At 42.6% G+C, this 142,521-nt stretch overlaps 10 protein-coding genes across 14 annotated transcripts; 3 read left to right on the top strand and 7 right to left on the bottom strand.

The window, feature by feature from the left end:
• Window positions 1-119: 119 nt before the first annotated feature.
• zmym2 (zinc finger, MYM-type 2) lies at window positions 120-17,003 on the top strand. Its single transcript, XM_030786570.1, has 23 exons — window positions 120-156; window positions 3,731-4,607; window positions 5,047-5,335; window positions 5,599-5,761; window positions 6,322-6,534; window positions 6,943-7,087; window positions 7,302-7,417; window positions 7,753-7,878; window positions 8,262-8,412; window positions 8,943-9,115; window positions 9,560-9,725; window positions 9,838-9,872; window positions 10,198-10,327; window positions 10,622-10,752; window positions 11,258-11,423; window positions 11,704-11,850; window positions 12,783-12,895; window positions 13,248-13,431; window positions 14,233-14,381; window positions 15,004-15,118; window positions 15,441-15,683; window positions 16,013-16,151; window positions 16,327-17,003. Exons 2-23 carry the CDS (start codon window positions 3,746-3,748, stop codon window positions 16,526-16,528), a joined length of 4,158 nt encoding a protein of 1,385 aa, XP_030642430.1. The 5' UTR covers window positions 120-156; window positions 3,731-3,745; the 3' UTR covers window positions 16,529-17,003.
• A 12,378-nt stretch (window positions 17,004-29,381) lies between these two features.
• gja3 (gap junction protein, alpha 3) lies at window positions 29,382-30,713 on the bottom strand. The gene has a single exon (XM_030785778.1). It carries the CDS (start codon window positions 30,711-30,713, stop codon window positions 29,382-29,384), a length of 1,332 nt encoding a protein of 443 aa, XP_030641638.1.
• A 4,689-nt stretch (window positions 30,714-35,402) lies between these two features.
• Window positions 35,403-37,510, bottom strand: gjb8 (gap junction protein beta 8). Its single transcript, XM_030786019.1, has 2 exons — window positions 37,434-37,510; window positions 35,403-36,615 (listed from the first exon to the last, which is right to left on the bottom strand). The coding sequence occupies exon 2, from the start codon at window positions 36,583-36,585 to the stop codon at window positions 35,791-35,793; it is 795 nt and encodes a 264-aa protein (XP_030641879.1). The 5' UTR covers window positions 36,586-36,615; window positions 37,434-37,510; the 3' UTR covers window positions 35,403-35,790.
• An 852-nt stretch (window positions 37,511-38,362) lies between these two features.
• cryl1 (crystallin, lambda 1) lies at window positions 38,363-52,804 on the bottom strand. Of its 2 annotated transcripts, XM_030785996.1 has the most exons (8): window positions 52,685-52,804; window positions 51,702-51,809; window positions 50,430-50,556; window positions 47,472-47,633; window positions 46,584-46,778; window positions 40,369-40,477; window positions 38,974-39,080; window positions 38,363-38,755 (listed from the first exon to the last, which is right to left on the bottom strand). In XM_030785996.1, the coding sequence occupies exons 1-8, from the start codon at window positions 52,723-52,725 to the stop codon at window positions 38,657-38,659; spliced, it is 948 nt and encodes a 315-aa protein (XP_030641856.1). In that variant the 5' UTR covers window positions 52,726-52,804; the 3' UTR covers window positions 38,363-38,656. The 2 variants fall into 2 exon arrangements, with proteins under 2 accessions (XP_030641856.1, XP_030641857.1); XM_030785997.1 differs by lacking the exon at window positions 47,472-47,633.
• A 9,050-nt stretch (window positions 52,805-61,854) lies between these two features.
• LOC115822588 (gap junction beta-2 protein-like) lies at window positions 61,855-62,649 on the bottom strand. The gene has a single exon (XM_030786492.1). The coding sequence runs from the start codon at window positions 62,647-62,649 to the stop codon at window positions 61,855-61,857; it is 795 nt and encodes a 264-aa protein (XP_030642352.1).
• An 18,223-nt stretch (window positions 62,650-80,872) lies between these two features.
• On the top strand, window positions 80,873-92,949 carry ift88 (intraflagellar transport 88 homolog). 3 transcript variants are annotated; one of them, XM_030786171.1, is made up of 25 exons: window positions 80,873-80,956; window positions 81,044-81,106; window positions 81,879-81,938; window positions 82,324-82,377; window positions 82,541-82,604; window positions 83,098-83,167; window positions 83,337-83,427; window positions 83,632-83,736; window positions 83,836-83,938; window positions 84,046-84,160; window positions 84,418-84,649; window positions 84,802-84,872; window positions 85,166-85,252; window positions 85,359-85,458; window positions 86,007-86,093; window positions 86,255-86,441; window positions 86,708-86,816; window positions 87,221-87,371; window positions 87,640-87,755; window positions 87,896-87,948; window positions 88,067-88,132; window positions 88,261-88,367; window positions 89,175-89,235; window positions 92,073-92,186; window positions 92,831-92,949. In XM_030786171.1, exons 1-25 carry the CDS (start codon window positions 80,873-80,875, stop codon window positions 92,947-92,949), a joined length of 2,469 nt encoding a protein of 822 aa, XP_030642031.1. The 3 variants fall into 3 exon arrangements, with proteins under 3 accessions (XP_030642031.1, XP_030642032.1, XP_030642033.1); XM_030786172.1 differs by lacking the exon at window positions 81,879-81,938; XM_030786173.1 differs by lacking the exon at window positions 92,073-92,186.
• An 870-nt stretch (window positions 92,950-93,819) lies between these two features.
• Window positions 93,820-94,707, top strand: il17d (interleukin 17d). The gene is made up of 2 exons (XM_030787595.1): window positions 93,820-94,130; window positions 94,389-94,707. Exons 1-2 carry the CDS (start codon window positions 93,820-93,822, stop codon window positions 94,705-94,707), a joined length of 630 nt encoding a protein of 209 aa, XP_030643455.1.
• Window positions 94,708-95,258: 551 nt separating this feature from the next.
• eef1akmt1 (EEF1A lysine methyltransferase 1) lies at window positions 95,259-97,125 on the bottom strand. Of its 2 annotated transcripts, none has more exons than XM_030787112.1 (5): window positions 97,094-97,125; window positions 96,660-96,814; window positions 96,337-96,419; window positions 95,768-96,066; window positions 95,259-95,473 (listed from the first exon to the last, which is right to left on the bottom strand). In XM_030787112.1, the coding sequence occupies exons 2-5, from the start codon at window positions 96,798-96,800 to the stop codon at window positions 95,343-95,345; spliced, it is 654 nt and encodes a 217-aa protein (XP_030642972.1). In that variant the 5' UTR covers window positions 96,801-96,814; window positions 97,094-97,125; the 3' UTR covers window positions 95,259-95,342. The 2 variants fall into 2 exon arrangements, with proteins under 2 accessions (XP_030642972.1, XP_030642971.1); XM_030787111.1 differs by having other exon boundaries at window positions 97,053-97,108.
• A 1,227-nt stretch (window positions 97,126-98,352) lies between these two features.
• xpo4 (exportin 4) lies at window positions 98,353-124,116 on the bottom strand. Its single transcript, XM_030786396.1, has 20 exons — window positions 124,051-124,116; window positions 120,986-121,091; window positions 120,556-120,697; window positions 120,236-120,374; window positions 119,386-119,502; window positions 118,951-119,104; window positions 114,290-114,402; window positions 109,034-109,191; window positions 107,651-107,825; window positions 107,179-107,355; window positions 106,706-106,848; window positions 106,181-106,326; window positions 105,637-105,814; window positions 102,624-102,783; window positions 102,193-102,362; window positions 101,513-101,687; window positions 100,777-101,070; window positions 100,501-100,681; window positions 100,260-100,378; window positions 98,353-99,079 (listed from the first exon to the last, which is right to left on the bottom strand). Exons 1-20 carry the CDS (start codon window positions 124,114-124,116, stop codon window positions 98,882-98,884), a joined length of 3,111 nt encoding a protein of 1,036 aa, XP_030642256.1. The 3' UTR covers window positions 98,353-98,881.
• Window positions 124,117-127,561: 3,445 nt separating this feature from the next.
• lats2 (large tumor suppressor kinase 2) lies at window positions 127,562-138,279 on the bottom strand. The gene is made up of 7 exons (XM_030786935.1): window positions 137,805-138,279; window positions 132,573-132,705; window positions 130,496-132,039; window positions 129,736-130,318; window positions 129,340-129,522; window positions 129,097-129,203; window positions 127,562-128,451 (listed from the first exon to the last, which is right to left on the bottom strand). The coding sequence occupies exons 1-7, from the start codon at window positions 138,165-138,167 to the stop codon at window positions 127,900-127,902; spliced, it is 3,465 nt and encodes a 1,154-aa protein (XP_030642795.1). The 5' UTR covers window positions 138,168-138,279; the 3' UTR covers window positions 127,562-127,899.
• Window positions 138,280-142,521: the final 4,242 nt, after the last annotated feature.

Below are 142,521 nucleotides of genomic sequence, written 5' to 3'. Positions count from 1 at the left end.
AACTATGCGCGTGCGCGACGAAGTAAGACGAGGAGGACCTTGTTGGCAACTAGTATCCTCCCACGCGCCCTGAACGTCTCTACGTTTTGGCGCATGCGTTGAAGAATTTATGTCAAGGCACAAAAGTGGCGCTCTACCGTCTCCAGCTCAACACTGGTAAGCATTTCACGGGCGTTTTATCACTATTTTGTAGTTAATTGGCGAAAGTTTTAACAACTGTCGATAATTTGTGGCTGGCGTTCAAGGAATCCCTAAGGTGGTCTGCTTTGTTATCAAGTCAAAAATTTTGACGAATACACGTACAATTTACCCCGCCTGTGATTTTCTCCCCCTTTCTGCCGTGGCAGGGTGCTGTTGCCTCTACGCTCTCGCGTATTGTTTCGTTCGCTAATGGCGGACGTGAGGCAGTGCGATTTACCGACAAGAGGGGTGATTACCGCCCTCTTTGAAAACGTGAAGCCAGACCTTATTAAAAGAGTTTCGACTTTTGAAAGTGTTCTCATGCTATCTTGACTCAGTGCCTGGCCGACTGTCTTTTACAATTTTGAAAAATTGTGTTGTAACGCTTTAGTTGATGGACTACCCCAACAAAACAGCGCCCCTTCGGGTTACCACGTGTACTTCTCTTTGATTGCTGAGGGTAAAAGGCTCTAGGGTAACTTTTCAATTACACATTAACTCAAGGATACGAGCACTTGGACAATAGATCTCCATACCATTTTACGAGACGTAATTATTCGATAGTACGTATATTGATTTTTTTGTGGGTAGCTTGTTCTTTGATCATATATACACAGCAAGAAGTGTGCTTGCTTTGCCTTAACGGTAATATTTTAAATAGGGCACAGAAGAGGACGATGGAACAAAAAGAGTGTTAGTTTTTTAATTTTTGTTGTAGAAAAACAGTGTATTTTGAATTCAGTCTAATGACGCCGGATTATGCTTATGCGGCGAATAGTCGCAAATAACTTGTGACTATTTTTTGTAATAACAATGGCGCAGTCTCGCAAGCTCTCCTCCCTCCAGTTCGCCGCTAATCCAATAGCAGCATGCGTGAGGGAGGCCAGGGGTGGGAACCACGTAACCTGGATTGAAACACGTTCGCGGTTTTGCGTTGAACCACATCTCCCAAACCGAATAGTCAACCGAAGACTTCAATAGATCCAATGCGTCTTCTCGTAGGCTTCAGTGTGACAAAAGTTTTGGACAATTGGCCCAGTTGTGTGAACAAAAAACCGTTGAAATACATTATGTTGACATCATCATCCGGTTGCCTTGACAGTAGAAGAGCTGTGGTCCACTTGCTGGAACGAAGGTTCTATCCGCTTGCATAGTCAAGGGCACGGCCCTGAAGTGCCCTTTTTGGGTTATGGTAGGCTTTCCTTGAATATTCTGACATGCCATAGTGAATTAATTAATCGGCTGTTGGCAGAACTGAGCGAAGGTACATCTAGAATGATCATTAATGATCTAGAATGATCATTAAACGTCTATGTGTGTGTGTGTTTTGTTGTTTAACTCTTTAGCCCGACAGTAGTTTATTTATGTTTCCACGCTTCAAACACTCAGAATTTTAGCGTTAGCTAATGAGAGATCATGTTGTGATGTCAGCGTTACCCACATACATCTATGCTGTGTATACATCAAGAGGACTTCGCAAGCTGGTAGCGCGTGTGCATGCTGTTATATCATGTTTCAGTGCGCTAGCCGTTTATACTTAAGTAACATGAAATAATGTTATTCTTTCTCAGTCTGAATAAGACGTGTCAGCAGGTACAATTCGTTCATCGAATTTTGGTCTGAAGAGGTTAATTCAACATTGCGCATATGGTTCAGTTCTTGCCTATGAAAGCATGTTTTTTCGTCGCTGCTTCTGTGTGGACCTTTGTCTTACGTTGCATCAGGAACGTTTCCTTGAACGTTTTGGATTTGGGCATTGGTAGGCTCTGACTGTGACTGTTGTATACCTCTGCATTGCAGGCGCTGCCTAGACGAATTTCAAAATGAAAAAAATTCTTAATTTTAGTTGAAGATGAATGTTGAGACTTGTATTACATGCTAGATAAATATGAAGATACAGAAACGGACAGCTGGCCCCGTTGTTGTTGGAAAAGATTAGGAAACTCTTGTGTATTCACCGATGTTACTTTACACTCCTCACCTGGAGAACCAAAGGTCAAAATCACTGTTCTCAGATTGTTCCCAGTTTTGAAACATGGGTAGAAAGGGACAATTTGGGAAAAAGAAAAACAGGAGCATTTCATTTCTCATTTGGAGTAGCGGTCATAGTCTGCATGAGATATTAGAATTACAGTTGACCCTGTGACTGTCCACACCTTGCCCATAAGATGGCAGTGCTATAGAAGGGAGCGACAGGGCTCATCTGGTCTTTGGAAAACAGATGTGTTCAAATGAAATAGAAGAACAAAAGGAAACATCATATATTGGTTTACAGCGGCCACAATCGTTTGTTTGTTTGTTTATTTATTATTCTCCTTGAAATTTTATGTGTTTGTCATGTGGCACCTCAGTGCATATTACTCAAGGTGTAAACACAATATGCTTTTTTTTTTTTTTTTTATACAGTTTTGCAACATTAGCATTGGATGTACCATTTTGGTCACTCTACACCAGGAAGCAGAATCATAAACAGAGATGTTTTTCGTGTGAGTGTGTACAGATGCTTTCCCTCTTTTTTTTGAACATGAAAACTGATTTGATTTTGGGAGACTGCTCCATTTCTAAGTCCTGTGTTGTGTGTGTGTTTTTTTTGTTTTTGTTTTTTTTTTTTAATTTCCAAAATGGGTCATGGAGTTGAGAAGCTATGACCTTGCTTTTTGCTTTTTGCTCTCTGCATCTGCGTAGTAGCATAAGCCTTCAGTAGTTCAGAAGTTGGACATTTCGTCTTTGGTCAGATGGGGTGAATTGCTCAGTTATGGGGCAGCGATGTGAAACTCATTCTAGGTGATTAAACCAGATACCCCAGAGATGGTGAGGGGCTTTCGGCTTCATACTGTCTGTCTGTACACCCCCCCACCTCCACCCCACCCCTACATTTTACACCATGTGCACACAATGGACCCAGTCTGGTGTGGTTTACCTTCAGAGAGACAATCCCCTGGATGCTTCCATCACTAAGGCAACCAAGAAGCAGGCAGCTGCACTGCTGCAGTGGAGATCTTTGATATTAGCACATTTAGAGGGAGGCAAAGATAGAACAGTGAGAGAGATGAAGACAGGGTGGCTAAGTAGGGATGGTAGCATGGAGAGTGGGAGAGGAATGGGAGGCAAACATTGGGGCAACAAAGGGAGGGGGGTGCCTGTTGCTCGTGCCCAGTGGAGAACCCCCTGTTGGCAATCACAAGTATTACAGAATGAGAGTGTGAATTCAAATGACAACGGTGATGGGGTTTTTTGTTTTTTTTGTTTTTTTCTTCTTTTTTTTTTTTTGTTACAACATGTGATAAACTATCTCCATCACTCATGTTTCTGTGCCAGGATCAGCTGGATTAAGGTCAGCTGTATCAACATAAATGGCCTTTTCTCTGGATGTAATTAATTTCTCTGGTTGTGCGTTGTGTGATCAGAAATCCAGCTCTTTTATCCTGGAATACCCATTTGGCCGTACAACTGCTAAAATAACAACCGAGGAAACATTGTAAAGACCAGAATACCTCAGATACACTGTTTCTTTCCCCTGTTGCCTCTTTGCACCCTTCATTTTTCATAGGTGGTTACCTAAGTGATGGATGGAGATTTGGAAGCCAGGCCTGAGTTAGAGGCAAATACAGCCACAGAGGAGGAGGAGGGGCCTATGGAAACCACATCATCAACAGAACAGACCCCACCCACTGAGGCTCAGGATTCTGAAGAAGCTGGAGCCGAAACCACAGACCTGCCCAAGGCCTCAGAGGACAATGATGATGATGTAGTGTTAGTTGATGGTCCTCCTCCACCCTCTCAGGGGGAGGCCCAGCCTCCGCCCATCTCTGACACCCCCACACCTGCAGAAGCCCCTTTAGCCAAAGCCACAGACTGCACTGAGCCGGGTACCACGGCAACAGCAGGTACAGCCTCCTCAAAGGCTCTCTCTCCTCCCTCTGCTGCAGCTGGTACTCCCCCATCTGCATCCACAGCATCGAAAAGCCAGAGCGAGCCAATCGTCATAGATGACGAAGAGGACTCCGAGCAGAGAGGTTCGTCTTCCTCCGAGGTCAGAGGTAGCCTGAGCAGCACGGAGCCCGACTCTGAAATAAAGATAGCCAGCGTCACCACGCTGGGCGCGGCCTCCTCTGCTGCAGTTGCCACGGCAACAGCAGCCGCGACAACATTGACCCCGTGCGTTCAGGAGGATATGAACCTCATGATCACGAGTGTGACTTCGCTCAAAGGCGCAGGCACAGTGGGAGTGGGGGCAGGGGACACAGAGGGCGGGGCAAACGGACTACAAATCAGCAGCACATTCAGCCTTAACCCAGAGGCCCAGCAGAACCTGAGTCAGAACCAGGGATCCGTCGGCAGACCGTCGCCCACGTTCAACCCAGGACGCGTCAACTCAGCCACCCAGCCGGTCCAGAATGGGGAGACGGGAACACATCAGAGATCTGGTAATACACAGCCTCTTCATAACTCTCATATTCTCACTTCACCCTCTCTCTGTCTGTCTGTCTGTGTGTCTATCACACATACGCCTGTTTACACACAGTGTGTCATATGATCTAAATTTGTTTTGTTGGACATCCAGTAACAGATACAAAGTGTGGATTTGTCCTGTTTTTTTTGGGTTTTTTTGGATGACTGATAGAGAACGAGGAACGTGTATGTACAGGAGCTCCACTTTGGCAGCATTGAATCTGGTTTACCTAATTATTACCATGCTTGGACCAATTAAGGCCCCTTATTGGTTTAGTTAGTGAAAATCAAGCTTGCCTGGCAACAGCAGATCCTTGACTCAGAGCTTGTGCTCAAAAGAGATGATTTTCGGCGAGTGTTAAAATGAAAGCGCAGTTACCTAGTATTTCTCTCTCTCTCTCTCTCTCCGCACAGCTTCGTGGATCTCCCAGTCTGCATCTTTCCCCCGTAACCAGAAGCAGCCGGGGGTGGACACCCCCTCGCCCGCGGCCTCTCTTCCCAAACCCCCAGGCCAGTCCCCCTCAGGGTCCCAGCAGCCCCCTCGCACCATGAAGGTCACCTGTGCCAACTGTAGGAAGCCTCTGAAGAAAGGCCAGACGGCTTATCAACGGAAAGGTTCATCCCACCTGTTCTGCTCCACCACCTGTCTCTCCGCCTTCTCCCATAAGCCTGCGCCCAAGAAGAACTGCACCATGTGCAAGAAGTATGGCATTTCACTTCCTGTTCTTCATTGTTCTTGATATGACTAAACCTGTAAGAAACTTGGCAACCACAGTGTGGAGGCTCTTTGAGAGTGTGACTTTTTTTTTTTTTTTTTTTTTAATAATAATAATCAGGCATTCATCTTCTGGTTTCAGATGAGTGTGATCATAATTAATGGTAAATATTTTTTAAGTGTACCTTTTTGAAAAACAAAAACCCAAATGGACCTGTGTCTGAGCGGTTATCTGTTTGTATGGTTGACAGGGACATCACCAGTATGAAAGGGACCATCGTGGCTCAGGTGGACTCCAGTGAATCCTTTCAGGAGTTCTGCAGCACCGGTTGTCTGGGTGCATATGAAAACAAACAAAACCCTCCAAAGACCCAAGTCAAAACCAAGTGCACAGTCTGTGGCAAGCTCACTGAGGTCTGATGTATTACAGTGTTTACTCAAGATAGATTTTTTTTTTTTCTTTCTGTCTTTCTTTTTTTTTTCTTTTTTTTCTTTTTCTTTTTTTTTCATTTTACATGAAAAATGTTAGCTATGCCTCACTGTTGTTGTTGTTGTTGTCTTTTGTTTTTTTTTATCTCCTTAAATTAGCCCAAATTATACGCTCCAACTCTGAAACACTGTACTCTCAAAGGCTGGAGCTGTGTGTTCTTCCTTCTCCCTTCTCAACCATAGCATTTGACTGAATACAAAAATACAAGACTTTCGACTCTCACGAATGCATCATCATCCAAGAGAGCTGTTAGGTGTTAAGCACTCTTTCTATACTGTACGGGACAGGTCCGAGTGTGTCGTCTAGTGGCGATGATTGCTGCAGGCTGTGATTATTCGTGACTGGGTTGGGAGTGGAATGAATGAATGAATTATTATTACGAGGATGCAATCATCATCATCATTATCATCATCTTCATCAACATCAGTATGAAGGTATTCTTAATTTTCTCTGTGGTCTTTTTTTTTTTTTTTCTCTCTCTCAGATTCGCCATGAGGTGAGCTTTAAGAATGTCACCCATAAGATCTGCAGTGACTCATGCTTTAACCGGTACCGAATGGCCAATGGTCTCATCATGAACTGCTGTGAACAGTGCGGGAACTACCTTCCCAGCCGTGCCTCTGCCAACCACTTCTTACTCATCGACGGCCAGCAGAAACGCTTCTGCTGTCAAAACTGCGTCAGGGATTACAAACAGGTCAGTCTGCCAATCAGAAAAGAAATACAGTCAGTCAGTCAGTGGACAGATTCCTTGATTAGCTCGTTGCTTTTAGGTGTTTACCAGGTTCTTGTAACCCAGAGTAAAATGTTACAGTTGGACATGAAAGGAGTTGAAGTGTAGCAACACAGCAGCAATGCCTTTTGGAATTGGAAGCAAATGCAACATGACTAGCAGAATTTTTTTTTTCCCGTTGAGATGGCCAGATTATAACATCAACTGTAGCATTCCTCACAAGCTTTCATGTTTTGGTTTAGCAGAAAACCTACTCTTGAAGACACGCAACAAACAGCTTGTTTATCCTAGTAATTTATTCGTTCATGGTTTGACGTTCGTAGATGAGATTTTTTCGTCGTTGTTGTTTATTTGTAATGATTTTCCCCTCAGACCCATGGGAAGATGACGGCGTGTACTGGCTGTAAGGTCATGTGTAGGTCATTTGATGTCACTCACTGCATCGGGCCCAGTGGAGCCATGGAGCCATACTGCTCCACAGCCTGCATGAGCAAAACCAAGATCACAGCCGCACAGAGTGAGTGCTCATAACACAGGCTAAACCCTCACTCACTGTACCTGGGGCTTACAATCCACACGTACACAGTATGTTTTTTAAATCAGGTTTGTTTTCAAAAGTCAAAGTTCCGTCCAAATGTAGCGCTGATAGCAGTGGATCAAGTTTGCGAAGGGTTGATGGTCATTCACGTGTCATTCTCGTAAATTCTCTCTCTCTCTCTTGTCCTTTTTAGATGCGGAACCTTCTTGTCATTTCTGTAAGAGAAATGCTTTACCTCAGTATCAGGCGACACTACCTGAAGGAAAGGTCTTAACTTTCTGCAGTTCACAATGTGTAACCAAGTTCCAGGTATGTGTATTTTAAGGTACGTGCTGAACATGTGCCCAGCCATAGCTACCCATTTTACTATAGCCAAACATCCTCCGTAACTCACATACGCTGCTGGTAAAAGTCAAACTGTGTGATCTTTTAGAGGGTTTTGTATTTTCTTTTGTGAAGGATATGACACGAACAGAAACAGGCATAGAGCCATGTTTTCATTATTGATTGTGGTTTTCTGCTGGCTGGAAAGTCTCTTATTTATCGAGGAGACATAGTCATTTCAGCTACCTCCTGCATATACAGGAAGTGTCTCCTTATTTATTTATTTATTTATTTTTATTTTTATTTTTATTTTTTTTTAGAGTGCCACAATTCAGACGTCAGCCAATGGGCAGGTTCCCACCTCCTCGGCATCCAATAACATCCAGCTGAAGTGTAACTACTGCAGGGGCTCCTTCAGTCTGAAACCTGAAATTCTGGAGTGGGAGGTGAGAGAGGGACTCTTTTTGCCCTGTTTTCCCTTCTGGTTTCTGGCTTCGCTGGAGCTTCTCCTTAATGTAGATGTCATGTTCTATACAAAATAGATGGCAAACTTAGTAAAATTGTTTTTTTTTTTTCAAGTGTTTTTGTTTTGCTCTGCCTAGCCATGCAAGCATTCATGCATGCTCAAGGCAAAGGAGGACTAATTAAAGTATCAAAATAAAATTAAAAATACCGATGTGATAATCATGTTTGTACACAATTTTGTGTCTACACCTTTTAGTGATGTTGCCGTAAGTGTAAATATCCCTTACACATGTCCTCCAGTACAGTAGAACAGACCACACTAAGTGTCTGTAATGTTGCTCTGTTTTTTTTTTTTTTTTGGCAGGATAAAGTGTACCAGTTCTGCAGTAAGACATGCTGTGAGGACTATAAGAAGCTGCACTGTATTGTCACCTTCTGTGAATACTGTCAGGAAGAGAAGACACTCCACGAAACCGTCAAGTTCTCTGGGGTCAAGAGACCCTTCTGCAGCGAAGGTCATTTTTGCATTCTTGTTTCAGTCCCGCCTTTATCGACCCTTAACCTTTTGACTTTCGGCAGTGTCTTGGCCTATTTTTAAAACTCCGTGTGGTTCACATCATGACGTGCTGTGGTTACGAGGTTGCGAATGAGGTGAGGTGCCTTAACTCGGGCAGAAAAGACCGAAGACTGTCGGAGTATTTGCAGTGTGTTTACCTCAGATGCCCACAGATCCAGGGTGACACAGTGTCTTTACTCTCTTGTATGGTCAGCGTAAGATATTTACTTTGAAAACTAGGGCGATGACTTCTTGTAGCTTGGCCTTGTTTTTGAGAAATCACTCTGGACTTGGAAAGATTTTTTTTTTACCCTCATTTTCAATTCTGAGCAATGGTCATTCCATAACCCCCCCCACACACACATACACACACACACACACACACACACACACACACACACACACACACACTCCACTGTGACAGTGAATTTTAACCCGGTGAATTTTTATACAGTCAGACATGACCTCATAACCTTGCTCTCTCCGCAGGCTGTAAGCTCCTGTACAAGCAAGACTTCGCCCGGCGTCTTGGGTTAAAGTGTGTCACCTGTAACCACTGCTCTCAGATGTGTAAGAAATCAGTCACGAAACAGATCGACAATGTGAGCAGGGACTTCTGCAGTGAAGCCTGTGCCAAGAAGTTTCACGAGTGGTATTACAAGGTCAGCGTTCCTCCTCACACGCATCCATGCACCCGTACATGTGTTTCCTCATGTCTTATGTTTTAAACCATTTCTTCTCTCTTGCCCTGTTTCATTTGACTGTTAACTGCTGGTTTTATCCTAGTTGTCTGTAGAGCTCTTTAATGGTCAGTGGGAATACCAGTAACGTCTTAGGTGCACTATTCAGGTGTCCGATGATTATAACCTTATTGCTGTTCACATTCTGAAACAGTCTGCTGAGTCTTTTTACATTATGAGGACACTCTTTGGGACAGTGGCATTTTGTAATGCTGGCTTAGAACTGATCCTATTCTAAAAGTTTGCTCTGGTGCGACGACGGATATTGATATTTCAGTGGCGCACCATGTGGAAGCGGCTCGTGTCTAAGTCTCTGTCAGGGTTAATTGTCACCAGTGTTTGTGTATTCCCTCATCTGTCCACTAGGCGGCGCGGTGTGACTGCTGTAAGGTGCAGGGGAACCTCACAGAGTCTGTGCAGTGGCGTGCAGAAATGAAGCACTTCTGTGACCAGCAGTGTCTCCTTCGCTTCTACTGCCAGCAGAACGAGCCCAACATGGCGACTCAGAAGGGCCCAGAGAACACTGCTCTTGGTAAACTGAACGCCGCATGCTGTGGAGCTTCTTTGTCTTGTAACGATTGTTTGTTTGTGAGTGGGTCTGTTTGACTCTTGTGTGTACTCACTTAATATTTTGTTCAATGCAGGCTTTGGAGGTCACACACAGGGAACCAAGATGACGGTGAGTGCTCAGGGAGCAGTTCTTTTTTTGCTGAACGTAGGTGATGACTATGTACAGGGGAGCCGTTAAGAAAATGACCTTTTTAAAAACACGTTTGCATAAATATTTACGCTGCGTTGAAGGTTGAATGTTGGACGCTGATTTTCATGAAAGAAAACACTTCTCTCCCTCTGTATTTCTTTTATTGTCACTCTGTCTCCTTCTCTCTTTTTCTCTCTCTCTCTCTCTTTCTCTTTCTCTCTGTTTCTCTTTCTCTTGCTCTCTCTGACTGTCTGTTTCTCTCTCCTCTCTCTGTGTTGCCACTGGTGTGCAGGTATTTAATCAGGGTCCTGTCTCATACGCTGGGGGAGGGATGTTGAAGGATGTGAAGAATAAAGCTGTTCTCTGTAAGCCCCTAACCATGACCAAGGCAACTTACTGTAAACCACACATGCAGAGCAAGCTACTGCAGACAGGTATGCTTTACCTCCGGTTACATCACTGTTCTCATTAAAGATGCACAGCACTGGAAATACACACATACACACACACACACACGCACATACGTACACACACACATACCCATGCCTGCACTCACACACATGTAAGGGTAAACCACATCCTTAATCATAGAACCGCCTTGCAAAATATAAAAATCTGCACTCCACGTCAAAGCTGTTTCAGTCCCTCAGTGTAAAGACAGTGTGAGTCCAACTGTGTGCCAGGCAGATGCTCTGAGCCTGACTCTGCTGTCTCCCCTGTCTCCTCAGAGGAGGGAGAGCTGGAGGGACTGGTGAAGAAGGAGTACGTCCCTGTGCCCATCCCAGTTCCCGTTTACGTTCCCGTTCCCATGAACCTCTACGCTCAGGCCACGCCCACACCCATCACAATGCCTGTACCGGTAAGAGCTGGTGTCTCATCTACTTGCTGTTTTTTGTTTTTTTTGTTTTTTTCTTTCAAACGTTTAAAACAAACAGCAGCACAGATTGCCATTTGATTGTCACCTGACCAGAGAGATTATGTAAGACATTAGAGTGGCTATAGCATTTTACTTTGCTAGTCACTGTCCAGTGGTTAGAACTCTTGCTGTTGACATTCTGAAACATTTTGTTTACTACTGTTCCATGGGGCAGGAATATGTACAGTGTTTGTAAGCTGAGGACAGTAGACAATGTTTGGTGCTAGTTCAGCCCCCCATCCAGTATCACTTAAACTGAACTCTACTTAATAAAAAAAACTTTTCCTGCAAATCACTTCTGACAGGACTTCGTAAAATGTATTCTTCATCAAATCAGACACTCAGTAAGGAATTCTCCGACTGTTGACCACTGTTGCCCACAACTAAACCTCCGCATTGAAACACATTGATAGGTTTTCCCTCTGGCGTTTTAACTCATGTGCCCAAGGTGCCCGTGCCCGTGTTCCTGCCCACCACGCTGCAGAACGCCGAGCAGATCATTAAGAGCATCAGCGAGCTGAAGTCTAAGGTGCCCTCTGACCCTCTGGAGGCCGATCTCCTGGCCATGGCAGAGATGATCGCCGAGGATGACGAGGAGAAGCCCAACTGTTCAGGTGAGAGAAACGTGACCGAAATCACTTCACCCGCAGAAACGTTTATGAATTCAGTTTCCTTGAGCAGTTGATCTTGACTGAGTATAGAAGTAGCATTGCTAACATAACTTCAACTATTATAAATTTTAAGGTTAAAATGAACATTGTAGAAATGGATGATTCGCCTTAAACTGGGTTTTCTTATTTATGTTACCTGGAGTATTATCGGAAGTTCCAGAATGTCCACATTAGACACCAGGTGCACCTACATATGAGTAGCCTAATGATATTTCTTTAACAGATGTCAAATGTGAAAACGCTAAGAGTGGAGGAGTGAAGAGGGAGCGAGGGAGGAGCGAGAGTGGCAGCAGTTCGTCGGAGGAGGAGGAGGATGAGGAGGAGGAAAAGTATGAACCAGACTTAGATTTGGAAGCTGATCTTCCACTAGGTAAAGGATAACATATATAGATGTGTGTGTGTGTGTGTAGAGAGAGATATGCATATATAGAGATATATACAGGTGTAGATCTGACCGTGTCAGGTGTGTCATTTTATGGGTAAATCTTAAAAGTTTTGAAGCATTTTTTTTTTTTTTTATGAACGAAAGTATCTGCAGGTGTTTGGTTCATTCTTATTCTCTCCCTGTCCTGTAGAGCTCAATATGTATTAATATTGATTAGGCTTAAGCTTACAGTAGTCCCCAGATGACTGGCAGGGGTATGAGAAATATCCTGGAGTGAATTCACTGTTTTCAACAGATTTTGTCTGTTACCTCTCTCCCTCCAAGTAAAGAAGGTCCTGAGGAGAGTGGTGTCTTTTTTTATGGAACAGCACGGTTACTCCAGTCAACCTACCTCTCAGGCTATTTGGAGATCTTGCATCATTTAGTGTATCAGACAAATGTACTTATTGTAGTGTTTCAGGCTGGGTTAGGTTTGAGAAAAAAGAGGGGGGGGGCAGGCAGAATGTAAATATGGAGGGGGGTGATGCAATGGGAGGGCTTATTTCAATATGATTATGTCACTGGCATGCGGGTGGGGGGTGTCATGGACAGTGGTCAATTTATAGCCGCCACCTTGTGTTCCTGCGTTAGTTGTCACGCCCCTGCCTGCTCTCACCTGTTAGTCTGGGTTTGTTTTTCAGTGTCATATGAGCTGTTGTCTTGTAGTATTTACCTTGTCAAACACTGCTTCACACCCAAGGGTTTAAATCGTCTGACAATATCCACATACTGGTAGTGCGTATCGTGTGGATATGGATGTCCATGTTTATGAAGGCTTAGGTGATTGTGTCTTTGAGGTTTTGATCTGATAATATATGATGGTGTCATTCTGAGACCTGTGAAAAAAAACCTCTGGTTCTCCCCACCAACCCCCACAGCCACTGACCCTGTGCCTGCGTTGGAGGGTTTGGATGCAGAGATGGGATTTACCTTACCCCCTGTCCTGGCCGAGGAGAAGGTGGAGATGCCGCGGCTTAGAACCAGGAGGAAGGTATTTTTTCTTCTTCTGCTGCTGCTGCTGTTGTGTGATTGTTTGGTTTGATGCTTTAATTGACAGTAGAGCTCCGTCCAGTGACTGTGACACTGTTGCCCGTTTATCGTGCGGACGCTGTCGTTTGAAAGGTTCCGACTCGGGACTTGGCAGGAGCAAAGATGCTGTGGTTAGAACTGTAATGAAACTGTAATGAAACTGTAATGACAGGTATATGGTGAATGGGGGTTAGTCATGGAAAAATGTTTGACTGAATTTAGCCTCATTGATTATTGCTAAATCTGGGAGTCTTTGTCACTCTTGGGGAGCAGCCATCGGTGAAAGACGGATCCCTTATCTCCTCTTGATTTAGGGACAGAAGAGGCGAGTGGTGGAGGAGGAGACGACTCCTGCCGCCTCCCCGTGCCCTGACCCTCCTCCTGTGGACAACTCGTTCCCCTTCAGCTCGCGGTACGGACTGAACGCCTGGAGGAGGTGGGCCGCGTCCTCGGCCGCACAGGCCGCTGACTCGAAAGGGAAAGACAACTCCAAACAAGGTGAGAGCAACACATCACGTCTCTCAGTTCCTTCTCATGCGCGTGAACGGAGTATTCACTTCAGTGATTCAGAATTCAGTGATTCAGAGTTCAGTGGGTTAGAATTCACAGAGTCAGAATCTGTATCAGTCAGAGCTGTCATGTACAGCCGTGTGTGTGTGTGTGTGTGTGTGTTATCCCTTAGCTGTCCTTATTATCTGACTGGTATGAGCTCAGAGCTCTGCTGGAAACAGTAAAGTCCCAAAACAGCGATCATTTTGGTCAGTAAAAACTTGGGGGGGGGGGGTAAACACACGGCGTCGTCCGGTCAGGTGTCCGATGATTAGAACTCCACTGCTGTTCACATCCTGAAACATGGTGTTGACTGTGAGATATGAGGACACGAATGGAAACTGTGACATTTTGCCCTAGTGTTGGAGACGTGACTTTTGCGTCTGGTTTTACAACTGAATGTGCTTCTGCCTGTATTATTGCATGTAAATATCAACGCAGATTTAAACAGCATGATTGGAAAAACAAAGAACAGACTGGCTTTGTCCCAAGGTGCTGTGTCATATTTGGCCATCTGTCTCGTATTTCTGTACGGTTTGCGTTAGCTGCAGAGTTAGGAGTACAGAAGCAAACGCTTGTGATCATTTTCACCACTGAACATCAACACAAGCAAATTATGACCGCAGCGCTGATGATGGAGATGATGGGATTTGATTTGTGTCTCCAGTGATGCTGTTGATGTTAAACTGGCTCTTTTGTGTCTCGACTGCGAGCTGACGTCTGTCCGTCTGCGCCCTGTGTCCTCAGCAGCCCCGGCCAGGTTGAAAGCAAGTCTTCTCTCCCTGAAGTCCACAGAGCTGAACCAGGCCTTGTCTCGATTTGTCAAAGAGGTCCGCAGGCCGAACGGGGAACGCTACGCTCCTGACAGCATCCTCTACCTCTGCCTCGGCATCCAGAAGGTCAGCCTAACCCCCAACACCACATCCTCTCATTCTACCGTGTCACCTTTATGCTGACATGTTTGTCCTTGTATTAAACACATGTTTATGGACTCTTTTCTTTTGTCGAGTATTATTGAATGTGTGGTGGAATGTGCTGTCCAGACATGTGCGCAATAGATTTTAAGAGCAAATCCCTTTCCATATTTCTGTTTCCGTCCCTAGCTGGTTGTAGCCTGTGTCTACTGGTAATTTCCACAGGAAAATGACAAATCTTATTGAAACCTTAAAGCATTGTGTAGTGAATGCTTTAAGAAAGAGAACCTTTTTTTTTTGGTTTAAACTCTGATGAATTTTCACGACTGAAGAGAGAGACTGAAAAAAACAGGAGCCCTTTCTGTCCTCTCGTCTCTTACCAGTGTCCAGTGATTAAAACTCTTGCTGTTCACATCCTGAAATATGGTGTCGACTTAAAGTTTTATGAGGACACACCTATGTCATACTGTATTCACAATCTGCTCCGCATGTAAATTTACTGATAAGTCTCTGCAATCCCCCCCCCCCCCCCCCCCCCCCCCCCCCCCCCCCCCCCATCAGCGTTGTTTTTGTCTATGCTGACGTTGAGCTTGTTATGTAATTACAGCATCTGCAGGACAAGGGGCGATCGGACGACCTCTTCAATGACTCACACTATCACAAATTTGGGGAGGAGCTCAACAAGGTCCTCAAAGGCTGGCAGCCTAGCGTTTTGCCTGACGGTAAATTACAAAAAAAAAAAAAAACCTCAACTTCCTCCTGAAGTCAAACAACTAAGCTTGCCTTTGACCTCAGCTCAAAAGTGTCCAATGATTATAACTTTCTGCTGTTCACATCCTGAACCGTGGTGTTGACTTTGTTAGATTATGAGGACATTTATAAACAATATTTATTCACCTCAGTCGTTCATATTTTGAGGCACACGTCATACCCTTGAATTTTTAACTCGTGCGAGAGACCTGCTGTCTGGCTTTTTGACGGGGACGGATTGCGTCTGGCAGTCTTGTGATGGAGGGGCCTGTGTGTATGTGTGTGTGTCTGCAGGTGCTCTGTGGGGTCGTGTGGAGGAGAAGTGTCTGTGGAGTAGTAAGCAGTTAGGGGAGCAGTCTCCCTCTGTCCTGCTGCGCTCCCTCGTCTATCTCAACACTAAACACTTTGGCCTGCGCACTGTGGAGCAGCACTTGCGCCTGTCGTTCGGGAACGTTTACGGTCCCTGCGCGGCCGGTCCGAACAGCCACGAGACCACCGTCTGTATACGCGTACCCTCCATTTCACAGGACCAGCCAGGTACAGTTCTGACCGCTCTGTCCTTTTCTGCCATTGACAAACCACTGCCGCGCTGTAGCTGCCTTGTTTTATCTTTCAGTATTGGGACAGTGCTTTATATGTAATGACTGTTAGTGGTAAAAGCTGTTGATTTTGAGATTCAAAGGGGGGGGGGGCGTTGAAGGATGATGTTAGTCCCTTTTCAGTCTTTTGTCTGTCTCCCTGTGGTGATTTTTTTTTCAGAGGTTGCTTCGTTTTCTTTCTCTTGTACTCTTAAGTAAGCTCTGTGTTTTTTGTTTTTGTTTTTGTTTTTGTTGTTGTTGGTTTTTTTCCTAATATTTTTCTAACAGTTCAGACAGGAAGCAAGAGGCGCCGTAAAGAGGACGAGAGCAGTCAGAACTACGACCTCGAAGAAGGTTCCGGAACATCCACTCACTGTCCGGTGAAAAAACACGAGTGCCGCCTATACGAGCTATACCTATCCAAGTGGTGAGTCACGCTTCCTTCTTCCCTTTCTTTCTCTCTCTCTCTCTCTCTCTCTCTCTCTCTCTCTCTGACATTGTTACGACGGTCTTTGAAGTTGCTTTGTCAAAAATGCAGTTCCTTCGTCTGTGTCACGGAGGGTTGCTGAAAGCGTACGCTCTGTCCCATGTCTTCATCCCAGCCCTGAGTCTGTGAGGCAGCGGACCGACCTCTTCTACGTGAAGCCGGACTCCTCGGCCTCCTCGGACAGCCCGCTGTGGTTCACCTCCGGTCCTTTAGAGAAGAGCGTTCTGGAGAGGCTCCTAACGCAAGTTCTCCTGGTGAGGGACATCTACAGGGAGAACCATCAGGAGGAGGAAGGAACGGAGCGGGAGGCGCACTGAGGACTCATGCCCAGCATTACACGCTCAGCATTACGACTCAACCTGCAATCCGTGTCACACCGTCTTACTCCTTCCTCCCCCCCCACCTCATCCCCCCTCTCCCCGCCTGAATACACGTTGATCCTAGCACAGTAACGACGTAACAGTGAGTGTCAGGAATTTATAGGAATGTGGACGCACACCTGTTCTGAGATCAGTTTTTTTACAGAGGAGAAGAGGAAAAAAAAAAAAAAAAAAGGTTGATATGAGTGGTGCTTTACCTGAAAAGCAACCCGTGGACTGCTGCTTTTCTTGTTTGTTTTTTGTTTGTTTGTTTGTTTGTTTGTTTGTTTTTGGTTTGTTTATTTTTATTTCTAGGGAGATTCTGTTTATGTGATGTAGCATAACTCACTATGCCCAGATTGGGCAGCTATGGTCTGTAAATATTTCTGAGAGTAGAGAGTTAGGAAACTGGTGGGAGTGTGTGCAAGACCTACAATCCAATAACAAAACTTAAAAAAAAAAAAAAAAAAAGACTCAGTGAATTCTTCCTCAACTTGGACCCAAGAAAGCCTTTTAAAGATGACATTTATTTATTACGGTTGATCGACATAGGTTAAGGCGAAAAGTCTTTTATTTTTCAAATGACTGAACGGGATGTGAGTATGTGGGCCGTGTGCCGTGTGTGCCATTTCTCTCTCTCCTTCCTTAAAGAGCATTAAAATCTGCTGCAGACCTGGATCTGTCCTGTGTGTGTCTCTCTCTCTCTCTCTTTCTCTCTTTCTGTCTTTCTCTCTCTCTGTCTCTCTCTCTCACTCACTCTCTCCTTCCTTCAGCAGGGAAAGTGGGGCTGTTGGCCTGTTTTTGTTTTTGTTTTTGTTTTGGGGGTGGGGGGAAGGTGGGTGATTTTTGGTATCAGGATTTTTTTTCCCTCCTCCCCTCAGTCTTTTTTTTTTTTTTAATCTTCAATGTGATTTTTTTTTTCCTTCTTCTTTCTTTCACTGACAGCTGAACGTTGGTGATTTCAGTCTGAAATAAACACCACACTTAGGAGTGCTGTATTGATGTCTGCTAACCTAACCACATGTCTCAGCACAAACCAAGTGACAACTGTCAACACTTTTCTGCACTGCACCATGACAGAAAACGGAAGACTGTTGAAGGAGCATGACGATATTGTCCTTTGGGCAGACTTCACTGAAATAGTACCAGTTCTGTCAGGTTTAGGCATTCACACTCAGAGTACATCATGGAAGAGATTAACCATTTCATTTGTGGTGACAAAAAAGAAAATGATATCCATATTCTATACATGTTTTTGTTTTACGTTTTATTTGTATTTTTGTACCAATAAATTCCGAGCTATTTTCTTGGTTTCATGTGACCTTGTATTGTAGAGATTAAATTTAGCAGCCTTTAAAAGTCAAGGCTCAAAATAGGTTTGGTTAATGGTGCAGCTGGTAGTATTAATGCATTTTATTTATTTTTTGATGTTCATTAATAATTATTCATACACACAGGATATAGAGGTCGTTGCCAAAATAAAGGATACAGAGGCAGTGAGGGGAACAAAGTCATTTTAAAGCAGGTGCTTTCATACAGCTGGTTGCTGAGTTAGTTCAGAAACATCTCAGTGTGGTTCAGGTCACCCAGCAGTATTGGGCGTGACGGTTCATACTTTAGTTTGGTTAGCTCTGTGCACAGGGACAAGATAAAAGGCATGTGCACACACACACACACACACACAAACAACTCTGGAAATGTCAACTTGGACAGAAGGCCAGGAATTTCCATCAATGACCTTATTATACACGAAAAGTGCGTATTTTCACTGGAGCTTTTAGAGAGCAAAGTCAGTGCAATTCAATACGAACCCATTCTGGATGATAGCAGCTGGCTCTTCCAGGGTGACTGTATCCCCAGAGTGGTCACAGGTCACAACTGGTTTGATAAAGATGAGAACAGTAAATCATGTGTTCTCGCCACCACGGTTATCACATCTGAACCCAAATCAACATGTGCAGGAGATTCTGGAATGGTGCCTGAGACAACATTTTTCATTAACATTAACAAAACGTTGAGATGATTATCTGGATTTTCTCATAAAAACAAGTTACCACATCTCTTCAGTAGAGGCTGGTTTATAAGCACACCCAAGTTAAATAACGGTTTGGATTTCCTGATTAACCCCAGGCGCAGACCGCATACTCTGTCAAGCATTTCACAGAGATGTTGTTACTATGACTAAGATGAATTCGTCGCTGTGGTCAGTATCAAAGTGCACGGCCACTTTAGATTAGAACAGAGTTGAGCCGTGTTTTCAGTGTTTTTGTTGGATAGTTGAAGCTCTACAAAAACGTTTGGAAAGGGGACCAGTTTGGAGTTGTTTGTGGGCAAAAGTGACTTGATCCGTGTGAAATATTCTTTGAGTAGCCAGTTACCTTGTGACATGCGCATAATGGATTTGATTTGATTGTTCCTCTAATACTCAAAATAAGTATATATGTGGTACTGTTGACACAGTTCTGACATCAGGGTGTATATCCTTGGACATATTCTGCTGAAACCAAATCCAGGCTCTGCCATCAAGATGATGATGCAGGAAATGAGATGTCTGGGACCAAGTGAGGGTTTTTCATTCTGGTTGTGTGGCATTGGTTCCCACTGGGAAGTGTTCTTGGAGAACCAGGTGTGGGTTGTCTGCGGCTGCTGTAGGGCATCTTTGACAAAGGCACTCTCCTGTGCACTCTGAAATGTTATTACCTTACTTTTGCCTCTGTGTGGTCCAACAGTTAGCTTGCTTTTCTACCTCAACTTCGCTCAGCAATGAGCTATTTTTGCTTCCTACCGACTTTTTTTTTTTTTTTTTGGTCGCACTATTTTCAGTAATTACACTTTTGTCTGTGAAGAGCTAAGGACTGTGGCCAGTTCTGAGACACTGGAGGTGCTAACTCCAACAACGATGATCATATCATGTATAGAATTACTCAGATCACTACGTTTGTTCATTCTGGCATTCAGTTAAACAGTAACTGGATCCTTCAATGCCTCTCTCGCTGTTTCACACAGCCAGCCATGGCTAGGTGACTCACTGTCTGGAGCTATTTTCGTGGAGGCGGTATATCTAATAAACTGGCAATTGAGTGTAGAATCTGCTTCAAGGTTTAAACCGTTCTTGTCAGTTGTAGAGGCACGACACCCTATTAGGACATTTTATTGTTGGTGTTGACTTTATTTTGGCAGTTACCAGTCAATACAAAGACTGTAAATTATTAAGTTATACATGGACATTAATAGCAGTAACAAATGGGTTTTCCATTACACGTTATGATATGCTTGTCTGTTTGAACAGCATATTTTAAATGTCTCTCCACTGGCCTGTCTTTACTTGGGTCACCTGACCTGTGTTGACGGAGTGCCTGTAAATCTCGTTTTGCTCTTCCATAACTGTGATAGTTTGTACGGTTTCCTGGGTGTGCCTGGGTTAGTGGAGAGACCTCTCCTGTCACAGGCTTTAGAGGCTGTTATCTGTGGGCTGTCAGAGGACGGGGCTGGAATGGGTGTCATGTCAGCGGCTCGGGGTCGTGGGGGGGGTTAAGGCAAAGAGCTGAGAAGAGGGTCATGTGGTGGAACATTAAGCATTCTACATGTCCTAAACCCCACCAAGAAATTCCTTTGTCAACAAAGTCTTAATGTTATTTAATCTATCGTTTCGCACCGGTAATGATTTAATCACGATGGTCCGTATTGAAGTGAAATGTCACTCTGGACAAAAAGGCTTAGCTACATTTTTACTTTACAGTTTCAGCTTTGCAAAAAGTTTAAGAAATGGGATTGGTTCAGATGTGACTTGACATGTCTGAATGATTCTTTGAATATCAAGACAAGCGTCTTGCTTTCAATTGTGCTGCAAATTCTCATCCGTCTCACATATGAGTACAGTCCAAGAAGTACTCCCAAGTACTCTGCAATGAATTAGTTTGTTCATAGTACAAGCACATCAGATTCTGCTGATCAAAGGCCAGAGGATTAATTGAATATATGGATTGTATTTACACCACAGTAATATATTATGATTGTGCTGCAGTGTGAATATAGAAAATGTGTAGCATGTTTAGGGATTCTAAAGGGGTAGATTGAGTAGCAGTCTGGCCTAGGGAGAAACACAAAGCTAGATGGATTGTCTGTGTGGTGCTAAAGTGAACTGGTAGGTTTATAGAAGTCCATTCCATTAGAGGACTCTCCACAAATGGCCTTTGATCTATGTAAAGTACAGTATGCAGTTGTGAGATACCATACAACTGTTCTACTGTACGTTCATAGCACCACTTCATGGTCCTCTCTGGGTGGAGCCACTTTTTGGAGTAGGAGTAAACACCAGATGGAAAATTCCACACCTCTTCACCATCCTGAGACAGTATAAAATTTTACACTGTTTTAATTTTTTTCTTTCATTATTATTATTATTATTTCTGGATTCGTTTGCAGATTCAGTTCTGTATTCAAAGGAATTATTTTGGTAGAAAAAAAAACAACAAAAAAATATATTAAGATACCCTATAATTCTTTTCAGCTGTCAAAATTGACTGGGAAAGGGATTGTAAAAAACTAAGAGACATCCAGTTAAGGAAAAAGACAAATTAAGAGTGCAAAAGCTGTCTTCATGCTAGATGATTTGTAAGAAACAGCTTAGTATAGTGTACTGAGGCAGTATGATGTAATTTCACGTGCTCACACTCAGGCTAACCTCATGGGAAAGAATGTTGCACATTGTTTCCAGTGGGGGGCGGTCTTTGCCGGGGGTGGTATAGAGTGCACTGGTCACTCTGGGGTGGGGCTGAGGTGATACAGAAACACTAAATCCATTAACATCTCAAACCTGACCTGCTTGTAATCACTTCCCATCAATCCCCACCGGACTGATCTCTGTTGCAGGGGCATCTGAAAAACTGGTCTGGTCTGTTTCCCCTCTGTGTCTGTGTGTGTGTGTGTGTGTGTGTGTTTGTCTATGTGTTGCTGATGTGAGTCCACCCTGAGCTCTGCCCACCAGTGTGTCAGAGTACACACGGGTGCTTACAAATATGCGTGTGTGTGTGTGTGTGTGTGTGTGTACTTTCTAAGACCACCACATCACCATGGCTAATAACCACTGCTCACATCTGAGAGATGATTATTTTGTAATATAGTCCAGAAAAGGTGGGGGGGGGGGGGGGGGGGGGGAGTGTTTAGACAAAGTGAGGCCTATTTTACGAGCATTTGTGCAGGTATGTCAAACCCTCCTCTTTTTGAAGAGGCAGCTTTTTTCTTTCTTTTCTATCGGTTAGAGTTGGCCAGACTCCAATAACTTGTCCCATTGATCTAAAGCTAAAACGACCCTGGGCGCACACACAGCCAGCCTGGCGAGAGGGCGGGCGGCCGTAAAAACATTTTTCACCCTTGTGGGGTTTTTTTGTTTGGGCTCAATCCCCAGGCCTTTCAGGGTACATAAAGAAAGTGCTTCCCTCAGCAGGGTCATCTGGGATGGTGGCGCAGCACAGGCGAGGGGCAGACTATAGGTGGCGATTAGGGTCTCTAATGTCTGATGAATCCTCTTTGAATCACATGATATGAACTAATGTCGCCATTTAATTATAAAACAACAGAGAGCTGGGTGAGGGAGGGAGGGAGGGGAGGGGAGGGGAGGGGAGGTGGAAGGGTAGTTCATGTAGGAGGGGGGGGGGGGGGGGGGGGTACAGACACTACAGCTGCTCTGAAGAGAGAAGAGGGGAATGGAATGGGACGGAATGGATGACAACTGCATTTCTCAGAGGGGTTTTTTTCCTTTTTTTTTTTTCCATTTTGCTTTTGTGTTTTCTTTCGGACCTCTTTTTTTTGGGGGGGGGGGGGGGCTGAAGTAGTAGCCGTGAGAATGATAAAACTCTTCCCTTTTGACTCTGTAATGACTCTCGTAATAATATAGTTTTGATGTTTTTTTTCTTTCTTGGTCAAACAATATACATTTTTTTGTTTGTTTGTTTGGTTTTTTTGCTCAAAAGGTGTTGTCCTGCCTATTTGTTACAGCACAGCTGATCTGTGTTCAGCTAGATTCAAATCCTAGGTCTTGGTGGATTGAGTTAAATTTAGGGTGACCTATCTCTTGTTTCTATAGACACACAGAGTCAGTGGAAGCCACCCTGCTGGGCCCATACAGTTAGTTCACTCTAATATTTGTGGGAGGTTCTTTTTTCCACAGGCCTCAACAACAAAAAGACCAAACCGTACCTGCCAAAACATTCACTGGTCATTTAATCAGTGTCCTCAGAGTTATTTATGTATACAGAGTTTTGTCACATGGACTAACTGCATCAGTAATATCCTGATTACTGTTAAATACACTTCATCCCTTTAAACATGAAAGATAAGCACCAATTATTGTGAAGATATACTCTATAGTCTTTTTTTAATCAGTACATCATGTGGATGGAAGTCAAGAAAATGAACAGTGGACCTAGTGGCAGTCGAACTCCCAAACCTATGGGTGTCACTGTAGCGCACCCACAGCATGTGTAGTCTTCACACAAGCACTACACCCTTTTGTCAGCCATGAATCAAGATAGGCCCTTGTATAAGCCAATTACAACCTGCATAAGTGACTTTGGCAATGCCCTTTTCCACAGAAACTAAGGATATGTGATAAAGGCTCATTTTTTAAGGATGTTGCCTAGCTCCCTGCCAGGTGCATATCGGAAATATTAAATGTTCAAGATATTATTCAAATAAATAGAGACTAGACAAAACAGAAACAGCACAAACTCTGTAGACAGTTGCATGCTCCATCTGTACAGTTTAGATCTGTCTGTGTGCGTGTGTGTGTGTGTGTGTGTGTGTGTGTGTGCATGTGTAAGGGCCCCATAAAACATGCACCACGCTCCTGAAATAAACAACAGAGGACAGAGGATAGAGGACAGAGGCATTCGGGCTGCGGGGCCAGCATGAATTTGTTAGGCGATTAAGGGCTATAAATAACTGCCCGTCTGTTTTCAGCTCTGGGGTGGTGCAGTTGAGCCCCACATTCAGACACTGGCCTTCACTGCTCATGCTGCTGGCCTCTGCCAATAGACAGGCCGTCTCCCAACACTCCTCAGCCACTGGAACCTGGGCCACACGCCTATCACCTCCTTTTGCAGTCCTCTTAGTTTCCCACCCCATAGGACCCAAGCTTCCTCTCACACAGTCCCTCACAAACATTGTCCTGCTGATTTCTGCCATGCTCTTTCTCGCTCCTTTTCTTTCTTTTTTTTAATTTTTTTTTAGTTGAAACGATTTTCTCCTCTGATTTCTTTTGATGTTGCTGGGCGAATCTTTGGAATGTAAGAATGTGGGCAGGAGTGAATGTATTTCGGACTGCAACCGGAAGTCTGTCGCTGTAATGTGGACATTGTTCTTCTAATCCTCTTCCCTTAAAATAACCCAACACCCAGTCATGTCCTTCCTGGCAAGTCCTTCCTGCAATGTCTACACTACTAGCCTCATTAAGAGAATTGCTTTGTTTTACCCTATTGGTCTACAGACTTAGGACATTCCCCTGAGATGGTCATTCATTTTCATCCTAACCGATACAGCGGCCATGTTTTTACCCCCACACGACATCCTGTGTATCCTTTGATCTTTACGGACAAAAAGTCATTGTAGGTTACTATACAGTAAATGTTTTAATACTGTCATTCAGCCAATATATGTGTGAAGTCTTTCGACGTAAAGAATTCAAAGCCTTATGGTCTACACGTAGCCTAATTTGACATTTCGGCTGACTACCTTAATTCTCTAAAATGTTTTTCAGTTAACAGTGTTAGCTAACGTTAGCTGCTCTAACCGCGTCATTTGCTCCGAGTTGCCGAGTCATTGAAATCAGTGAGTGCATTACTGTGTGTTCCACGGTACCCACATTTGCACTGATAAACCGTATTCATTTTGATTGGCCTGGGACTGCACAAATAGCAGTGAGTGCCCTCCAAGATAAGTAAATATGGATTCATTCATTATTTTTGTATACTCAGTCCGCTCCATTCTAAACAGACTACAGCCACAGTCCTACGATGTCTGGAGAGTGTCTTGTAGGTAGACGGAACGTGACGTCAGCTTTGATATCGGTCTTCTTTAAAGGATGTGTACTGCTTAGGAAAACACGAGCCATTTCGCGTGCTATTATATATCAGAATTAAAAATTTTTCACCTATTGCACTACCTATGAAAGCTGAGTTCTCAATTCAGTGATTATAAACTTATGCTGATTGCTTACGGTGTTATCAAATCCAGTTGAATGTATCAAACTTTCATCTACAGGTAAATTTTAAGGTAAGAACACTATGTTGGAAAGCTGAAAAAAATTACAGAACATTCAGTTTTCAAAATTGCAGGTCAGATGTGTGTGTGTGTGTGTGCTTGTGTGTGTGTAAGGGTGCTTTTGAATACAAAAATTTAAGCCTTTTAAATCAGTTTTATGTGCCTTAAGTACATAATTACACTTTAAAACTTAAATCTGGAATAGGAGACTCAGAGAGCACATGCAATCAGTATTCACCAGATAGATAGATAGATATGTTTATTTTACAGAGCTCTATCTGGTTGTGGAATTGTGGAAAATGTCGTAAGGCACATTTTTGTCCCTCTCATGCATCAGGTGCTTCTGATCCGGGATTTTCTCCATCTCCTTACCTCTCAATAACGGAACTTTTTTCTTTCTTATCCCTAATCTTCCTTGCCATTCCATATGGTCTTACATGTAGCGTGGTTTAAACAGCACATACAAACTCGTGACTTAGCCAGACAGATTTGGCACTCATGTATAAATTTGAATATGTCCGCCTACTTAACAGAGACCATAAGACAGGGGCTGCTTTATATGGTCTCTTAGTGCACTTGGAACAGGATTGACCTTTTAGTACTCTTAGTGCATATTATCATTGTTATTTGTTAATGATCTGTGAACTATAGCACACATAACTTCATACCAGAGGTTATGTGGTCTGTTTATATCCCATATGCCGAACAGCGCACTGGACCTTTAGACAAATTTAAATGGATTCGTGATAGATGTTTGTCTTGTAAGCGTGAAGCTGCTGCCGTCTGACTGGCTTTAATCTCGAGTTTATTCGGACCACCGTAAGGAGTGTCGGGACAAAGTGTCATTTCTGCCTCCCTCACAACTCACTAGCACATTCTCACAACCCCTCTTGGAATCTGGAGTCAGGGAGTGATAAGTTTAAAGGCTGAAGGTCAATGAGTGTAAGCTCTTGAGTAAAATGTATTCGAGCTTCTGGGAGAACGGTGCTTTACCACGGGGATGGATTTGCTACTGAAACATGCTGGAGTCAAACCCCTGGGTGCTGGTGTCTGATTCATGCAGAATGGACACAGTGCATCGCTAAAGGAGAAATGTGTGTGTAAATTAAAGAACAGGTGTAAAAAGACTCAAGGCTGGCTGGTAAAACTTGATTCTCGGTTTATCAGTGCAATGGAAAGTGTTACTTGCGCATGTCATATGCATCTTTCTCATTCATATCCACAAAAGATATGTTTCTTTTTGGATTTCTGTGTTGCTGAAGCGGTTTGGTTCACACTTGTGCTGTAACTAAATCCCTGTTGTTAATGTTCTGTTTGGTTTACACCTGATGAGACACATCATCTGAAAGAAAGGATGTATGGTACAAAAAGTTTATTTAGTAACAGTTTTGTAAACATTTGAGGTAAATGAACATTTACATCAACTTGTTCTTACAAATTTAATACACAAGGTACTTCTCTTAAGACAGCGTTCAAACAGGCTGCTGTTCTGAGCGTAAGTAGATGGTTCATTTTCCCTGATTGGTCAGAGTAATCTCGTACTGTATCAGATATCACGCGTTCAAAAAAAAAAAAAAATCAATTTCATCCTCAGGTGGTGGGCTGTAAATGAGAAAACCAGCAACATAATTTATGGATGTCGGTGGGCATGGGTTAGGTACCCAACTAACATTCTCTCAACATTGGTGCAATGTTATAACACATGTCAACACCAGTGTTACAGGAATGTTGTAAGAACAATGTGAAGGCTTTGAAGCCAGCGCACAAAAAAAAACAAAAAAAAACAACAACTCCGGTCCCTTAAATTAGTTTCTCAATATCCAACCTTTCTGCGGTCCCTTCGGAGTTATCTGTCCTAAAATCCCAAAAGAAAAAAAAAAAAGAGAGAGAGAGAGAAACTCATATATTTGTTATAGAAGTCATATAACATCACATTAGATGTCATTTATTTGTTAATATTGTCTTTAACACAAAGAGCAGCTGTTGTACTATTAAGACAGTTCCTTTAAGGATCAAAACATTGGCAGAATCTCTTGTCTTTGGTTCTTCTCCCCTACCAATATAAGCATCATAGAACAGCATGTTTTGCCTAAATGTGCAAATCATTATCTATTTACTAAAATGTAAACTTTAAGAACCAGAATGACAAAGTAACACACATTTTTTTTGTTGTTTTGAATACATTAAAATAGCAGAAAATAAAATATAACATAGACCTGTAGATACTGCCATTTTGTTTTGGTGTAAGTGAAAGTAACTCTGTCACAAGTACAAGTCTACCCAGTCCCCCATCAAGAAATCATCTAAATTTACTTCTGATACTCTGATTTAACTGAAACTAAATTGACACAGAATGCTAACGTTTACAGTCGTTAAGCCATTAAACTGAGATTGGGGTGGGCAGGCTAGGTGTTAATCTAATCCAAGGTAAATCGGTTGAATGTTGTATGTTCAGTAGATGTGCACTGATTGTTGTCTGGATTGTGTCAGCATTTGAGAAGAACTTGTGTATCTGAGACAGGACTGAATAATGCTGTGATTATGACCTTGGCAGTTACAGAGTGGTAGTTAATAGAACTGTAAACTGAAACACAACATTAGGTAAAGATGGGATAGACTGTATATCAGTGAGAAGAGGCTTGTAATGTCACTACCTCTCTGTTTAGAACCAAATATACCTTCTTCTTTTTTTTTTGTGGTAAAAACAGACTGACTACAGTAAAGTGATTTCTTGCTTTCATCGTCTGTTAATTCAGTTTAAAAAAATATCTTTAAAGAATAAAACCAATAGAGGTTCTACATAGCACATGTAAGAAATGAGAGTGAGCCTATTCACGTTACTCCCTACATGAAGATGATTAAAAAGTCATCATGTGTTTTTGATGGCAACAATAAATGTGGTCATATAAAAAAAAAGAAAAAAAAACTCTCAAAAACTTTTCTCCAAATCAAATAGTCTGCTTTCGTCTGACTAAACCTCAGGAAAAAAATTTTAAAATACAGACGTATGGAAGGAAAAAAATTGTTAGATTATGAACTCCTGACCAATACGTCACGGTCCGTAACGGTTTTTGAGACTGAAATGTTTGGTTGTACAATGCCGGCTTCATCGTTAATGGCATACGTTAAAGGGACTCTTGTCACTCTCAAAAAAAAAAAAATTGATCATTTTTTGCATTTTTTTTAAAGCGGTGTAATAGTTTGTTATCACCTAATGCTATACATGGCAATATATTTTTCTTACTTGATTAAAAAAAAGCTTCTCCTTCTTTCACAGTTCACTTTCTTGAGTTGTTCATGGAGATTTTTTTACTTAAGGAGGGCCAAATGTAGAGGCAGGAGCTGGAAACATGATGACAGAGAATCTAAAATATCTGTTGCATTGAAAACAGGACTTGACGTTTTACTACAACATTCATCGTTTGGGACTACAAAATGTATAGCGTGCCCTGTTTCCATTTGATGTATGTGAGTTTTTAATGTCAGTATCACTATGTCAGTGATTAATGACTAAAAAGCTATGATATGAACCACCATGAACCATGTCAACAATAAGTTTACTTCCCGCGGTTATAAAACTTTTGCTTCGAGTGATTAAAACACAGCCAGTGGAAGCACAACTGGGGTAAAGTGAGTTGCTGTGTAACATTACAACTATTTGAGATGCTACCTGTTTGACTGAAAAATTAGGGCACAGTAACATTATCTATCTAAAAATATAGAAAGTTGAATCGTTTGTAGTACTAATTTCATTCTAAAAGAATATTTGATGAAGTTCAGTTGTATTAGACGTAATACTTTTTTAAAGAGACATCTTTAGCACGTTTTTGTAGTACCCCAGGTGTACAGCTGTTCTTCAGGTTCTCTAAGCAATTGAAAAATGACGTTTAAAGACAACTTGGTAATATGACAGATTTTAAGATAATTCTCTGTTTTTTTTGTGTTAGAATTCTTGTTTTGAGGATCTCTGTGGTGTGGAAAATGTTCCTAAATTTTTCAGGCTTTGATAGGCTAACGTGTTTTTTTTTTTTCTTTCTTTTGAATAACTGATTCAAAATAAACAAGATTAACAAGACGAGATAAACAAGATAAACAAGACGTTGACTTTTCCAGAATGCACGACTTCACTAACTCTCTGCAAACTCAACACCTTTGTCATAAAACTACAAATAGCTATCATCCGTTGTGTTGGTTGTATTTTACATCCCGCTTGGTTTCTTAGAGACCGGTACACTAAAATCAATCCAGTCTACATCCACAAAACATTACAGACAGACCCCATTCAACTGCTTGCAACAACTCACCAGTTGTCAATGAGCTGCAAATGGAACAACAACAGCATATTCAAGATCACTAAGGTTCCAGCAACCTGCCTCTCATTCTCTCTTTATATATATATATATATATATATGTATATATATATATATATATATATATATATATATATATATATATATATATATATATATATATTCAATCTTGGTTTTTTTTTCTTTTTTATGAATAATTATTGGATCTTTTTTTGGGGGGGGGGGGGTAAGAGTTAGGATGACTACACTGCCAGGTCATTGGGCCTGGCTCTAACACTGCTGGCTTTGCTAGCCCTGCTCAGCCGTCTGGGATCAGTGACCATGGCCGGTGGCTCGTGCATCTCTACTGTGGTGGTGACGTGGCCCTCCTCCGCCTCGCTCTTCCCGCCACCCAAACTGCCGCCGCTTGAACTCGGTGTGGTGGTGGGTGGAGCAGCGTCCTTGGGCTGCTGCTCGTTGTCGGTGGAAGAGGCGGAGGAGGAGGAAGGAGAGGGGGAGGTGGCCTTCATCTCTCGAGTCTGCTGCTCGGTGGCCAGGTTGGCCCAGTTCTGCTCGGCCGCCAGCCTGTGGTTGTTGTTGTTGCTGATGTAGAAAGGTGAGGGCTCCCTCAGCTCCTCGTGTAGGGGATCCATCTTGAACTCCGCGGTCGAAGTCGCCGACACGGGCTGCAGGAAGGCACCGCTCCCCGCCGTCACCTCCGTGTAATTCGGCGGGTAGCTAAGGGTGGGAGGGGCAGTTCTGGGGGCAGGAGTCGTGGATTCGGTTTCAGCTGCGTCCGTGTGCGACAGGGACTCGTTGTCGGGGGCAAACTCGTTCCTCACTCCCTGTTTGACCTTCTTCCATCCAAGGTGATAGATCTCTAACAAATTCAGCAAAAGAGACACGCACGCCACCACAAGCATAAATATGATGAAGATCGTCTTTTCTGTGGGCCTGGAAATGAAGCAGTCCACCACGTTGGGGCACGGCCATCGGCCGCATTTGTACAGGGGCCGCAGCTGAAAGCCGTAGAGAAAATACTGACCTAAAATGAACCCTATCTCAAACAGGGTCTTGAAAATGATGTTGAACACGTAAGTGCGCAACAAGGCTCCCCTGATGCGGATTTTGCCATGCTCGTCTCTGATTGGCGGCTTCTCCTTTTTTCCGCCGCCCCCACCTCTGCCTCCGGCCTCCCCACTCCCTCCATTTCTATATAGGAGTTCTTTCTCCTCTTGGAGTCTGCTCGCTTTTCGTAGTTCCTCCTCCCTCTCTTTCCGCTTCTCCTCCATGCGAACAATGTGCAGTACATGGCCCAGGTATATGAGCGTGGGTGTGGACACGAAGATGATCTGCAGCACCCAGAAGCGAATGTGCGAAATGGGGAAAGCCTCGTCGTAGCAGACGTTCTCGCAACCGGGCTGCTGCGTGTTGCAGGTGAAATCCGACTGCTCGTCTCCCCAGACCTCCTCTGCAGCAGCTCCCAGCACGAGGATCCTAAAGATGAAGAGGACGGTCAGCCAGACCTTGCCGATAACTGTCGAGTGTTCCTGCGCGTTCTCCAACAGCCGCCCCAGAAAGCTCCAGTCACCCATGCTTCAAGATTTCTAACCTAGGGAGAAAGTAAAGTCTGGAATGAACACAAAGAGAGAAAAGACAGGAAAAGGAAGACAAGACAGTTGACAAAAGGGGGAAAGGAAGAAAAAAAAGTAAATCATCAGAAGCCCAGACGAGACGAAACAAAAGAAAAAGAGCTTTTGAACACAGGCACAGTGAATTCTACAAGGCGCAGTGACGGACAGCGTCCCTTATGGTGGAACGTGACTAGGCCCCTAGTGTGGGGACGCATTTAGAGTTGAAACAAACACGGCAGAACAGGGTTAAAAGCTCACAGAGAATGCAGGCAGCAGCTTCTGAATCATACAATCATGCACATCTACCGTCGGAAATTCCAAATCAACTTACATAGCATTTCAAGTTTCTCCTTGAATAATCCGACGGGTCTTCCCTAAACTAGCGATTTGTGTGTTTGCCAGCCAAATGAATAAGAAACGTTAATTTACAAAATGTTAATTAAACTAATAACAGCTTGATGTTAAGCACTCCAAATTAAATCGCTCAAGAATTTTTGAACCCTCTACACCATCTAACAGCTTTCCACAGATCTGGCATGCACCGTGTAAGCAAACTTTCTCTCTCCCTCTCTTTCTGTCCCACTCGCTCTTTACAGACACACACACACACACACACACACACTCATACACACACTTTAACTCTACTGTCATACACAGTCTCTTTCTCTCTCAACTGCTCGCTCCACTGCCCAGCAGGCATGTGCTGAGATCAACATTATAATGTTCAAAAACAGCGATGAGCACTGACTGGATGGTTTTAAAGGTTCAGATGCAATATGTTCCCAACGTTACTCTAAAAATAATTATGAACACTGTAAAATGACTGAGAAAAATGCTTTGAAATTGTAATTATACAACTTGAATGTAACTATCACAGTTTAAGTTTCTTCTGTGTCTAATTCTAAATGAATAAACACATAAAATCTCAAATGTTATTATTATTATTATTTTTTACACAGGAAAAAAGACTGAATTAAAAGCAAATGCGTGAAATGCATGTCTTTTTATACGATTATCGATCGTATATTGTCATTTATAAATGTGTGCGATTATAATTAGAGTTTTCGATTTCTGCTGTCGTCTGAACTGCCAAGCAGTGACTGTACATTCTCTAAGCTTTTGAATCCCTATGCTTTGCTCGCACAATGCTTGTACAAGGTGGGCAGCACGGACATATCATTACATAGACCAATGTAGCACAGTCTAAAAGCAAAACACACGTAGCATCAGAAAGAAGAAACTTACTAAAATGTTCTGGTATTGTGGGTGATAAATCCATCGACTAATGTTCACTAAATATGACCCCTGGAAAGAAGAAAAAGAATCAGTAGACAGGGACACATTATTTGAAATAAACAGGGCACGTCTTATATTTTGGCAGATTGTTAAGCATTTTAAGTTCTTTTTTAATTCTTTTTAAAATTTTTCTCTCTCTTTCTCTGGGAATAATGGGCAAAAAGTTTCTGTTTCATTCAGAGTAAAAAGTCTATTACTCTATGAAAGCACGAGACGCTATTTCACTTATTTAGATTTGATTTTCAAAATTATTTGACTTTACCCGAAGACATAAGAAAATGTGACAGTTTATACACATGGCAACAGACACTGCACTGAATTCTTGTCGCATTATTACACGCTGCTTGATTAAACTACAAGTCTGTAATTCATGGAATAAAATACTGTTACAATCAAAACGTAAAGCTCTTCAGTAGCGGGTCGAACAAATCTATTTTCTATTTTTATCCAAGGCGTGACTTTTCCCCAGCAGTCATGTCCAAGTAATCCTCATCCAAACTTTCTGTAATGACAGAAGCCTAATTGTGGACTCTGTATCCATTTCAGCTAACGAAAATGCCGTGTCTATTTCGTAAAATGGGAATTTTTACAATAATTTCCATTCCTAATCGAATGGTCTCGTCAGTTTGTAATTGTTGGATATGACAACCATTCGTTTCAACTTTTATGATGTGCTCAAAAATGCGAAACTAGTATCCTGGATACAGCGATAAATCGGTGGAATCCGTGTGCGTGAGGGCTTTTTCTTTTCTTTTTTTCCTTTTGCGCCTCTGCATCTACTTCATGATTCGATAGTTTTTGAGACTGTATTAGTGTAGAAATACATTTCCTTCAGTTCCTTCACCCTTTGATTTTCTTCTTTGTGATATTCTTAATTTCTTTAGTTTCTACCGTGGCCCGAAGACTTATTTTGCTACTGCCCTTGTGAAAGAATGTTTTAGAGCCAAATATTCAAGTTTAACAACCAGTTTGATGCTATGGCAAACTGTCGGCCCCACAATACAGAAGGTACCGGATTTGCTTTGTGGCCATTGCTCCTACCCATCGTGGTATACTGTCCTTCTATAGTGGGGCTTTTGTTAACAGTGCCCATACTGGAGGGATTTAATTATGAAACTTCACAATAACAGTACTCTAAAGTGCAAGAAATATAATCACCTGAGCCAACAAAATCACTTTGATTTCTCAGGACGAAAATTGCGGTCACATAAACCTAGTTTTAAGCCTACCTTGGACTGGAGGTGCCAAACTTAGCTATTGAAAGTAATATCCAGCAGTCATTGGTGCCATATGTTGAGTGCGTTGGATACCATACAGACCTCCCAAGGTAGGCTATCAGGAGCCCTCCCCTCTCCCCTGTCCCCCAAATCCTGGCAGCTCTGCCAGCTTACCAAACTCTTTTGAAAGCAGCCAGCCAACTTATTCATGCACAAAACGTCTTCACACGTGGGTCAGAAGCCAAAAACTAGCAAGAGGAGCTAGTTTTTCAGAGAGAATAGAACTTGAAGACGGGGTCTCGCGAAGCGCAGCTGCCTCCCAATCCCAGCCATCTCGACTGTCACATTGTGTGGCCATGCATGAGTGAATTCAGAGAGTCATCACCCTGCACGAGCGCACGCCACGCCCCTGTCAACTTTTACAACTCATCACCCAAGCTTCAAATAAGCAATTATACCAGGTTGGATGGATGTTGCCTACGCTGAAATGGTGGGTTTATTTCACATTTTTCGACATCTACTTTCAAAAGAAGGCACTAATTAAGGTCCTAATTGAATGCTATTAGATTTTTTTAGGAATAAATTGCTGTTCACTGTGTATGCCAAACCTTGCACATGGATTTGCAATACTGTTTTTTTTTTACATGAAGATTCATGAAGACACAATAGTCAACCCAACACGCAAAACTTTGTCGTACTGTGGCAGGAATGACTTCTCCGAAATAATCTGGAAATGCACCGCCCTCCTTCGGTCTGTCGAGGGAGCGCCGGAGATTTAACGAACCCTTTTATTTGGAATAAATGTAATGATTTCGTAGTCACAGACAACTTGTCAGCAGACAACGAATACGTTTTATTACAACGTGCATTTCAGTCGTCAGGAAAAAAGAGTGCAAATATCAGTGAAAACGTACAGAATGTTAAGTAGAAAATGTTAGTCCTTCATTCACTGTCACAGTTCATACCGTACATACATAATTTAAAAACTACATTCATAGCCCATTACACGTGCTTGCGTTAGCCCTCTTTAGAAAAATAGTCCCCGTTAAAGCCCTCCGTATCGCCAGTTCTTAACCACTGGCACTAATGCCGGGGGAAAAGTCGTTCATGAGGAACAGGGAGAACTTTAGAGAGCAAGTTTCACTGATTGTGTTCCCTTTTTCATCAGAGGAAAGGGGAAACACAATCAGGACTACTAGCTCTCTAACGACCCCGAAGCTGTTCAGATAAAAGTCGCGGCTGGACATAATCAGCGCTTGACGAACCGCGAATGACGCCATCTATTTGGCTACACCACTATAAGTCAAAGCGCCCTCACTTTGTCAGATAAGTGATAGATTTTCGCCAGACAAACCGAGGACGCGACGACCTGAAAATATCCCATCACATAGAGCTCATAAGCACACCTTGGGAAATTTTCAAGTTTGACCATAGCAGCGTTCTAATATACAGGGCACTAGAGGATCCACTGGGTGACTAAATTCAGTAGCGAAAATTCAGTTAGTGATTAACTTTTAAAAACAGAGCCATCGGGCTATCTGGCCAGACTGGCTAGATTGTTAGAAAACTGATTTTAATAAATGAATACCTCATGCCATTATTATCTTATCCTTTACAAAAACCAGCCTGTTACCAGCCTAATCTTGAGATGTGGAACGCCTAATCAAGGAGATTGATTTAGGTAGTAGAACCATATGGGGTGTGGTTATCATAGGGGATTATAGAAACAGCGGTTTCTGAAAAGGACCATATAAATAAATCTTGGAAGGTGATACAAAACTGTAGAACAACTGACTAGAAACAACCAACCATATGTAAACAGACAAGATATGAAAAATCAAAGTTTTCTTGAGTGTTAGCTGCATTTTAGACAAGGAGATTTTTAGAGTTGATAGCAATTCAACATGAAAAGAAACACAACCCTACTCAGTTTGGGGGTCTTGGTAGTATTCCAATAAGGTACCACTAAACCATCAAAAGCTCTGGGTATCTCCTCATATTATGAACTAAACATTAGCTCTCAAAAACAATATGACAAACCTCAAAGACAGTCATGATTCTCTCTCTCTCTCTCTCTCTCTCTCTGTGTATCTATATATAGCACACATAGATAGATAGATAGAGAGAGAGAGAGAGAGAGAGAGAGAGAGGAGAGAGATGTTGGAAAAAATGGAGAAAATCAAATAGACCACTAGGTGCTAGTATTAATGTGTGGTTGCCAACCACTAGATGTCAATGGTGCTACAGTTCACCTATGGTTACAATCATGACACTTGGAATGTCACAGGAACATAAATAATTCAAGTCCACATCAGTAGAAACCCATACTGCAGTACCAGCAACCTGTGTCACGGGCCCTACCATTTTTTTTTTGGAATGGACAGGAGTAAATCATCTGGTGTATGAGAACAGACAGAATTAGGCACTTCTTCGGTATCATTGAACTAAGGAAACACTTGTAAAAATTCTACGTTCAGAAGAAATGCAGTGACGTTTCTCGTGTCTCTTCTGGAGAGATGCAGTCATCACACAGTCTTGTCACGAGACAAGTCAGAGAGTAATATTTCATTCTGTTGGTTCTGGAATAAAGCCTTGTCTTTTGTCAAGCTATCCGGACGTCCGTTAGCCCGCCTCCTCTTGGAGCGTCTTTCCGAACATCTCATCAAAGCCTTGATGATCAGGTAGGTCAACTCGGCCACGTTGAGCACCATGCATATGGCAGATGATCCCACCATGAAATAGGTGAAAACAGTCTTCTCAGTGGGTCGCGAGATAAAGCAGTCCACTTTATTAGGGCAAGGCCACACCTCACATTTGACCAAGCGTGGCATGTCGAACCCGCCGTAGACAACATACAGAGCGTACATGAAGCCACCTTCAAAGATGAGACGGAAGAACAGGCTGCAGGTGTAGGTCCACCAGAGAGGGCCAGTGATGGGCAGGCGTTTATTCTTGATGTTCTTCAAATCGTCTTCCTTGCTTTGGTCCCCATGTGTTGCCATAAGGTCTCTTTTAGCGCCCCGCCTGCGATAGGCCACATGCATGGCCACCATGAGAGCTGGAGTGGACACAAATATAAGCTGAAGGCACCAGAGTCTAATGTGCGACACTGGGAAGAAGTGGTCATAGCAGACGTTCTTGCAGCCAGGCTGTTGAGTGTTACAGGTGAAGTCAGACTGTTCGTCGCCCCACACGCTCTCTGCGGCCAGCACTAGGATGGTGATGCGAAAGATGAAGAGTACAGACAGCCAGATCTTTCCCAGACTGGTGGAGTGTTTGTTCACACCACCCAGTTGGGCATACAGCGCCCCCCAGCTCATCTTTCCTGCTGCTGCGACTCCTCACACCAACTGGGAACGAAGAAGAAGAATGTTTGCCACAGTCAGTTTTCAGATTTAAAGAAATAGGGGGGGGGGGGGGGGGGGGGGGGTAGGCTATGTGTGTATTACAATTAAAATCCCACCAAAACGAGAAATTAACTTAAATATAAGAAAAAGCTAGACGAATTAAGGTTGTTAAATAAACAAATAAATAAATAAACTGGCCATTAAGGCTTACACTATCTGCATATATAATATTTTTAAAGGTAAGAGCAAAAAAATAAATAAATAAAACCCCAAAAAACGCCTCGAATTCAGGCATGGACTTAAAAGCAGAAGTGCTGAATTCCGCGAATAATGACAAAACATTACGAATGGACCCTATGAACTCATATCATAGTAGTAATAAAAAATATAATCTCTCCACGAACTATTACAACCCAGTAAAGAACTGTACGAATCAAACAGGCTGGAAAAACTGAAAGTGTTCCCATTAAAATTTGACCGCCAAGTTCATCAATATAACAAACACAGTTAAACACAGAGAAACTGAAAAGGAAAAACATTTAAAGAGGAAAATCTACAGCTGAACGCTCTCTCATATCTATAAGGCTACATAAATTCGTTTATATTAAATTACCATTTCGATTATTTGAAATATTTAAAAAAAACAGTTCTCCTGCCTCCTACGAATACCCTTATTAATATAACCAAAGGACTAATTGACGGTGTAATTTTTAAACTAAACTATAGTTAGCACCAAAGTGGAACATGCCTTAAGTTCGAAGCTAATGGTTGTAAATGTTATAAAATTAATTATTTCGTTCCATTAAAAATAGTTAACTTACCAATCTGTACAAGATAAATTAAAACTTCCCCATGGGTTGCAGTCTCCTGAATTCCGACAGCAGTCAGTGTCGTCCCGGAGCCGAAGAGTTTCAGGAGTTCTGGTGAAGCGAGTTCTCGCGTCTTCGGTTAAAGACAGAATGATGAGATTCCGCGCTGTGACGACTTCAGGACCTTTTAAGAAGGAACCAATAGGGCGGGCTCGTTGCTGACATTAGTGCTCAAGACATAATACACCATGAGTCTTGACATTCCAATTCCAAATACTTACGCAAAGGAAAAACGAGTGTACTACAATGGAAGAGAGAAAAACAAAACAAAACAAAAAATCAAGCTGAAATTCATCAAGGTGATACCGACACATCGGCCGTTCATTCGTTAGAATTCTAGTTGACTACCCTTCCAGATCAGTCGAATTTCGGACACATACGTGTCCGAAATTTATCCTGCAGTAAAAACAGCTGTAACAAAAGATTTATTTTCAAGCATTTCATGAATACGAAGAACAATGTTCTCTAAATATTAATCTCTCTTACTCTCTCTCACACACACATATACACACACACACACACACACACACGCACACACTTTCACCGAAAGGTGATGATTCGGTTTGAATTTAAACAGGTTAATCATTAAAATGCTGTATGCTTTGATTACTGTATATAACAAAATTAGTTCTGAACAACTGTCTGGCGCCAGAGGCCCAGCACAAGTGTCGTCATGTGGTTGTCACAGACTGGGGGGGGGAGTGTGTGTGAAATGTGTCATCTCAGAATTTGAACACCATATCAGAGAAGACTGAAAAACTAGCTTTGTGTCACCAAAGCTACTGAGAAGATGCTCAACAATTAATGTTGGCAAAAGTGAAACTTCCACGAGGAAGGCGTACCATTGTGTCAAATAATGCAGTGTCCAGGGATTTCACAAAATGGATCAGACAATTTTATTTACGACAAAAGGCATTTATACAGTAATTTCATCCTGTTTAAAAACACAACAAGAAACTAATGTGTTTTCTGATCACGTCATAATTACAACTGGATTCAATATCTGGATTCATTTTACGATTAGATTTCTTTCGTCATCTCTTTAGACTTCTGTCCAGTTTCCCTTGGGTCTAACAGTAACTTCACAGTGCTGATGTACTCCACACACTTGTTAGGGTAGATCATCTAGTAGTCTCTGCGTCATTAAGCTTCAGCTAGTAGTGATGGTGTTGGGTTTATTTCTTCAGCTTGGCCAATCCCATTAGCAGCTGATCCCGCCTTTCTCTTCGTGCCGACAGGTGTTCCTGATCACTGGGAATGAGTTCACAGATCTCCTGTACAGATTTCAGAAGAGGAAGTCTTAAACAATGTCTGTTATCTTTTTTCTTAGAAAACTAATACACTTACCGAGTGCTGCATACTTCAGAGTATGAATGCACTTTTACATAATTGGCATATTTTGTGGTAATTAAATAACACAGCAAAAAAAAAACCCCCAAACAAAACCAAAACAAAACAAAAAAAAACACATAGTAAAATCTACTGTACATACTTTATTGATGTTTGCAGCAGCTTCTCCAGAAAATTCTGGAACAGGCCCAAATGAAGAAAGCACTCTTTTCATGCCCTCACGGTAACGCCTGAGGTAGTCTTCCAAACCTGAACACACAAACATACAGTTTAGTGATGCAGTATGAGGACCAAGAGGATCAAACTGTGTTGGTCTTGTCTCAGACTGGTTGGTTTACTGGCTAACATTTGAAACAAACCTCTGAGGTTTGTTTAATCATGATCCATCCACAAAACTATCAGGATTTCTAACATACACATCAGTAGAAAGGGCAGACTATGACTGAATGTTCTACAGCATGTATATGAATGCTCCTTAAGGAAAAACTGACATAGTTGCTGTTGTATTTTATACATTCATTAAATATCTCCATTCCATTTATATCAGTCATATTGGTCTTTGTCTCATTTGTTGAGGACCGTGTCTGTTATATTAATGGATGTTCACTCCAACTAAGATAACCTTGCTCTGTTTTTTTGTCCTCTCCAATTCTGGCAGATTACTGAGGATAGTCACAGTCTTAATTTTTTTTACACACTCAGTTTAGTTAAGCTGTGTGTTATAGAATTTTCTAGAAGGATAGGTCTTAAAGATAAATTAAATACATTTGTATAAGTGAAGGATACATAACCCTTGCTCTGAGCAAAACCTCTTGATGCGGTCTGTTTTCAGCAAAGCAGCCACTCTTGAAACCAAAAAAGTGGTCTTGAGGTACGACATGAGTATTTTTGTTCCTGATGGGCACGGGCGCGTTTAAAGTGGTTTTACAAGATTTTCATGAGGAGAAGATAAGAGCTAGGCTAAATGCACACTCTGCCCAGTGTTCCATCTGCTCGATCAGTTCGAGTTTACTGTTAACACACTTGCAAACTGAACAAAGAACTGAAACACGAAAGCAGGGTTTTTGTTTATAAGCGTGATTCAGCAGAAACAGTGTGAGTGAGCTGCAACTGTACAATTTTTGTAACATTCATTAGATTAGGCTGTATGTGACTGTGTCTCTTGGTCTATAATCATCAACAGAAATCATTGTTCTCGCATGGCCTGAGAGAACGCTGTGCTTTCAGTCAGCAAGGTCAACCTCTCCGATTTCACACTACCCTCCAACATTCACCATGAACATGAGGTCTTTCCCAAGGACATACATATAAACATAGACGCTCTCTCCATCTCTCAACATCACTTTTCTTGCCTTTTCATCTTTCAGATACAAGCACATGTAGCAACAGGGAGGACATAGGGGCCAAATGGTAATGGCACCAGTCACGGAGAACTTGTCACACTCCGGTTCCCAAATCTGACCTCATCACGTACATACAGTCGAGCGTTCGGCCTTAATGTAACATTTTACATGCTGGAGATAAAGCGACGACTTGCCGTCGGGTGCGTTGAGGTGCATGGTCTCGATTGGACCAATGAAGGCGTATCGCATGCCCAGCCCTTCTGACATCACCAGATCAATGTCCTTAACAGAGATCACTCCATCCTGAAGACAGACAAAAGATAAAAGATAAAGAAAGAAAAAAAAAAGTAATTTGCGAGAGTAGTTTGGTCAGATCAATAATTAAGGTGCATATTAGGCCTTGCTGAAATTCCAAAATCACTAGATAATTGAAACTAAACATTCTGTTATTGAAATTGATCACACTCTCCCACTTTCTGACCTGTTTCACAGGTAAGCATTGATTCCTCAGAATGCGGTTGAAGGGGGCAGGTAAATGACTTTTTCCTCCATCCCATTAAGGAGGAACTAAAGCTGCTCTCACTCTACTGGGTTTCCCCCTCATCATCTAATTCGATGTCCTCAGAACAATGGGACAGTGCAGGGGGAGAGACAGGGTTGTGCCAGGGACTGGGCTTACTCTGCGCTCAGATTTCTTCAAGTTACAGATACCTGTAGCCTTGACCAGACTGAAATCAAAGCTTGGACACAAACCTCAGAGAGGAAAGGAAGAGTTTGGGGGGGGGGGACAGGGTGGTCTTTGTTTGCTTCCTGTGTGCAACAACGGGCCCGTTCTTCCTGCGTCGCCAAGCGGCGGGCGGGTTCGGGGACTCGTGAAAAGAGGCCTTTCCTCTGCTGTAATCACTGGGGGTACCAGCGGTTTTCTCAGCCACTTCTCTTTCCCATACTGGCTCTCTATCAAAGACCTAGCACAGAGCGGGTGTGTGTGTGTGTGTGTGTGTGTGTGTGTTTCGACTGTATTTTACATGTGTTTTTCTGTATGCTGGAGAGACGGCTTCTGTAAATGTTGTACCATTTAGGCTTCAGTTCTTGTGTTTTGTAGTCATTCACTGACTGTTTGGTCAGAAGCCTTGAACTGAAATTCTTTAAGCGGTTGTACCTTTTAGAGGACTTGATATAGTTGGACGAGTGTTTAAAAAGTTGCCATGTCCTACTCATGTCCTTAGATAAACACAGCTGCACACATTGCGGTTGCCTCTGAAATCCCTTTTTGTTTGTTTGTTTGTTTTTTTATATTCAATGAAGGAGATTCTTGGACTGTTTATCACTGCATTATGATGTAACGTACAAACATAAACATCAAAACAAAGTGCGGTGCTCCGCCCAGGCAGGTCTGACTAGATTTCCAACCTGTGAAATTACAACTATTTACACTGTGCTTTTTGCGTCAGCTGCCTGACGCTTTGTGCTGTCTCATAACCTGAGGTCATTTCATCATTGGCATCAATTACTTTCATTACCCTCTAGTATTTCAGTCATTTGACAGTCCCCAAAGTGGTAGACAACCAGTTCATCTGGTCCCTCAGCCAAAATTCCTGCTAGTTTTCCCTGAAGCACTGACTAGCACTAGAGCCTTCCATGAAGATTCTCTCTCTTAATGCTCACAGACAATTAGTAAAGTAAGTGTCAAGCTGAATTTGTGTAATCTGATGAAAAAAAAAAAGTTACAAAATCATTCAAGACATCTGACCTTAAACTCCTTTCTTGGACTGATCACTGTTTATATTGCACTGCATACCTACTCCATTTTGCACTGCATACCCACTCCATTCACTCCATTCTCTACTGTTTACACCATAACTGTTTACACTGTTTCCACCTGCACCACTTTAAAAATTGTTACACTTCATTGACTGTACATCCACTGTGTATTATTTCATTTCTATCCTCTGTTTATCGTACAGGTATATATTTCCTCTTTTTTATATTCATTTTATATTTTATATATTTCTTATATTGCATATTTCTATATATATATATATACCTACTACGCAAGTTGAGTGGGCTGCGAGCCCAAGAATTTCATTACTGATAGTGATGTCCACATTGCTATCTAGTAAATGACAATAAAATTGAAACTTAAAAAGGAACTCAAAAACATCTCATTGTTTTCTGTTAGTCATATGACAAGATTTCAACATTTTACACATGGGCGGTTGCAATTTAGGTATTCAGTTCTAAGAGCTGTGACAATCTGTGAATCACTGTAACACAGATATGCATAAATGCCACCATGGCAAAGGAAAACAAGAAAAACACAATTCAGCACTCACAAATGAGCTTAAGAGACCAACTACCTATTGGATGGAAATAGGGGTTTGGAGAAAACATCACAGAAAAAAAAAGAATATTTCAGTTGTTGATATTTGAGCTCCAAATCAATGTCTTTGCATGCATTCATTTGATATTTCACAAAAGAACAGTTAGCAAGTAGCAATTGTTCATAATTATATACAAGATCATTGAAACACACACGTGTACGCACCACGCACGCACACTCCCAGACACACATACATACAAACAAACAAAAGGTCAGGTTACTTTAGAAATTTTCTACCATTCTTTTTTTTTTTTTTTTTTTTTAATTGTTGATACATACAGACATACATACACACACATGGGACACATAACATAGAACAAGACATCACATTGATCCTGTCACAGAGCCATTATGGTACAGTTGAAGAAGAAGAGGGGAAAGAAGAAGGAGGAGTAGATGAGGAGGAGGAAGAAAAAGGACAATAACAATATCAGCAATAACAACAACAACAACAACAACAACAATAATAATAATAATCATCATCATCGGTATAGTTATAACACTGAGTAATCATAAGTGATAGCAGTGACAATGATACTAGTAGGAAAGATCAGTAATAATGATAATGGTAGTACTAGTAATAATAGTAATAGTAATAATAATAATAATAGTAATAAGAAATTTTCTACCATTCTTTGAGCTGTGGCTACTAACATAACTTCAGGGATTAGGTTCCATGACAAAAGTCAAAATGCACTTCAACAAAATGAGGTTTAAGTCAAAGCTTTCAAACGGCAATTGTACTTGACCTCAGGGACAACATCCCCACTAGCCATCAAGACTGGATGGGCCACAGAACTCTTTCACAACATGTTTTACATACATGCCTGTCTCTCATTTACTACTATCACAGTACCAGAGTAAAATAAGACTGGCCTAGTTTACCTGAACCACTGTACTTCACTGGTACCTGAACAAAACTGGTCGTCACACACTCAAGACTTAAATGCCTACTGTCCTGGACAAAAGATTTTCATTTCTTTTTATTTTGTTTCCTTCTCATTTGTTTTCATTAGATGAGGGCTTCATAAGAGTGGGTTTAAACATTAATAGAACTTAATACTATGGATTAAGTGCTTTGGATTATTAATAAGGATTATTAAGGACCTCAGCAGAGATGTATGTTATGAACTGCGGTCAAAACACTAAGCTCTGTGTGTTCAGCTCACGGCGCAGAGGTGTCTGGCCAGAGGTCTTCTGAGAAGTGACCACGAGACATTCTTCAACAACTGATCCAAAAACCACGCCAGGTGTGGAGAAACATCAGATGATAATGGAGATTTCATGTATGTTCCAGAAAAATAAAAAAGACGAAAAGGATGTAAGATCCTCTTTTTTTCTGTTTTCTGCCTCATCATCAGTCACCAGCGTGGGAAGAAAGAAACACAGAAGTGGAGACCAGCTCCCATGCAGAGGAAGAAGTACTTTATTGGTCTCACACACACACACACACACTAGAGCAGTGGACAGTGAAATGCAGCCTCTGCTATACACCAGTGAGCACACACAGACACACTCACAGACTAGGAGCTAGGAGCAGCGGGCGGCCACAGGCGCCCAGGGACCAACTCCAGGGGGTATTCCAGAAAGCGGGTTTAGTGAAAATTCAGAGTTAGTTCACTCAGAGCAAGTAGTAAACCTCTTAATAGAAGAGCCCTGTGGCTTTGTTTTGCTAGGAGAACAAAGCCATAGTGCTCTTCTATTAGGAGGTTTACTAGTTACTCTGAGTGAACTAACTCTGAGTTTTCACTAAACCCACTTTCTGGAATACCCCCCAGGTCTTTCTGCTAGTGCCTTGGTCAAGGTCACTGACAGGAGTACTAAACATGTCTTTGATGGTGGGAGGAAATCGGAGCACCAGGAGGAAAACCACGCCAAGGGGAGAACACATAAACTCTACACAGAAAGGACCTGGCACGGCCAGGATTTGAACCCAGGGCCCTGCTTGCCGTGAGGCAACAGTGCTAACCACTGAGCCACTGTGAAGCGGTGCTACTTTGGTGAAAATAAAAGGACTTGAAATTTTCTGTCACAATACAAAAGCGGTTCATGTCTCTTCAAACCTAACTAAAGACCAGGAGCATACACCTCCAGGGTCAGTGAAAAGTATGTATGAGTACATGCCCAAAATGCTAGCAAAGGCATTGCTGATTAACATAGGCCTGTCAGGTATCACTTAACATAGCAACAATCTAATTGTCTTCCTTTAAAAAAAAAAAAAAAGTACCACAAACATAATTCAAGAACACACACACACACACACACACACACACACACACACACACACACACACACACACACAGACCATAACACACTCTATCCTGTATTTCTGCTCTCAGCCCGTCCAGACAGACAGAAGCTTTAATATTAGGTCGTATGAATGACTAATTACAATGCTGAAAAGAAAGGCATAAAAGAGGAGACAGAAGAATGCTGTTCATACATTTTTTATAACGCTTTTGTTACGTTGTCGATGGCCACACTTATGTAAAGAAATATCTATAGCTATGACCTCTCAGAGTTTTCTTTTTACCAAAGTTACACCAAATTTACGCATTTCACTGAGCGCTACCTGTCTCCGGGTCAAAGCAGGCTGCAGAGCAGCGGTAGACCTAAGGCAGAGCTTTTCCTGACTTGGCTCTTTGTTTTTGACTGGGAACAGAAGCCACAGCGGCAAAGGGCTTTTTTGGAATGGATCGCTTCGCACTGTTCAGCGAGCATCTGATACACTATAACTCAGGTGCGGTGTATGCCAAGCGGACAAAACGTCCTGTGTGAAGCGAAGAAAAGGCTGTCTGCTTAGCAAACCACAAAAGATTAAAAAAAAAAAAAAAGGTGGAGGGTGGGTGGGGGGTGTTACTGTTCTCGATGGGCTCTAAATGCGCCCTGATTCAGTTATGTGCTTGGCAACAAAGACAGTGGGCCCTGTACCCACTCTTCCTCCTCCCTTACTGTGTGTGTGATAATAGTGTACACTGACTGACATAAGCTGAAGATTGCAGCTATTCGAGTTCCTGGATGAGTGATGGGGATTTTTACCCATAATAACGGGTATTAACCAGGGGTACGGTATAGTTGGGGTATTGTAAGGTGTGGCAGAAAGAGAGAGAGAGAGAGAAAGAAAAAGACAGAGAGACAGAGAGAGAGAGAGAGAGAAAGAGACAGAGAGAGAGAGAAAGAAAGAGACAGAGAGAGAGAGAGAAAGAAAGAGACAGAGAGAGAGAGAGAGAAAGAAAGACAGAGAGAGAGAGACAGAGAGAGAGAGAAAGAAAGAGAGAGAGAGAGAAAGAGACAGAGAGAGAGAGAGAAAGAAAGAGACAGAGAGACAGAGAAAGAAAGAATGAGAGAGAGAGAGAGAGAGAGAGAGAAAGAAAGACAGAGAGAGAGAGAGACAGAGAGAGAGAAAGAGACAGAGGGGGTTAGGGTGGGGGGGTTGCTTCAGTGAGTTTCACTTGAACATTCAGCAGACACTCATTTGATTTCTAGTTTTCTGTGAATCTTTACAGGTTTGTTTGGGACAAAACAGCATTACTGTTGGTAAAATGTCATTTGTTTTAGTAGTGTGGTAGTCCACACTTGCACACCTGTAAAAGGATCAATATCAGAGCATTAAAACTACGCAACTGTGAGTGAATGAAAAGTGACACTGTCTGACCTGATGATTGACGTATTTGTACTCTCTTTAATTGTACAGACGGTCTTTCTGGACTAATACCAGGGGTTTGAAGACACAATTAACCATTGATGTCACACCGAGTGAATCTTAACCATCATTTTGTATGTCTAAGGTCACAAAGTGCTGGAGCAACCTTATAGTTAAGTGCTCTCCTCAGGGGCAAAATGGCAATAAATCGTCATGTCGTTCCAATCCACAGCTGTCTCGTTTCTAGACTGTTTCCCTTGCTCACTATTACCTAGCCACACCAAGAGTGTTATTCATGCTTGGGCCTGGAATTTTGACATGAGGCGGAGAGTTTGTGGGGGGTTTTTTCCTGTAGGGAAATGTACATGTACACAGTTCTTACCCACCTGGACTAGTCTCCAGGACTCAGCGATGATGGCATACTGAACTCGGTTAAGGGCAAAGCCATCAATCTCCTTCTTGAGACGGACAGGAGCCTGTCCCACCTCGGTCATCAGGGTGTAGGTTACGTCCATGACCGCAGGCAGCGTCTCTGGATGAGGTACCAGCTCCACCAGACGGACGTAGTATGGTGGGTTAACCTGCACAGAATTGTAGAGACTATGACTCATCTAAACCTCATACATCCTCCATCAGACCCCTGCAAATCTCCAGGCAGAAACCCTGTATGACTACAAACTGAGTTATTCACTGATACTGCCTCCTCTTCTTGCGTGAAGGTCTCTCCACAAAGGTTCTGTCCGAGGTGAGGTAACGGGGATTAAAGATTCACCAGGTAAACATGTAAAGGTGAACTGAAGGACATTCAGGTTAGCAGAGACACCGAAACCTCGCTGTTAACGTGATAAGAGAGGAATTTACGCGGTTAGTAGAGGGTGGGAGACTGGCCAAAGTCCAGATGAGTTTGTTTTTTCTTTTTTCCTTCACATTACACATCTCCTTTTTAACTCAGCGGTCTTCTTTTTGTTAGTACTCCACTCTCAAATTACCTACTGAATAGGTATGACACACAGCACAAGCTCAAACAGACTCTGGCCAAAGATGTAATGACACTTCTCTTTCCTGAAAGAGTGGAGAGCACATTAGTGCAGTTCAGGGTTGATTTTTCGGCAGTAAGTTTTAGAGTGAAATTCCTTGTGACTGTATCATCATCCCATCAAACAGCAAACAGCATGGTCATTTATATATATGTGTGTGTGTGTGTGTGTGTGGCCTGGTATCCATCTTCTCTCTCTGAATGCAGTTATGACCGGACAAATGATCGAGGCACTTACCGGGTGAGATATGATGCAGCGAGTTTTATTCTTGACTGTTGCAAACACGTTGCTGGGCAACAAGCAAGAGGTGGAGCTGCTGAGGACCACACCCTCTCCAACATGCTGCTCCACAGCCTGGAAGACACTCTGCTTGGCTCCCAGCTCCTCAAACACACTCTCCTGTCAACAGACATCACACATACACGTAAACAGAGAGGAAAAACTAACAGCCTGACAGAATGAGAGCATGTTTCAATACTTAGCATAGATAAACAACCTGACTTTATTTAGTCCTGTATTCTGATAGTTCCTGACAATTCTCTTTAACCGCAATAATTTCTCTTGCTCAGATCAGCATTATGCATGAATTACAGGTGCACGCGACACTGAGATGCTGACTAAGAGGAAATGACTTGTGAAATGCGACTAAAGAAAACAAATTAAAAAAAAGGACAAAGCAGAAGTGTGAGTGTGATAGCGGAAGAGACTGATGGAAAATCATTTCTATTACACCACTGCAGAAATTATACCCATCCATTCTTGCTTGTATCACAGTTTCAAAACAGAAGTTCAACTCTCTGGAAACGACAAAGGAAAATGTGATTAGCGGAGCCAGAGAGAACATATTACATTGCCTTTACATCAACCGGATCCGGCATCGAGGACTATACATCAACGTTTAGTAATAGATACAAAGCACAAATCAACACCTTAAGCATGGCCAGACCAGAAACTATTATAAGAATTTTCTTTAGTTCTCTCTCCGTCATATGTTATTCTGCCTATTAAATGAAACTAAGAGAACATTATACATGTGGTAACCTGGGGATAACATTCTAGAGATGCTTCCTCCATAGTGTATGATCTATATGTAATCAAAAGAAATATCTGTAAACAGAGGAAATGTTACCCATCTGCACGTATGCAGTGACGCCCACTGTGAGTCTTAGGCCTGGTAGACCAAATATTAGCACTGATTAATTTATTACAGGAACAGGAATGAAGGGATTTTCACACTTTTCATCTTGTCATTTCCTTCTTCTGGTCTCTTATAAAACACGTCACTGTTCTCCAGTATGCATGTCAGTACTGCTGAGCGTTCGATATACACAACTGATTAATCCGGGGTGTATTGGATATGTGGTCCAATCACAATGACTCTCATGTCAAAAAAAAAAAAAAAAATTATGAGGCACCAATTCCATATTTATATTCTGTCTGCCGAGTCAGAGAAGGTCAAGTGAGAAGGATTGAGTCATTAATAAGTCGTAAGTACGATAATCATGTGATCGCTTCTTCCACATCATTCGTTGCGTCACGTGAACAATACATCTGGTATGAGTGCAGCTGTTGGCATGACAACATAACATGGTATTTTATAGCCATTTCCTCCCTTTTTTTAAACAAAAAACCTCTCCCTCTACTGTTCTCAATGTCAATATTTTGTCATTTTACTGGACTAACACTACTGGCGAGGAAAAAACAAATTCAGATGTCACAAGTATTTAAAACCATAAATCACTTAAAAATTTAAACACTTAAAATTCCAAACAGAGCACAGTTCAGTCTTTTGACATTTCTAAGATGTTCAAAATCTTGGCATATCCTAAATATTATAATTCTCATCTTCCTCAGGATCATTTTCCACTGTGGCCAGATACATTGCCATGTATAGAAATCTGGAACCTATTTTAGACATGTTATAGTTATTTACATTGACATTGACTCAACTGAGGATGCTTTTAACCAAAGCAACTACCAAGACAGGCAGTTATAATATAGATTAGTTTTACATTATTTACATATAGTATACAACCAAACAAATAATAATAACAATAAAAAAAAACAGTTCTGCCATTTGGAAATACAAAATAATATTTTCAGATCGAATACCTTATAAGCGCCATGATTTCAATGACATGTCAATCAAAAATGAAATAAAACACCATATAAATGTAACACAGGGATAGGGCAAACTGTATAGCACAAGCGGTAAATGAATCTATTACAAAAGAGTTTTCTTAAAAAAAAAAAAAGTAGAAAACTGTAAACTGAAAATTGTTTAAAATTGTCAGAAACTGACAAAGAGTTTGTACCAAATCATACCATAAATACAGAGTCAAGATACTGTAGACTTTGACTAGACTAGGCTATAAAATTACTGACGATTTGATGATTGTAGTACTAATTGGCATCTGTTTATGAGTTATGTTACCCTAAAAGTATGTCACTGAGGAGACTGGTATGTAGACAAAGCAATCATAGAAACACACCAAGCATTTTGTCGCAAACATCAAATGACCTTAGCTTCCTGAAGAAACAGAGACCTCCAGGTAACTTCACTATCAATATTAATTACTAATTAACTCTAATAACCCTTCACCTTCTTAATCTTTTCTGAGATAATGTTGGCAAAGTTAATACCATGTTCTCCTTTCCTTCATACTGCAGAATAATGTAACTTCTGAGCATGTGTAAAATCCCTTCTGCATACAGTGAAACAGAAAAGCAGGTGCTTCTCTGGTATCTGGACCGCCAGGATTACAGAAAGATGACCAGAGTTGGGTCAGATTAGTTTGAAATGTGATTACAAACTGTATGATAATATTTGTAATTAGTTACATAATCCACTGGATTACCACAAATAAGTAATCTCATCAAGTATCTAATAAGTAATCTAACGCTTCTTGATTACTTTTGGATTGCCTGCTTGTCCAGCGAGTCTAAGTTAAAAATCAGGAACATCTGTAAAGTCTTTCTAGAAAGCTCTCCAGAAGTGTAACAATCTGTGGGGTCCTGCCTAGAGACAGGTGCTCTTTCCACTATGCTGAGGAACACGAGCAAACTGAGGTTTTGTCTCAAATACATCTGACAAAGATGGATGTGTTTATATAATTTACTGTAGTTCAGATTAGGGGAAATGATGAGAAATTTGAGCCTGGTGAATGCTGTTGGAGGCAGGCAGTAATACTATACCTGAACAAAAAAGGCGCCCTCTAGTGCCTGGGCCAGGTCATCGTAGCTGCTCAGCAGACTCAGCTGCTGTGCTGCAGTGAGACTACCCCTCAGCATTTGGGCGTGCTGGAGTTCCTCAAGCTGTTTCCTGTCCAGAGAGTCAAAGACCAAGAGACAAAGTAACACGTGTCCGTTTGGTAACCAACCAGGAACAACGTGATTGACTGAAACTTGCTGAATTACAGGAAAAAAATGCTACCTTGTTAAAAAAAAAACATGGACTAATATTGAAGGCAATATTATTTCAAACAGTACAGTTTACAAACAGTTACAACACTGTTACAAACTGTGTTACAAACAGACTCAGTATGACAGAGGACAAGTACATCTTCCCTTTGAGGGGACACAAAACGTGACCATTTGATGTGAATGAACTTTATACAGTACATCTGCATACTGTAGGAGTGTTGAGATATATTAAAATCAAGTAAAAAAAAACATCACCCAGAACAGCAAACGAACAAACAGAATTAAATATGAACCATCAGCGGTTAGTATTATAAATGTTAGGCTATAATTAATAAGTCTCCAATTCCTTTTGTTGTCGTTTTAACAAATTTTCATCCAGGTTTTGTCAGCTGTGAGCCATTTGGTACGTATTTTTAGTTATTCTGTCATTCTCAGGTGGGAAACCTAATAATGAATAGTTTGACTGAGAAGATCACTGCACTGCTGAGTCGAGTGTGTTTCAAAACATTAAACCTTATTTTCATGTGGTAAGGGAAAAAGGCTCTGCTACTCCCCCTACTGGCATAAATGATGAACTCCAATAAACCTAAAAGTGATTATTCAATTACAGTACTCAAAATGACTAAGCATGTGACATGAGATGTTATGTCTAAACTACTAATACTATATAAATACTACATAACATAAATAAAAAAGGCCTTTGTTTATTGTGTGGCCTCAGAAATGGGAATAACTACAGGATGAGCCAGGGTGCATTTTGGGACAATGCAACTCCCTCATGACGTATTGAGAGGTCTGTGGGCACATGAATGGCATCATTTCTGTAATTCACACTGACACTTAACATTGAAGTTTATGAACTACACTGGAAACACTTAACCTTCTATTACTTGTTAACTGCACTGACACTGAGACTCACCCAGGCTTCAGTACAAAGTTTAGGCAGTGGGCACTGCAAGGCCTGAGCGTGTTTCATTAATGGAGTTAGGGATTAGAGGATACACACTGAGGGTCTCGATAATATTTTCCTTGTTTTCCACACACCTGATCTCTATGATGGCCTTCTCTGCTTGACCCGGTTGGTTGTCGTAGATCTTAACTTTGTACCCACCACTCAGAAACACCATGGCCCAGGAGCGGCCAATCAGCCCACTGAAAGATGAAAAGTGTGTGAGGCACTTTTTAAAGAAAACAGCCTCACAACAGACAACTGTTGTTTGCAAAAGCATCATATTAGCCTATTTATACAACGTACATCTGTGTGAACACAAATGATATCAGTAGCGGTATAAGTAAGCAGCTTTGAGAAAGCTCTGTTAGGAGCACTAGCAGTGGCAGTTCCAATCCTGAAAACCAACATCATTCCACATCTGAGAAAGTCCAGTTTATCTGTAAAATGAAACTCTTGGGAGATTAAGCAGAGCGTTCTGTTAGTCATCAGTACCACACTACTAAAAAACCGCCGCTCTTGCGTGTTTCTTTCTGCCCTCTAGGCTGAGGCTGAGATGCGCGTTGCTGAAGCAGAGGAGAGCAAACGCCCGTTCAGTCATGAACTTAGTCATAAACGCGAACAACTCAAATTTGCATTCCTGAAGCATTTCTTATAATACCTAATTTTATATCAACTACACATTTTCTGCACATTAAAGAAGCTCCATACATAAAGTACGTATTAATTAATACAATTAAAATATCTTAAATTGTTCTGTAATGGTCTTAGAATGCGTTGTTATTGTCAGTATAACATGATATGTATATTTCACAGTATACGATAGGTAACCACACATCCAAAGACAAATATTTGCAAGCTCTAAGCAATACCTAGTAAAATACACTTATCTAGCCTTCAGTTTCAAAACTCAGCTGACTGTTTACAACTTGACTGCTGTCCCAGCGTTGGCGAACGAGATGACAAGCTAACTGTCAGCTAGCAAGAGTAACTGGAAGAGTATGAAACGCTAGAAGTAACATGAAGGTTTCTCATCTGACAATTAATCACTATGCAAAAAAAGGCAAACTATGCTCACCTTCCGATAACTGTTATTATCTTCCCTTCTGAAGAACTCATCTTTACTTCTGGTCAAAGAAAATAACTGTGATATAGCTGCATGCAAATAGAGTTAAAGTCCTCTCCGATCACACGCAGTAGGCGGGACGTGGGAAAGACTACGGTGCCCTACAGGAGCCAAACTGTAAGATAGCTGAAAAGAATGAAACCACTTTAATTTCGAACCGATGATGATTTATAAAATGTAATACGAAATTTAGCTATAACTTAACGTAACTCGATGAATGCTTCTTGTTTTAACTAGTGTATGTTTGCTGTCAGCATGGGCTAATTCATTAAATTAAGTCACGGGGTGCTTTAAACAGTGCTACTGGGCTCTAAATAAATTTGAAACTTGTATTAGCGTCAACGTTCATCCCACAGTATCTTAGCAACGGTATTCTCAGCATTTATCCAGAGCCGTTGAGAGAGAGCCGGCTCTGCATTTATCCAATTGCATTGCTTGAGACTGACTGCGCATTAAACCAACCACGTCTTCATTTACCCGAAACCCCGCCTATATTGCCATCTTTCATGTTTGGGCTTTTCTGATGTTAGTAACAAGGGTGGATCTTGAGAAGTTAATTTTCTAATAGAAGTCTGAGCCTGACCGACCACCAGTACATCGAGGAAAATGTAGTTTCATTGACAGGTAGTAATAATGATAAACTTCGTATTTTATTCACAGGGACACTCGGTGTCAACCTGGAGTACAAGTAGAGATATAACCGACAAATAACGTATATCTCACAAGGTCACCTTTTAAAAACCTCTCGAGACTTATGGTGCGTTCATGTGGTGTCGGAATAATGGGGAAATGCGTTCCCGACTGGGAAAATTCACGTGAACGCCCCCTCAAGTCGGAACAACAACTCGGAAAGTCGGTGAAAATTTTGTGGTACAAGATTTGCCGAGTTGTTGACGTCAGACACGCAGAAACATGGCGGGCAAAAATGAATGTTTGGTAGATAGGAAACTTTTGATGAATGGTGCAAATTCACGTATTGCATATCAGTTTTTGCCAACATATAATTTGTAATATGGTATTAGGTTGTAACGGCTAGTTGCTGTGCACGCAGAGTGGGAAAAGATTAGTTAGAAAAGTCATTAGCAGTAACCCTGATAACAAGTCAGGTAAAACAATATTTTAGAGGTTTCAGAGAACGTACTGGTACAGCAACTACTCGATCGATGTGTTGTTTAAACGCTCTGAGTGATAAAATACAACACATCTGTTAAGGTATTGGGTAATACAAGTGGACAGACCATGTAACCAATCAGAGAGCTAGAGCAAGCTGCTAGGGTGTGATGAACAACAAGTGAGGCGGAAAAAGTTGGTTGAAACTCTTCATGTTGTGTGCATGTTATGATACTGTTGTGGAGTCAATAAACCACTCTTTCAGAGTACAAATAGGCTGGATTGGCCTGCAGCTTATTTGATATGGCGTCAGAAGTGTTCTGAGAGGGACACCCAGCACTATGGTGAAGTTTAGTGTGCCCGAAACCTTCAACTTTGAGCATCCCGGTGACTGGCCTGCCTGGAGACAGAGATTCACATGGTACAGGTCAGCTGCTAAGTTGGGTAATGATGACAGCAAGGTACAGGTTAGCACACTTATCTATGCAATGGGCTGCGAAGCTGAAAATATTTTCAAGTTTCTCCCCTTTGTAAGAAGGGAGAAAGAGGATGACTACGAAACGGTGTCAGCTAAATTTGATGGATATTTCATGCCAAAGAAAAACACTATACGCAAGAGAACATGGTTTCACCAGTGAGTGCAAAAGCCGGGGGAAATACCCGAGTTATTTATTAGAGCGCTCTATGAACTGAGAGAGAACTGCGACTTTGGGGAAACAAAAAGTGAACATATCAGTGACAGATTGGTTGTCAGCATCTGCGACAAAGAGCTCTCTAGGCAACTACAGCTCATGTCCGACCTCACCTTGGAAACTGCAGTGCAGATGGTAAGGCAAGCTTAGGAGGTAGCACTGCAAATAAGCCAGCAGAAGCAACAGGCAGCACTCAATGTGCAGGAGGTGACACATCAGCGACCATCAAAGAAAAGTGGGAGACACCCTGTTAAAGAGAGAATCGACAGACGGGAGCAAGCCCACTCGGGGGACTCCAGGTGCCGCCGATGCAGGAAAGAGAAGCACGAAGCCCCAGCCAAATGCCCAGCATTAGAATCCGAGTGTAGAAAATGTGGCAAAAAGGGTCACTTGGAGAGAAAATGTCTCAAGGCAGTAAGAGAAGTAACTCATAGTAAAGACACTGAGGAAAATTTCTATCTTGGATCAGTAAGTAAAGTAAATCAGGGCAATGTTGAGCACTGGACAGAAGCAATACATGTAGGGCACACTCAAGGAAGGTTTAGAATTGACACGGGAACTGAGATTATTGTAATGAACATGAAGACATTCAGAGCACTTGGGCCAAAGAGAAAGCTAGTTAAATCTAGCGGACCCCAAGACAGCCCAGGAGGTGCATTACATATTGTGGGGCAGTTCACTGTTAGTACACTTCATAAACAGAGGAAGTAACTCTCATGTCTCAATAGTGAAGCACAGATGGGCTGGTGACATGTTTTGAGCTTGTCAAAAGCATCCTGTTGATGCTGCGTCTAGCTCCAAACCACATCCTTGTGCAACAGTTGGCGTAGTGGTGTTGATAGTTCACTTAGGCTTGGGATGAATTTGCCTAGGTAACTAATCATCCCAAGGAAACGTTGGAGTGCTGCCTTGTCCTCTGGAAGTGTCATTTCAGTAACTGCTGTGGATCTGCTTTAAGCCCTTTGTCTCTGAACGTGTGTCTGGCATAGCTCACCTCCTTGAGCCTGAACCTGCACTTTTTTGGGTTGAGTGTGAACTTTACTTGTCTGGCTCGATCCAACACTTTTTTTTACGTTTTTGTCATGCTCCTCAGCTCCTTTGTATCACAAGGCTGGACCAGGTGGGCTTCGAACCCAGGTTGCCAGGGCAGAAGACAAACAACCAGTGAACGCTCCACCCAGGACTAGGGTGAACCCAGTTGCAGAGTCAGACACTGGAGTGTAGGTTTGATCTCAGAAGATTTTAATGAAAAACAAAATCTCACAAGTCCAAAAAGAGACAGCTCAATCCAAAAAGGGAAAAAGAACATGAGATCAAAACAGGAAAAAATGCTTTTTAAAAAACAAGCAAAACTAGTCCAAAAAGTGAATAAAAGGTTCAGTCCAAAAAGGCAAACAAAAACATTTCTTCAGACAAAAAACATTACACAGTCCAACAAGAAAAAGAACTCAGATGTCTTACATGGAACAGGACTCTAGAACACAGGGAAATGGCTCAAAGACTAAGCAAAGTTTGAACAAAAGACCATGGTTTAAATAGACAGACAAGACAAGACACGACACAGGTGATACACATACAACAATAATGAACATTAGGGAAACTGAACATGTGACAAGGACAACAGAAAGACTGAGGACCCCTATGGCCCAAAAAGAAGAATTACACCCACAGTCATGACACTTTGCCACCAATGATTATGTTGTCCACAGTTATGGTGCACGGATTTCCAGCAAAGATTTGTTCCATCACTCTTTGGAAAACTTCACTGGCAGTGTTAATTCCAAATGGCATTTTCAGGGATTTAAATCTGCAGAAAGGTGTTGTAAATGTTGTGTGGAGAGATGAAGCGTCATCCAGCTTGATTTGCCAGGAGCTTTTTGCATCGAGGACGGAGAAGATAGTAGCACCTGACATCTGTGCCGCTACCTCTTCCACTGTGCGCATGGGATGGTGAGGGCACATTAATGCCTTGTTTAAGTCTGTTGGATCTATGCAGATGCATACGTCATCAGTCTCTTTTTTATGCGTGGCAACCATGCAACCATGTTGGAGACCCATTCTGTGGGCTTGTCCACAGGTTCAATCACTCCTAGAGCTTGCATTCTCTGGAGCTCTTGTTTCACCTTTTCCTGCATTGCCGCAGGGATGCGTTGTGGGAGGTTAACAACTGGTGTCACATTTGGATTTACTTTCATCGAGTAAGTCACAGGCAAGTTGCCAGTTTCTGAATAGATCTGCATATTCCTGAAACACTCTCTGTAACAGAGTTTTATACTTAACAGTTTCTATGGGGTGTACCTCTCGGCTAAAGGTAACCAGTTTCATCCTTAGGCTATTCTGCAGGCCGAGAATGGATTGAACACTTTCATTCACAACTTGAAATTGCTGGTTGTATGGCTGCTCACTTAGCCTGTAAACAGATCTGCATTGCTTTTTGAAGTGGTTGTGCTTCTTGTGGTAGTGACACTGTTGTCCAAAAGCTGGACATTGTTCTTGTTTGGCTGAGTGGGTGCCTCCACAATTTTTGCAGCTTGTAGTTGTTGTTGCTGGATATGCTGATTTTGTCATGTGTTTCATTTTACCCTGGAATTTGCTGCTTCATTTTATTTGCAGACCATCTACACTGGCAGCAGTTGTCATGTGTTTTGGTGCAAAGAGGTCTTTAGTGTGTTGTTCACTGAGGTCAGTCTCTTTAAGCAAGGCACGTCTGACATTGTTACTGCTAATTCCACAAACCATTCTGTCTCATATGAGCTCACTTACCGGTTTAGCTTGGTTTCTTCATGTACTCACATATGCTTCATATGTTTCACCTTGTTTTTGGTATCTGGTATTGAAGCTATGCCTTCCATTATCACATTGGTCTCTGGATGACATATCTCTTTGAATTTCTTTTTCAGGTATTCGGAAACGTCTCTGGACTCTGCCGGGGTGATGATCTCGTCCACTGACCTGACTGCAGGTGCATAAGTGAATGACAGCTCTCTCTATAGCCTTGTGTCCCACAAGATTGAGGAGTATATAGGCTCTGGCATGGGCAACATTTTGGGGGGCGGGGTCAAAGGGTGGCATTTGCCCACCTAAAATGTGTTAAATTATGGAATGTTGACATTTGTAAAACTATACAGTCTACTGTAGTGGTATTTATAGAGAGAGAAACTGCAGCCCGTTGCACCAGCAGTGTAGTCTCGATCACAAACGCAAATCGGCACTACGTTTGAGCTTACGAACAACTAAAAGTTATAGGCAAATCACATATGTTCAATGTAGGCTACTTAAGTTATATCTTAAATCTTACACTAAGTCGGTGCAACGCCCACCATAAAAACAAACAAACAAACGAAAAACCTGCTGATATGGCCTTTCCGTTTGAGCAAGTGGAAAACCTGCTGCAAAATGAAGAAGATGAAGGAAGACACGGTTTGTGTAGGCCATATGCTCTTCACCACAGATTAAATCTGCTGGACTTGTACGACAACATTGATTTACATTCGCATTGTAAATTTGATTTAAATTCAGCGAATAATGGACCACCTTTCCATTGACTTAAAGCATGACACAGACAGGAACTTTTGTTAGCTGTTAGTTGTTCAGCAAAAGTTAGCCTATTCTGTTAATTCAGTTGGCTTCAGTTGTTCAGTTCCAACAAATGAAGCTGAGAAAGAGGACATGGATGACTGGTATGAGGAGTTAGAACGAACTGTCTCCAAGGTGCCTCAACACGATATGTTGCTGATCATGGGTGACATGAACGCCAAGGTTGGAACCAATAATCACAACTGTGACAGAGCTATAGGGAGCCACAGCTGTGGTGTGAGGAACAACAATGTGAGTGTCTTGTTGACTTTTGCCTTGAAAATAACTGCTAGTTGGTGGCACCATCTTCCCTCATAAGAACATCCACAAACACACTTGGAGGTCACCTGATGGTCTTACAACTAACCAGATCGACCACATCTTAATCAAAGGGAAGTGGCGAAGGTCTCTCCGAGATGTTAGAGCTTGTCGTGGTGCGGATGTCAACAGTGACCACTATCTGGTGACAGCTAACATCAAGCTGAAACTCAGGAAAGCAAAACAGCAGGGTCAACGCAGGAGACAACTTGACATCGGCAAACTGAAATGCCAGAATATCAGCAAACAGTTTGTGTTGGAGCTGAGAAATCGCTTTGGTGCTCTTGGTGCTTTGGCTGGTTCAACAGATGAGACCCCTGATATTCACACCAAATGGGAATCCATCAAGAACACCTATGTTGAGACAGCAACCAAGGTCCTGGGCTACAGAGAAAAGAAGAACAAGGAGTGGCTGACACCTGGCACTTGACAGAAAATAGAACAAAGAAAACAACTCAAGGCCAAGATGCTGAACACCAAGTCACTGAGGCTCCAGAAACAAGTCCAGGAAGCCTGTAAGACCGAAGATAAGCAGGTCAAAAAGAGTGCTAGGAATGACAAAAGGGCCTTTGTTGAGATGCTTGCCTGCAAAGCAGAACAGGCCGCTGCTAAAGGCCAAATGAGCATTGTACACAAACTCACCAAACAGCTCTGTGGCAAGAACATCAGCCAGTCTGCTCCTGTAAAAGATAAGGACGGTAAGACTCTCTTAACAGAGGCAGCGAGATGGGCGCAGCACTTTTGTGAAATCATCAACTGCCCTGAACCAGAACATCATGCTAACCCCACACCTACAGATAACATACTCAACATCAAGACCAGCCCCCAAACTGAAACCGAAGTCAAGAGTGCCATTAAAGCAACAAAGAATGCAAAAGCTGCAGGCATTGACTCCATTCATGCTGAGATGCTGAAGGCTGACCTCAGCACCTCGGTCAAGGTTCTCACAGACCTGTTCAGGAACATCTGGGACAGAAATGTCAATCCTGTGGACTGGGCCAAAGGTCTGATTGCCAAAATTCCAAAGAAGGGCAATCTACAAAATTTCAACAACTGGCGAGGCATCACATTGCTATCCATACCATCCAAGGTCTTTTGCAGTGTTTTGCTGGGCGGAATTGACATGGCAATTGACACCAAACTGAGGCAGGAACAGGCAGGCTTCAGGAGAAGAAGAGGGTGCACAGACCAGATTTTTGCTCTAAGGAACATCATTGAGCAATGCCTGGAGTGGAACAATCCAGTACTCATCAACTTCATTGACTTCCAGAAAGCTTTTGACAGCTTACACCATGACACCCTGTGGAAGATCGTGCAATAATATGGAGTTCCCCCAAAGATGATCACATTGATGAAGATGTTTTACAATCAATCTGAGTGCAGTGTCATTGTAAATGGCAACCTTACTGATTGGTTCCCTGTGGAATCTGGTGTATGCCAGGGATGTATCATCTCCCCAATACTCTTCCTGATTGCCATTGACTGGACCATGCGAAAGACCACTTCAGACAAGCCCAGAGGCATCCAGTGGACTCTCTTTACCCAGCTAGAAGACCTTGATTATGCTGATGACCTGGCTATTCTCTCCACAAATCACACTCACCTGCAAGAGAAAACAGACAGGACTAACAGATTTGCCAAACAGCTGGGTTTGAATATTAATATCTTCAAAACTCAAGTGATGTGCATAAACTCAACACCAACTCATGCACCAATCACTGTGCATGGTAACCCTCTTGAATATGTTGAGGAGTTTACGTATTTGGGAAGTCTCCTCAAAAAAGACAATGCATGCAGCAAGGACATCAGTATAAGGCTCGGGAAAGCTCGCAGTGCATTCGCAAGGCTCCAAACTATCTGGAAGTCAAAGCAGTACAGCCTAAAAACCAAGATCCGACTGTACTACTGTAATGTCAAATCAGTTTTGCTGTATGGCTCAGAATGCTGGCGAGTGGTAGAGAGTGACATGAAAAAGATCAATGCATTCCACAATCGATGCCTTTGGAGGATATGTCACATCTTCTGGCCAAAAAAGATATCCAATGAAGACCTGTATAAAAACACAAACTGTCGCAATGTGGTGCTGGAAATTAAACACCGACGGCTCCAGTGGCTTAGACATGTCCTTAGAATGGACCAGGACCGCATTCCTATAGTAGCCCTGAGATGGACCCCACCTGGAAAGAGGAAACCAGGGAGGCCAAAAACAACCTGGCGAAAAACTGTGACTTTAGAACTGAAAACAGCTAACTTAACTTGGGGCACAACATGTTGCACAGGATAGGACTAGGTGGAGACAGATAGTCGCAGCCTTATGTTCCACAGGGAACGAAGAGGATTAAGTTAGTAAGTAAGTTAATTCAGTTAAAATTTGTTGCTAGACAACCTTCAGCATCTTGAGAGAAGGTGCACTACACAAACCATAGTGAATGAGCAAATGCATATCGGTACAAAATAAATACATATAAGGAATTAATATGTTAAGTACTTCACTTTATTGTAAAATACACCGATGCCCTTGTACGACACACACCTAATGGGGTAGAGTGATGTAGGGCAACTATGCAGCTGTCAACAGGCTTGTATGAAAGATTAAAAGAGGAAAAATTGTCTATGATAATTATTACAAACTTGACGGACATAGGCCTTTTTCCAGAATCAGCACAATGACACATGCAGGCTACTGTATACAGTAAATGTTGAAAATGCCGTATTTCCTGTTTACATTATATGGTGCCGTTGATTGGCTTGAAACGATAGAAATGTCATTAAATACAACAATATTTTGATTAAGGGTTGCGTTATGAACTACTAGTTAAATCTTAATAAATAAAACCTCATGCCATTATTATCTTATCCTCTACAAAAACCAGCCTCTTCTGAGATGTGGAGTGTCTAACCAAGGAGACTGACTCAGGTAGTGGAACCATATAATAATACTAATAATACAAGTTTATGTAGAGCCCAATATCACTATTCATAGCTTCAAAGGGCTTTACATGTCTATAACAAAGTCAAATCAAAATGATATTATCCATAAGTTAGGGAAAATAGATAAATCTTTAGTCTGGTTTTAAAGGTATGAAGAGAGTTTGCCTCCCTAACTTGTGTAGATGTCACCACTAGATGTCAGTGGTGTTACAGTTCACCAATGGTTACAGTCATGACACTTGGAATGTCACAGGAAGATAAATAATTCAAGTCCACATCATTAGAAACCCATACTGCAGTACCAGCAACCTGTGGCCCTACCTTTTTTTTTCAGGAATGGACAGGAGTAAATCATCTGGTGTATGAGAACAGACAGAATTAGGCACTTCTTTGGTATCATTGAACTAAGGAAACACTTGTAAAAATTCTACATTCAGAAAAAAAGCAGTGACATTTCTCAACAGTTCTCTGGTCTCTTCTGGAGAGATGCAGTCATCACACAGTCTTGTCACGGGACAAGTCAGAGAGTAATATTTCATTCTGTTGGTTCTGGAATAAAGCCTTGTCTTTTGACAAGCTATCCAGACATCCATTAGCCCGCCTCCTCTCGGCGCGTCCTTTCGAACATCTTATCAAAGCCTTGATGATCAGGAAGGCCAACTCAGCCACGTTGAGCGCCATGCATATGGCAGATGATCCCACCATGAAATAGGTGAAAACAGTCTTCTCAGTGGGTCGCGAGATAAAGCAGTCCACTTTATTAGGGCAAGGCCACACCTCACATTTGACCAAGCGTGGCATGTGGAACCCGCCGTAGACAAAATACAGAGCATACATGAAGCCACCTTCAAAGATGAAACGGAAGAACAGGCTGCAGGTGTAGGTCCACCAGAGAGGGCCAGTAATGGAAAGGCGTTTATTCTTGAGGTTCTTCAAGTCTTCTTCCTTGATTTTGTCCCCATGTCTTGCAATAAGGTCTCTTTTAGCGCCCCGCCTGCGATAGGCCACATGCATGGCCACCATGAGAGCTGGAGTGGACACAAATATAAGCTGAAGGCACCAGAGTCTAATGTGCGACACTGGGAAAAAATGGTCATAACAGACGTTCTTGCAGCCAGGCTGTTGAGTGTTACAGGTAAAGTCAGACTGTTCATCGCCCCACACCCGCTCTGCGGCCAGCACTAAGATGGTGATGCGAAAGATGAAGAATACAGACAGCCAGATCTTTCCCAGACTGGTGGAGTGTTTGTTCACACCACCCAGCTGGGCATACAGTGTCCCCCAGCTCATCTTTCCTGCTGCTGCGACTCCTCACACCAACTGGGAACGAAGAAGAAGAATGTTTGCCACAGTCAGTGTGTATGTGTGTATTTTTGAACAATTAAAATCACAAAAAGCAAGAAATTAATTTAAATGTAAGAAAAAGCTAGACAAAATAAGGTGTTAAATAAATAATTAAATAAGTAAACTGGCCATTAAGGTTTACACTATATGCATATATACTATTTTTGAGAGCAAAAAACAAAAACAAACGCCTCGAATACAGGCATGGACTTAAAAGCAGAAGTGCTGAATTCCGCGAATAATGACAAAACATTACGAATGGACCCTATGTACTCATATCACAATAATAATAAGAAGCATAATCTCTCCAAGAACAATTATAACTCAGTAACGAACTGTGCAAATTACACGAGTTACAAACTGACAATGTTCCCATTAAAATTTGACCGCGAAGTTCACCAGTAAAACAAACAAAGTGAAACTGAGAAAAAAAAAATTTAAAGGGGGAAATCTAGAGCTGAATTCTCTTTCATATATATAACGCCATATAAATTCGTTTATATCAAATTACCATGCTGATTGTTTGAATAATTAAAAAACAGTTCTCCTACCTCCTACGAATACCTCTATTAATATGAGTATGACTTCTCTTTAAATGTAGTTAGCTCCAAAGTGTAACATGATTTCATTTTGGAGCTAACGGTTGTAAATGTTATGAAATCAATTACTTCGTTCCATTAAAAGTAGTTAACTTACTTGTCTGCACAGGTTAAATGAAAACATTTTCATGGTTTATCGTTTCCTAAATTCCGACAGCAGTCAGAGTTGCCTTCGGTTAAAGAGGGAATGATGTGATTGCGCGCTGTGACTACTTCAGGAAGGAACCAGCAGGACGGGTTCGTTGCTGACATTCGTGCTCAGCATAGGCGGAGTCTGACATTTGCGCTGACGGGACGGGGGGGGGGGGGGGGGGGCAATACTTTAAACAGTCGTCAGTGACGTTACAACGTTCCATGTCACATGACATGAGTGCTCAAAGATGACTTTATCACAAAATCAAACATAATATTATTCAGATTTATTCCGTACAATCATTTTGTTTTATTGCATTACTTAAAATATTTGTATATTTATATTAGGGGTGTGCACCTCTCCGTTAAGACGTATCTACATACATGGGCTACGATACGATTCAGGGACGATGCATTTTAATATGGAAGGATTCGTTGCGATTCGAAGCGATGCAATCTGAGTTCGTAGCATTTGTTTAATGTATACTTTCATTTTCCATTATACGTGAAAAAAGCCAATTGTATAAAAGTGACATTGATTACCTTCAACCAAATATATTTCATAAAAGACCAGGGAATTCCAAGTATTTTTGTTTCTTGATGGCACGGAAAAATATGGAAGACAAATGTATCATTTCAGAATTACATGTCATTGTTTTTAATTACTTTTCCGATAGACACAGTTGGACAAAAAAGAATTACTGTATGAACAAACATTTTGACATTATTAACTGAAGTCGGTCTCACACAGGTTTCACCTAGCCGTCTCACCAGGTGAGTGGTAAGATTTGTCTTGCTACCGCGCGGTACTTAATCGCTATCCTACGGACCTTACAAATGGCCAGATTTTTGTCCAATTTTCCTTCCTTCTTATAACATCCAAATGTCTTCCAGTGCACCAAGTTGATGGTGCACTGTAAACCGTGTTGGCGTTATCGGACGTGCTGTTAATGTTTTTACCTCGCAAGCAACGCTAACGTTACTCTACAAAGGTAAAAGGTGGACGCGGTGCAGATTTATTAGCGAATGAGAGGAGGTCGTCATTATTTTGAAAGTAACATAACTTGTTACGTTAGATCAATGAGTCTTCCACAGCAGTTTAGCTTATACTACAGTGCAATTTGCAGCAAAGCTTCAGACAACCGTTAACTTTAGAATCGGGCCAACGATCGGTTCATAGTACATTTAGATCGATCCAGGGGTCCGATATAGTCACATCTTTAACGTTTCCGATTCGTATCGGTGAACCTTTACACCCATAATATATGTACAAGAAATATTTTTATTGGATCCATTTTAGGCCCCCGCAAACTGCGCCTGTGGTGCTCTGCTGTCCGAATATACATATTACACCATGAGTCTTGACATTCCAATGCTCACAAAACGGAAAAGTGTACCCCAATAGAAAAGAGACAGAGAGAGAGAGAGAGAAAAAATGAAACCTGTTAAGGTGATGCCGTCACATCGGCCGTTCATTCGTTGGAATTCTAGTTGACTACCCTTTCCGGTCGGCTGATAGGCTGTAATTAAACTAACAAACACACATGTGCGAAATTTATCCTGCAAAAAAACAATTGTAACAAAGGATTTATTTTCAAGCATTTTCTGAATACGAAGTACAGTGTTTTTCAAATATTAATATCGCTCTCTCTCTCCCTCTCTCCCACACATAATTTCACAGAAAGGTGAGAATTCAGTTTAAAGCGGTTAATCACTAAAACGCTATATGCTTTGATTACTGTGCACAAAACCCCATGAGTTAGTTCAACTCGTACTGTTTGAGGAAACCGACTGCCTTAAACCATTTAGCAACTCATAATTCAAGCATGAAAAATTCTTTGATTTGCATACAAGTAACTCAAGTATTTATTGTTATGCTGACTTGGGCAAATAAAATTAATAGGACCAGTTCCATTGACTTCACTTAACTTAAAACTAATAAGTATTTTACACTCATATGTAGCAGTTCTCCAAACATAACGTGTTAATAGAATTTCTGAATTAAGTAAGACAAACTTAAATGGATCTTCTTTACACAAATGTTACCACTTAAGTTTCATTCACTCAGTTTTCTTTCACTAAAGCAAATAATTACATTATAGTTGTGGCAACTTAAAACTTTGTTGTAGCTACTCAATTTATTTGAGGAAACTGACTGCCTTACACCTTTTAAATTGGATTAACACAGTATAAACACATGTCTGACATAACTTGTTTTAGTTGAATGCTGAACACTCATAAGTGAATACATAAATTCCATGTAAAACATTTCAGTGTTTCTTGAAAGGTAGTGTACTCCTGTCCACATTTGTTTTTCTTTAACCTATTGTTTTTTTTCTGTTTTGTTTTTGTAAAAACACACCTTTAAAGTTGAAATTTTAAAAGTTCAGAGGACATCTGAGAAACAATGCAAACACACACTGCCTCTGGGGCTCCATTACCCAATCTGTCTCCATTACAACAAAAGGAACTGATAGTAGACAATCATATGGGAAAATTCATAAGTAGGCTAATGTAAATAAAATAACATTATTGAAAGAACATTATAACATTATAGCCTACAGCCATAGTAGCCTATCTGAAATGGACATGCGGAGCCAAGCCTACATTATCAGCATTCTAGTCAAAAGACGGAATTGGCATTCAGGAATATTATGGCCTAACGAGAAGTATAGCATATATATATCACCTGGTAGGGCGATTCCTAAGTCCCATAACACCCCCTCCCCTCGCTTTTTCCCCCCTGAGGATCTACACTGATCCCATACATGGCCTCTCTGGGATCCACTTGACGGAAATCCGTCGTAGCGACGGAGAACTTTAATCCCTGCTGCTGAAAATCAAAAGCACACAGAAGAAAGAAACCATCTTCCAAAAAAGATGATCAACAATGTTAATATTTCAGTGTAACTGCATTGAATGTCTGTCAATCAATGTCAATGCAAAAGTGACAAATCAATTTCAAAACAGAAAAGAGAAAAAAAATGTTTGTGCTTCATGCTGCACTACAATTTCAAATTCCAGTCCATCTTAGAACAATACAGAATGCATCAGTAGTTTTAAAGTTTCCTGCAAATAAAGTGTTTGGACAAAAATATGTCAAACACAGAACAGAATGCACCACAGCAATGGGTAGGCTACTGTTACCACCTTCTTGCTTCAGGATTTAGTCCTTTTAGTCCGTACAGGTTTGGTAACTTATTCCAGCATCTTATTCTTCAGGGCTTGCACCTGTGGTGACAGTCTGTGTCCATCCAGGTTGAACACCTTCTGGATGACCTCAAATGTAGATCTGAATTCTCATGGGTAGGAAAGGTTCAAGGCTTAACTGAGTCTGAATAATATGCCCACTACTACAGCTACATTCCTCAAAGAGCTGAGAACCTCAATCCCTTCAATCACAACACCAGTGTCCACAGGCTCATCCATTGTCCTTCGTGTTGAATGACGTAGATCCCCATTACTGTCTGCTCAATGTCTTTTTTGGCATTCAACCAATCACAATCCTGTGCAAAACAAATAAAATGTGCTTTATTTATAGGACAACTAATCTTTAAGAATAACATACAGTACCTTAAAAATATGAAATTGAACTTGATGAAGAAACAGAGAAGCATTTGCTTATCATATACTCCTTAACTAACTGTGCATGGTCCTCATTCAAGTATATGCACAGTGCTTTGAGGATGCACTCTCTTCGCATGTCTATACTGTTATTCTGTTAAAAAAGGCACAAAATCTACATTGATTAAACACAGTTTACAATAAATGGACACATTTGACTTTAGCATATGGATAAGCAAATGCAACATGTTGATATTAACAAGATACATAAATCAAAAAATCTGTCTGAAGTAATTGACTGACAAATCTGTGAAATGGGTTGCATGATGCTTCTTATGGTTCTGACAGTGACTCCACCCTTACTGCATGAGGAAACAACTTCATCAAGCTGTTGGCCAAGCATAGCAAGAAACTTGAACTCCAGTGGGATTGTTGTTATTCGTATAAACTCATTATTAATCTGTTAAAAAGAAAAAAAAGGGAAACAAAAAGCCAAGTGAATTAGCTATTCAAATTTCCAAGTTTGACAGAATCTCAAGTAAAGTAGCGTGTCTATGTTGAATGGAAAACAAATTAAAACACTTACTTCACCAACATTAAAGAGTGCTGGCCACTGTGTTTTAAACTCTGCTACTAGTGACTTCTCCTGAACCACTTCATGCCTTCTGTATGAAAAGGTTCTCTCCATCTTCTCTTTGACTATTTTGTCATTGTTTCTCTTTCTGCTCTCTGTCAAAAACTCAACTCATTCCCTCTCTAAACTGTCATATGTTTCTCCCTTGCGATGCTGAGGGCAGTAATTCACTTCTGCTCTTATTGGCTTTGTAATGTTAAAGCAGCGTGGCACTGATCTTGGCATTTGTTCTTCAACAAATTTACGCTTTACCTCAGAACACCCAACACTTCTGAGCATAGTATGAAAGTTTGCCATCTTGTATTTCATGCTATTCGGTGCATCCAAATAGTCAATAATTACGTCCTATGTTCTTTCCTAACCACCTTTCCTTGACCTCCATGGAAACGTCATGAGGTCAAGGAAGGACGGGAAGGACTTAGGAAAAGACAACCGCAGTGCTAAGAGAATCCGACTGCACTTACGCTAGGCTACGTAATTATACGTCAGCGGATGTTATTGACGTTGGTCTGCCGTGGCGAAACTACAATGTTTTGAAGATTGATTACTAAAAGCCCATCTAAGATGCTTTGCCCCGTGCATTCTTACCATGTTGTTTCATGTAGGCTATATAAACGTGGACAACTCTGTGAAAAATGTTACTTCATTACCAGGGTTGGAATTGAAATAAGAAAGGAATATAGGCTACCAGTCACAAAAGTGAAATGTTTCAGATAATTCAACTCAGGTTGTCACACTGAGAATGGTTGCTCACGCTCACCCTCCTGACCACTCATATCTATCCACATGAATCCAAAGTAGCATGACTGTATGGAAATAATTGTTCAATTTATGCAAGATAAGCATAACATGTTAGGACTACAAATCTACTACTGTACATATTATCATTCTTAAGTTTCAAACATGTTGAATTAAAAACATCATCTGGCTATACACGTCTCATATCCCTTGTCAGTCATGCTGATCATCTGATTTCCTGAACGGCTGAATGCTGCTGCTGCAAAGAGCTGTGGAACAGCACTATCTCCTTTCCTTTCATAAAGGTTGGTCCCGTGTACCCTATGCTATAGGAGACAGGAAAGGAAGCATTGAAGCATCTTTCCTTAGAATTTAGAGAATTCGAACAGCTCTTATCATGGCTGCCACTTAGATACTTCCAGGTCATTTCACTCAGTTAGGAACCTAACTAAGAAAAAAAGACTATTTGAATGCACCCCTCCTGTGCAGATTTCAGAAGAGGAAGTCTTAAACAATGTTTGTTATTTAACATCTTTTTCCCCCCTCTTACTTTTAGAAAACTAACACTTGCCAAGTGCCGCATACTTCAGGAGATGAACGCACTTTTACATAATTTGCATATTTTGTGGTAATTAAATGACACAGCGAAAAAAAAAAAAATTCATGTGGCAATCTGTTTTCAGCAGAGCAGCCACTCTCAGAACCAAAAAAAAAATGATCTTGAGGTATAACTTGAGTATTTTTGTTCCTGATGGCCACGGGCATGTTTAAAGTGGTTTTACAAGATTTTCATGAGGAGAAGATAAGAGCTAGGCTAAATGCACACTCTACCCAGTGTTCCATCTGCTTGATCAGTGCGAGTTTACTGATAACACACACTTGCAAATTGAACAAACAACTGTAACACGAAAGCAGGGTTTTTTTTATAAGCGTGATTCAGCAGATACAGTATGATGTTGTAACTGTACGATTTTTGTAACATTTATTATATTAGGCTGTACGTGAGTATGTCTGTTGAACAATAATCATCAACAGAAATCATTGTTCTCACGTGGCCTGAGAGGACTCTCCGATTTCATGCTACCCTCCAACATTCACCATGAACATGAGGTCTTTCCCAAGGACATACATATAAACATGGACTCTCTCTCCGTCTCTCAACATCACTTTTCTTGCCTCTTCATCTTTCAGATACAAGCACATGTAGCAACAGGGAGGACACAGGGGCCAAATGGTAATGGCACCAGTCACGGAGAACTTGTCACACTCCGGTTCCCGAATCTGACCTCGTCATGTACACACAGTCGAGCCTTCGGCCTTAATGTAACATTTTACATGCTGGAGATAAAGCGATGACTTGCCATTGGGTGCACTGAGGTGCATGGTCTCGATTGGACCAGTGAAGGGGAATCACATGCCCAGTCCCTCTGACATCACCAGATCAATGTCCTTAACAGAGATCACTCTGTCCTGAAGACAAACAAAAAAAGAAACAAAAAAAAAAGAGCAAGATTTATTTGGTCAGATCAGTAATTAAGGTGCATATTAGGCCTTGCTGAAATTCCAAAATCATTAGATAGTTGAAACTAAACATTCTGTTATTGAAATTGATCACACTCTCCCACTCTCCCGACCTGTTTCAGAGGTAAGCATTGATTCCTCAGAATGCGGTTGAGGGGGGAAGGTAAATGACTTTTTCCTCCATCCCATTAAGGAGGAACTAAAGCTGCTCTCACTCTACTGGGTTTCCCCCTCATCATCTAATTCGATGTCCTCAGAACAATGGGACAGTGCAGGGGGAGAGACAGGGTTGTGCCAGGGACTGGGCTTATTCTGCGCTCAGATTTCTTCAAGTTACAGATACCTGTAGCCTTGACCAGACTGAAATCAAAGCTTGGACACAAACCTCGGAGAGGAAAGGAAGAGTTTGGGGGGGGGGACAGGGTGGTCTTTGTTTGCTTCCTGTGTGCAACAACGGGTCCGTTCTTTCTGCGTCACCAAGCAGCAGGCTGGTTCGGGGACTCGTGAAAAGAGGCCTTTCCTCTGCTGTAATCACTGGGGCTACCAGCGGTTTTCTCAGCCACTTCTCTTTCCTATACTGGCTCTCTATCAAAGACCTAGCACAGAGAGGGTGTGTGTGTGTGTGTGTGTTTCGACTGTACTTTACATGTGTGTTTCTGTATGCTGGAGAGACGGCTTCTGTAAATGTTGTATCATTTAGGCTTCAGTTCTTGTGTTTTGTAGTCATTCACTGACTGTTTGGTCAGAAGCCTTGAAGTGAAACTCTTAAGTGGTTGTACCTTTTGGAGGACTTGATATAGTTGGACAAGTGTTTAAAAAGTTGCCAGATGAAAACCTACTCATGTCCTTAGATAAACACAGTTTTACACATTGCGGTTGCCTCTGAAATCCCTTCTTTGAAATCACTGCATTATGATGTAACGTACAAACATAAACATCAAAACGAAGTATGGTGCTCCACCCAGTCAGGTCTGACTAGATTTCCGACCTATGAAATTACAACTATTTACACTGTGCTTTTTGCGTCAGCTGCCTGACGCTTTGTGCGGTGTCATAACCTGAGGTCATTTCATCATTGGCATCAATTACTTTCATTACCCTCTAGTATTCCAGTCATTTGACAGTCCCCAAAGTTGGTAGACAACCAGTTCATCTGGTCCCTCAGCCCAAATTCCTGCTAGTTTTCCCTAAAGCACTGACTGGCACCAGATCCTGCCACAGAGACTCGCTCTCTTAATGCTCACAAACAATTAGTAAAGTAAGTGTCAAGCCGAATTTGTGTAATCTGATAAAACAGTGACAAAGTCATTCAAGACTTCTGACCTTCAACTCCTTTCTTGAAAAGGAACTCAGAACATCTCATTGTATTCTGTTAATCATATGACAAGATTTCAACATTTTACACATGGGTGGTTGCAATTTAAGTATTCAGTTCTAATAGCTGTGACATCTGTGAATCATCGTAACATAGACATGCCCATATGCCACCATGGCAAAGGAAAACAAGAAAAACACAGACAATTCAGCACTCAAAAATGGGTTTAGGAACAGTGGACAGAAATAGGGGCTTGGAGAAATCATTACAGGAAAAAAAAAAGAATATTTCAGTTGTTGATATTCATGATTATATACAAGATCATTGAAACACAGGCATGTACACACCACACATGCACACACACCCAGACACACATACATACAACAAAGAAACAAAAGGTCAGGTTACTTTAGAAATTTTCTACCATTCTATGAGCTGTGACCACTAACATAACTTCAGGGATTAGGTTCCATGACAAAAGTCAAAATGCACTTCAATCCCTTCTTAACTAGACATTGAAAGTAGAACAACAAAATGAGGTTTAAGTCAAAGCTTTCAAACTGTAATTGTACTTGACCTCAGGGACAATATCCCCATTAGCCATCAAGACTGGATGGGCCACAGAACTCTTTCACAATTTGTTTTACATATATGCCTGTCTCTTATTTACTACTATCACAGTACCAGAGTAAAATAAGACTGGCCTAGTTTACCTGAACCACTGTACTTCACTGGTAACTGGTTGTCACACACTTCAGACTTAATGCCTACTGTCCTGGACAAAAGAATTTCATTTCTTTTCATTTTGTTTCTTTCTTATTTGTTTTCATTAAATGAGGGCTTCATAAGAGTAGGTTTAAACATTAATAGAACTTAGTACTATGGATTAAGTGCTTTGGATCATAAATAAGGATTATTAAGGACCTCAGCAGAGATGTATGTTAGTGTTGATACTGAGACTAGACAGCATGACCTGACTGCTGATCTGACTTAGGGGGAAGTTTCTTACTGCAGTTCAGATTAGGAGAAATGATAAGAAATTTGAGCCTTGTGAATGCTGTTGGAGTCAGACAGTAATACTTTTGATCAATCCCATCACTGACGTCACAAAATAATATCCGCCATGATGGATCTCAACCTAGTCATGCGAATGCGAAAGGGCAATTTGACGCTCAGTCTTATTATGATCTCTGTTGAAGGTATTAGAAATCCGACTGATGCACCAATTGTAAGTCGCTTTGGTAAAAAGCGTCTGCCAAATAACTAAATTGTAAATTGTAAATTGTAGTCATAACAACGCATAGGTTTACATTGTGATATCGCCACTGCAGGCTGTATAAACTTGCGGTAGCTCTTGATTTCAAGGATTATTCATGTTTTATGTCAATAATCTCGTACACTTTCATCTTGGGAACAGTTTTTTTTAAAAGCTCTTGTAAGTACCTTCCTGTATACTGTATACACAGCGCGATATTTTGCCCGCTTGGTTTCTGTTCATGCCTAACATTTGGAGAAGAAGCCTACTAATTGCTGTCATGGCAAGTCTGAAAAATTATTTTGGATCTTTAAATCCCAAAGTAAAACGATGTTTTGAGAAAATTAATTTGGTGGAAATTTGAGAAAATTTGGTGGAAAATGTAGATCCTTATGTAGAGTCAAAAAAGACATGGAGCAGAGATATTGAACATTACCCTGGAGTGACATATCCAGATTGTGGCCAATCTTTTGTTCAAAAAGAGTGCTTACACCAACCAAGAGCTTAAAAATGTATTTTTCTCAAAATTTCGTTGTTTTGCTTTGGGATTTAAAGATTCAAAATATTTTTTTGAGATTGCCATGACACACGTTGGTGGTCTTCTTCTCCAGAAGTTAGGCATGAACAGAAATCAAGCAGACGAAATTTCATGCTGTGTACTCAGTCAGAGCAAGTGAAAGAGCCAGCTCTTCAACAAGCTCAGTTTAATTTGCTATTTATAGAGCTTTATACCTTTGGTAACTTGCACTTTAGAAAGCCCTTTTTTGATTACTTTGGAATTTCCAACCCTTCAAACAATTTTGCTTTAACCACTGTATCGCCTGCCAGCCTGCATGCCTACCCATTTGCCTGCCTGCTTGCCTCTCTCCCGACAAAGGTATGATTCACAGCCGAATGCAGTGCCCAACACAAGAAAGCACATAACAACAGCGTCTAAGTTTGTGGATTTAATTTTCGATCACTACATAAAAACTTGGCCTTTTGGAGAGCTTATGAAGCGACTCTAGACTGGAACCGGAATTGTTTGTTTGAATGAAACTGGAGCTTGGATTTGAATCAGCATAGTTTGAACCACATGTTTGACCTGTGCTGCAACCTGCCTTTAACCACCTTGCTGCATTTGGATTTGTTGAATATCTGCTGAATTGTGAGCAAACGCTTTATTTGAATTCACTACTGGAGTGTATTTTCTGTGTTGCTGTGTATTTATTCAACTTGAAAGCATTGCTTGCACCGATGGAAACTGATTGTAGGCTTGTGTGTCTCAACTTAAATTACAACAAACATGAAGACTGAATGAATTAAAAGAACTTATGGACAAAGGTAATGTTGTTGATGTGAACAAAGGCATTAAAATTCTCATTGCTGCATTGAATGAATTTGATAAAGCTCATGAGTCTATGCAACAAATTTTAAGTGATGTTGAAACAAAAAACAATGTTAATTGGTGTGAGCCAAAAAGGGTTACTTATTTGTCAATTTTGAAAGAAGTGGAAATATGGAAAACCAATCAAGCTGATCCACAAGCAATGATTACACCCTTTGTTTCAAATGTGCCAAGGAAATCAGAAGGTTCTTTGAAATCTGGTGCACCTTCAGTATCATTAGCACGCATGAAAGCTGAAGCTGAGAAAGCAGCTCTTTTGGAACGTGCTGCTAGATTGAAAAAGAAGCATGCTTTGGAAATACCGAGAGTGGAACTGCAAAATGCAATAGAACAGATTGAGCTGGAAACTGAAATAGCTGTGGCAAATGCCAAAGTTCAGGTTCTTGACAGTTATGAGAAACAACTTGCAAGCTCTCAAATCATATCAGTGTCTCACTCAAAACCACCTGAAGATGGCATGAATGCTCACCTGGAAGCAGAGGGTAGAGACCTAAAAGAAACTACTCTGGATCCAGAACCATCAGTTGAATATGTGAGTGTACATGTAGTTCTAAAACTCCACTTCAGATAGTTGTGGTCCAAAAACAAAGACAGTTGGATCCTAATCAAACATCAGTAACACAGCAAATGTCTCACCAAGCAGCAGCAGTTACTTCCACCCCAACAACACAACCAAAGTTCACAAACGTAAATAACAGCTTGAATGACACTGCAGATCTCATTGTTCAAAAGCAAAAAGCTGTCTCTACTTCCTTGTGTGTGATGGGGAGCCTCTGAACTTTAGACCTTTCAGGCAGGCATTTATAAATGCAATTGAAAGCAAGACCAGTAGTAGCCAGGACCACTTGTGTTACTTATGGCAATACACTTCCGGCCAATCAAAGGAACTGGTCAGGAATTGTCTACACATGGAGGCAGACAAGGGAAATACAGAGGTAAAAAGACTGCTAGAGTATCATTTTGGCAATAAAATAAAGCTCACTAGCACATACATGGAGAGGGCCTTAAACTGGAGTGACATTAAAGCTGAAGATGGAAAGGCATTATCCAGTTACCCACTCTTTTTTTCGAAGATGCTGCAATCTGCCACATAATCTGGAGTACATGGAAGAGCTCAACCTACCCTCTAACCTAAGTCTTCTTGCTCTCTATTAGGAGGTTTACTACTTACTCTGAGTTAACAAACTCTGAGTTTTCACAAAGCCTGCTTTCTGGAATACCCCCCTCGTTGACTTCAACCGTTCTCCAGTAAGAAGGTGTCGCAGACCAAGTCTGTACCAGACTCCAAGCTTAAGTTGAAGAGCAAGGGCAGCAGCTTTGCAACCATAGTGGCAGGCGCACCTGAAAAGAGTGTTGAGCTTCCAAAAATGGAGAATTTATAGAACTGCTGAAGACAAAGGGCATTTGCTTTGGATGCTTGGTAAGAAGGTACAAAAGTAAAAATTGTAATAAGCATCTTACATGTTCAGTATGTTCAAGAAGACATCCAAGGAGAAATCCATAAACAGAAATCCATAAAAAGTGTTCTTTGAGCTCCCAGATGTTGACACCCAGGAAGAAATCCTAGTCTGCAAAGATCACATCCCTAAACAAAGGGATGTGGAGAAATGGTCATATGAAAGAAGTATGCTTACTGAGCATTGATGCTGACATTGACTTGCTAATTGGAATAAATCTGCCCATGCTGACAGAACCTTGGAGGATAATAAATAGCAAGGGCAACGGGCCTTTCGCTATCAGGGCACTGCTTGAATGGGTAGTGAACGGTCTCCTCCATGGTGAGCACACTTGTCTCAATAAGCAAAGTAAGCCCTATGTTTATGCGCACCGGATTTCTATTGAAAACGTGAATGAGCCTCTGGTCCGACAATTCAATCCTGATTTCCCTGAGAACACCTATGACAAGACTGAGATGTCTCAAGGAGATCCTAGGTTCATGCAGATAATGGACAGCTCTGCTGAGCTGAAGAATGGACACTACCAGTTGCCATTGCCGTTCAAGAGGAGTGATCCTCAGATGCCAAACAATCGTCAGATGGCTGAGCAAAGAGCAGTGTCACTAAAACGAAAGTTTTGCAAAAACAAGACTTTCTAAGAGTCTTGTTTTTGCAAAAAAGAAGCTTGCAATCCCTCCAGATGACCCCAAGTTGAGAAGAGAAGTCGTTGTAGTCAATGTCACTGTTACAAGCAACTGTGATGCCACCAGCACATTCATTAATTGCTTTTCAAGTTGGAATAAACTTAAGAATGCTGTAGCATGAATGCTCAAGTTCAAGAATTTGCTAATACAACTCATCCAAAAAAGGAATGATGCCATGAAAATCCTGAGCTGTAAGGAAAATGATAACTTGTTGACTGCATCAACAATGCTAACGCTGCAGAGGACACTTGGTTCTATGTCACTGTCCTTCTAGGACATTGATGATGCAGAAGTAGCCATTGTGAATTTTTGCCAACATTAAGGATTCCCACAGGAAATGGCAAGTTTACACAATGGAAAGAATGTATACAGGAGGAACTACATCTTCAGGCTGGATCCAGTGCTCAACCATGGTATGGTAAGGGTTGGTGGTCATCTAGGCAAGATGGCAATGCCAGAGGAGCAGAAACATCCTGCCATTTTTGTTTCAAAGCCTGTGCTTTGACATATCCACCAGCAAGTTGCGCACAGTGGAAGAAACCACATGATGTCAACCCTACAGAAGAAGTACTGGATCCCTTGTGCAAATTCCCTAGCAAGGAAAGTCATGAATGAGTGTGTTCCCTGTGGGCGGCAACATGCACATTCAAGTGAACAAAAGATGGCGACCTGCCAATTGACCATTTGACTCCTGACCTTCCTCCTTTTACACATGTGGGATTTCATTTCCAGAGCAGGCAAATTAACAGAAATAAAGTCAGACAATGGAACCAATTTGATCTCTACTGAAAAGGAGTTTAGGGAAGTGCTTAAGTCTTGGAATGTGAAGCAGATTGAGAGCAGTCTTTTACAGAAAGGCGTGGAGTGGACGTTCAATCCTCCTGCTGGTGTCCATCATGGAAGTGTCAGGGAACGACTGATCCGAATGGTCAAAAGGATTTTCTTGTCTGTCACAAACCAGCAACCTTTGGATGAGGAGAGTCTTGCCACAGTGATGTGTGAGGTTGAACCCATTATAAATAGCTGTCCTTTGACAACTGTTTCAGATGTTCCAAGTGACAGTGACCTGGAGCCACTAACCTCCAGTCACTCAAGCTCAAGGTCCAACCCGTATTACCACCAGGGTTATTTGGAAAACAGGATCTGTGTGTCAGAAGACGATCGCGACAAATAGAATACGTCTCTGACCTTTTTTTTGGACATGCTGTATACGAGAGTTTCCTCCGCTCATGCAGGAACGACAAAAGTGGTCTCGCGTCAAGCGCAATTTCTGTCTGGGAGACATCGTTGTGGTAGCTGATGCTGCAGCACCACGAGGCTCATGGATAATGGCAAGAGTTCTAGAATTAGGATTGAATGTTTTTTCAGTTTTGGAATGTAAATATAATAGAATAATGGCTCCTTTGTTGTGGACACTTTTTTGTTATAGCATGCTCCATGCTATATTGCTATAAGGGGCCAGAGATGTTGGAGCCAAATTTGAATTTAAAATTGTTTATCCTCAGAGATTTAGTTTTTCCTTAAATTCACTGGGCCTTGGCTCGAGAATTTTATTTTGACATTTGCCACAGGTCACCTGATCAGTTAAGATGGTGTCTTCCATATGCCCAGAAAGAGTCTCGTTTAGACAATGGAAAATGCTAGTGACCTATAGTTTTTTTACAGCTTCTACGCTTCGATAAGCTCAGTTTAATTTGCCATTCAGAAAGCTTTATACTTTTGGTAACTTTTTGCACTTTAGAAAGCCCTTTTTTGATTACTTTGGAATTTCCAACCCTTTAAACAATTTTGCTATAACCACTGTATCGCCTGCCTGCATGCCTTCCTGCTTGCATGCCTCAGATTATTGACATAAAACTTGAATAATCCTTGAAATCGAGAGCTACTGCAAGTTTATACAGCCTACAGTGGCGATAAGACAATGCAAACATATGCATTCTTAAGACTACGTTGTGATCCATTACGGCGGTTATTACTTTGTGACGTCAGTAATGGGATTAATGATTACCTGAACAACAAAGGCGCCCCCTAGTGCCTGGGCCAGGTCATCGTAGCTGCTCAGCAGACTCAGCTGCTGTGCTGCAGTGAGACTACCCCTCAGCATTTGGGCATGCTGGAGTTCCTCAAGCTGTTTCCTGTCCAGAGAGTCAAAGACCAAGAGACAAAGTAACACGTGTCCGTTTAGAAGCCAACCAGGAAAAACAAGGTCGACTGATCCTTGTTGAACTACAGAAACAAAATGCTACCTTTTAAAAATAAAAATGGACTAATATTTTTTGTACTGATGTCAGCACTAAGCCAATACTATTACAAACAGTACAATTTACAAACAGTTACAACACTGTTACAAACTGTGTTACAAACAGACTCAGTATGACAGAGGACAAGTACATCTTCCCTTTGAGGGGACACAAAACGTGACCATTTGATGTGAATGAACTTTATACAGTACATCTGCATACTGTAGGAGTGTTGAGATATATTAAAAGCAAGTAAAAAAGCATCACCCAGAAAATCAAAGGAACAAACCGAATTAAATATGAACCATCAGTAGTTGGTATTATAAATGTTAGGCTATAATTAATAAGTCTCCAATTCCTTTTGTTGTTGTTTTAACAAATATTCGCCCAGGTTTTGTCAGCTGTGAGCCATTTGGTAAGTATTTTTTGTGATTCTGTCATTCTCAGGTGGGAAATCTAATACTGAATAGTTAGACTGAGAAGATCACTGCACTGCTGAGTCGAGCGTGTTTCAAAACACGAAACCTCAGTTTCATTTAGTAAGGTGAAAAAGGCTCTGCTCTCCCCCTACTGGTATAAATAATGAACTTCAGTAAACCTCACAATGATTATTCAATTAATCAAAACGATTTAGCGCATGACATGAAATCTTATGTCTAAACTAGTAAGACTACATAAACACTACATAACATAAATAAAAAAGCCTTTATTTATTGTGCAGCCTCAGAATTGGGAATAATTCCAGGATGAGGCAGGGTGCATTTTGGGACCTCAATTCAACTCCCTCACACACCTGATCTCTGTGATGGCATTCTCTGCTTTTGGTTGTCGTAGATCTTAATTTTTTTGGAAGACAAAAAATGTGTGAAGCACTTTTTAAAGAAAACAGCCTCACAACAGACAACTGTTGTTTGCAGAAGCGGGAGGTTTATCATAATTGCCTATTTATACAACGTACATCTGTGTGAGCACAAATGATATCAGTAGCGGTATAAGTAAGCAGCTTTGAGAAAGCTCTGTTAGGAGCACTAGCAGTGGCAGTTCCAATCCTGAAAACCAACATCAGTCCACATCTGAGATTAAGTTGTTTTATAATGGTCTTACAATGCGCTGTTACTGTCAGCATAATATAACATGATAGGTATATTTCCTACAATAACCGTGAAAGCAATTCAGTCATGCAAATGGTGTTTTCTAAATAAAGGATTTTATATCTGAAACAAATTTGCCAGACGTTCTATACGTTCATAGTATACGACAATATACTATTTGGATAACCACCAATCCAAAGACAAATATTTGCAAGCTCTAAGCAATACCTAGTAAAATACACTTATCCAGCCTTCAATTTCCAGACTCAACTGACTATTTACAACTTAACAGTTGTCCCAGCGTTGGCGAACGAGATGACAAGCTGTCAGCTTGCAAGAGTAAGTGCAAGGGTATGAAACGCCAGAGGTCTCATGACGGTTTCTTATCTGACATTTGATCACTGTGCAAAAAGGCAAACTATGCTCACCTTCCGACAACTGTTACTATCTTCCCTTCTGAAAAACTCATCTTTACCTCTAGTCAAACAAAATAACTGTGATATAGCTGCATGCAAATAGATTTAAAGTCCCCTCTGATCACACGCAGTAGGCGGGACGTAGGAATGGCTACGGTGCCCTAAATGAACCAAACTATAAGATAGCTGATAAGAATAAAACCACGTTAATTTCAAACCGTATTAATGATTTATAAAATGTAATACGAAATACAGCTATAACTTAACGTAACTCGATGAATTCTTCTTGGTCTAACGAGTGCATGTTTGCCTTCAGCATAGTATAATTCAAATGAGTGGCTCATTCATATAGTCCACCCAGTGTTATCTCCGTTATTTGAGCCAAAAGCGTCAACGTTCATCCCCACAGTATCTTAGCAACGGTATTCTCAGCACTTATCCAATTGCATTGCTTGAAAGTAGAGACTGACCGCACATTAAACCAACCACGTCTTCATTTGCTCGAAACCCGCCTACATTGCCATCTTTCATGTTTGGGCTTTTCTGGTGCCAATAGCAAGCATAGATCTTGAGAAAAGTTGATTTGCTAACAGTAGTCTGAGCCTGAACGACCACCAATGCATCGAGGAAACTGAGATATTTTCACAGGTAACCTCATGCACCACGTGCTACACTTAGCGAAAGACAGTTTCCTTAATTTAAAAACGTGATTCACTCAAACAGCGACCATTTTGCCTGGTTTGCTAAATTAGCTAACCTAGTAGTTTATCTGTTCAGTCAAACTGAACTAAACTGTTTGGCGTAGCTCCCTTCGTCGCCGTCGTTAGTCAGCCCTCGTAAAATTTCATTGGTAACGTATTGGTTTATCTGGGAATAACTGAACAGCCCGCACAGCTCGAAGTTTTGATTGATAAATTGTTAAAACTGTCAGGTTAACTTGTAACGCAAATAACTGACTGCTTAGCTTCTCAAGTCACTATTCAGATAATCGACGTCATAAAAAAATCAGCCCCAGTTATGTATGTATGTATACATGTTCTTACGTATTTATTTATTTAAGCAAATCACTTTCCTCTCTCTTTCCTCTCTCTTCATTGTCAGGCGATTGCACACGCGGGGGCACGTATATTTGACAACATGGAACACGTGCATTTAGCAGCTGAGGATGAAGATGACCTGTATTCAGGTTACAATGACTACAACCCGACATTTGATGCAGAGGTATGTTGTATCTGTATCAAGTGCGCATAATACATGCATGTAATGAGAACTCAGTAACGATGGTAACTTCCAAACTGTTTTATCTAGGAGTTGGACAATGATGCAGGCTTCCAGCAGGCGGTCAGGACTAGTCACGGAAGACGCCCCCCTGTAAGTTAACAACATTCAGTAACAAACAGTCACCGCTCTGTGAGACAAGATTAGAGTAGACAGGAATAGCACTTAAAGGACAGATGACCGCAGACAAAGTCAAGTGCTTTGCCTGGGTAGATAAGCAATGATTTGGGCAATGGTAATCAAGAACAAAAGTGATAATGGTTGTAGGTAGGCAATATATTATTTTTATTGCAATTAACTTGCATGTAAGTATGTCAAAAATAAGACGGGAAGGAGGACTACAGCAACCTCAATGATGGTTCATCTGAGATGCAGAACTGCTAAGGTAGTATTCAGTTGAGCTAAAAACCATTTCTGAATACGGATACCAATATATGAGACATCCTAAGCACAGCAGATACATAAATTTACTCTGCAGTGCATGCAGTATTAAACACTTGTGAATTCATAGCACAGCAATCCTAGTAAAGGACCTTCACCGCAAAACATACAAATGATATAATGATCTGTTCACTTAAATGATTAGAGATAAGAAAGACACTCATTTAAACTTAATGGGGCAGTTTCAAACCAGAATCAACCCCATGCTAATAGCTGCCATGGCACCTAACAGTATGCCTGTCCTTGCTCTATGCTGTCTCCCCTGTTTCTATATACCGCAGATCACTTTTTACACAGTTGGTCATTTAGCACTCCATGCAACACAGGTGGGCTTGAAACAAAACAATGGGAAAGAAAAACTCAAAGGTGCATTATGAGTAATGAAGTTTCATTGTACTAAGTGAATTACTTTTTTCCCCCCCAGATGACTGCTAAGTTCCCGGGTACTGCTGTTGGAGGACGCGCTCTTGGGACCTCTTTTGGTGTGAGTTATAGCGTTAGACCCTAAAGTTCACAAGCAGCGCTTCTGTTGGTCCATTAGAGAGAGAAATGAGTTAAATGAGAGGGAAATGTCATGTAGTAGCATGTTGTCTGTTCCTAAAACTCAAAAAGAGAGTAGGTGGAGGCGGAGTACCAGACTCATAAAATTATGAGGAAAAATTGTGTAAGACTCACACTCAGTAATGTGACCGTTCCTGAAGACAATTCCAGTCTTAAACTATTTCAATTATTTTGCGAACCAGCTTCAAAAATATTCCTTTTCGCATTCCTGTAATAAATTCAGACTACATCATTAAATCTGACCAGTGGTATCAGTGTGGTTGTCTGAGGTTCTATTTTGTTTTCGCTCTGTCCCTGTGAATATACAGTCTCGTGTTCCTTTGAGTTCATCGATGGGCAGACCTATGACTGGTGCAGTGCAAGTGAGTCATCAGCCTGATTTTTTAGTCCCCATTAGTTGATTGGTGTTATGATGTGGAAAGTAAGTGATGTGTAATCACCAATCATTTGATGGGAGTGTTTGTGTGTGTGTGTGTGTATGTGTGTATGTGTGTGTTTAACCTCACAAACATGTACACTTTGTAGGATGGGGCAGCTCGTCCCATGACCGCAGTGCGAGCTGCTGGTTACTCCTCAGCTGTGGCCAGAGGTGCGTTCACTAAAGAGAAAATTCAGACATAAACATGCACACAAAGTTTTCCCAGAGCCTTTAAATGTTTAATAATGTGTTATGTATATCATGCGTAATGGTTTATCACAGTTCTGATCAATTATTTTTATGTTAAATATATTCTAGACAGACATATGGATATATAGAAGATTAAAAACAAGAAAGAGAAAGAAAGAAATTGAAAAAGAAATGATAAATACTTATGTGAATACACACATACAATATATAATAAAATAGAATATACATTCATACAATATACATACTTTTTCACATATTTTCACTTGACTAGAACAGGATAAATTTGGTCCTCCATACAGTAGGTGGCAGAGTGCACATGGAAAATAGGCATGTATTTCTGATTTCTTAAGCCAGAAAATAACCCAGCTCAGCCAAGATGTGCAGTATGTCTGTATTTAGGCTGTTATGTGGAAGCCTAAACATACAAAGCTGCCGTGGTGTTTACTTGTTGTAGGTTCAACATTTGATCCTTTGGGTCAATCTAAAGGACCAGCCCCACCGCTAGAGGCAAAAAATGAAGACACGTATGTTCCTTTTATGTAATGCTTCATATTCAGTGTGTGGTAGTTTACGTTTATGTCCAAGTATCTCGGTCACATAAAAAGCTTGTTCAAAAGCTGTCCCTGGTTTTAACTGTGAGAATGGTGAAATGTTTTTGCTTTAATGATGTCCCTGATCTGGGCTCTTTCTCAGTCCGGAGGAGAAGATCAAGATCATGGAGAAGAAGGTGAATGACCTGATAGAGGAGAGCTGTCTGGCCCACAGCAGAGGGGACCTGCAGCTAGTGAGTCAAAGCCAACCCTCTGTCATCAGATCACACAAAGCTCTATTTCAGGCTTAAAGATACCGTGTCCCTTTATATGACTTGGGGCAGGGCGTTTTCAGAGGGAATGGAATCTCCTTATGTACCGTAGATCTAGCATTTGACGTAGGACGGCACCTGTGCAGTTAAGTTCAGTCTGATTTTTGTGTGTACTGCTCCTTTCAGGCTCTAGACAAAGCCAAAGAGGCTGGTAGGAAAGAGAGGGCGCTGGTGAGACAGAGAGAGCAGACGGGCACGGCAGACGCCATCAATCTGGACCTGAGCTACTCTGTGAGCTCACTGATCAACATCGGCCCACATTCATTCAGATCGTACTGTACACATCCTGCTGCTGATTGACATTTTATGGTTTACTGTGCTCTTGTTCAGGTTCTGTTTAATTTAGCGAACCAGTATGATAACAACGGCATGTACCCAGAGGCCCTGAACACATACCAGGTCATTGTGAAGAACAAGATGTTCACTAATGCAGGTGATGATTTTTATTTATTATTTATTTAGTATATATTCTTAATTTTAGATATGGTAACTGTTCCCTCTGTTGTCATTATAATTACTCTGAGTCTGTCTGTTATACAGGGAGGTTGAAAGTAAACATGGCTAACATCTACTTCAAACAAAAGAACTACGCGAAGGCAATTAAGTTTTACCGCATGGCTTTGGACCAGATCTCAAATGTTCACAAAGAAATGAGGTAAGTTGACTGCTGTGTTTTGCTTATGAATCAGTTCAAATATGAATTTAGCTGGGCAGTGCAACACGATATTGTATATTATATTATATCTGAACTAAATTGGCAGGCACATGATGTGACACTACCGTCACAGAGAAGCACATTTTGATGAACGTTGTACGATATGCAGGATTTACATAATTTAGTTTATTTATTTATTCTTTTGTTTCAAATTTTTTTTATTGTTTTTTTTTTTGTATTGTGTTTTAATTGGTCAGGATCAAAATAATGCAGAATATCGGCGTGGCGTTCATTCGCATGGGCCAGTACTCAGATGCCATCACCTCCTTTGAGCACATCATGAGTGAGAGCCCCAACCTGAAAACCGGTTTTAACCTGATCCTCTGCTACTACGCCATTGGGGATCGTGAGAGGATGAAGAGATCTTTCCAGAAACTCATCTCTGTGCCGCTTGGCATTGACGAAGAGGACAAGTACATCCCAGCAAATGTACGCTCGCAGCTGACAGGCGTCAACCGCCCTCTCAGAGGCCTTTAATCTGTAGATACAATGTGATATGTCGTTTCCTTTGGTCCTTTTTAAGTGTTTCGGATGCGTATGAGGTCTTAAATGGATTAACCTGATGCTGTCTTTGATTTTAGGATGATCCTCATACCAACATGGTGATTGAAGCCATTAAAAACGATCAGCTTCATCAGATGGAGAGGGAGAGGTATTCTTTTGGGTTTACTCTCCATTTGGGCTAGTGCCTGGAAAACCAACCTACAGTAGACTCAGTCATCCAGATATAGTGAGGGCTAATATGACGGAGATGTGAAACATGCTCAAACATCCATAATTACTATTTAGAATAGCAGTAGAACAGAGGACAGGCCTTTTTTATATATATGTATAAAAGGGAAGCTGTTCTTCAGATGTTTGTGAAATAGTCTGATGTCATTTCATATAGTTTATGTGAATACTCATATAATACTGTTCCTCACTGTCGTATGCCCTTTGCTACAGAAAAGCTTTGGCAGAGAAGTTCATAATGACAGCAGCAAAGCTTATTGCACCAGTCATCGAGTCCTCGTTTGCCGTTGGGTTTGACTGGTAGGTAACCTTACGAAGGCGTCTTATAGAGCTGTTGTTTTTTTTTTTTTTTTTTCACTAAAATGAAAATAGTTGGGAAAATTGGTACATTGAAATCTTCCCGCAGGTGTGTGGACATGGTGAAGAGCTCGGTGTACGTAGAGCTGGCTAACGATTTAGAGCTGAGTAAAGCCATCACCTACCTGAGACAAAGGGACTTCAACCAGGTGAGACAGGCCCCTCCCCACACACAGTTTGGGGGTTAGGAGTGTGTGTTGCACTGGACATGTTTCGTCAGGAACTTTCACCTTCACACAGGATTGTCGAAGTGGAATGCGTTGCCCGTCGTGTATTCGTAATTTTAGTTTGTTGACGTGACTTCCTCCTCCATCTGTCTGTTAGTTTTTAAGCTTTTTATACATGTTCAACTGCCCCTCCATTTCTTTCTCCTCTGTTTCCGTCTGCATGGCTCTTGAGGTCGAGGTATGTGTGCTGTTTGTGTGTGTGTGTGTGGGTGTGTATGTGTAAATGTATGAATAGACTAGACTCTGTGTGAAACAGACAGAGTAGTCTGCTCTTGGCTCAGTACTTGTATTTTAGCGTTTTAGTGTTTTGTGTTTGGTACACAGCTGTTGACATCAGGTTTGGGGGATTCCTAAGTTTACAAACATTTCACATATGGTTAGACCATCTACAGCGCACATCCCATTTCATGTAGAACTGACTAGCCTTAGAATGCACTGATTTATTAACCGTATCAACTCTGCCCTCACAGGCAGCAGAGACGCTGAAGACCTTTGAGAAGAAAGACAGCCGGGTGAAAAGCGCTGCTGCCACCAACCTTTCCTTTCTCTATTTTTTGGTGAGCTGTTTTGGCATGATGTCAGACATCAGTGCCTTTCTAAATTCAATTTATACTTTATAAAAGCCACTGGAGACACGAATTAAACGCTGCTTCGGTTTGACAGGCTCAGTGTACAGGAAGTGTGTGTATTTCTCTGACACACTTGTCTCTCTGTCCAGGAGAAGGACCACGACCAGGCCGACCACTACGCTAATTTGGCCATGAACGCCGACCACTACAATCCCGCAGCCCTCGTCAACAAGGGCAACGTCATATTTGTGCGGGAAGACTACGTGAAAGCGGCTGAGTTTTACAAGGAAGCTTTGAGGAATGACTCGTCGTGCACTGAAGGCCTGTACAACTTAGGTCAGAGCAGTTTTACACATGTGCACTGAGGACAAAGGGTCGCAGAAAGGTCATAGATTATAATCTGATATTAAAACAGTTGAAAAACAGATGATGACGGATAACGAGTTGAATGGCTAGTTTTTGGTTTTAAATAGATCTTTTGTTTTTGTTCTTGAGGGTGGCAGATTTGTAGCTAATTTCTGTTTTTAACTGAATGTGGTGTTTATGTCCTGCGGAGTTGTTTTGTGATAAAACCACTCAGACGTGTGTCTGTCTGTACGCAGGGCTGGCCTATAAGAGACTGGGACGACTGGAGGACGCCCTGGACTGTTTCCTCAAACTACACGCCATCCTCAGAAACAGTTCTCAGGTCATGTACCAAATCGCCAACCTGTATCCTTTCCACCAGTGAAAATAACAACAGCAACAACAACAATAACAGCAACAATTGCTGAACGCCACACATGTTGTTTGCTTCCTGTTATGGCCTAGCTTCTTTTTCTTTTTTTAATTTCAGGTCTGATATAAGGCGTCACAAAGTGTTTAGATTTTCCTTGTGAACAGATCAGAAATGTTAATTCTAAAGCAGTGTGTGTAATCACACAACAATATATCCAAACACGAGTCATTTTGTCCAGACCTGTATGCCATGCATTGTGCTCTTCCTTGGGCTGCTGTAAGTGGTGGAGGGAGGGAGATGAGGTGACAGGTGTAGGGAGGTGATTATTAGCCCATCCCTGGGCTGGTGAAGGTGGTGTCTGATGTAGGTGGGTGTATCTGCCTTTACCTGGGCGTAGATATGAGATGCTGGAGGATCCTCATCAGGCTACTGAGTGGCTGATGCAGCTGATCAGTATCACACCCACTGACCCGCACATACTGGCCAAACTGGGAGAACTGTACGACAATGAGGGCGACAAGTCTCAGGCCTTCCAGTACTACTCCGAGGTAAGAGCCTTCATCTCTCTGCTATTGGATACATTCTGTTCTGTCGACATCTGCCTCAAAAGAGCCGAGACTGATTTCAAGTGAAAGAAAGTTGTACATTACCAATGGATATGTCTGGAGTCATCTCGATCTTGTGTGGTTCATGATTGAATCTATATCATGAAATTATTTTTATGATGATAAGTATGAATTTGTCGCCACAACACAATAAAAGGAGAAAGAAAGGACATGCTGATGTGAGTCTTTGTTGATAAGTGTTATGTTTCAGTCTTACAGATATTTCCCTTCAAACATTGAAGTTATCGAGTGGTTGGCAGCCTACTACATTGACACCGAGTTCTGTGAGAAGGCAATTAAGTACTTTGAGAGAGCTACACTCATTCAGTAAGTGATTTGCTTTTTGTGATTTGTGATTGGTGGTTGACTGACAGTCAGTGTTGATGTTTGGACTCTCATTGGTCAGTATTTACTGGGATTTTCTTTACTCTGGGCTGTTTGTTTTATTGACTGTGTTTGATTGACAGGCCTACACAGGTGAAGTGGCATCTTATGGTTGCTAGCTGCTACAGGAGAAGTGGTATGAAACCTGTACATTTTCTTGAATTGAGATCATTGTAAAGATATGAAATTAAAATATAAATTACAAGCTCTTTTGTCTGAGTACTAAGTGATAATACTGACCTTCTCACCTTCAGGAAATTATCAGAAAGCCCTTGAGACCTACAAGGAAACTCATCGCAGATTCCCAGAAAATGTGGAATGTAGTGTACCCATTTTTCTATCTTTTAAGTCATTTGCGCTTGACTGTCTGTATTCAGTTAGTTAGTTCTGCGTGAAGTGCCAGTGTTTAGATGAGTTTTGTATGGTTCATGTATGCATGCTCTTTCAGGCCTGCGTTTCCTGGTCAGACTCAGCACGGACATGGGCTTAAAGGACGCACAGGACTATGCCACCAAACTCAAGAAAGTGGAGAAGATGAAAGAAATCAGAGAGCAGGTGTGTGTGTGTGTGTGTGTGTGTGTGTGTGAGAGAGAGAGAGAGAGAGAGAGAGCGAAGGAGCAGTTGCATGTCATGTTTTACTCTGAGAATTCACTGTTGTTTGAGAGAGATATAGAGAAGGAGTGAATAAGAAGATGGTGTGAGAAACAGCGAAGGAGAGACACATAGACTGACAGAGAGCAGCACAGACAGAGAGAGAGAGAGAGACACGGAGTGAGTTAGACTATGAGTGGGTGGATGAGGCTGAAAGATTTAACAGGTATGTGAATGAGAAACAGTTGCCATTAAATCAGGTTGGAAAAATTCTTGGCTCAGGAAGTAATTACGTGAATTATGCTCACTGTCATTTTCTCTTTCTCTCTCCCTGATCTCTCTCATGATCCATCAGTTTAACTGTCTGACACAGCTTAGTAGCAGTCATTGGTGTTTGTTTCCTGGAAGTTTCATCTTTTCCCCCATAGCAACATCCAAACGGTAAAAAAAAATCCGAGAATTTGCCTGTCGTATATTTGGATGCATAGTCATTGGTATAGCACACGGTCATCTCCGTGAGCATATCTCGTGTCTGGAGCAGATGATTATTGAACTCCGGGTGACATATTTAAGGGTTGTGCCCAACATTAAAGGTTAAAGGTCAGAGCAGAGTTTGACAGTTACTGACTGTCAAACTGATAGTTATTGTGGGATTCCATGGCACTCTCCCCAGTCAATGTACAATTACTAACACTAAAAAAAAGCCTCAATCTCTCTCTCTCTCTCTCTCTCTCTCTCTCTTGCTCTCTCTCTCTTTCTCTCGTTTCACAGAGAGTGAAATCGGGGAGGGAGAGCAGTGCTCGTACCCGTAGAGAAGGCAGTGCCGGCAGCGGTGAGTAACCGTCTACAGTTATCCACGGATGTATCCTGTGTTTATTCTCACCAGTTCATCTCTAAACCTCCGCAGCACCCTCGACTGCCTCTTAACCTCCACGGCACCCTCCCCTGCCTCTTAAGCATGCCAAGTCTCTCACTTTTGACCTGTCTTGTTGACTCACAGGCTGTTTATCTTTTCCCTCTTCTCCATGCCCATCAGCGAGCAGCCCGAACCCTGTCAGCACTCCCCCTAAAAGAGCCAACGGTACGATCTCTCACATGGCATTCAGAGAGGCGTTTGGAGAGATTCCGTAGTAGAGTTTGGTTTCGCGACAGTGTGTCACGTTTCGATGAGTTATCTATGCTATGGCTATGCTACTAGTTCAGTTCAGTTCAATGAGCACAAACAAACAGCTCAACATCAAACATTATCAGGTGCTTACAAACAGTTATCTGGAAGAGCAGAAATAGTGTAAGTAAGTAAGCAAGTAAAATTTATTTGTATAGCGCTTCTCACAGGCATGGGTCACAAGAGCATTTTTCAACATACAAGTGAGAAAAAAACATAGAGATGCAGTGACCACCCAAGCCACGACTAAAAAAAATAGCCTGTAATCCTCATAGATAATGTCATAGATATAATGAAAACATGATGTGTATTACAGGTCTGGTTTAGTAATAGTGGACGATGTTCCCAAGCCCTTTGTAATTAACTGTATAACTTATGTCTCCTCTATGGAATCTCAGATGTGGATATTAAACCAGGTGAGCCCTCCGGAATCCTTCTTCATGTTTCTCACACATACATTTGCAACAACTCCTACCCATACTATACTGCCTCTGATGACAATTCGATGCTTCATAATTATTGCATGTTTCTCTTTCCTTGTATCTCGTAATCTCTTCTTCCTTTTCTATGTGTTTGGGTTCTGTGATTAGTTGACATGTGCACTAAGAGGTCTCTCTCTTTCTTATTCTCTTTCACTTGTCGTACTTCTTCTTTCTGCTCTTCACTCTCTGCTCTTCGTGGCTGTTCACCTGTCAGGGAACAGCCCAGACCTGATCAGCACTCCTCCTTTTAAAAGACTCAATGGTACGCTATCTCCCCCTCCACAGGTTAGAGTACAGCAGAATAGAGTGGTGTAGTGTTGAGAAACTCCCAATACTAGTGCTCAACACAAGTGCTCATCATGGTTGAAAGGGCAAAACGGTGGATTCTAGATTTAATAAATAACAGAAGACTGTAGATCTACATATAAACCCTATGATCAGTTTTAATGTGTTGCCATGGTAGGGACTGAGGAGAAACATGTAATTAATTCTAACTGACGCCAGTAAATACGAACAACTGCGAGTGTGTCCATAAAAGAACCATAGAACATCTCAGTGAACCCTCCTGTATTCACAGTTAATAATGTTATTTGTAAGCAGTCTCCTGAACCACCCACCCTTTTATTGCTGTCACTGACTCCCTGCTCTCCTTTGGCTTTCTTAGAGTTTGTCTGCAGTCTCTTAGTCTTTGTAAAGTTTTGCATTTAAACGTGGAAGTATACGCTTCAGTGCAAAGCTGGAGTCCCTTTCGCAAACCTTTCATAAAGCGAGCGAATCTTTCACCAGCATGCACGAACTAAACCTAAATGACATGTGGTGAACTTTTACAACAGCAAAACAGTCCACTAAAATGAGATGTGTTTTATATATACACACCAGTATAACATACTTCAGTTCCTGTTATGCCTGAGTGATTTTTTTTTTCCCCCATGAAAGCATAAAATGTCCTTCACATTACTATGTAAGTGAAATGACACAATAAATAAATGATAGACATTTGAAATACAAACAAAATGTGAATAGACCTGAGCACACTTATTTTTGAGAGTTCCCTGAAAAATGGTCATGGTGTGTATTTTTGAGAGTTCTCTGAAAAATGGTCATGGCGTGTGTTTGCCAGAGATTACCGCTTTTACCCACTGCTGGAAAATGTTTGCACAGAAAGGATTGTAAATAAAACTGATGAAAAATGATTGGCCCCAGTTCCTCGTCTTGGACTGGACAGACAGAGTAAACTCCTCACAGTGGCGCAACTTTCCCACAAGAAACCATGACCAGGGTCTTTCCCTGTAGACTTAAATTACCAAACTGTCATTCATGAGAGACAAAAAAAAAAATATCATTGTTCTACCTAAGAATGTGTTTTCTCGTCTGTGGCAGTACATAACGGTGCCTAGAGCATGAATATCCTTGGTTGGGATTGAATCTGTCTCCAAAGGACACTACTTGTCTAAGGCTTTCAAGACCATTTGTAGGATCAGAATGGGTTATGGATTTTCCTCCTTGCTTTCCATATTCTGTCATTGCTGGTCTCACGACCGGTTTCCATGGTATCCCCGTTGCCATATGTAGCATTTGCCTCACATCTGTGTCTGGCAGTGATCTGGTTGTGTCATCACATTAGAACGCGGCCAAGATGCAAAACACAGCTGGATGACTAATAGGGCCTGGATGCATGAACATTCCTTAAACAGTCGGGACTGCGTGGGACTGGTCTCATTACAGTTATGTTATATAAGGCAGCAGTGTGTTTCCTAAATGTGGTTCGAACAAAACCAAAGCTGAACTCGAGAGTTGTCGACAGCTTTTTTAATTAATATTAGGAAATAGGCATATTTGATGTATTTTTCATTGGTGGATTTCATTTCTGTGCTTCTGATTGAACATTTAAAAAATTCTTGTCCTAGTAGTATACAGTATGTGTCCTGCTTATTGTAATCCTGGAAAAGAGTTCCATTGGAAAGCTGTTATTTCACAGTGGTTGAGTGTGTGGCTATAGTTCTCTTTTATATCATTTCTCAGACAGCGGACAGAGCAGCCACGGAACCAGCGCCAAGGGCGAGCGACAGGGCATCAAGCTGAGGGCGCTGCCGGGGTCCAGCGAACCTTACGAAGCAAGTCCTCAGCGGGATATAGGTGAACTTTCACAAATCTCCTTTCTCTTCCTCAGGGGGGAAAAAAAAAAATTAGGCTCTGTCAGCTTTCCTGCTCTAGTCTCTTACTCGCGTCGTCGCTTTGAAAGGCTGTCAGTCCCTCTGGTGCGTTCCACACCTCTCTTCCTCCCTCTGGCAGCCCCATCGGAAGGCAGTGCTTTTCCTCTCTTTCCCCTTTAACTCCTTAACTCCTTCCCCCATCTCCTCCACTCTCTTTGACTTGGTCTGTAAATGACATTTCTACTTCAGGGCCCCATAAACTACAGCTACGCCGGGCGGATTACCTTTGCGTGAGAGAGGCCTGTCTGTGACAGTTTTTGTTTGTTCTCCCGAGTATATGCCCCTTTGGCCGTCTCCCTGTCACGGTTTAAATCCTCACCGGAGCATGAGACATTCCTTATTACCCTCTCACAAGATTTTAAAGACCGGCGAACTGTTACCATGTGTTTGCAAAGTTTCCACATCTTTGTACTTGACAGGATCTAGTGTCATCTCCAAAATAACCATGCTCTAACTGAATCGAATATACCTCATTAGGAATTAGCAGTTGTCCTTTATCCAAGACTTGTACTAAGGTGTGAGGTTGAGCATATACAGCCCATCATGCATTTGTGTGTATCTCCTCAGATGCTTCCTATGTGGATCCTTTGGGACCTCAGCTGGAGAGACCAAAGACTGCAGCAAAGAAACATACTGAAGAAGATGAATTTGCAGATGAAGAATATATGAATGACCTACTACCGTAATGGGTCGCTGTTCTGTTTACTTTGAGCAGTACTTTAATGCACCAACTGTTTTACGATACTGTTATCTTTATCGCTTCGTGTTGTTAAATATTTGAAACCACTGAGTGAAACTGTAACACTATAATCACATTTATTTAAGCTGTTCATGTCAAATCTTGCATCCAGTAAACAATGCTTTAGGTATTTTAAAAGTATTTATAAGGCAGTTTGCTCTGTATTGTTTCTAAACTGAAAAAACCCCCTACATTTTGAGAATAAATATTTTGCAGAGTAATTTGGTCAGTTATATGTGTTCTTTGCCTGTTATTTGGTGTGTGTCCTAAATTGGCACACTATAATGAGTTTTAACCATTTACTTTGTGCGTCGTGGAAGCGTGTGAAAATGTGCTACGGAACATAAAACTACATTAAAACTAAACATAAAAACTAAAGCTAGTTTTTGCACGTCACAGCATGCTTCCTTCAGATAAGTGGATTTCTTTCACATGTCCAGTCACTCTCAGTTTAGCCCAGAAAAGAGATATGGGACAATGGATAAGGATTGTCGGTAAGTGCAATTGATGAATGTTTTTTTTTTTTTCTTTTTTCTTTGGCTTGTTTATCCCTTTAACGGCTTGATGAAATTCAATCCATGACAAGAAACTAAATGACCCGAGCGCACTCTAACGGACAGCCAAGAAGCTAAGAGCTTTTACGCAACAGCTGGGAATCAGCAATCTATGTGGGTCGGACATAGCGCTGAGAGGCACACAAGCGAATTCGACTAATGCAGATGCTGTGTATTTTACTGGTTCGCTGGTTCTTTTGAAAAAAAAAAAAAGTCGGTAAAACCGTCAGCTAAGATCAGATTTTTGTTTCTGAATTGCCAAAATGCTTATCCGAACTGTTTCTCCATTCCTGCTGATGCTGTTGCTGTGGACCGGGAACGCGTCGGGTGCAAAGGGAGCAAGGGTGTCCAGGAGATTGGCACGGACTCGACCGTGTCTCGATTTACCAGAGGAGATACTGGAGCAAATGTTCGGACGGCTTTCGGTCGGGGTCCTCAGTGCATTCCACCATACGCTACAACTTGCACCGCTTGAGCGACAAAATCTGACGTGCCCCTCCGCAGGGCGCCTGGCCTCTGACAGAAAGTCCCGCACTCCCGTGAATTTTCTCAGCCTTTCACCATGGGCATACAGGTAGGCAGTATTTCCATCTAACTGTCCTAACAGAACAGTTAAAGTAGCTTGCAGGCTGTTATTCTGTAGTCAAACACGCTAACTTCTCTCAGGTTAAACGCAATTGTTTTATCACAGAACCTATATTACTCCGGAACAACTTCATCATGACCGAAGACTGTTCTGGTTTGGTCCCGTGATCGTATTCTTTTGTTCTAATAGCCAACCTATTCCTTCAGTGGATTGTAGCCTACTCCTGTCTTACTTTACTCCATTTAGAATCTCCCATGATCCTGCGAGGTACCCCCGGTTCATCCCAGAGGCGTACTGCCTGTGTAAGGGATGCCTGACTGGACCAAACGGGGAAGAGAGTGACCAATATCGAAGCACCCCGGTCTATATCCCCACGGTTATTATGCGCCGCACAGGTACCTGCGTCGGTGGCCGTCACTCCTATATCGAGAGCTACGTGTCCGTACCAGTGGGGTGCACATGTGTGCCACTCCTTGAGAAGGATAAGAATGCACAGATCAGGAGCCAGAGCACGAACCGGGCTAGGCCCAAATCTGGCACAAAAGAAAAGCATGGCCAAAAATAACTTTTTTTCCCTTTTTTTTTTTTTAAAGTTTGGAGGGGATTGGCTGAGGATATTTTTGATCTTGTTTGACTGTGATCTTCACCATCTATAATTGGGCTCAATTTTACGTTATCATCTCCCTCGTTTCACCAAGCGATTGAAGACATAACGACTGATGACTATTGAAGCATGGTACCACTTGATGAAAGGACTACAAGTGACAGGAAAAACATGACTTAACATGACAAAAAACCAATCTGTGGTTCAAGGAAGGTTCCTATTGCCTACAGCCATTCTGATAGGCAATGACCCTTTCAGAACAGTCAGTCATGATTTCATTACCAACAGTCACTCACCTGCCACAGTCAAACAAGCACAGTGCCAGAAAATCTTGACAAAATCTAAAAAGCATCCTTATCTTCTTGGGGACGATGACACGGTGTTCTGTTTTTGCCTTTTTTTTTTATTGTACACACATTAAAAAATAATTAGGTTTTCCTAATTACAAGTGGACACTGAAGTACCGAACAAACGTTTTATTAATGGTTGCTTTTAAGAACACCATTAAAGATATACATATTGTGCCAAGCTATAGCTTTCAGAGAAGAGATGCAGACAGACATGACTGGTCACTAAAAACAGATCGCGACGATGTCTCACGAGAGGAGTTGAGAGTCGTAGTTAACGTAACAGCGGAACTCATTGGCCAGGTTATTGTTGTGTTTTGGGATGTAACTGCATATCTTCAGACCCATGAGTTTCTTTGCATGTTCCTCCATGATGGCACCTTAGAAAGAAATTAAGTAACATCAAAGCATATCCAAGGAACATAAAACTTTACCCAGTTTCTGTTATCTCAAAAATCTTAACCCTAAAATCAAATCCCAGGAAGCAGTGTTTAACCTATAATAGACGTCACTGAATGATGAAAGTTAATGTGACTGTGCCCCAGATTCAATTAATTTCAAGTCACGCATAAACAAACACAGAATGAGGTCACTGACAAATGAAACTTTACTACAAAAAGACTTGAAAAAAGAAAAAAAAAGAAAAAGGCGAGGGCGGAACCAGCAGCACTCACCTGTACAGAGCAGAATCTTGTTTTTGGTGAGGTATTTCACAGTGATAGCGACTTTACTCAGACATTCCTCAGATAGATACGGAGGGTCAGCAATGACTATGTCAAAGCTCTGTGGTCCAACCTCCTCAGGCAGGCACAAGGGGTTGTTATAGTCGTAGAAAATGAACTCTTCGCCATATGCAGAAAAGCGACGATCAAACTCCAGCACCATAGCTGACACACCCTCTGACCCTTCGAACTTCGCAGTCTGCAGCTGTTTTATTCTCTGGTATACAGAGGGCGCACTTAAACATGCTATTCTGCAGAGCAAGGATAAAAAAAAAACAATCTATGATGGAGGAAAATATGGTAGTGTAGAGCATGAAGGCCATGAGTTGAAAATGCGCCTTGGTTAATTGTTGATCTTTCATCACACGCTCTGACAGTTAGTCTAGGTGCTTATATAAAGTATATATACATAGAGAGAGAGAGAGACTGAGTAGTGTCTGGCATCATTAAGTACAAAATGTACAGGTATTATGGCACACAGTAAGAAAAAAAAAAATAAAAAAGGAGAATAACGCACTCACCTGCCACTTTTTCCTGCTTGTTGTATGACTTCTTGTGCTAGCCGTGTAGCCGTCTCCTCACTGTACCAAAACTGGCTCATGCGCTGCCCAAAAGAAAAAACCTTTCATGGCAAGAATCACCCTTTTCTCAGGGAGGAATCCGTTAGAGGAGCTCAGACTCGCGACGCATTTAGTGCACGTTCGACTCGATTGGTGATTTTTATATTCATGTTTAAACCTCAAAAATAAACTGATTTTGTCCGTTCCCTCCATACATATCACATTCATTTAAAGCACTCATGGCCAGCTAGACAATGTTACTATACATGTATTTCCATACGTACCCAGTCCTCTTCGATAGCTCCAACTGAGTATTTGTTAGCCGCTGTTTCATTTACCAGTCCGTCTCTCTCCGCATAGAACTCTTGCAGCGCGGCTAGCGTAGCAGCCGAAAGCTGAGGTGTATCATCGTCACTGTCACCCATAATGCTGTATACGACTGACAGAAAAATACCAGTAATGCCACCTTCAACGAACAATGTCTATAAAATGAAACGAACTCACTGTCTCCAAATACTTCATTAGTGAATTTCATTAGTTAAACCTTTTCTTGCCAAGTTACGCATAGTTTGTTTGTAAAGTTGCTAGTACAAGTCTGTTAATCCTCTAGTCATTTAAATCCCCGGCGTGATTTTTCTTCAAATGCATGAAACACAAATCAATGCGCAGAAACTTACCTCCAATAAATTAAAAGATGAAACAACGTTCAGTAACGTACCTCAACGCTTCGCCGACATATTTATCGCCACTCCAACAGTGCACGTGTTTACAGGCTTACGGCAGCTCGTAAGGGACAGTAAGAGCCGAACTTTTTTTCTAAACGTACCAAATACATACTTAGCGCAATCCAAGATGTTGATGGTGATATGAACATATGATTGAAAAGCCGCTGGATATTACAACCTGAGAATCAATGTTACATCCCCTAACAAAATACTAATGCTTACCGCAAAGCATCTGCAAAGGGAAAAACCAAAGCAAAAGGAAGAAACACAACTCAGGTCATTTTATATAATAACTTTATGTACACTTTTACATTTCATTACATTTCAGGCATTCCAAAATAACAGGATTAGTGCTCTACACAAAGGAAAGTCAGGGAGTTCATCTTTAAATGCCCTGGCTAAAACAGGTGGCTTCCCTCAATTTATTTTTGGTTTGTTATTGCTACAGCAATATTGGCTTCTCTACCAATTTGTGTGTGTGTGTTGTGTGTGTGTGTGTATGTAAGAGAGAGAGAGAGACAGAGAGAGAGAAAGAGAGAGAGAGAGAGAGAGAGAGAGAGGAGGGAGAGAAAGAGAGAGAGCGAGAGATTGAATGAAAGTTTGGGTGTAATAGTACAAAAACAGAACTTAAATGTGAACTCAAGCGTCTGGGGCCCTCGTGTGTGGTCACCGTACTCCAATCAGACCTGCTCTCAGCATTATAATTCTGGTCAAAGAAAGATGTCTGACGGGGACAAAAGGTAAAACTACAATCCAAAAAAGAAAAGAAAAACAAACAAACAAACAAACAAAAAAAAAAGCAAGCTAGCCCCCCCCTTTCCTTCAGGTGAAGACATAATAAAAATCTGCTTTATCTGCAATCTATAATCTTATAAAAACCTTTCAGTCCTTGTTTCAGTCCTTTTTGTTTCACGCAATTTTTTCTTTTTTTTTTTTTTTTTTTCCTTTTGAAAATATATGTACACCCTAAAACGAACACAATGTGATTTGGTTTTTTTTTTCTCATAATTGCTCTCCCACATTTGCGGGTTTGGTGAGAAAGGCTTTTTCTCGTTGTCGCGGCAACCAGCGCTCACACCCCAGAGGGTGTTTTCCGAGCGCGGGCCATGCAGTAAGACACAGTTCTATTCGTTGCCGTAGAGACAGCTGGATCTGAAACATGACACAAACAAAAATACAAAGGCACTCTAGGAGAGGCATATGATAGTGAAAAACTGGCTGACTTTGTGTGTGTGTACGCGTTTGATTTATGGGTACATGGATGGTGTGGCAGACCAAGACAGACGGTAAAACTGTCTCCCCTGTCTTTTGCACGGTCATTTGAGAACCTACTGGGAGTGAAGTAGACAATATTATTATTGTGAACTGAGATGAGTGTACAGGGTGGCCACCTCTCCATTTCCTGACCTTCTAGATTCACGTGTGCTGTGTTGTTGAGGAGCGGGGACAAAAAAAGTGGGATGGAGACGAAAGAGAGGTGGAGGAGCTGTCACCTCCATCTTGTCCTGTCTTGCACACCACCACCACCACCCTCACTGCCTCCGACATGCTCTGTCTCACAACAGTGCTCTGCTCCGCTCCAGCAATTCTGATTCTTCTTTTAGTTTTCCATGGTATGGCATAAAGAAGGGTCTTTCTTTAAGTAGCAGAGATGTGTGCGTGAGTGTGTGTGTGTGTGTGTGTGTGTGTCTGTGTATGAGAGTGGGTGGGGTGTAGGCTCGTTGAAACAGACGAGCGAACAGGGGAGGAGAGGTAAGCGGAGGACAGGGAAGCGGCAGTGGTTATTTGACGCAGAGCAAACCCCCGACGTTGGCCACAAACTCCTCCAGGCTTTTGAGGAAGGCCAGTTTCTGCTTGCGGTCCATGGTTGGAGGTGTGCTGCTGGCCGTAAGCTTGTTAAAGGCATCGGCCAAACGCTGGTAGATCACAGCATCTCTCTGACTGGACAGCAGAGTCTCCACCAGCTCAGAGTACTCCGCCTGAGAGAGAGAGAGAGAGAGAGAGAGAGAAAGACAGGGAAAGAGAGAGAGAGACAGAGAGAGAGAGCACGAGACAGAGAAACAGAGAGAGAGAGAGAGAGAGAGAGAGAGAGAGAGAGAGCGACTTAGAGGACATCCTATCATAATGACAGGAAATGTCACTCGTTCCCACCCATTCAACATCTTTGCGTGACGGCTCTAGCAATGTTTACGGCGGAAGAGCATAAAAGACCTGGTCCCTCCGATGGACGGTACTTACTTGGTGCAGGCACACAAGTGTATAGAGAGCTTCTCCAGCAGCCACAGTCATCTCAGTGTTGTGTTTCTGCAGCACCAGCATGTCAAAGACCAGCTGGCAAGACAGAGAGAGAGGATCAGTATATTAGTAATATAATATTAGAATTAGTAATAAGTATTTAAGTAAATACTTCTACACCATGCATGTGGAAACCACATTTTGCAATGAATGGATGATGTAGCTCATTAAAGCAATGTGAAAAGAGGGACAATGTATGACTATTTCCGTCATGCTGCGATGTCAAAATTGTATGTAATGACTCTCACCTTAAGGAAATGTCGCGTTGCAATGAAAAGAGGCGTGTCCTTCTCCTGGGTCTTGGCACACTGCTCAGCCAATGGGGACAGAGCCTCGAGACAGAGCTGACTGATCTCTGAACTCATACTGCACACCGTGAGTTACGGGAACAACGCTCAAAATAAAAAAAATAAAAAATCGTCTGTAACATGACTACCCCAACTAGAAGTCTACAAGGAATTTACTTGTGAGTGTTTTTGTATCCAGAAACCAGTCTAAAGGAAATTACAGCCATGCCTTCAGTTGAAGAGATAGTATTACATGCACACAATGAACAAACACACCCACACACACGCTCGCACAATAGGAACAAGGATACGAGGTCATGCCCAGCTCCAGGGAGAACATGAGGCTCTTGAAGAGTTCTTCTGGCAGCTGTGGGATCTTCTCTGGGAAAATCTCACAGATGAAGGTGATCAGCTTATAATATTGGTTACACAGAGACGGGAACTAAGGGACGGGAAGAGAGGAGAGAGACAGAGAGAGAGAGAGAGAGAAAAAAACAAAACAAAACATTAGAATAACTTCTGAAGAGGAGGGAGCTAGACCTAAAGAGAGGGAATGACATAGAACTCAGAACTTTACCTTGAGTAAGTCCTGAGACATGAGGGGTAGCACGATGTTCACCCCAAACAGCACCACATCCGCAGCCGACACCGTGCGACCCGAAGCCGAACTCTGCTCCTGGCCTCGGAACACTTCATCTACGCATACAAAGTTACTGAGTGTGAACAACAGGCTATCAAGTCACAAAAGTACACAGGAAGGCAGAGCTCCCACTCCCTCACACACTCTCTCTCTCTCACACTCAAACAAATGTACACACCGGTGTCGCTGAAATCGATGAACTCTTTGGATAGCAGGTTGGTGAGAAGCTCCATGATGAGCAGGAGGTCCTGGTACTGGTCCTCCTCGGCCGTCACGTCTCCCCTTTTCCGACCCAGGTTATTCTTTGAGTAGACCTGAAGCAGCGTCAGACAAGCCTCGTACAGCTTCATCGACTTTGTCTACGAGAAAAACAGAACAGAAACAGTCACAATGAGTTGTTTATCTTTCCGATGAGTCCAAACCGCTTCATCCCCATTGCTTGTGTCATGCTCACCTCTCCCAGATAGCAGATCTGTTTGTGGGCCACCTCCACAAAGACCTCGATGATGAGGTTCACCGTGTCCGGCGTGTTCTGGTACACCTCCATCAGGCCGATGCAGCTGGACAGGAAGTCCATGAGGAAGCTGAAGAGCGAGGCCACGTTGTCGATCTGCGTCGCCTCGGCGATGCCGCACAGCGCCTCCAGCGTGGCGACGATCTCGTGTTTGACGGCCTCCTCCTGGCAGATCTGAGCGAAGTTCTCCTGGTTGATGAGGTTAAGGAAGCGCTGCTGGAGAGGGTGCAGGACCTGAGTGGACAAGACAGGATAAAGAGTCAAAGACCTCTCCCATACAGATACGACTTTACACGAGTGTGTCAGGACAACAAAAGCACATCAAAATAAACAAAAATATGCTTTGCGACATGGACCAATTTACACTACAAACTACTCTAGTAAACAGATATCCAGACAGTGGTTAGAAATGTCTCTTCCGTGAGTCAGGAGTTTCATTTAGGCAAATGTGGAAGTATAACCACTCCGAGCAATCGGCCATTCTATTCTATCGTATTACGGACGAAACAGCACAAGACTATTCCTGAGGGGTAATGACTTGAGACCAAATGTCTTGCCACACAGAAACAGTCAAATGTTTTGCGTTCCATTAAGTAGCAAAGAACCCCCCAGAACCCGTCTCCTGCTGTGTAGTTCATATACTATTGTCTGTGTCAGGGTGTCTTTGGGTCCTGACCTCTGTCCAGTACTGCTGTTTGGTGTCAGAGTCCATGTGTGCGAAGCCGCCCAGAACCAGAGCCTTCATCAGGGTCCGCTGGACCGAGCTGGACAGGAGGTGCAGGGGAGGGCTACGGCTTGCAAACTGTTTCGCCAAATTCCACCAGTTCTCGCACTGCACTACAATATTCGCCCTGACGGATGAAAAGGGCAGGAGAGAGAGTAGTTCAGCATGTTAAGGTCAAATGGCTGAAACATGAATCTGTGTGTTCTTATTGGTCAGTTAAACAAAAAAAGGAAGCTCCTCATATGAAGTCTTTTTAACCAAGCTTATGCTTTCATGTTGTAAAATTATGTTGTTGTTGTTAGAGAACACTCAAATAAAGCAACATTTGAAGCTTTTCAGTTAACTTAAAGAATAAAATATTCAGCACCAGCATGCTGTCTTAACACCTCTACAATTTCACCAACAGGGGGTGCTACACAATAAAAAAACAAACAAACACACACACACACACACACACACAATTCCCAAGTCACGACGCATGTAGACACAAACACACACCCACACTGCCACAATGTAATATCATTGGCTAGTTAAAGCACATGACTCATACCTCACTCCTCCACTCTCCCCTACTGCGCAGACACACACAAACACACACACATACACAAACACACACACACACACAAACACACCTTTCTCTCTTTTCAACCAGTGTGACCAGCAGCTCCACAGTGTCGTTGGCAAGCTCAGGCTCCGAGCTCCACACGGACAGATTATTGATCACCTTCTCTAGGAGGTATCCCACAATCCACTGGGCTCCCTCAGTGTCCGGTCCAAATGCTGTGCTGAGAGGGACACTGATCTGAGGGGAAGAATGGAGGGGAATGAGACAAAGAGAGGACAAAAAAAAGAGAGAAAAGAACAGAGGGAGGTTCACTAACAGTCTGGAGATTGTACCACATGAACAAGTTATGTTAATCCATATTAAGAGGGCCTGACATAAAATAAAAATTATATTCAGAACTGAAACTGAGTGGATAGCATAATGTATGAATAATGATGTGTTCCTAACAAACAAAGCAACGATGTAAATGTTTATCTAATGCGCCTGTTCTGAGCTAACCTGACTGTAGAGTTTTTCGTCGACTAGTAAGTAGGTTTTGGCCCAGCGTCGCAGAAACCACACGATGTCCTTCCCCATCTGTGGACTCAGCAGCTCTGTCAGACTGGCCCGCGTCGCCCTGGACTCCACCTCGGACGTCCGCAGAACCGCCGATAACAACCTGAGAGAGAGAGCCAGAGAGAGAGAACGAGAAAAAGAGAGAGAGAGAGAGAGAGAGAGAGAGAGAAATTTTAGTTTCCCACCAAAAAACAGGAGAGGGAGATGGAATTGTTGTATGTAAGTAATGAAAAAACAAACTAATAAAACAGAAAAAAAACACAAATAGCAGCCCAAGGAAGGAAAACGGGCTCGGGGGTGGGGGGAGGGGCTCGAAAAGGGTGAAAACGAGATGGCGGGCGTTCCGTCCATAGATGCTAAGAGACTAAACAAAAACATGCTGACACTAACCAGAACTCTATCGTTCTTCTACACCTCCACTGGAAAAAAACAAAGAGACACACGTAAGAAAGGGATTACCGGAGCTTACTGGCCTATGAGACAAAGATCCCGTCAATGCCGGGCCTGAGCAGCGCGTCCGCATGTCACGCGTCGTTTTCAAAAACAAAACCCAACTGACATTTCGAGTCGGCGGGGTTGGAAGCTGTTATTAGGAAACCCAATCCAGGACTCCACTGTCTTTCTAAATCCTTTAACCTCCATACAACCTACTGCCCCCCTGTCCCCCACCCAGCAACCTACTGTCTTTATTAATCCCATAACCTCTTCAGTGCTCCCCTATTGTCTTTCAACATTCTCCGGCTCATTCTCCGCCCCCTCCCCCAAAAAGCTCATCAACACAATGTCCTTCGGATCTCCTTCCACCGTCCAGTTCAACCCCCTCATGTCTAGCTCTCGGAAGAACAGAATCACGTCAACAACCACTGTCACCAGTCTAGCCCGGGCGTATCTACACGGACAATTCACAAACCCCAGCACGCTGTCCGGAGCTAAACTCCACTGTTTGTAGTTCCTGCCTGTAAAATAAATAAACTACGTGGTCATGCATCTAAGCATTCCCTTAAACCCCTTAAAAACCTACCCCCCCCCCCCCTCCCCAAAAAAAGAAAAAAACACCCTTAAAGAAAAACAATTAAGCGTCTGCAGACTACCAGATAAGACGGCAGTGCCAAAACCTGCCTGATTCAGTAGCACTCCTCACACGTTCTCGTTCACTCTCTTTATCCTCTCCTCAAGCCCTCTCCAAAGTCTTTGTTTTCCCTCTGAGGCCATAAAAGACATTCCTCTCCCGGCTCCTCAGGCCGCGGGTCTTAGCGGCACCTGGCCTTGCCCTAATTCAATGATGTGTGGGGAATGGCGGCAAAGGATTGGCTGGCGCCAACGGCCCCTTCCCGCTGTAGGCTACTGAAAGCACATGGTTGGTATAGCTGGGTCAGTGCCAGGGCATTTTAAACCGGGGGGGGCGGCGAGCATCGGCATCGCAGGCGGATCACTCGCGCCGCTCACGTCCCGCGCTCACTTTCACTCGACGCGTTTTCAGAGATGGTAAACATCACACGTGTCGGAGCTCATCGGATCGGGCTTTGAGGCGTGTTTAGCGCCATTCCGCCGTAGACGGCTAAGGCAACGCTCTAATGAGACACGCGGCTCGAGCGGCCTCGCTCAACGACAGCTGTGTCACTATAGACACCGCCCTGGCATTGAAACAGATTAAACAGACACTTAAAACCGTTAAACACCCATAAGCCTCTTGGTTCCTCTATTTAAATGACACAGGCACCTGCCTTCTGTGTAACGGTAACCTTAGACTCTGGTACTGTGTCGCATACGATCCACTCATCAATACACCCGCGACGAACAAAACTGAGCTTTAGCCGTCCTCGCGCCCTAAAAGACACGCCGACATCCGTCACCGAGCTCAAGGTCTCGCTCTCGTTATACCCTGAAATCTAGAAGCATCCATCTATTAACGGTGGGTCTTTAAACCTGTAGGGCTGCAACTAATGATTTTTCTTTTTCTTTTTTTTTTTTTTTAAATCGATCAGTGTATCGACTCTAACTATTCATTTCCCGATTCAAAAGCGCAGAAACAGTATTGGCTTCTACCTTACCATTCAACTGAACGCACCAGAATACGGCTAGGAAAAATGAATTATTGATATGCTTAACGATCATTTGTCTGAAGAATGCTAAGTAGAGAGATCAATCATTCCAATGGAAAATCAGAAAATGTAATATCACAAATATTAGGACAAAAAAAAAACAACCAGAAGAGACAAGCTACCCCAGTATTTCATTTGATTTTATTACTCTCAACTCAACTTGACATATCAAACCTCCTCCTCGAGAGATTCTGATTTTCAAATATGCAGGGTAACCCCACAATAATGGGAGACACATTAGTCAGTTCGGTGTTACTTTGAAAGCACAAACCCACTACCAGCCGTAGCAGAGGACATTGTAGCTGTCGTGTGGGTGCATTCGTGTTAAATGTTTGTTCATCATCGATCAGCTGCTGTGAGACGCTCTCTCTGGTTTACATATGCTGCAAGGCATCACGCTGTTACTTTTGTAGGAGAAAAACCTCTCACACTTTGGACACTCTGGGTCTTGCCTTCTTTGGTACCCGCCCCCCCCCCCCCCCAATCCCGTTTCCCCTTGCCACCCTTGTCCAAAGTTCTGTCTGTGCGGCAAGCGATTTCTTTTCTTTTGGTGAAAAGGAAAAGGAAGTAACATTGCTCCTCTGCTTCCTGTAGTGTATAGCATTCTGCAATAAAACCAGATGGCGGTTTTACATAAAGCTAATTTTTTTTCTCCCGATGCACCGACAATAAAAAAAAAAAACCCTCTACATCAGTGATATCGTCCATTTTGTCAATTAAACGTTGAAGCCATAGAAACGTCATTGAAACGTTATTGAAATTCCAAGGAAACCACATGACAGATGAGAGCCTAGGCTGACAACTCATCTGTCAGTGTGATCCTCCATCAAGACATGACCATAAAGTCTCCTTACCTGATAACTGAGTCTGTTCTGTTGCACCCTGGGATAGAGGTCGCTTTTTCTCCAGGGGAACCAAGGACCTGCAGGGTGGTGTTGATGTCCACTTCGGTGGAGTGCTTTATGGAGTACTCCATCACCTCCGAGGGGATCAAGGGAGTCTCGCCCTGAGGGTCATCTGCCAAGAGGTAGCCTGCTCCACCCATAGAAAACAAAAACAAAAAACATAAACAAAACAGATCAGAAACACGCAAGTCATTGCCATAAGATAAAAAGGAGCTGCTTTTGTTCCACAGAAGAACTCAAGTATACTTCCAACAGTGCTCTTTTTTTCTTCTACGACTAACAGCCAGGAGGTCTTTGACCAGCAGACAGTCAAAATAAAGAAACCATCAAATCGTGCCATCAACCACACTTAGTCTATGCTGGACACTTAGTCTATACTAGACCAAATATGTGTTCTCTAATTGAGGAACAAATGCAAACATTAGGAGTTTGTGGACTTCTTTTTTTCTTGGCTGAACGTTAACGGTGACTTTTCTGGGACGGCGCCACGGACCTGTGACAAGTATGAGCCAGTGAATGTCTTCGTAGAGGTCATCTAGAACTTTCCGATCCACGGAGCCAGAGCCCGGGGAGGCCATGAGGTGCTGCTGGTGTCGCTGAAGTTGTCCGTGGAGCCGCGTTACCCTGTCCTCCAACAAACTAAACAACAACAATAATAACAACAACAGATGACAAATTAAAATACTGGAATCCACATCTTGGGCCTGCAACTCACTGACATCTCACTGGCAAACATAGAGAGGTCTATTCCAGTCCTGTTTTGATTAACCATGATTGGCTGTGTATTCTTAACCAATGCCTGTAATGATATCACGAAGTGTGGAGTGTTTGGTTAAGTGTTTATCTGGTGTGTGCATAAGTAACCTTTGTTTGTGAGTGTATTTCAAACAGTGGATATACTCTGTGTGTTTGTGAGTGTATTTCAGACAGTGGGTAGACTGTAAGCGGGTGTTTGTGGGTATATTTTAGACAGTACGTACACTAACCGTGCGTTCGGCAGTGTATTTCTGGCTCTAACCTTGTGAGCAAAGGGATGCAATGGTCCGCTGCGATGCGCCCCAACATTCCGATGCTGGCCAGCTGATCTGAGAACAGCTCTCTGTCGTCCTCCTGTAGCTCATTAATCTCTTCCTCCTCGTGTGACGTCACACCGTTTGCTGCCTAAAGAGAGGGAGAGAAAAAAAGAGAGAGAGAGAGAGAGACAGGGAGAGAGCGAGAGAGAGTGTGAGCCAAAGCATACAGGCTGGATTACTAAAATGAAGCATCGTTGTCATTAGCCTTTGAAATGTTTCTCTAAGGCTTTGGATTGTGGGTTTCGCTAACCAAACTCTTTGGTGCATCTGTCGAGCTCAATTCACTTTAATTACCAATGAAATCATCAGATGGATTTGCTAGCTGGCGGACAGAGCAACACATTAGCTTAAGGTGAAACGGACGGATGCTGAGCAGGTGCGCTCGAAAGAATAAACAAACGCCCGCAGTTGTTCTCACCAGATTCCTGGTGCCGTCTGGAGCGGCGAGGTGACACTGGATGTAGGAGTTGAAGACCTGTACAGCTGGCTGCACAAAGCAGCCCCTGGGAAAATGCTCATCCTCCTGAACCAACGTCAGCCAAGACTCCAGTAGCTTATCATAGGCTTCCATATAAACCATATCATCTTTATCCAGCTACAGCAGAGAGAGCAAGACAGAGCGCGAGAGTGAGAGAGAGAGAGAGAGAGATAGAGAAAGAAAGAGGAATAAATGACACATTCAAATACTGGACTGCTTACGGACTGGCCAACACTGTAACACACACACACACACACACACACACACACGCAAGCACAAAAACACACATCCATCAGTCACCAAGGTCATGAAACGATTTCAAAATCCCTTTGTTATGCAGTTAAAGGCTCTTTCATGGAAGAGGAAAGCAGCTGTAACACGTTCGCTGAAGTCGCTGGAGTCGGGTACTCACCACCTCCTCCAGGGCGGCGCTCCGGCCGAAGGAGCAGGTGAGCAGAGTGAGGCAGTTGATGAAAGAGGAGAAGAGCTCGCTGGGTAGAGCGGTCAGAATGCTCCTGGGAAACGTAGTGATCAAGTTACTGATGATGTTCGAGATGCCCACTGCCTCCGAGTCTTCTATCTCAATCCTGCCAGAGCGGAGAAGAGGAGAGGGCGATGATTCATAATAAAACAAAACAAAAACAAACACAAACCAAAAAAAATCCTCAAGTTCATAGACGTCATCTTCACCCACCGCCCATCTGTGGTCTTAACAGCTTCATCAAAAACCTTCCCAATTTGTTTTTTTAAATTAACCAATTCATTTTTTAAATCTATTTCAGCTCACAGGTATTTCCTCATAGACATACACACAGGCATACACCCACGTACGCGCGCGCACACACACACACACATACTAAATAGTCCGTACTTCAGGGAAAGCAATCAAACGCACATGGGGAATTCAGTGAAATTTTTCAGTGCTGTTGGAGTGGTACCTGGACTCTGGCAATGCTAGTTTTTTCCAAAGCACTGGAGAAGTATTTGTGCTCTGCATTTGCTCTCTCTCGAGCTCCCTACCGTGACTCTAACCCATATCAGATGGATTTAAATTGCAAGCAGAGCGGTTCAATCACGGCAGATTGGCGGACCTGCCGCATGGTTTTCCGATGATGCAACTGGAAAAAAGCTCCAGGAATAGGTGATTACAGAATAAGACCAGAGAGAGAGAGAGGGAGAGAGAAATATGAAAAAAAGAGACCCTGACTTGTTCTGCCAATTTGGTCTCCAATTCTTCACAGAAATGAGTGTCTGTCTGTGCGTTTGTTTACCGTTCTTCTCGCATCTCCTTGCCAACTTATCCAAACAAATTCAGATGACAGGAATCAAACAAACACTCCACAAATCATGGATAACCCTCGAGCATCACTGAGTCAATAAACATTCCACGCCGGAATACCCTCAACTGTGTTTGACAACATCATTTGACAACATCAATTTCTTCATCTAAAACAAACCTACAATCATTTCACTGCCGTCTGTGTTATGCTGTTATCTTTTCGATCTCTCTTTCGAGTGTTTTATCAAGTGTAAGCATAAGCACAGCAATGCTATTGTACCTAATAAAGATAAAATAAAACTTTATTTATCCCAGAGGAAATTACTGGTTAGACGGAGGATCGTATTCAGTTCATTTACGAACGAGTCGAATCCAAATCGCTCAGAAAAGTTGGCACTGGTTAAAGTCAAAATAAACTGATGATTCAATAACAGTGAAAGGAACCAAAAGAGTCCACGGCGCGGACAGCGGCTGAATGCACGCTGGATGAGTGCCGGTTTGGACGGACTTACTCACCCGTTGATCATGTTGAGAAGCCCCTCCACGAGATGGGCCAGATAAGTGACCTGAGCAGATTCGTCCGGGAAGATGGGGCCATGCATGGAAGCCAGCTGGGCCAGGCACTGCAAGGAATCCTGGGCCATGTCGGAATCCTCGCGGATTTTCCTGTGCACCTGAGAGGATGACAGGGGGAGGGGGAGAGACAGAAACAGAGAGGAAGAGAGGAAGAGAGAAAGAGAGAGAGAGAGACTTTCGATCAGTCACATACGGGCAATCTTCATTGTGTGGGAAAGTCATGTGCCTGAACCACTCCAGACCAAAAACAAAAACAGGACCAAATCAGCCAGCACATGAAAGACAGCAATCATGAAATCCACAAAAAGTGTACCAGTCCAGAACTTGACGTGAGCGGCATCTCTCTCAAAAGGCATCGCTCATATCCAAGCCTGTGGCAACTGTGCCGACAATTCAGAGAGTGAAAATGAAGCGAAAACGAGAATAAAAGAGAGCAGGAAAGAGAGATGGTACATGAGAGAGGAAGAAAGAGAGGGAGAGCGAAAAACAAAAAGTCCCTGCAGATACTCGCAGTCGCGTTACAGCTAGACAGACCCCCTCAAAGAGAGGAGGAACTGCAGACCAGTTCACTGGCAGCTGACCAAACACGCGGCTGGGGAGCTTACACACACACACACACACACACACACACACACACACCCTCTTTCATACATGCAAGCACAGGCCTGTGTTTGATTTTATATCACAAGCAAGTATAAAAGAGTGTCTTTGTAAAAGTTAAATTCTAGCTCCTCAATCAATACGTTGGCTAAATGTGGGAAAACGCTCACCTCGCGCTGTTGTGTCACTGAAGCCAGAGAGAGGGGGAGAGAGAGAGAAAGAGAAAGAGAGAGAGAGAGAGAGAGAGAGAGAGAGAGAGAGAGAGAGAGAGAGAGAGGGGCTCAAACCCCCTCAATGCTGTCAGCCTCTACTCAGAAAACACCTCAGGATAAACTGCCACCACAGCCAGGAGCAATCAAACCCAGATCCAGACTCAATCACAAAAATCCAGTCCCAAACAATCAATCCCAGAGCTGACGGTCTCTGTTTGAGAGAGCCCGGCTACGAGTCAAGAGCGAGGTTTAATCAGATTGGCACCATGGCTGGGTGGGTGGCTGGCTGGTCGACCACTGTCCGCGGCAAGTCTCGCCGACTCCTCTGCACCAACACATGTGGTTTTCACTGACGAGTGGATGTTTGGCACGAAGCTCTCATTGCCTCCTTTCTCTGTTTCCCTCTCTTTTTCTTTCCCTCTATAGACTTTGCATTTGGAGAGATGCTTCAAATCTTAAAAAACCAAAAACGTGAGGTGAAGCAAGACCGATCTTTCTTCCTTTGCCTGTAGATAAAAGCGAAAGACACTCCCTTTCTCTGTGTCCTCTCTCTTGTCTTTGGATTCCATGTGAGTGCTGATCGTTAGCTGTGGCCCCCTCTGGGCCTGCTCACACCAGTCCTGTGTACAGCAACCCTATCTGCTGGAGAGTGTGAAATCATTCTACGAGCCCGAGAGAGAAGGGGAGGGAAAGAAAGAGGAAGAAAGGAAAGAGAAAGAAAGAGAGTAGGAGGGGGGAAATACGGTGAGAGTGAGACACAGAGAGAGAGAGAGAGAGAGAGAGAGAGAGGCCAAAATTCTGTGAGCAGCACGCTCTGTAAAAACAGCTGCACTGAAGAACATCCGGACCATGCAAACTATGCCAATCGCCTCCAGTCCAACTATAGTCAGAGACTGGCAGGGGGCAAAGGGTGCCTAAATCAAAACAAGACAAACTACTCTCCTTTGACAAGAGAGAGAGAGAGAGAGCGATAGAGGGAGATGTATTTATAGGAAGAAGACAAAGCCCTCTACATGACTCCTGAGAGGAGCAGAAGGTTAGATCCTCTCCTCAATTTTATTCGCACCATCTCCGTCTCTACATCAGCGTTCGCTCAGATCCCGTTACTAAAAACAAAAAGCGCCGTCAAATCATCGTCGAAACGGCAATCGGCTCTGACCTGCCGCAACGACGCCTTGTTCTGTTTACATCGAAAACAAACCGCAAGCGTGCCCTGAGAACGGGGGCAGAGAGCTCCTGATCCAACAGTCTTCCACAAGTTACATGAGACGAGGGCAAGAAAGGACACAATTCGGTTCCAATACAAACCATCGCTAATCAGCCACCGAGAATGAGTGAGTGAGTGAGTGAGTGAGTGGAGTCGAGTTTGTGTGTCTGTGTGTGGCAGTGGAGAAAGAGAGAGACAGACGCAGTGACAGAAGGTAAAAATAGATGCAAAGCGAAAACACCAAAACCACAAACAAAAACACATTAAACTCCAATTACGCCTGGGTAGGAAAATGTTAGCCTAGTCCTGGGTTTATTAGGTGTTGAAAGCAAAGTGGATTTTATTTTGGGCCGGTCTTCGTCGTGCAGCTCTGGAAGCACTCAGACTGCATTTGTTACACAGATGTAATCATATAGGCGCACCCCCCCCCCCACCCAATCTCTCTTTGACAGCCACAGGCCAACAGGGACGCACCATGGGCTATAGGTGTTGTTAACAGGGGCCCCTAATCCAGGGGTCAGAGTGTAATCCTGCCGCTGGTCCACCCTGACCTCTGACCCCGGCAGCGCGTGTCGGGACGTCCCCTAGACTGTCTTTGTCACAGCTGAGGAGTGAGTACCGGCAGCTGTCTGGCTGACACACGCGCCTTCACTCAACCAACTCAATAACTCACACAATGTACTGTCGCAAGAGCATGCGAGAGAATACACACATACACACACAGACCCTCACATATCACACACGGACAGACGCCCACACAGACACACTAGAACAGCTGACCACACTTAAACTACTAAAGAAAACAAACCTTCGTCTTAAAACAAATACCACATATGGAGACCATGCAAGACATCCTCAGTACACAATAACAGTATTCTCAACCCTTCAACCAAACCCAAACAATCCAGTCCACTGTGCCCTTAAAACCAAACCCCAAACCACACAGTCCACTGTACCCTTAAACCTCACCGAAACCACACAGTCCACTGTACCCTTAAACCTAACCTAAATCACACAATCCACTGTACCCTTAAACCTCACCAAAACCACACAGTCTACTGTACCCTTAAACCTCACCAAAACCATCCAGTCCACTGTACCCTTAAAACCAAACCCCAAACCACACAGTCCACTGTGCCCTTAAAACCAAACCCCAAACCACACAGTCCACTGTACCCTTAAACCTCACCAAAACCACACAGTCCACTGTACCCTTAAACCTCACCAAAACCACACAATCCACTGTACCCTTAAACCTAACCTAAACCACACAATCCACTGTACCCTTAAACCTCACCAAAACCATCCAGTCCACTGTACCCTTAAACCTCACCAAACCATCCAGTCTACTGTACCCTTAAAACCAAACCCCAAACCACACAGTCCACTGTGCCCTTAAAACCAAACCCCAAACCACACAGTCCACTGTACCCTTAAACTTCACCAAAACCACACAGTCCACTGTACCCTTAAACCTCACCAAAACCACACAATCCACTGTACCCTTAAACCTAACCTAAACCACACAATCCACTGTACCCTTAAACCTCACCAAAACCATCCAGTCCACTGTACCCTTAAACCTCACCAAAACCACACAATCCACTGTACCCTTAAACCTAACCTAAACCACACAATCCACTGTACCCTTAAACCTAACCTAAACCACACAGTCCACTGTACCCTTAAACCTCACCAAAACCATCCAGTCCACTGTACCCTTAAACCTCACCAAAACCACACAGTCCACTGTACCCTTAAACCTCACCTAAACCACACAATCCACTGTACCCTTAAACCTCACCTGAACACACCAAGCACATACTACTCTACCAGCTTCATAGCATAACCCAACCCACACCAGCCCAGTTCCCAGACACTACTTACTGTACCTCCTACCCCAAACCAAACCAACCCATACCATTCAGTCTACTCTATCAACACTATCCAAGTCTCCAACTGCACAAGTCCAGGAGAGCCACCAAAGCCTCTGCTTCTGCTGAACAAAATTTACTAACTTACTCCAGGAACCAGCCAAGAAACCAAATCACTAAAAACGGCAATTTGAGAGGACGCCGCAAAAAGGTCACTCCTGACCCGAGAGGTCAACGTCATGACTTTAACACCAGCTCCACAAAGGAGGAGGAACAGACACGTGTGTCATCAACCTCCACTTAACGGCCAAGTCTCTGAAGTGATGCCCAGTCACAGAGTAGCATTTGGCAGCTCATATACACAATGCCTAATTGGTGCGGTGGAGGAAAGTGGAGCTGAATCTGGTTCTGCTAATCCCTCAGCAGTAAAGAGGAGGGAGGCGAAGGGGAGAAAGTGGAGCAGTATTTGGCAGCAGCTGATTGAGGGAGACCATTCCTGTGTGATGGAAGGGGAAAAAATTGGAGCAGTATTTGGCTGCCATGTTCGGGATGTTGAGGGCTGGTTGACTGATTTGTTCCACACATTCGGTGACTCGACGAGAGGCCAAAGCTGCCTACGCTGTCTGCACATCACTTTCACAAGTATACAGCACTTCAGAAAACACCCAAAGCCACTGCTCCATTATCTGCCCTAGTAAAACACTACTTATGGCATCGCTCTGAGTTTCCACTTCACTTTGATCAACACATTTTCATCTGCTCCTCACAACAAAGCGCACACATGCTTCTGAAGTTATTTCAGACACGACACTGAACTCCAGGCCCCCGTCTGCGGGTCAACAGCCTCTACACATATTAAAGTATTTCTGTCATCCGCTGAAAACACATTTTGGTGTGTGTGTGTGTGTGCGCGTGTGTGTGTGTGTGTTTTACACACATCATGTACAATTCACTTCCAATGAATGTAACTGAAATTCCCCAAATATCTTTCGGTCTGAAAAGGAGAGGAGATCGGGAGAAAGAGGGAAAGGAAAAGAGCTCTCAGGAATAAAGACGAAATAATGAGAGAGAGAGAGAGAGAGAGAGAGAGAGAGTTTAAGCGCTGTGTTAACGCAGATTTCATCCTCTGATTCCGAATTCCGAATAAAGAGAAAACCAGTGAGTCCAGTGAGTAGGTGAGCAGGAAGAAAGCAAGAGAACACAATAGGAGGAGGAGGAGGAGGAGGAGGGAGACGAAGCTTGTGACAGAGAGAGGAGAGGTGATAAAGAGGTAGAAAGAATGAAGAGGAGTCCGTGTACTCACAGTGAAGAAAAGGTCCATGACTCTGGTGTCCAGCAGTGCTTCTCTCCAGGACTCAGTAGGTTTCAGCATGACATTCTGTGTGGCCTCAAACATGGCAATGTAATGCCTGCCCAGTGCTGACTCTGTTAAGGTCAACAGCAACATCAGCAGCAAACACACAGGCTGTACAAGCAAACAGTACACTTCCTCTCTCTCTCTCTCTTTTCCCTCCCACAGGTTTTTTTTTTAATTATTATTCGTTTCTTCCCCTCTCTTTGGGTCCTTCTGTCCTTCTGTCTGTCTGTCTTTCTGTCACTTTTTCTCCTAGTCTGCAGTAAAAAAGCTGCTCTAAATCAATCACAAACTCCCACTTTCTGACTCTCCCTCCTTCCCTCTCTCTGTGATTGAGAGCGCTACCACCTCTTTCTCCGAGCTAATTCTCTCTCTCCCCTCCCACTTAATTTTACCTCAAGGTTTCCCTCTTTCTTAGTGGTCCAGTGAAGAAGCAAGAGATGGAGGAGAAAGGGGGGGGGGGCAGCAGACAGACAGAGGGAAAGAGGGAGGGAGAGAAAACTCCCACAGGAATGCGTGATCAAAGCCAGTCACCGACACAGGCCAAGCATTCCTCTGGGCTGGACCCACAGTCACTCCCTGCACACACACACACACACACACACACACACACACACACACACACACACACACACACACACACACAGACATGCTACACACTACACACACCCTTGCTAAGTTCACGGCACACACACAGTATGGTTAAGATCGCAACACACACACACACACACACACAAACACACATACATACATATAGTACATCACAGTACACAACCGCTCTCCACAAATGTTCTGTGACACACACAGACTCCAAACACTAAAACAGGTGCCAGCTCGAGACTAGAATCTCTGTGTGTGTGTGTGTTTTTGAGCGAGTGTGCGTGTGTGTGTGTGTGTGTGAGAGCGTGTGTGTGCACGTGCCCTTATTACTGCCTGCCTGTCTCCCTCCCTATCCAACAGGCCCAGCTTTATGGCCTTTTAAAAATAGCTCTGGTGCTCTAGAACTCTGAGTGACCCAGGCTAAGGAGGAGAGGCCTCTCTGGCCATGAAGAGGAGCAGAGAGGAGGGGATGGGAGAGGAGGGGAGCACAGCCGTGGAGCCTGCAGCCAGGGCGTCCATCGCAAGGATGGAACTCGTTTATGAGCACGGAGTGGAGAGAGTGACAGACAACTGTTAACCTTCTGCTCCACACAGAGGTTAAACGGTGCACCGTGATTATGTGCATGTAAAGGTTATATAATGCCACTTGGTTCCATCCCTAGACTAGCGAGTGTGCGAGAGCGACTCTGTGTGTGTGTGTGTGTGTGTGTGTGTGTGTGTGTGTGTGTGTGCGTGCGCGAGTGACAAAGACCTGACAGATGAAACTCAATCTGAAATGATTCACATACTCATGACTACTCTTTTCCATTAGCTCACATATCAGCTGCTTCTATTCTCTCAGAGAGAAAGAGAGAAAGAGAGAGAGAGAGACAGTTGCCACATGCTCTAGATGAACACTCCAGAGGTGTGTGTCAGATAGCTTAAATCACAGAGCGCTGTTGTGTATAGGTGAGCGTGTGTAGGAGGTACAGAAGTGTTGGCTGGTTTATTTGAGAAGGCCGTCTCTTGTTATTTATTAAAAAAAAAAAAAAAAAAGAAACACCACAGAGGTGAGACACTCTTCAAGGTTCATGTTAGTTCTCCAACAGTACAATCGCGTCCAAGAGACAACTCTCTCCTATGACCGAGGAGGACCCCCCCGCCCCAACACACACACACACACACACACACACACACACACACACACATTCAAACAAATACCATGCATTCAAGAATCTTACTTTTTTTAAAAGAGGGCCTGGCCATATGCAGAACTTTCTGGTCTCTAATATTTCAGGGGTCACTTGAAGATTCATGGATGCCTCTTATTTTTATCAAAACCAAGTATAGTCACAACCATGCCAAGCCATACACCACACCCTATGGCTGTCAGACAGACAGCATTCGCCAAGTATGACAGGAAGGGAGAGGAGAGGAGAGGAGAGGAGAGGAGAGGAGAGGAAGTCTCAGGAGATGCCAGCTAGTGAAGCGGGTGACAGGGTTAAGCTCTCTCCCTGTTTTATGGAAGGAGGTGAAGAGAAAAACCTAATTGAGTGAGTGTGGGAGAGCATAAAAAAACGAGCCAAAGAGAGTGAGATCAAGAAAGAAGTTACCAGAAGAGATAACAGACTCCTCCTAAGGAAGGGATTGAGCTGGAAGGCCATGGGAGAAGACTAAGACCACGAGGGGGCCGACCGGAGCGTGTTTTACAGAGTCGCGAGATAAGAAAAAGGAGGTTACGTGAGGACACAGTGGTGCCGAGAAGATGAGAGAAGTTCTCCGTCTGACAGCTGAGATGTGTGGAGGCGCTAAACCTCCAGTCTCATTCACAACTACACAGCAGGTACACGAACACGCGTTACTGCTCGTAACAACACTCAGGGACAGCGGGCGATTCAAAGCACATTTCACAACAATGAGCCGACCGTTTCAGCTTTCTGACACGTGGCGAGTCGGTCGTAATTAAGACGGGCCGCAAAATTAGGGGCCAAATACGGAAGGAGACGAGCGCTTCCGAACCGCGCTGCTTTTCAGGATTCACACAGAGAGAGAGAGAGAGAGAGAGAGAGAGAGAGAGAGATGGAACGGACAAGCTGTGCTCATGAATCAGATTCGCGGCCCTAATAAGCACGATTAAATAAATGAGCTTCAGCCCACTGCCAAGAAAGTGACAGAAAATTTACGGCTCCGTAAAATGAAAGTCTTTCGGGGTGGCAGGGTGGGTAGAGACAATTATGAATGCTGGGACACAACTGGCACGCAAGCATGAGCAGGACGAGCGGTCACGCGCTTCTACAAATCAGGACCAGTTGGCAAAGGCTTGAGGATTACGTTCGATCCCCGTAACAGACCGCGCTGTGAACACAAGTCAAAGAACAAAAGTAAAACCGGGCGCTATTAAGCTGCGCGACCGACCGCTACCTTTTAAAAGACACGGAGAGAGCTGACCGCGCGACCGGTTCAAAACCGCCGGAGTGAAAAAAGCGAACGCTCGATAAAATGTTATGGTCACGCTATTTTAATACGACGAAGGCGGCGCGGCATATGAGATGTGGGGTTAAACAAAGACTTTCTGACATCAGTATATTACTGTGAGAGGCATTTAGGGAATAATATTCAGTCAGCGTAATGGTTATAGTTATAGTAATAGGCCGGAGGGGCTCGGTGCCAGAGAGCCAAGATGAGCCAGTGATCTATTAAAGGGGCTGAAGTGTCATATCCTCCCTCTTAAGACTGCCTCACTAACCCAGCGTGTGTAACAACACTCCAGGAATGTCGTCTACTCCTCCTACACTCCATCCCTCCATTCATTCTCTCTTCCCTGCCCCTTCTAGGAAGGCACCTACGTCTTGGAAAGCCTCTGCTCCAGTTTCATAAGACAGTGTGTGTGTGTGTGCGCGTGTGTGTGTGACTGCGGCGTGGGGGTAGCGCAGAGTCGTCTGTCATCCCCCACAGTCATTCAGAGCACCTGACCGGCTAAAGGCCCTTCTGTGACCCAGCCCAGGGTGTCAGGGGCTGGGGAGAGACACCCTGTCCTACAGGCGTACTGGGACCACATGTTTAGGCTTGTACAGATGACACCTACAAGCAGCGGAGGAATATGGCATGGGGAGATGACAAACATGCCAGAGCTGTGCCTACAGAGAGACGGCGGCACTTTGAACAGAGAAAGAGAGAGAGGCAGAGGCGGCTGTTAGGAATGCAATTTTAAGAACACACCCAGGAGACACACAAACACACACACACACACTGTCCTCGCACTGTCCTTACAAAGTGTGTTCTATATCCCTAATGAGAATGTATTTTTTTTGTACCACCCAGTCAGCCATGATTATGGTCTCAACCTGTCCACACACACAGGGCGCACTCATATACAGAGCAAGCCCTACATTCCAGACACAGACTCAACAAGCCGTGTGTGTGTGGGTGTGTGAGTGTGTGTGTGTGTGGGCCAGTGACTGGCTCTGACATGGGCACAAAGGCAGCCTCCCTTTGAAAGTGATACGAGATCTTGGTTGGCACAGACGCCAGCAGAGAATCCTCTGTGTGGGCACAGAGACATACTGCCACCAGCAGCCTAAGCAGGATTAACACTTCAATGAGCTGATCGGGCACACGCGTGCCTGTGTGCGCACACACGCGCTCACACACGTACACGCACACGCGAAACCAACCCTAAAGCAGGCCCAAACACAGACGCCTCAAAGGACAAAGATGTCAGACCCATATCCAAGGAAAACGTACTGATGTCCGTAAAAAAACAAACAACAAGTCTCTACTCTCTTTCAGACCATACACCTACACTCACACACACCTAAAATATTCATAGATAAACCACACATACATACACAAACATAAAAAAAACCCCAAAAAACCCACCCATAAAAAAAAAAAAAATATCAGCCTGACTCATTGTACCTCTCCCTGTTTTACACACTCAAAGGGCAAAAACATGCCCACACTTCGGCATGTTCCCATCCCTCAGTTAGCAAGAGGCACGACTCATGTCTGGGAAAACTATAAAAGGATATAATTGGGCGGGAGGAAGTTCCAGCTGAGCACTTGATTGGCCAGCGCTAGGTAACGCTGGAACACTGAAGACATCTGGGCGTTGAGGTTCTCCCTGCGGCTGAACTCCTGCAGAACCTCCATCGTGAGCATGAAGATCTGCCTGAGGTCGTCCTCCTGTGACGCAGACACACACACACACAGAGCGGGTCAGATCCCGACGCGGCCCAAAAGAACACAACACCCAACCCAATCGGAAAAGAACTGCCATCCACAGAAATGAACGTGTGGCAAGAGTTACACAGGGACAGAAAAAAGGAGGGCAAAATAAAATGAATGAGAGAGAGAGAGAGAGAGAGAGAGAGAAAGAGAGAGAGAGAGAGAGAGAAAGAGAGAGAGAGAGAGAGAGAGAGAGAGAGAGAGAGAGAGAGAGAGAGAACAGTAGAGCGTATAATCACCTGAAATATGCGCTTGCAGCTGCCATGGAACTCCATACTGAGGCCAATGTTACTGGTTTTACTGGAGCTAGAAAACTCGCTCAGCAGAGCCGTTAGTATAGAGCAGGCCAGTGTTTGCTGCAGGAACACACACACACACACACACACACACAGAGGTCAGGAGTTAATCACTCATGTTTAAACACACACATAAACACATCAAGAGGTCAGGAGTCACTTTGCCTTCAAGCCACAATAATCTCTTTTAATCTGATATTATTCACAACTCTTCCTCTAGATAATTACCTTGAAAACTAGGTTTTGGGGTATTTTTTAATGATTCCAGTAAGATATTGTTTGGTTCAAGTATGTTAGATTTGACATGGGCAGATTTGACAAAGCCCTTCTAAATCCAAGTCACCTCACACCACACTGTCACCAGAGGACAAGGAGCGCCCTCTGCTGGCTATGGGCTGTTTTCTACACTCCTTAATTAGACTACAATCTCCAATGAGCCCACTCTAAACAGTAATCATTTATTGCCGTTTACCATTTTATGCCTATTACTACTGAACAAAATGTAAATCTAACATGCACCCTCTCCACTCTCTTCGCTTTAACAAATAACAAACATCAATCTCTCAGTCCCTTCACACACAGCTGTCAATTACAGTATCTCAACATGTCTGCTACAGTAGCCTGATGATCCACATGGTTTTTAACATTTTTTTTTTTTTACCTGCTGTAATTATCGATTGGTGATTTACAGTAAAAGTTGTCGAGGCTCAAATCAACTTGAGCACGTAATTAATCAAACTCTACGCAGCACATCGACCGTTTTTTTTCACCGTAGTATCAGTGCGTCTCTTACCACTGTTGGGTTGCCACTACTGATGAGTTGGCTAACTTCGTGAAAGATGCTCTTACAGTTGATGGATTTGTCGAGAGAGCCTCGCTTCACTATGACGGCGACTGCCAACAAAATCTGCTCGCGAACATACTTCTGAAGACTGGGAGTACAGAGAGGAGAGGAGAGGAGAGGAGAGGAGAGGAGAGGAGGGGGAAATGAAACAAAAATCACACTTCGCCCCGGCTCGACAACACCGCACACGGCAAATGAAAGGTAACCAGACTTAATGAACAGGTAGGCTCTGACTCATCGCTCCCTCCGACGCACACAGGCACACTCACTTGGGTCTCTGTAAGACATAGGTGAGGAGGAATGTTCGGAGAGACTCAATGCTGGCTTTTTCTAGAAGGACCCACTCTCTCACCACTGCCTCCATGATGGCAGTGGCTGCCTGGAACAACACATAGTCCACCTTACTGGTCTCTGTGAGAGAAAGACAAAGAGAAAGAGATTTAGATACCAAAATAAAACGGCATTTGAGCATTCAATGGTTGCACATGTTGTACTTATATGTGCTATTTTGGTTTATATTGAAACATATATGGTACAAGTTTAAGATGACGAGTAAAAATGTGTCAAGCTCTTTTCCCTCCATAATGTTCAAACCCTTAGTTCACAAAGGCCTGTACCTCCCGCGCTTCATCAAGTCTTTACCGAGGGTCAACACAAAGTCAACCCACAATGTTGTTCAGAGAGAGGCTCAACACTCACCGAGAATGTGCTTACAAATAGCGAAGGGTGATTTGGATTTCCTGAAGGAGAGGAATATGTGCTCTGCGTGTTGCCTCTGTTCTGTGCTGACCATGGACGGCGGTGCCTGAGAGCACACAGGTTCATTTAAAAAAAAAAGAAAAAGAAGAAAAAGAAGAAGAAAAAAAAAAGAGAGAGATGAGCGAGAGAGAGAGAGATCAGACAACTTATGCTAACATCAGAACACAGTGGAAGGGCAGTGCTAGTGTAATATGGTGAGGTAGGAAAATCACATTCCTTTCTCAGTTAAAGTACAGCAGCTTACTGACTCCGAGCAGCTAGTCCCTTTCTTACAGTCAGACACACACACACAGTCACTGACCATATGTTAAGATATTCATTCACTCTTTCACACACACACACACACACACACACACACACACACACAATATCTCACACTATCAGGGACATGTATAAATTCTGTTTACTAACACTCAACAACACCCAGCAGCACTCAAACAAGAGCCCACTACTAGACCTCAGAGTGGGCTATTTACTCTCACATATACGCAGAGTAATCAACAAATCCACAAGTAAACATCATATATTATTCATAGCCCAGTGCTAGACTCAATCATTCCGTGTGTCATATTTTAAAGAACTGACAAATCACCGGAACGTTCTTTCAGCAACAGTTCTGCGAAAGATTACTCAACGTTCAGAATATGTTCTCCGTGTACCCTCACTCATCAAATGATCTATCACTTAATTTAAGGATTAACACGCCCTGAGTGAGGGAGCCCAAAGCAGAGGACAGGAGATCTGATGAACAGACAGTCCTGACTGGGTCACCGCGCGCGCGTGCGCGCGCGCGCGCGCACACACACACACACATATTCCTGAAAGGGCTGATGGGAAACACGTGAAGATTGAATGTGGGTGGCATAGGGGAGCAGCAAAACTACTCAAAAATGAAAGCGAATGTCATTCAAGGGTTTACTGAATGTTTAGAGTTGATTTCTAAGTTAAGCAATGAATCGAAACAGGGCAAGCCACAGTAACAATTACAATTGTTCCTCTTGAGTCATCCAATGAAATTTGTGAGACGACAATTCTTAGTATAAACAAGCGCTTTGTACTTTTTCAATACTGTTGACATCTACAAGTGCTACATCCAACTATTTCTTCCATTGTGTTCATTGAAAGAGCTCAATGCAAGAAGTGGGACCCTAAGATTTTGCCTAGACATACCCGAATCATTTGAATGCAGTGCAAATGTGTGTTCCAAAGAATAAACACTGTTTGGGTGTTTGATGTCTGAGAGAGCGGAGATTCTCACTCATATTAAGAGTAATACAATCCACTTTAACATCAATTAATAACATGCACACGGTGACTGAGTGCATCCATTATTTAGAAGTAAATTGATTCAAACAACCTTAAGCAAAACAAAAAAGCTGAGCTTTTTGGAAATTCCACCAAATCATGGGTGGTATTTAGGTTAAAATATAAGTTAAGATTAGAAACATATGACTCTGCAAAATTTACAAGAGTTCCATCAGCAGGATAACACAATATCACTCAAACCAGTCCTAAAAACTCCTGTTCTAAGGCTCTTAATGCGGATTTCCTTTACAGACATTAGGCTCAAACAACCTAAAAAAAATTCTCCTTTGAAACTTCTCAAACTGGACACCTTTACCATGTCTGTACAGTTCAGTTTAAATCACACACCAGCCAGGTGGGTCCCAACTTCCATGTTTTTGGTGATACTGCCTATACAACACATTAGCAAAGAATGGTCAAACTGGCAAATTCCTCAATTAGCTACAAATTCAAACTAAAAGAAAACAGGACGGAGCTCCCAAAACAAGTTTAATCCCAGACTAAACTTAATACTAACACATAAAAAATAATCATAACAGCACTAGTGACCACATATAACCTATTAGCATATACAGGTCCAACCCGGAGTAAAAGGTAGCCAATCGATTCTAAAACTTTCAACATAACATGCTTTTACTTAAACAAAAGTGCATAAAACGTCGGTATACAGTGCTTCAATGTAGGCTCTTCTCGCATTTATAATTATTTAGCAATAACACACTCTGATCGGAAACGCGATGGTCATTTTACTGTGGCCTAAAGGACAGGGTAGCGCTTACAGAACAATGAGACAAAGTACATGATGAGGCAACACGTTTCTGTTGATCTTGAAATGAACGAGTTCTGGGAGCATTCGAGGTTATCACTGCTGTGTATCATCGGTTCACGAATGAAAAACATCAACAGTAAAGGAGTAAAATCTCAGTTCAAGTAATTACAGTTGTTTGGGAAGGAGTACAATGATCAGTGGCCTAAAGGCTGGAGACATGGCTAATAAAATTTATCCGAAGCGTCTAACAGATTCTTTCGGTTTAATTAAAAATAATATTAATTCTAAAATATGAGACGAGGAAGCGTGGGATTGCTCGTTTGTCAATAAGTCCAAACGCTATACGTCTAACAACTTTTAGCAAACTCCACGTTGCGCCTCAAGGTTGTAATCGCTAGCTTACTGAAACATGGTGACAATTTTTATTTATAAAACATAATGAACATATATACGCGACGACTAATGGCCGACACATTTTACGATCGTGTACTGCTGCCAGGATACCTCGAGTCAACAAACATGCGCTATCATGGGTGAGCATAAGATTGAATCAACAGCGTGTAACTGGTAGAAAAGCGCTGCAACTAGGGATGCTCACAAACTGTCTACGGTAGTTTAAAATAGCCCAAACAAGGAGTGATAACTGATTTCGCCAAGAGCGGGAGCCAACTTAAGCCTAGAAGTTTCAAAATATAAGTTTTTATTTAACGTCGTCAGCACAGGCACTGTCACCCATAGTGGCTTTTGGGGATACTGTGATGGCTGGATTTTTGCGGGATGGAGTGAGACAGGCACTGCGCCACGCATCGCTCTCTCTGATCGACATTTATCCCTGAAGTGAAAAACAACGTCACCTTTCTGCTATTAAAGATTAAACCAAGAGAAAAGCATATACAAGTACAAATAGGAAAAACGACGATCTACTTCTCACCATTAAAACTTTGGCAGCGCTTTCCAGCTGTGAAATCACTTCTGGTGCACCGACCGCCGCCATCATGGTCTCTCTTCAATGACGCGCCATGCACTGCATTGTGGGATAAGCGCTACTTCAGGCCAATGAGTTCATGGAGACTTTTGGCATGGAGTTTTAGTACGGTGCGTGCTCATTGCTTATGTAATCCGACGGATCGTCATCCATACCTGAACGTGAGCGCTCGTTCTCTCATACTCAACGTTGCCATCACTCTGTATGCCTTGATCAACTATCAACGTAAATATATGTTTGGAGATCCAGATTCACGGGCACTAAAATGGTTGCTTATTCAAACCTGGATACAGGTGTTGTTCCTTTACACTCCTACAGTCTACTGACCATTCTGTTGATGTATAAATGTTACTGTAACTATGCGCGGTACATACTCAGCATGCGTTATTAAGATTGTTCAGGCTGAAATTGATTTGTAACAAATTAGTAGCGACACAACTGTGCATGATACGGTGTTACCTGATCTCAAAACATTTTTAGAAACCCCTAACAGTTGCGACTCTTGCCAAAATGAATCAATCGAGACAACCCCATCCCCATTTAGAAATAATAAAACAGTCGATTGATTTATTAATTTAATTTAGACATATATATATATATTTTACACGTGTGAGGACAGTGAAAGCATTTGTACAAATTCTCAGTACATACATAAATGTAAAAAAGATATAAATCCAAATTGATACTGTCTGTAATACTGCAGAAGTAGAAGTTAAAAAGTTCAGAGAACATGAAAAAAGAAGAGATACAAAAAAATATGCATATTTGTATAAATATATAGGCAAGAGTAACAGTATTGTATAATACATTACTGAGGCTGAGGACCAGAGAAGTTAACAGAAATCCCCCCCACTCAAAAAAAAAAAAAAAAAAAAAAAGACACAACATTGGAAGTCCCATAATCAAACAGAGCTAAATATAAAGTCAGTCATAGATTGTCGTTCAATACTTTAAAAAGAAAAATACAGAAAATCCATCCACAGCACATTACAAACTCAAGAAAACAAACACTCTCATACGCAAATTATGGATACTTCCTCTCGTGAAGTCTTTTTTATCACCAAGTCCATCTTCATGAATGTGATTTAGAAAAAAAAAACAAAAAAAAAAACCATACCCACACGGTCAACGGTTTTTTAAACAGATGTAGACCGGCTGAAGATGTGAATTTTGTAGCCAAATCTGGAATGGAATGTGAACTGTGATCCTACAAGTGTGTCAGCTAATTCATATTAATATACATGGAACATGATGGCTGTCATTCACAATCTCATCATTAATCATAGGTTATTTTTTACAATGTACTGTTTTTTTCCCACCTGAGAATATGGTCAAATTAGTCATAGTAATAAACACTTCAGATAAAGCAGATACCAGGCTCATGATCCGTGATGCCTGTTTTCGTAATTTTTTCTGTGAACATATCCGTTACAGATAAATGAATGTTGAGGGATATTGACCAAACTCTTTCTTTTGGGTTGCAGTATCAGCTGAATACATGGATGATTGTCAGTCATTCAATGAATGTTTAAAGCATTTAGTGAGGTGTATCCCTACAATGACTGTCAACAGGGTGAAAAAGTAACAATTGACAAGCCTTGTGGTCTCTACAGTTCACAGGTGACCTATCTGGTCTCATTTACGGGTTAAAAAAAAAAAAAAAAAAAGATCAAATATTAATTTGTAACTGTCAACATTGTCTCATCTCCTTTACAACTTGGCTTTTTCAAGAACTCATTCTCTCTTTCTTTCCCCTCATTTAACACTCCCTCCCTTATACACACAGGACCTGCCTGTTTGCACAGTGGGGACATGTTTCCGTTTTCTTGGCCTCAAATACTGATCAGCTTGCAAATGACACACACGCTGGCATTCACTTAGAAGGCACACAGTTCGTCACATCTCACATCAATCACACACTGTCAACCAATCCCACACTACACCAAAAGGAAAAAAAAAAGTATAAATGCAAGTAAGATAATAATGTATACTGTAATATTAATAACAATACAAATAAGCAGCATTGGGTCATAACTATATTGTACATATATAAACCAGTATAATATATATTTGTACATAGTGTATTTCAGGATTAAAGTTAAAAAGGATATTTGTTGAGCTCAGAAAATATAATATAATATATATATATATATATATATATATATATATATATATAATATTTTTCTGTATTGCACATAGTCATACCATCACATACATTTTATCATCTTCTTCAGCCATCATTTAATTTCTAGTTTGTTCTTACTGTGTTTGTATGCCAGCCTCATGAAAAACTGAGAATTTTTTTTTTCCTGTTCAATACCATCACTCTACATGTACAGTGATAGCAGTAATACTGTATCGAAGATACGCGGGTGTGAATATCAATTTAGTGCAATAGCTTTTTAAAGCTACTGACAAGCTAATGGAACAGTAATAGCACTCAAACTACAAGACAGACTGTGAGCAGTGCTGGTGAGCAAGGGTGACAACTATAAAATTAAGGATAGATTGGCATCTACCTGGTTCTCTAATTAACTAAATTCTGTCCGCGTCCGTTCGATTGTTTAAGTCAAACATATAAGCGCAGGAAAATATGGCGGACTAAACCGAGGAAGGGATGGCAATACATGACGATAAACATTTAATTAAGTCACGTCTTTACGTGAAGGCTGAGTCTGCGCGTTTACCAAACACCGTCGTTTCAGACAGTTTCACTGCCGAATCCCGCCTGCACTTTGGGCTTGAAATTGTGAATGCTAGATACATGTGAATTGATGGGCTGATCACATTCATGGTCGAGTAGACAGTTCAGATAATCAGTAATGGGTTTATGACAACGGTATAAAGATCATGACTTTTCAACCACAAGGGGGAGTCATAACACTTTTTCAAACAAAAATGTCTTGTCTAAAATACACACGTTTTTCCTCAGAGACAAATGGTCTTCAGTGGTCAAAGTACACATGAAGGTTCTTCTCCTCACCAGAGAGTTAGCCTTTGGAATCGTCAGAACAACCCAGTTAAAATAATCCAAATTTTTGTGTTTAAGGGGATCATCCCTCTCTTATTGTGATGCATAGTTGAAACTTTTAATGACAAATTTGTGCACTGCAACTGAGGAAATCGATTTCTTTGTGTATCTGTGTGTAAGCTCTAAGGCTGTATTTTTGCTGAGTTTGTCATTTCTGACCTAATACTCTTCAAACATAATGTGTACTGACAATAAAACAGCTCAATCTGAACCTTTAAAGACTGTGACACTGGACTGTCTCGCATTCCAAACGGCCAGGATAGAATATGAGGAGGAAGTGTTTGTGTTACATCAACATCCTGTTCACAGGTCGAATTTGAAAATCTTTAGCCCATTCGGGAGGTCTGGAATGGGGTCCACTAGACAAAGGAACCTAGGGCACGTTAAAACTGACCAAGAGAAATGTAGTAATTTGGCCAAGGTCCAGAGACCACCACAAAACGCAGCTGTTTGACTGCGTTTTGCTGTTAAGTGAGCCTGAGTCCGGTCAAACAAAATCACGCAGGTCCCTGGACCGTGAGGCTCGTTGGTCCCAGGTCAGAGTTTCTTTCTTGGATCTTTCAAACAAAAGGATCCCGTTCGAAAATACAACACCGTAGTCCTTTTTCTCTTTCCATTCTCATCTCTCTTTCCCTCACATACACAGACATGCAGACCCTGCAAGAGGAGTGGTGGTGGTAGACTGGGGAGGGAGGGGGAGTTACTGGGCTTTTGTGCTCTGTGTCTATTGATTTAGCTCACGTTTGGCCCTTTTCCCAGTGTCCCTACACATACACTGGCTCACATCCCTCTCCTTGCTCCTCTTCTTCCTCCTCCTCTTCGTGTGCTTCTTCCTCCTCCTCCTCCTCCTCCTCCGGGCCCATACTGCTGGCTCCGCTACTGCCGGGAGGGTCTTGGGGGGCCTCCAGCGGCTTCGGATAGCGGAACGGGCAGCCATTGTCGTCGAAGAACCTGCGGAAGGTGAACTCGTAAAAGGCATGCTCTGGGTGTTTGCTGTGGGGGGAGCAGAGCGTGTCCCAGGCACGGGTGCTGTCTCCGCTGTCACTCCACGCTCCTGGACCGCCCTCCTCCTCCACGGGGTCAAAGTTTGACGTATCCATGGGATGGGAAATTTTAGGGCGATAAGGAGCTGGCTGGGTGCGCAGGTTGCTGGAAAAATCTATCGGGCCGAAGAAAGGGTGAGCCTTTATTTCGCCGGCACCGTTCGCCCCAAGGCGCTCCTCGGCAGAACAACACAGACGGCCAATGATGTCGACGGCCTCTGGGCTCAGTTTCACCTGTGGAGGCACCTGCAATGTGCTCTCCCAGTTTATCACCTGTGATGGGTGAAGACACGACTTTGTTTAAGAGACGGCATTACAGCACAACAAAGAGGAATTCGCTATTTTCTCTCTTGACACTTTTTTTTTTTAACTCTAATATTTACACCAGCATGGAGTGGTCCAAACAGTTTTTTAAGTGCGTCCCTTCATAAGTTGAGTATTTCCAAAAATCATTTGGCAAGCTTTGTGAGAATGTTTAGTGTTTTAAAACAGGAATTCAGAAACAGGAAATGCATTACAAATCAAAACACCAAACATTTATTCTAACAGAATGTAAATACTCGTAAGACTGCCCTATGCAATATTCTGAGATATAAACCACCTGGTACTGGTTTCTATGGAGTCTTAGGATTTTCATACTTCTCTGAAATCTCATGAAGTGAATTACATTAGAATTTAAGTATTGGGGATACAGCAAAAAAAAAAAAAAGAAGAAAAAAAACCATAAGAATGTTGGAAAATAGGGGCAAATGTAAAAGTGTAGCCTTCAATTTATACGTTAGCATTATTACAACAGTCATAGTAGTACTGTCATAATGTGTGGTAAACGTGACAACTCAGTGAATATCACAAAAAAAAAAAAGGATTAAATGTAGCAAAAACAGACTTGATACACTCATGTTGTGCTGTTTGTTTTACCTTGAGCTGCGTCTCTGTTGGAGTTGGGGCAAGGAATGGCGGCTGGCCCACCAACATCTCAAAGAGAATCACCCCGACACTCCACCAGTCACATAGCTGCGTGTATCCTGCAAAAAAAAAAAAAACCAGAGAGAGGAACATTATCCAGGTGAAAGCGCTTCCGTGCTGTGAACGAGATTTCCGCTCAGACCACAGTTTTCACACACTCATGCAGCCACCACGTTTGCCAAACCCTAGCCTCACCTTTCCGCAAAAGCACCTCAGGAGCGATGTAATTGGGCGTGCCAACCAAAGAATGTGCCAAGCAGCGCTGATGCTGGCGGATTGCCTGCTGCTCCAGAGTCAATAGCCGGTCACCGCAGCGACAGTTTGACACGTCATCCCAGAAATCACTGGGCTCCATGCTATCCTGTCTCACATGACTCCCTGAAAGGGAAAAAAAAAGAGAGTGAGACAGATTAACCTGGTTAGTAAATTCAGCGGAAAACCATAATTAGAACCCTAACACATGAAAATCTTGGAGATACTGACATTTTTAACATTTTTTAAAAAGACAGCTGGGACACTGAGGAAATCTGCCTTTAAACCTTCTTACGTCCCCATCCAACTTTGAAATAACCAACCTCTCTGCGTGCTTACCTTTCTGGTAGTACTTGGAGTTGTGTGTCCAGCGGAAGCCGGTGCACAGGCCAAAATCAGTCAGCTTGATGTGTCCATCCAGGTCAATGAGGATGTTGTCAGGCTTGATGTCTCGATGGATAAAGCCCATCTTGTGCACGCTCTCGATCGCTAAAGTTAGCTCGGCGACGTAGAACCTGGCCAAGGGCTCGGGGAATACCCCCATACGGATCAGCAAGCTCATCATGTCTCCTCCAGGAATGTAGTCCATTACGAAGTACAGGCTGTCCCGGTCCTGGAAGGAGTAGTAAAGCCGAACCACCCACTCATTGTCTGCCTCCGCCAAAATGTCTCGCTCCGCTTTGACGTGGGCCACCTGGTTCCGGTTCAGAACATCTTTCTTTCTTAGGGTCTTCATGGCATAGAGAGCCCCCGTGTCAACTTTACGGGTCAGACACACCTCTCCGAAAGCGCCGATGCCCAGCGTCTTGATCTTGACAAACATCGATTTGTCCATCTTGGCGCGGCGTAGTCGGTTGTAGTTGGACTCCTTCTGGTTGAGCATTTTCCTCATCTGCTCCTGTTCTGCCTCTGATAGGCCCGCCTAGTGGAGGAGAGAAGAGGAAAGAAAAATAAAAAGAGATGAAAAGCATGCAAAAATGAGGAAAGATAATCAAAAGAACTGAACTTCTACTCACGACCAATTACCCACCCAGAAAGGTCTAAAACAACGGCTTTTGAGAATAAACCTCTACTCTCCTGTATGTTCTCCATTACTCACCTTGGACATCTCTTGCTCCAACTGCATTCTGCGCTGAAGTTTCTGCTGGTAAGTCTTCATAACATTCTCCACGTGCTGCTCCATGTAAAACTTAAAGGCAAAGGGTGAGTAGCTCTTAATGCGCGACTCCCTTTTCTCCTCATCACGAGCATTCTTCCTCACAGGCACGGGCGATGTTTGAATCTGCTTCTTATCCTTCACTGCTTTCTCTCCCTTCCCCGTCTTGGTTTTCTCTTTGGTTACAGGCTCTTCTTGTTTCCCTCCCGCAACACTCTGTACGGTCCTGCTTGTGGCATTGAGCTCTGGAGCCCCACCTACTGCTCCAGCCTCAAGGGGTGCAGGTTCTGTCCCAGCCCCAGGCAGAAGCAGTGTTTTAGGGTAAGGTGGGGGAGGGCAACGGGGCTCCTGCGAAGGCTCCAAGGTGTAGCCTTCATCAGGAATGTAGCCATGGGCTTCAGGTGCCTCTTGGGCCTGAGCAGGCAACCAGCCTGGGTGGCATGGTCCCACGGCGGTTTTTGGTTCGGGCCTCATGACCCGGATGCTCTTCACAGGCTGCTGGATGGGCGGAGACGTTACTGCGGTGATGGTGTTCGGCGGGCCCATTCCAGTCTCCTGCTTTCCAGCCACGCTGGTGGGTGGTGGGGGCATCGCCTGCCTGACGTTCACCTTCTGGTGGTTGTTGAAGGAGTTTGTTCGGCTAGGAACCCGTACCTCGCCTCTGAAGGGCCCTTGTGGCTGGGGTTGCCTGGCAGGGGGAGCCCCGTCAGGTCCTTGAGCCCCAGCCCAGTGGTGATCATACGGATCCAGGTTAAGGCTGGCCCTGGACGGAGTTAGCAGGCTTTTGGGGATGTCGGGGAAATCCGTGCCCATGGCGGTGGCCACTCCTGCCGGCGGCCTTGACATCATGTGGACCTGGTGGGAAGTGGGGCTTGCCTGACGGGGGTGTGAATGGGGCGGAAGGTAGAGATTCGGAGGGTAGCCACCCCCACTTTGGCCGAGCGCCCCTTTACCCTGCATGTTGACGTAGTTGTCCGGCGCCAGCGGAGGCATCTTGTTTTGGAAAGAGGCGCTCCGCTTGACCCCGTAGCCAGAGGGGTCCATCATATGCTGCCTGTAGTCGTAGTGAGGTCCAGGGGGTCCCCCTGGTGGCTGAGACTGGAGCTGCAAAGGCTGACCAGGCACAGTGTAGCCCATCATAGCTTGATCCATCCCACCTGTGTAGCCCTTCTGCTGGTTAGGGCAAGAAGAGTACATGGGGGTACTCTGGGGGTTCTGAGCAGCCATGCTTGTGGGATAGGCTCCCATGCTGGGTGGGCGACCCATTGGGTTCCCCATGCTGGATCCCTGTGCCGCACTGGAAGGGGGCATCATGTAGTTCATGACTGATGCGGTACCCATGTAAGACCGGGGCATCTCGCCCTCTGCCCCATACCCAGCCCCCTCGTACAGTGGCGCCCCCATTGGGTGGTAGGGAGGCATACCACCATCACTGGTGTTCTCCATCGCTGGTCTGTGGTCCATGGAGTTTGGCATGCCACCTTTACCTACAGAGTAGATAATGAGAATAATGAGAGTTGCAAGAAGGCTGCTTCACAAGCTCTGAAACAAGCCATCTCATTCAACAAACGCTAAAATGTCCAAACACACATTCCCTCACAGACTATTTGCCAACCCAATTAGTCTTACGTCAGTCAAGAGGTAACACCATATTCCTTCATACAGCTAAATGATCCTGCTGTAAAGTATGTAGTATGAAACATTGCATTTTCTACTTTTTTAAACAGGGAAAATGACAAAAATGATAGATTGAAAGTTTTCATCTGTGCTGTTTAAATCAAACTCCAGCTACCACTGGTTGCTCTTTTCCATATAGCTGTGCATCATTTTGAGGTTCTCCTGGCCAATGTGTTGACTTAACAACAAAATAAAAATGTGTCAGGTGATCAATAGGCAAGAGACAAAATGTCTTGTAATACTAAATACTTGTGTATATACTGATCTGGGAACATTAGACATGGACGTGGTTTGAAAGGGAAATTGAGAGTTTTTTTTTTTTTTAAACAGAAACCAGACTGACCTGGGGAGGTCTGTTTAATGACTCTAACGATCTGCTCGTTGCGAGGGTCTAGGTAGCCCATCTTACTAATGTACTCCAGCGCCGCCTCTATATTACGACTGCCTGTTTGCTTCAGTGCACGGACAGCCATTTCCTGTTTCACAGACATAAAAATAAAAACACACAATGTATCTTAGCCTACAAGAAATACCTGTAGGACATTACAAAGACATCAATACATGTGATGGTCGAGCATTAAAAAAACAAAAAATAAAATACAACAGCTAATCATTTACAATTATATAATAACTGTAAGTATCCAGGAAGACAAACAAGCAAAACTGTTCATACTTTCTCTCTCTCTCTCTCTCTCTCTCTCTCCCACACACACACACACACACACACACACACACAGACAAAAACACAGCAGGTAACGACAAAGATAACATTCCATGCACCTGCTTCCTCTGACCTCTAGGTCAGGGACCAGCTCCTTCCTGTACCAGCCATTCAATACACAAACACCACACAGAATGCTTGCCCCCTTACTAAACCAACCGCCCCCCCCATTGGCCAGTGCGTGTTACATTCTTCTCCTAGCTGCACACAGAGCACTGAATTCAGAGGTATTCTCAATAACTGGCAGTGCACACAACCCATACCCACTTTTTTTCCTCCACTGACTGAACAGGCCTCAAAAAAAAAAAATCCACCCTGGTGTGTTTGCAGAGACTCCAAAGACACAATGCAGCCATTCATGATCAGAAAAGTGTTGCACATAGAATACAAAAACAACCTCTTGAACATGTACAGTGCTCTGTGGAGACGGACCCACACCTCTATGAGGAAATCCCCATGAATGGCTTATGACCTCAGTGAGAAGACATTCAGTGCAAACCTCCATAACATCCACACTATGGACCCCCAATCCCACACTGCCTCTCGTGGTCAAGCCAAGGACTGTTCCAGGCGTACAAAAGGGACAAGCATGAGTCTTCTTAGGTTTGTTTTTGGATCATATTTATTTCCAGTTCTGTGTTTAAAATTAACTGATCCTTTAAAAAAACAAAAAAAAAAAAAACAAATTCCCGTTGACTTTCCAAAAGAGAGGAAATTGTTTTGGGGAAATATTTAACGAGACTGAGTAAGCTCGCTGGGTTTTCTGAGACTTGCTGGCCACTGCCATAGACAGGGAGGAAACAGAGTCAAATAGAAGTGGGCCTAAATACAGGCTACCATAGCAACCGTGGGCACTCTCAGCATACACTTTAAATTCCAGCACGGGCCACAGCCGCAGACATTCTGCACATTCTCACTGTGTGAGTGGGTATGAGTGTGCGTGAGTGTGTGTGTCTATCACTTAGTCTGTGTGTGTGTGTGTGTGTGTGTGTGTGTGTGTGTGTGTGCAGGCAGCACAGCGAATGTGTGTGCCCAAATGAACAAGAACATAAACATGCTGGCACATGAAATAACATGAATACACACACACACACACACACACACAAGCCTTGATACATGAAAAACACAAAGGCACACAGGAAATAAAATCTAAACATAGTGTCTGTTTATGGTCATTGTTCTCTGTGTGTTACATTCCAATGCTGCTCTGGTCTGAGGGTGTGTGCCTACTAGACTCCTTAGTGATTTAAAGGCGCCACACACACACACACACACACACACACACACACACACACACACACACACACACACTTCACTCAAGCAAAGGGAAGGGCTGGCTTGCCCAGCAGAGCTCCAACCCTGACCTCCACTGTCATAGCAACAGATGTTCAGGGCATTCCACAAGCCAGGAAGCAAGAATTCCAACTATCTGAAAATCTGTCTGTCCCTTGCGCATTTTTTCCCTCTTTTTTATGTCACATGTCTCATTATTTTGCTCTCTCTACATATTTATCTTCCAACTACTATGTGGGCTCTGCCCAAAATATCAGCTTTGCACCCTTATTATAATGGTCATTATACCACAAGCCCCAGTGCTTCACCAAAAGTTCAATCTCACACCGCTAACCGTGGTGACAACATACACACATTCCTGCTTGAGAGTAAGTAAACAAAGTCTCACTCATAATCCTTGCCTTAGAGCTCTGAAAACAAACAGTATCCTGGTCTGCAGTGACATAACTACGCATGGTCGCTGTTCTAAAACGCCAAAAAAAAAAAGAAAAAAAAAAAAGAGGTAGGTCTTTGTTTGATAGATGCCTTAAGTTTGACCTAATTCGCAAATACTTTCCACAATCAAACGTGGAAATGAAAGCCATATGGGAAAATCCTCTGAGATTTTGCGTGCGCAAACGGACACACAACAGGGAGGAGGACATCAACGGGTCCCTCTCCAAGGCTGGCTCTCTCCGTTAGCATTCAGTACAGTACGTTATTTCTTCAATGAATACCAAGGTGGGTGTTTTTTTTTTTGTTTTTGTTTTTTTTTAGTCATTACCAAGCAGAATGGCAGCACAAAATGGTAGAGTAAAATAATCCCAGGAACTCAATAACTGGGTTTACATGAGATGTTAGCAAGCTTACTCATGCAGAATCCCTTTATGGAACTGGTAAAAACAAACAAAACAAAAAAGTCGAGGGAATACAGCCTAATGAAACTAGAAAAACAAAAAGAAACAAAATGTTAAAACCCGACCCTTTCCGCTCCTCTGACGGAATGCCACTGGTGCCTGCGAGACAGATTTCATATTTAAAATTACAAGCATCAAACTAATTGGTCATGAAATCACATGCTGCTTGAACAAAAGGAGGGTAGGTGAACTGGTTATCAAAATTTCAGGGATTAACATCCGCCAACATGAACATGAATGCACACGCATAGCCGTTGAAGAAAACTATGCAAATGTCAAACGTGAACAGTGTCGCACACCAACAAACATCTAAATTAAAAAAAAACACATCTTCCGTGGAATATTCCAGAAGACCCGCTTGTCCTTTCGGGGCGCGCTGGACAGATAGATAGAGTAAAGATCAAGTTTGAAGGGAAGTACCGCTCATCGCTTCTCAATATGCCCCCACCCCCTCTCCCCACCAAAACATTTCCTCTTTAAAGTTGATTATGTAACTTCGCCGCTCCATCGCTCTATAATATGCAGAGCAAGGAGCTGTGATAAGGATCAGGCTGAAGGAGTCCACTACAGAACCTGAGGCAGCCACTTCTTTCATGGAATGTACTGGAACACACACACACACACAAAAAAAATGCATAGGCCCCAGTTAAGAGCTAAAAAGGATCTAAAAATACCAAGTCACACACCATGACTGATCCATTACATAATAATGATCACTAATAACTGTGAAGAATGCCGTACAGTGTGGTCCGCTCCAACAGGAGCTTTGGGTACATATGGCAAACAGGACTGGGAGCACCAGTTCTCCCAGAGGGTACCAGTTTGTCAGGCAGGCTGGTCTTGTGCCGTTAGACACAGTTGTACTACAAGGTTGCATTCCATCAGCAACAGTGATATTGATACCACCGCATAACAGAGAACAATGACAAAAAGAATGGGGTCTGATACACTTTAAAAAAAAAAAAAATGAATGAGTGAATATACTGAACGAATGGAAGAGAGAATAGGAGAGCAGGAGAGGAAGAGAGACAGACTGTATTCTCTCTCTGGCGACTGCATGTCACGCCAGCTGAGGGAAGTGTTCCACCCAAGACACATGGACACTTCCTCCTTGCATTAGCTGTATCCAAAGCTCTCAGCCTGTTTTGCAGGGAGAACGTTCACGAAAAACAATTCCCTAACTCTCCGACTCTACGGGACTTAAGAGCCCAGCCCCGACTCCTCAGCATTAACAGCCTCCTCCAAATGTAGGCTGGAAAACACCCAAAAAAAAAAAAAAAACCCTCAATCTAACCTCAGGATCTACTATCTGTTATATCATATACTTGAAATACTTCGAGTGCCTTAAATACTTGGAGTAAATGGGTCTGGATTGTGAAACAGTCTGTTAACGAAAGCTGTGTTCAGTTAATCAAAAACACCAGGGTAGAATCACTGTTGTAAAAAAAAAAAAAATAATACAAGGATTCCAGAAAGCAGAATAACTATAATAATTATAATTACTGATTGTAGGTCAAGCACAAGAGCTATAGACCAAGTCAAGATCATTTGGGGGGGGGCTCAAATATACTAATGAAAGAGACATCGGTCAAACATTCCTCATGTATACACAAGGTCATGGTCATTTTCATTTCCAATCCAACTTCCAGTGAACTAAGAACACCTCATCCAGGACCTCATTTAGTCATGTCATAAAGCCAGTCATAAAGGAAGCTTGGTTCCCTCAGACTGGGCCTCGTAATTCCTCTGTGCAGTGGTGGGTTTCTTAGCAAGTGTTGTGCATGGGCTTGAGCACAGCATTCTTTAGATGCCACACTCCATCACATGGCTGTCTTCAGGCCAGTCCTAAGGTTTTAAACATGGACACTTGGCTCTGAAATCCCACATCCATGAACTGATCTGAAGTCTGTTTAAATGGTTGGAATTAATACACAATGGGGGGGGGCAGTACACATTCTAAGTCAGAAATTTACCAACAAAAAAAAGTCCAGAGAAACAGCACAGGACACAAATGGTTATGACTGAGATTAGAGGCTTCCACTCAGTCCAACAACTTCAAAAAGTACATTTCGGCGTACCATAAAAGTCTATTTGGTCTACGTTGTTTTCATTAAGTAACCAGATTAGGCGATCTTCAAAATATTCTGGATATTTGTATATAAACATTCTTGAGGTCAAACTTTTACATTGTGCAAGTGATTATGATTTCAGTATTTTAATTCCCTATTTCTCTTGCAAAAAAAGGTCTTGCTTTTCAAAGCGAAAGGTAAGCATTAGGGTTCCCGTTAAAATAATACCTCTAGTATGATGTTAAACAGCAGTTACTCCCCCTAAGCAAATGAAAAATAAATACTAAATCAATTGTGAAATCAGTCGTTTCAACATTTCTACACTCACCATTATGTAACTATGCAGACTTGGCAGAGAGAGGATGTATTGTGTGGCATGTATGGTGTTGTAAGACCTCCCATTAAACCAGTGAACACTTCCCATTACAAATCCATGTGTGTGCATGGGATCTGAGACGCCTAACCATGACAAGTACAACTGCCTGTCTTAAATGTTAAGGGTCTGCAGACACAAATGCACCAAACACACTGGTATCTGAAAAATGCCCCCCCCCAAAATGACAGACATTCGCACGTCCACACCATTCGCTACTCACCTGATCACAACCGGCATCGACCAGCTCTTGCAACATCTGCCTGTTGACGTCACCGGTGGGGTGCGATGAGCTGGACGCTTGGCCCGATTCGTTGCCGTTGGCGAACGGCATCAGGGACTTGCGGATCTCACGCAGGGCATTCTGGTAGTTGTTGAACTTTTGGGGCTGGCGGATCTGCTGCTGTCTGCCAGCGGGGTCTTTGCCCTTGGACTCACTCCCTCTGCTCCCCTCACCCCGTGCACTGCCCCCATGGAGCGCCTGACTCACCAGCTTTGCTGGCTGCTTTAGCCCTTCCTTGATGTCTTGCAGACGCTGCCGCGTGTTACCCACGTATGGGGCGGCAGGGAAAGTCTTCGGCCTCATGGTTAGGCCGTCTCCGGTTTAATGGCGATGTCTGATGTTCGTTTGTTCAGATGTTCAGAGCTAACTCAAGGACCTTGGTCACACTCACGTCCCAAAGAATACACAGTTTAAAAAAAAAGAAAGAAAAAAAAAGGATATATTTCTATATATATTTATGTTTATGTGCACTGTCTTCCTTAGACAAAGCGCAAAACAGGAAGATTCCCAAAAAAATGATCCAATAAGACACCAGTTCATTCACAAGCACACATACACACACTCATCCACTCACTCACACGCCACACACGCCCACACACACACACACACACACACACACAAACAAAGAAATGCACAGTGAGCTCAATTTCGTGTCGTCTGTGACCTAAAGAGATAACGCCCTGTTGTAGGGGGAGATCCGAGGAAAGATTGAATCTCTCTTGTTGCTGTTTGGCCTTTGTCTCTGTTGCTCTCTGAGGCTTTGGCTCCCGTTGGTCAAAATCCTATTCACATCCCAACACCCCCTTCAGGGGTCGCTTTCCCCCTCCTTCCAGGACTTACGAGGGGTCACCAAAGTGTGTTCATTCCATTCCAACCTGTTTCGCATCTTTGCCTGTGGAGACAAGAGTGGTGGATCTGCGTTAGATAAAGGCTTTGGGGCGCGGTCAGTTTGTGCCCAGTGTGGATGTGCAGTTATGGCCTTACATGTCCGGTCTCTGTGAAATACCAAGGTATGATTAGACACTAGCACCTCGTTAGTGATGCATCTTCAAGTTCACGATCTTCATTTTGGCACCGCTGTGCTACTCTTCTCCAGCGGAACAAAGCCTAAAGAACAAGCCTCCACGGTTCAGCCAGTTTCAACTCATGCACAACCTCAGATCCCAAATAATCACGCTCTACTATCATGTGAAGGCCGCGACACAGTGTGTCTGTAGAACGTCAAAAGTTTCCAGACTACACAGATTCGTCACGCGTTACTCATCCGAGTCGGGAAAGACAACAAGTTAGATTAGTCATTAAGGATTCAGGTGTTACATTTACACAACCGGTTTGATAGAACAGATATTTACCTGCAGGGGGGCTCAATTCCAACTCAGAACAGAAGTGTGGGCATTCTTGCAGAAATTATAATTCATTCATCGAGTAAATACATATTACTGATAACCATAGTCTTTCCTTATATTCTACTCATTATGAAGCCCTGTGTTATTCCTGTGACCACAGTTCAGAGCAATGTATTCTCAATCTGACTATCTTACCTTTTTGCCCTCTCTGGGTGAGAAAAGCAATGCAATTAAAGGTCCTATAAGATTAAGAAACACAGGGCAAAGGGATAAAATGTGGGCTTCTCTAAACGCGACATCGAACAGTAGCTCACAGGGGTTAGTAATTTCATAGTAGATGTCAGGGTAGGTAAGAGGAGACTGGAAACTCAAACGACCCTCAAAGTGAAAAAAACAATCAAGACTTATTCTCAATAAATTAGCAATACATTACAGATTCTGTACCGACAACTACACTGATTTCAAAATACAGTCTCTACCGTGTAACAAACATGAAAATACTTATTCAGTAAAATGAATATCTGGTTTAAAAAGAAAAGAAAAAAAAAAAGACAGCCTTAAGAAAAATGTGTCAACTGAGTGGTAAAAATATTTTCTTTAGGCATGCAGATCATAATACAATAGCTTCCTTCTGTTCTGGACCTGGCTACCAAGAGCTCATGAGAGCATTTGCGCCTCATTATTGCCACATGAATAATTCTTATTTCAACATTCAGGGCTGTTCAGTATCGGCAACATTTTAAGAATGAACGCTGAACTTTTTTTTTGGAGGCTGTTGCTTCGTTCTGCAATGCAAGTTAGCAAGTTAGTCAATCGCCTGCATCTGTAGCCTAAGCTCCCATTCTTGTGATGTTTCCAGCACTGAAAATTCCATTCCACATGTAACGACAGGAAAACTCATACCATTGCATCACAGAGGCAAAGCACTCCTAAATAAATAGATAAATAAATAAACAACGTTGAGAACTCACCCTGAGAAAGGCACAACTTAATTGATAACTCTTGTAGTCACAAAGTAGTCACAGAAACTAGAGTAAAATTAAGAGTAAAAGCAATATAATGAGAGTAAACCCACATAATGACTTGAAACACCACTTAAGGACTAACAGGGAAATAATTTTAGGACAACTACCAATTGCGACACAGGTGAAATGCCAGTTTCAACCAATCAGGGTGCTATTCAGGAGGTGCAACGTCCAACTCTTAAACATCTGTTAGTTGTTCACTAACCCTTGTTTGAATCACTGCAGCTAAATGATAGCGTCATGGAGACAGCAAAACTGTCACGTGACAACATCCCTGTATTTTGACATGTCCAAATGACCCTTTCACTTTGGATAAATTCCCACTAGATTTTTACAAACGCATAAAGATCTGGCAAAATTCTGTCCTGATGACTGCTTCTCCGAGGACAACACAAAAACAGTCAAAAATCGAAAATCAAAAACAGACCACTACGGCTATGTTAAGTTCATAAAGCTTCAATCATCAGCAGGTTATCAATAGCTCTGCCATTAGACTACATTGCCTATGAGCATCATTGAGTGATAAAGGCTATCAGAGATATTTACTTGTCCATGTGACCCATATTATAGTTTCAAACATATTTTTGCAGTTTCATGCAATGTAAACAAATATTGGGGGACAAGGGGGCGGGGGCATTAGGTAATAAAAAAACAAAGACATTTTCCAGATGTAGGCTCTCTGTTCCTCACAGCACAGCATTCCATACCTTGAACTGAACCACTGAACTTTGTTCTAAAAACTTCCAAAAAAAAAAAAAAAAAAGACGTAGTCTGATATGGCTGATGATTCAGCCTAAATGTTACCGATTAAAACTGAACCAGTAATCATCTCCCTGGCGATAGTTCAGAAATGAATGAACCTCACACCCGGGGCAAAGGCACCTGAGAAGTAGGTTAGCCTAGATCTATTGATGGATGACCTGTTTGGTACATGTCCCATTCATTAGTCTAGATAGTCCTAATTCTGGAAAAGGTACAGTCTAAGTAAATTCTAGGAATGAACATTTAAACCAGGAATTATCAGCAGAAAAGATGGATCAGCTGGAGCACGTGGTCATCAAAATCGTACAAACATGCAAGGTTAACCATGTTGTGAGATATTGGAAAACAACATCAGATTCCCAGAAAATTGCTCGATAAAACCTTAGGGCTAATTTTATTATAAATTTTATGGGATGGCACATGAATAATTGCACACTCTAACAGAAAAGCGCATTCCACGGAAAAAGAGAGAAATTTATGGCAATAAATCTGGATAAGAAATTAACTATTCAAATGATGTAATGGTCTATTTAAATATTGTATTAGAACCAAACAGCGACTGACATTCTCCATGGACTTTAACCTCTTGCAAATCCAGATACTGTACGATAAAAATCACGTTAATCTTAATTCAATCAGTGGACTGAGCGAACTGTAAAAATTAATATATGTATTTAAATCAAGCTCAAATGAAACCTAATCCAATGTGCAGATCACAGACACGACAGGAAAATGTTGGAATGTCCGAAATATCGGCAGTTACTGTAACGCACATTTTCAAAATCAAACTAAAAAAAGCAGCTATTGATACAAGTCATGCATTCCACACATTACTAATACGCTTTCTTGGTTTTCCCAGCGCTTTAAGTGGAAATTAAGAAAACACAAACTTCAGCTCTTTCTGCGGTTGTTTTCCGATCATAACAGCTGAGATGGCTCTGTCGTCGTTAAACACAATTATTTTTTTACAAACTGACACAGCAATAATAGTCCCCCAAAATACGGGTGTGCTCGTTAGGCCTTCCCAGCTTAAGCTTGAAAGTATAAACTCAACCGATTGGAGCCAGAGGAACGCAGCTTCGCTGAGGCAACCCGACATTCCAATGTAGGGAGAACTGGAGTGTAGGGAGAATCTGTCGCGTTATTTGAAAAGAACCAATGCTTGTTTGTCGAACTTGTTGAAAATAGCGTAAGCCCAATGTCAAAACAAAGTGTATGCTAAATACGATCGTCTGGGGTACATTTTTTGGAAGTTAAGAAGTTTGTTACTTACCATGTGAGAGAAGCGGTAGTCCATGCAAATCCAATGGGTGATAAAACTTAAGTAAAGTTGACCATATTAATAACAGAATAAAAGGTTCGTAGTTTCCTGGTAGTTTTATTCCTATTTCCTCTCACAGAAGACACGGTTTGAATTCCATGAGATGGTCCTCCATTTTCTCGCTACTCACAGCAGAATTAGAATGCAGTACAAAGTTGGACACTTACTGCATTGTTAACATTCCAGAGGAATCACGTGAGGTA

This window comes from Chanos chanos, chromosome 10 (genome assembly GCF_902362185.1).
Source record: "Chanos chanos chromosome 10, fChaCha1.1, whole genome shotgun sequence".
Lineage (NCBI taxonomy): Eukaryota > Metazoa > Chordata > Actinopteri > Gonorynchiformes > Chanidae > Chanos > Chanos chanos.
The sequence above is the reverse complement of the archived record's forward strand: the minus strand, read 5'-3'. Positions and strand labels throughout refer to the sequence as shown.

Excerpts from the sequence above, each read along its gene's own strand:
- cryl1 (XM_030785996.1), bottom strand. The coding sequence starts at position 52,725 with ATGAGTTCTTCAGAAGGGAAGATAATAACAGTTATCGGAAG. Across the intron at positions 47,634-50,429 it reads AGGGCGCCTTTTTTGTTCAG|GAGAGTGTGTTTGAGGAGCT; the intron begins GTATAGTATTAC and ends GTCTGTTGACAG. Across the intron at positions 38,756-38,973 it reads CTGCTGCAAACATCAATAAA|GAGATCTGTGAACTCATTCC; the intron begins GTATGTACAGTA and ends AAATCTGTACAG.
- ift88 (XM_030786171.1), top strand. The coding sequence starts at position 80,873 with ATGGAACACGTGCATTTAGCAGCTGAGGATGAAGATGACCTGTATTCA. Across the intron at positions 84,161-84,417 it reads AATGTTCACAAAGAAATGAG|GATCAAAATAATGCAGAATA; the intron begins GTAAGTTGACTG and ends TTAATTGGTCAG. Across the intron at positions 87,949-88,066 it reads TAGCTGCTACAGGAGAAGTG|GAAATTATCAGAAAGCCCTT; the intron begins GTATGAAACCTG and ends TCTCACCTTCAG.
- eef1akmt1 (XM_030787112.1), bottom strand. The coding sequence starts at position 96,800 with ATGGGTGACAGTGACGATGATACACCTCAGCTTTCGGCTGCTACGCTA. Across the intron at positions 96,067-96,336 it reads CAAGCAGGAAAAAGTGGCAG|AATAGCATGTTTAAGTGCGC; the intron begins GTGAGTGCGTTA and ends CTTGCTCTGCAG. Across the intron at positions 95,474-95,767 it reads CAAGATTCTGCTCTGTACAG|GTGCCATCATGGAGGAACAT; the intron begins GTGAGTGCTGCT and ends TTTCTTTCTAAG.
- il17d (XM_030787595.1), top strand. The coding sequence starts at position 93,820 with ATGCTTATCCGAACTGTTTCTCCATTCCTGCTGATGCTGTTGCTGTGG. Across the intron at positions 94,131-94,388 it reads CTTTCACCATGGGCATACAG|AATCTCCCATGATCCTGCGA; the intron begins GTAGGCAGTATT and ends TACTCCATTTAG.
- xpo4 (XM_030786396.1), bottom strand. The coding sequence starts at position 124,116 with ATGATGGCGGCGGTCGGTGCACCAGAAGTGATTTCACAGCTGGAAAGC. Across the intron at positions 106,327-106,705 it reads TGCATCCCTTTGCTCACAAG|TTTGTTGGAGGACAGGGTAA; the intron begins GTTAGAGCCAGA and ends GTTGTTGTTTAG. Across the intron at positions 100,379-100,500 it reads CATCGATTTCAGCGACACCG|ATGAAGTGTTCCGAGGCCAG; the intron begins GTGTGTACATTT and ends TTGTATGCGTAG.
- LOC115822588 (XM_030786492.1), bottom strand. The coding sequence starts at position 62,649 with ATGAGCTGGGGGACACTGTATGCCCAGCTGGGTGGTGTGAACAAACAC.
- lats2 (XM_030786935.1), bottom strand. The coding sequence starts at position 138,167 with ATGAGGCCGAAGACTTTCCCTGCCGCCCCATACGTGGGTAACACGCGG. Across the intron at positions 132,706-137,804 it reads TCGATGCCGGTTGTGATCAG|GAAATGGCTGTCCGTGCACT; the intron begins GTGAGTAGCGAA and ends TCTGTGAAACAG. Across the intron at positions 130,319-130,495 it reads TGGAGCAAGAGATGTCCAAG|GCGGGCCTATCAGAGGCAGA; the intron begins GTGAGTAATGGA and ends CTCCTCCACTAG.
- zmym2 (XM_030786570.1), top strand. The coding sequence starts at position 3,746 with ATGGATGGAGATTTGGAAGCCAGGCCTGAGTTAGAGGCAAATACAGCC. Across the intron at positions 4,608-5,046 it reads GGGAACACATCAGAGATCTG|CTTCGTGGATCTCCCAGTCT; the intron begins GTAATACACAGC and ends CTCTCCGCACAG. Across the intron at positions 5,762-6,321 it reads TCTGTGGCAAGCTCACTGAG|ATTCGCCATGAGGTGAGCTT; the intron begins GTCTGATGTATT and ends TCTCTCTCTCAG.
- gjb8 (XM_030786019.1), bottom strand. The coding sequence starts at position 36,585 with ATGAGCTGGGGGGCGCTGTATGCCCAACTGGGTGGTGTGAACAAACAC.
- gja3 (XM_030785778.1), bottom strand. The coding sequence starts at position 30,713 with ATGGGTGACTGGAGCTTTCTGGGGCGGCTGTTGGAGAACGCGCAGGAA.